Raw genomic sequence first — 123368 nt, 5'->3', positions numbered from 1 at the left:
CTTCCATTTGGGTGACCTACCCCTGCAGAGCCCCCAAGGCCTGTAGAGTCTTTGGTTTCGTTCTCAGCCTAGCTCAGGTTTCACAGGGCTCAGAACTGACTCCAAATTGAAATTGCATTTGGAACCCAGAACAGCTCAACAGTCTGATTATTCCATTAAAAAGGTTCAGCTCTCCCTTTCCTCTCCCATTCCCTGTCCTCCTACCCTGGTACCCGGTATTTCTGCCTTCCTGGAACCACCACTGAGCACGGTTGCTCAAGCCAGAGAGCTGGAAGTCAGCCTAGACTCTTCTGTACTCCCTGTACCCAGCCTACCTCTAAACAGTTTATTCACCTCACTGCAGGGCTCTTGCACAAAGTCCTGAAACAATCCTTCAATTCAAAAGTATCCACCTTTTTCTGTCAAAGGTCAGAGAGCAGACTTTTTTTAGAGACAAAATGAAGGATACACATCGGCGCTAGTGTATTACATTGTCTCTGTCGCTGCGGTTGAAGGCAGCCATAAATAAAACACTACAGCAGATAAGAATGGCTGTATACCAATAAATTTATTTGAATCTAACATAATTTTCATATGTCACAAAATACTATTATGATTTTTATCTTTTTTAGATTTATTTGTTTCATGTGTATGAATATTTGCCAGTGTTATAAGCCTCGGAGCTATCTCTCTAGCCCCAACCCTCATTTTTAGGCCTTTTAAAAGTCAGGGACGCCGGGCGGTGGTGGCGCACGCCTTTAATCCCAGCACTTGGGAGGCAGAGGCAGGCGGATCTCTGTGAGTTCGAGACCAGCCTGGTCTACAAGAGCTAGTTCCAGGACAGGCTCCAAAACCACAGAGAAACCCTGTCTCGAAAAACCAAAAAAAAAAAAAAAAAAAAAAAAAGTCAGGGACTGGGGCTGGAGAGATGGCTCAGAGGTTAAGAGCATTGCCTGCTCTTCCAAAGGTCCTGAGTTCAATTCCCAGCAACCACATGGTGGCTCACAACCATCTGTAATGCCCTCTTCCGGCCTTCAGGCATACACACAGACAGAAAATTGTATACATAATAAATAAATATTAAAAAAAAAAGTCAGGGACTAAGGAGATGGTTCAGTGGTTAAAAACATTTGTTGCTCTTGCAGAGGACCCAAGTTCAATTTCCAGCACCCACATGGTGGCTCACAACCATTCATAACAGCAGTTCCTGATCTCCACGGCACCAGGAATAAAAATGGTAGCACGCACATATGCAGACACGCAGGCAAAACTCGTCCAAATCAAATAAAAAATAAATACATATTTTTAAAAAATATCACACACACACACACACACAGAGTAATTTCTTAGGATAATCCCAGCATTCAAGAGGTAGAAGGAGGATCAGTAGTTTAAATCCTGAGCGATATAAGACCTTGTCTTGGGACGGGGGGGAGGGGGGGAAGCTAACCCAAAGCTAGGCACATGTGATCTCTAATTGGGAAGCTAAGGCAGGAGGATCTCAAGTTTGAGGCCATCTTGGGCTAAGAGTTCCAGGCTAACCCAGGATGCAAAATGAGACCTTTATCTCCAAAAGCCAAAGCACGCCTCTTAGACAAAGGCCTTCACATTCAGCCTCTTGGGTTGAGCCCTTCTACAGACTCTGCGATTCTCCTGGTCTTTGAGCAGGCTCTAGACTCACTCCTTCATGTCTTTCCTCTTTCCAGTTCCTCTACTTGGACTTTTATTCTGATTTGCTTCAAGATCACCTATGCTTCCTTCAGGATCCAGAAAGAAAAAGAGAAAAAACAGCACTTAACTCACACACTGGGGCTCAAGGCACCTCAGTAGGCATCAGCTTTCAGCCTGGAGGAGGGAGAGCTGATCAGAGAGGAACCAGAATGCAGGAGCACTGGAAGACACTGCGGAGATAGACGGCTGGGAGGAAGGACTTGGCAGAGAAGGAAGGTGATGTGTCGGGATAAGCAGGAAAACGGCAACTAAGGGACAATGAGAAGACTGGGGAGATGGTTCAGTGGGCAAAGTACTTGCTACACAACTGTAAGGATCACAGTTTTGGATTCCTAGCACCTATATAGAAGTCTGGCACACCCGTAATCCCAGTACTGGAGGGCAGAGATACTGGGGATGGGAGAACTCTCTAATCAGCCAGGCTAGCCAGAATGGCAAGATCTCGGTTCAGCAAGAGACGTTGTTGCAAAATAATAATAATAATAATAAGGCAGAAGTCCAGCATGATGGTGGTTGCCTTTAACCCCAGCACTCAGGCAGAGGCCGGCTGATCTGCATGAGTTGTAGGCCACCCTGATCTACAGTACAAGTTCCAGACCAGCCAGGGCTACACACTAAGACCCTGTCTCCAAAAGCTAAAATTAAGGTAGAGTGATAAAAGGAGATATTCCATGTCAACCTTTGGCTTCCATGTACACGTGCACATATGAATGTATACATATGGTGATGGTTTGAATAAGAATGCCCCCCATAGGCTGGAGAGATGGCTCAGTGGTTAAGAGCATTGCCTGCTCTTCCAAAGGTCCTGAGTTCAATTCCCAGCAACCACATGGTGGCCCACAACCATCTGTAATGAGGTATGGTGCCCTCTTCTGGCCTGCAGGCATACACACAAATAGAATACTGTATACATAATAAATAAATAAATATTAAAAAAATAATGCCCCCCATAGGCTCATATTTAAATGCTTGGTCCATATTTGGTAGAACTGTTTCAGAAGGATTAGGAGGTGTGGCCTTTTGAGAGGAGGTGTGTCATGGGGGGGCAGGCTTTGAAGTTTCAAAAGCCAATGCTATTCCCAGTTAGCGCTCTCTCTCCCTCTCTTTCTCACTCTCGCGCTCTCTCTCTCTCTCTCTCTCTCTCTCTCTCTCTCTCTCTCTCTCTCTCTCCCTAGTGCCTGTAAATTAGGAAGTAATTTCTCAGCTACTGCTCCACTGCCATGCCTGCCTGCCATGAGGATCATGGACTGTAACCCTCTGAAACCATAAGCCACAAGAAATATTTCTTCTTATCAGCTTTGGCCATGGTGTCTCTTCACAGAAATAGGAAAGTAACTAAGACATACACATGTGCACACACACATATAAATACATGTACACATGCACCCTCCTCCTCTTCCTCTCTGGTCCTCCCTGAAAATCTGTCCCCAAGTGGGTTTGTATGTGTGGGTCCTAGAGAGGATGGATCTTGTCTTTCTATAGCTCTCTCTACACTCACCTCACCTCTGGTGCCATTCCACCATGCCCACTGTAGACAGTCTCTGCCTTGAAGGAGCCTGGTTACCTGATGTCGTGGTTGTCATTAAAAAAAAACAATTTAAAAGAAGGAAGATAGTGGCTTCAGTCAATGGTCACTTGGCTGCACACTTCTGTGCCTCTAGTGAGGCAGACTATCTTGTCAGAGAGGGCATGATAGGCAAAGGTGCTCACTAAGAAAGGTCCACACAAGGGGCATCCTTCAAAGACAACACCCAATGAATACTTGCTCCAACCAGGCCCCACTTTCTGGCATCCTATTTTAAAGTTAGCATTCGCTTGATCCAGTTGCTTCTCATTGGAGTCCACTAAGGGGGGACCAGACTTCAATACAAAACAAGGAAGATGTTTCATATCTAGACAACAATATCCAAAGAGACATCTGCTAAGGTGATATGAATAGAGGTCCACCCTTGGACAAGATGCTTTCTTTTTTAAGATTTACTTAGTGTGTGTGTATGTGTCTTTGTCTGTGCCTGTGCCTGTGTGTGTGTGTGTGTGTGTGTGCATACACACAAAGAGGCCAGAATCGGATGTCAGATCCCCCAGAGCTGGAGTTCCAGGCATTTACAGAACACCTGGTTTATTGCCTGAGTGCTGTAATCTGAACTCTGATCCTCATAATTGCACAGCAAGTACTCATAACTACTGAACCATCTCTCCAGGCACAGAGTGGTGCTTTCTTGGAACCAGATTGGTCATGGCAGAACCAAGCCAGGAAGGTGGAACCTAACCAATGTCTCAACATTGACTCCTCTTATGAGATGGACGACCTTCTGTATGTTTCTGAGTTTTCACCTCCTTCCTGGGAAAGTACAGTTGTTATACCTGAAGAAATAATGACAGGGCCTCCACCCTTGAGAGGCTTGGTCTTAAGACAAACTTCCAAATGTGGATTGTAGCCCCATGTGCAAGTCATGATTAGCAATACCCTTTAAATGTTTTATTTGAATGGGTGTTTTGTCTGCATGTATGTACATGTGCCTGGTGTCCACAGAAGCCAGAAGAGAGCGCTGAATCCCCTGGAACTGATCTGCCCTTGAGACTCCAGAATAAATATCCTCTAACTAATGAGTAAGCAGGGCTCAAAGCTACTTCTTTTTTTTTTTTTTTTTTTTTTTTTTTTTTTTTGGGTTTTCGAGACAGGGTTTCTCTGTGACTTTGGAACCTGTCCTGGAACTAGTTTTTTGGTTTTTTTCGAGAACCCTGTCTGTGGTTTTGGAGCCTGTCCTGGAACTAGCTCTTGTAGACCAGGCTGGTCTCGAACTCACAGAGATCCGCCTGCCTCTGCCTCCCAAGTGCTGGAATTAAAGGCATGCGCCACCACCACCCGGCCTAGAATTTTCTCTAAACACAGCAGTTTAGGATACATTTGCACAGTGTGGCATACAGGAGTAAACAGTACTCTCTGAAGCTTTTGTCTGAGGGTTTTTGCTATGTTTATTTATCATGTGTGTGTGCACACCACGTGTACATGAGGGCCACGGAGCACATGTAGACATCAGAAGACAGTTTTGGGGAGTCAGTTCTCTCCTTCTAGAGATCAAACTCAAGTTACTGGGCTTGGTGGCAAGCACCTTTATCTTTACCTGCTGAACCTCGTTTTGAACTTACAAAGAGAAAAACACATGGGGTGGTGGTGGTGGTGCACGTCTTTAATCCCAGCACTTGGGAGACAGAGGCAGGAGGATCTCTGTGAGTTCGAGGCCAGCCTGATCCACAAAGTGAGTTCTAGAACAACCGGGGCTGTTACACAGAGAAACCCTGTCTTGAAAAACAAAGAAAAAATACACACACATCGGGCTGGAGAGATGGTTCAGTGGCTAAGAGCACTACCTCCTCTTCCAAAAGTCCTGAGTTCAATTCCCAGCAACCACATGGTGGCTCACAACCATCAGTAATGAGATCTGTTGCCCTCTTCTGGCCTGCAAGCATATATGCAGGCAGAACACTGTATAGATAGATAGATAGATAGATAGATAGATAGATAGATAGATAGATAGATAGATAGATAGATAGATAGATAGATAGATAGATAACACATATCTACCAGGCCATAATTTACACTGTTTTTAATGATGGATATGGTACAAGAAGTCTAAAAAGTCTTTTGATAGGGAATTATTGAAAAAACTATATGAGAAGCGGTTCATGGGTGACTTCTCTAGGTGCCACACACTGGGTGACTCAGAATAACAGGGCTGATATCCACAGCTCTGGAGGTCATAAGTCTAAAGCCAAGATGATAGCATGTTTGACACAGTCCTTTAAGATGGTCTCCACAGACAGCCATCTGAGAAGACTGACAGAGACTCTGAAGCTCCTGCAATCCAGGCTCTAGACAGGGTGGTCCAGGGGCAGAGTACCTAACCACTAGGACCACCAGTTTCCTCTTCTTGCTACCCAGTGCAGAAATGGGTAGCACCAGGCAAAATGCTGCATCACCGGGGCTGGAAAGATGGCTCGGTATTAAGAGCAGTGGGTGATCCTTTCCTAGGACCTGGGTTTCAGAGGACCAGAGGGCTTATTGGTCACCAAGCAAGCTAACCTTGGGTAGAAACTGTTTCTTTAGTCTGTTGTTGCTGTTCTAGCTAAGGTGAATAGAAATAGCCTCCCCAGAGAAAGTTACATAACACTGAATAACACTCTCAAGAGTCTAGGACTATCCCATCTCCAAACAAGCCCACAGCAAGAAGACAAACATCAGATTTTCAAACTCCTTGTTTGGTTAAGAAGTTTCCAGATGCCACGCATGCCTTTAATCCCAGAATTTGGGAGGCAAAGTCAGGTGGGTCTCTAAAGTGTGAGGCCAGCTACAGAGACATAGTGAGGCTCAGCTCAAAACACCAAAAAAGCCTGAGCGGTGGTGGCGCACGTCTTTAGTTCCAGCACTTGGGAGGTGGAAGCAGGCAAATCTCTGTCAGTTCGAGGCCAGTCTGGCCTACAGGACAGCCAGGACTGTTTCACAGCAAACCCTGTCTCAAAAAAAATCCAAAAAAAAAAAAAAAAAAAAAAAAAGAAGGAAAGGAAGGAAGGAAGGAAGGAAGGAAGGAAAGAAAGAAAGAAAGAAAGAAAGAAAGAAAGAAAGAAAGAAAGAAAGAAAGAAAGAAAGAAAGAAAGAAAAAAGGAGTAGGGAAGGGAGAACGGGAGGGAGGGAGAATCTCTTTCAGACCTTCAGTTGATTTTTACCTCATGCACTTGGGAAAGGAGGGATGTACAGATGTTCCCCCTCTGGCTTAACAAAGAAAATTCACAGGTATTTATACCTTCTAGAAAACAGAGATGAGAATTTAAATGGTATTGCCAAGGCAACGCATTATTAAATAAGACAGGCAATCAGAATCAGAAGCTTTTTAAGTTAAAGGTTACTTTCTTGGGACAAAGCACAGCTTTTTAAATCTGGCTGCCTGACAAGACTCCTGTTAGAAATAACATCCACAAGGATGCTGTATGATGCAGAAAAGGACCTGCTCTTATTTCTGCTACAGAACAAGGTAGCACGCCTTCTTGCTCAGGCTAACGTGTTTTGTTTGGTTCTATTTCAGTTTGGGTTTTGGTTTTCTGAGAGAGCATCTCACTGTGTAGTCCAGACTGGACTAGAACTTGTGGCAATCCCTCTCTCTCAGTCTCCCAAATACAAAGGTTACACAATGGAAGATTTTAGGTTTTTTTTTTTGGCGGGGGGGAACTATGAGATTTTATTGTTGGCTTAGAGTTTGTTGTTTTGGTTTTAATTTTGGTTTGTTACCAACAGTTAAAGGCAGAGCCGGATAAACAAAGGCAGGTGAGGGCTGAGGCACAGTTCAGAGGTACAACATTTGCCCAACACCAACTGGCCCTAGTGTTGATCCTCGGGGCTAGAAAGGAGGACAAGTGGAGGAAGAAGGGAGAGGAAAGATTCAAGGTCTGAAAGACTGATCTTGAAGGGAAAGGAGGGGACGGAGGGGAGAAAAGGGGAGAGGAGGGGAGGGGAGAGGAGGGGAGGGGAGCAAAGGAAGCCCAGCCCATATCCGATGCCAACAGAGGCAAGGTATTACATCTTCTGGAACTAGAGTCACAGATGGGTGTGAGCCACCATATAGGTGCTGAAAACCAAATCCAGGTCCCCTGTATTAGAATCTAGGCACACCTAGGCCCTGCCCTGTGGGAACCTGGCACAGTGTGTCACACCCTGCTCTTCTGAAGAGGCAAGCAGGTCTTTGCCTCTCTCTCTCTCTCTCTTCCCTCCCCTTTACCCTTCTCTCAATAAACTCCGCACTCAAGCTCTGTCTGCATAGCTCATTTGTCTCCTGCCTGTGGCCCTCACTGGTGTCATAATCATAACAGCCTGCAAGAGCCACGAGTGCTCTTACCTGCTGAATCATGTCTTTAGCCCCTACATAGATGGATTTTTTTGAGGGGGAGGGGACGCATCAAGATGACTTGTCAGGTCAAGGTACTTGCTGGCAAGTCTGATGACCTGAGTTGAATCCAATCCCCAGGACCCTCTGGTGGAAGGACAGAACCAACATCTGCCCTAAACCAACACACATTCTAAAAGAAAAAGAAAAAAATTCAAATCCAGCCTGGACTATATAGCAAATCTGAGGTCAGCCAGCCTGAGCCACGTGAGCCTTATCCTGAAAAAAACAAGGGAATGGAAAGATGGCTTGGCACTTAGGAGTATTTATTGTACAGCTGAGTTGGGTGGTGGCGGTGGTGGTGGCAGTGGCAGCGGTGCACACTTTTAACTCCAGTACTCAGGAGGCAGAGGCAGGTGGGTTTCGAGGACTGCCTGGCATATAGAGATAGTTCCAGGACAGCCAGGGCTATAGAGAGAAACCCTGTCTCGAACAACAAAAAAACAAATAAACAAAAAAGCATTTGCTGTTTCTTGCAGAGGACTAGGGTTGGATTTCCAGCACCCACATGGATGCTTAGGACTGAGTATAATACCAGTTCCAGGGAATCTGATGTAACTAGACTAACACCTTAGCACTCCTCATGGAGGTCCCAACAGGAACAAAGACTTAATCCATCAAAGACCTGGTCTATAGTTCCTAGATCCAGGAAAAGTCCCTAAATATACTTCTTCTTCCTTGTCAACAAGCCCCAGTAATCTTCCTCTCTGCTCTCTCCTTGAAGCTGGAGGCAGGTGTGTGGATGATACCTGTCTCGTTTCATGGCTGAGTCATCTCTCCAGCCCCTATTTTATTTTATTTCTTTTTAAAAAAAATAGAGAGCACTTAAAAAACAATAACCATCTTAGTCCTGAGACTCAGGACATACCAGGGCCATTCAAGCTGAGCACACTGTGAACTCCAGCACCACCCACACCCCACCCAGGGAGGCTATGCCTTTGTGCCCAGCTACAGGCACCTTGGCAGTACATCCCCTGTGGCAGCATCCCAGGCAGTTCCAGTCAAAAGACAATCAAACTTCCTGCTTCTTGGTGCTTGCTTCCTGCCCATTTCCCGACTCTGATCCTACTTTCTTCTGGCATTTCCTGATTGCCTTCCAATAAGTTCTTTTAGTTCTTAGGACAACCAGGTACTCCAACTAATACTATCTAGAAACATGTACATTGAGAAAACTCCACTTTTCCACTCTCCCCAGGAGGCTCCAGAGAAGATGACGCCCTGTGGACCATAGTAATACCCTTGCCACCAATCTGAAGGCCACCTGCTCTATCTGACACTGACCTGGCACCTTCTTGCCTCCCTATCGCCACATCTGGGGCTCAGTTTGCTTCTATTCTTCCTCTGTTAGGGTCCCTTCCACTGTCCATCCTATAGATACGGTCAACCCTTGGCTCCGACCTCTCCCTTCTTCCTTCACACTAGTGTCATACCCCCACTTCCGCCCCGAGTGTTTCTAGATCTTGCCCTGTGCTGAGTTGTACACTCTCCCCTGATGGAAACCTCCACCTGCAGGTCCTTCAGAACCTAAACCGAGAATGCCACCAAGGCACTGCTCACCTTCCTGCCTCTCATTGTCTTGTCTCCCCTAAGCTACTTGACGGCCCAACCTGCCCACCTCCCCTTACAGCCTGTTCACCCCAATTAGGCAATCATGAAAGTCTTAAGTTTTTTTCTATCCAAGGACTGAGGATGTAGCCCAGTGTTAGAGCATTTGCCTCCACAAGGTAATTTACTTTTAATCTTTGGCCAAGGAGATGAATCAGCAGGCAAAGGTGCTTGCTGTTAATCCTGATAACTTGAGTTCAATCCCTGAAACCCACATGGAAAGAGAACAGACTTCAAAGTCGTCCTCTGACATACATCTGTAGATCCACTCCCCCTGCCCCTGGAATGCTGGATTAAAGGCAGGAGATACCATATGCCTTTTTTCATTTTTGACACTTAAGAGTCTTACAGTACTTTGGTATTCCCAGGTGGCCTCCCAGACAATAAGAACCAGGCCAGGCCTTGCTTAGCTTTCAAGATGATTGCATGCGTCAGGGTCCAGAGCTTGCAAATTTCAGGGGACCGAGTTCCCACTTGTTTTCCCACAACCTGGAGGTCTGGAGGCAGAGTGTTGCCAGAGCCCTTCCAGACAGACTCAGTTTCTGAGGCTTCCCTGCATCATGGTAGCTGTAAGGAGCAAAACTAGGTCTCACTTTGTTTTGTTTAGTTTGTTATTTTTTTATGTGTATGACATTTTGGCTGTATGTGTCTATACACATGTATACCTGGTGCCCATGGAAGCCAGAAGAGTTACACATGCTGAGAGTCACACCTGGAGCCTCTATTATAGTAGCTAGCACTAAACTGATGAGCCATTCACCAACAACAAAGACGATAAACTTTTTTAAAAGATTTTATTTTTGTTATGTGTATGATTGCTTTATATACATGTATGTATTATACACTGCATGTGTACCTGGTGCCTGTAGAGGTCAGAAGAGAAGATTGGATCACCTGGATCTGGAACTATGGGTAAACCACCATTTGGATGCTAAAACCCAAGTCCTCTTCAAGAGCAGAAAAGTGCTCTTACTTGCTAAGTTATCTCTCCAGCCCATCAAGTACATACATTTAAAAAAAACTTTTTTTTAGCCAGGCAGTGTTGACAAATCCCTTTAATCCCAGCACTCAGGAGGCAGAGACAAGTGAATCTCTATGAGTTTGAGGCCAGCCTGGTCTACAGAGTAAGTTCCAGGACAGGCTCCAAAGCTACACAGAGAAACCCTGTCTCGGGGGGGGGGGGGGGGGAAGGGGGTTAAATAAGCAGAAAATCCACAGTAAACTGCCTGTCTTAGTTATGGTTTGTATTGCTGTGACCAAACACCATAACCAAAAGGCAATTTGGGGAGGGAAGGGTTTATTTGGCTTACACTTCCACATTGCTGTTCATCACTGAAGGAAGTCAGAACAGGAACTCAAGCAGGGAAGGAACCTGGAGGCAGGAGCTGATGCAGAGGCCATGGAGAAGTGCTACTTACCAGCTTGCTTTCCCTGCCTTGCTCAGCCTGGTTGCTTATAGAACCCAGGACCACCAGCCCAGGAATTGTCCCACCTACCATGGGTTGGCCCTCCCCCATTAATCACTAACTGAGAAAATGTCTAGATTTCACAGAAGCATTTCCTCAACTGAGGCTCCTTCTTCTCTGATGACTCTAGCTTGTGTCAAGTTGACACGCAAAATCAGCCAGTGCACTGCCATAGCACATACCATAATACTTCAAAAGAGAGCCCATGAGGGCTGGGCTCTGTGAGGTTCGGGCCAGCCAGGGCTACACAGTGAGACCTTATTGCAGAGTAAAAAAGGTAGTCAGCAGAGGGGAAAGAGAAATGGAATATCCTGAGGACCCTGTGAGAGAGGACAGAGGGAAGGGGTGGAGAGCCTCAGGGAGGAGTCCAGAATAGACAAAAGCCAGGGGAGAACCGGGGGCTGAGAGGAAAGTTGGTGTGTCTTAAGAGGAGTCGGTGTGTATTACTCTCTCAAAGGCCTCAGGCTCTGTCACTGAGTAAGAAGATGAAGAGGCAAGGGTGCTGGGTCTTAGTTATTTTAATTTCTTGGGTCTGTCCTCTACACCAGCGTACCCTCAGAGGCCCAGGCCACCCCAAGCCCCAGCCTGCTGTAAAGGATGCCTGCACAGTGTCCAATGTGTTCTTTTCCCCAAGGCTAGGAGAGTCAAACTACCTAGCGTGTCGTTCCTAAGGTTTCGAAGGCCAAAATTAACCCCAAGTCCTATGGGGTCCACCTAAGAGAGACCAACACTAAATCTGTGGACTGACCTGTAAAATAATGCAAGATGCAATCACTTGACGACCTCCTCCATCACATATCCTCGGTTACAGTCCCAAACCAGCCTCCCCAACCTCCCTGCTCCCCAGCTAATCACATAATAGCAAGTCCGTTAAAACCAGTCAAAAGGCCGGGCGGTGGTGGCGCACGCCTTTAATCCCAGCACTTGGGAGGCAGAGGCAGGTGGATCTCTGTGAGTTCGAGACCAGCCTGGTCTACAAGAGCTAGTTCCAGGACAGGCTCCAAAGCCACAGAGAAACCCTGTCTCGAAAAACCAAAAAAAAAAAACAAAAAAAAAAAAAAACCAGTCAAAAGTCACTCTGCTCCAGGCCCTCCAACTCCTACTCCACTCCCTCTGACCCTGTATACAGTTCAAAATGACACTTGCCCTCAAGTCTGACCTTTGTCCTCAGTTCTAGATAAGTAATTTCTAGGCTTCTGGAATGTCCTGTCTTGGGAGTTGTCTTTGGGGGATATTAGCCAGGCTGCCAAAGTTTAACATATGGGAAATGGATTCTAAAGTATATGTCCAGAACCTTGGGAGGGGCTGGAGACTAAAGGTTAGCTATTATGTAGTCTATCTGTGATTGCGCTCTAGGGAAACAGGAAACAGGCATGGTGATACATGTCTGTAATACCAGCACTCAGAAGGCCGAGGCAGAATTGCCATGGAGTTTGAAGACAGTCTGGACTACATTAATAGATACTGCCTCAAAAAAAAAAAAAAAAAAAAAAAAAAAAACAGAAACAAATCAAAATGAAGCCTGCCTGTAATTCTGTAGAGGCAGGAGGATCAGGAGTTCAAGGTCACTCTTAGCTCCCCTGAAACTCTAAGAAAGCCAAAACTCTCAAGTGAGTTTCCTGCTTCCTTGGTAGGATTTCCAGCAAGCAGGCATTGAGTCCTCAGGGCAGATATGGGAAACCAGGCTCCCCACACTCTACCCATGCACCTCTTCCTTTAGCTGGTTGTCTACCCTGTTGCTAATAAGTGCTGTGACTCACCCTAGCATAGAGCCCACCCGAGAGAGCTCATGGGACCACTGGCTTCCATCTGCTGCTGAAGAGCAGTCCCAAGGTCTGAGACCAGAGCCCCTGTGTGGTCTGCCAAACTTTGTACCCTCTGTGACTGCCTTATGAAGCCTTTGGTCATCTGCCCACCCCTTGCCGAATATCCTCCATTTCTTACTCCTTCACTCAAGTACCAATTGTTCCCATTCAGATATTCAGATACCTAAAAGCTTCCCCAGACCTGCTGGATATGTCTAACCTTTGATATTATAATGTAACAAGTGTAACCTACTATTTATGAGTTTGTATTGGGTCACACGCACACTTTGGTTGGCCGTGGGTTAGAAGTTTACCTCCTTGGTGGGATGGACTTCCTCCAAACTCAACCCCAAACCTCCTGCTCCCAAAAATACCTTTCCAGTTTCACTTTTCCTGCTTATTTATGTGTGTTTTGTCTGCACATATGTATATAAATCACATGCATGTCTGGTGCCTGCAAAACCAGAAATGGGTGTTGATCCCAGCTACCACATAGGTGCTGGGAACTGAACTTGGGTCCTCTGCAAAAGCAACTAGTGTTCTTAACCTCTGAGTCATCTCTCCAGCGCCATTTTTTTATCACTCATCACCTTATCAATCATATAAATGTTTATTCTTTACTTCTTCTCCATCTGCACACCAGAGACTACATACCCTAAAGAAGTGACGGTTTTGTCCTGTTGACTTCTTCTGGAGTGGGGTGTGCTGCTGGGAAACAGAGTCCAGTGCTCAATGGGTAAAAGTCTCACCGCTGAATAGAAAAGGTACCTCTGTATTCTGTTCTCTGCTAGAAGCCCCAGGCCCTGGCACTGTGCAGTCTTCAGATCATCCCACCCCCACTTAGTCCTTGAAGAGACAAACTGGCTAAATGTGAGAACTGAAAACCAAGGTTAGAGACCTGGTCTACAGAGCGAGTTCCAGGACAGCCAGGGTTACACAGAGAAACCTTGTTTCAAAACCAGCCCCCTCCAAAAAAATTCAAGAGATGGAGCAGCTGTATAGAACTGGCCGATGTAGTCTGAGGCTGCTCGTTCATTTCCCAGCCCCAGCCCCGAAATAAACACATAGAAACTATATTAATTGCAATATTGTTTGGTCAATAGCTTAAAGCCTATTTCTAGCTAGCTCTTACATCTTAAATTAACTCACTTCTATTAATCTGTATATCACCACATGGTTGTGGCCTACCAGCAAGGTTCTGTCCAGTGTCCAGTGTGGCTACATGGCTTCTCCCTAGCTCCACCTACTTTCTCCCAGCATTCAGTTTAATTTTCCCGCCTAGCTCTACTCTGTCCTGCTATAGGACCAAAGCAGCTTTATTCAATAAAAGCAACACATATACAGAAGGACTTCCCACACCAGGCCGAGACTATGGGGGGAGGGGAGGGAAGGGTAAGCCAAGAGAGAAGAGGGGAAAGTTCTGCTTTGATGAGGGATGAAGAGAAGACACAACCTCATTAGGCAGGGTGACTTTTATTTGAAGGCAAAAACACCCAGTGTAAGAATTCATATGGAATCTGCAAAAGTTAACAAAATAACAAGGAGAGAAAAACTTGAATTCAAAAGGCAAGGGAAGAGGGAGGAAGGTAGTAGGTCCTGGACAGGTTTGGTCAAGCAACATAGGGGAAATTCAAGAGCAAGCCCTCATGAGGATTCAGGCTCAGGTTTTCCAGATTCAGAGAGGTGCCCTCCTCTTGGCTTAGCCGGGTACTGTTGGTACTAACCAACAGGTTAGCACTGGCTGGCAGACTTATGCCACCAGGGAGGTTAGAGGCCCCTAGCCTGGCTGACAGGCTCACATCCTGAAAGTTGAGTACCACCAGGTAACGCTCATTCTGGTCCCAGTGGCGAATGTAGGAGAAGAGGCCAGATGAGGAGGCCAGTGCATGGAAGTCACCATGCAACAGAGAGCGTTCCTTACCCCGAAGGTGACTCAGCCGCTTGAACTGGGCCAGGATGGAGCCAGGGTCTTCATTCTGACCCTGAAAATGAAAGACACAGAAGGAATGAGTGAAGGGCTGGCTCTACTGGACATCTGTAAGCCACCTGCCCACCGTGAGGGTCACACCTAAACTGCTTACCTTCACTGTCATGTCGGGGCTTATGGGTCCTGATGTCTGTGGGAGGCTGGATTCATTCCACGGCATGACTGGGGCCTGTACAGGCTAATAAACAGAAAGTGTGGGTCTTTCAAAAGAGGTGGTTACACTCCCATTCCCTATTTTGCTTTATTTTTAATTTATTTTATGTGCATTGGTGTGAAGGTGTCAGATCCCCTGGAACTAGAGTTACAGACAGTTGTGAGCTGCCATGTGGGTGCCGGGAATTGAACCAGCTCTCCAGCCCCCCATCCCCTATTCTCATTTCACCATTTTGTATGTTTTTCTGCAGGCAGATGCCTTTGTGGCCGCACCCTATCATGGGACCCACACCTTGTAGCTCTCTGCTGTGCGGACTCTTGATAAACCGTGAGTTCCCAGAGGGCTCAGAGTCTATCAAATGGGTGCAGAGTACCACTGTCCAACAAAACATTGGCTGTCATTCTGAGCATATCACCAGACACCAGGCATTACCTTTAAAAATAGGTTCTTGGAGGGCTGGAGAGATGGCTCAGTGGTTAAGAGCATTACCTGCTCTTCCAAAGGTCCTGAGTTCAATTCCCAGCAACCACATGGTGGCTCACAACCATCTGTAAAGAGGTCTGGCGCCCTCTTCTGGCCTTCAGGCATACACACAGATAGAATATTGTATACTAAATAAATAAATATTTAAAAAAAAAAAAAAAAATAGGTTCTTGGAGTCTGGCGAAATGGCCCAGTAGGTAAAACCACTTGCCATGCAAACCTGAGTTTGATGCCCAGAACCTACTTAAAAGGCTAAAGGCAAGAACTTATTCCACCAAACTGTACTCTGACCTCTGCGCATATACCTACACCACACACACACAGGCATGCACAGATGTGTTTCCAGCTGAGTTCCATTCTAAGAGAATACACTACATAGCTCCTGAAGCCAGCTCAGTATATACAGTGAATATGACAACAGGAAAACCCTATTTAAAACATAAACACTTGCCACATTGCCCACGGGATGACAGACAAGGAATTTAACAAAGTTCCACCTCAGGGCAGTTGTCTTTCTGCTGTTATCCACAGATGGCAAGATGTGATACACAAACAAACACTATTTCCACACTGTGCTGGGCAGAAAACAAGTGGTACCTGTCCAGGAACGACAGCTGCCTTCAGGCCAATCTCATCCCCATAGCTGAAAACAGGGGTCCCTGGCAGAGTGAAGAGCAGCAGCTGGTAGAGTCGGAGGAGCTGAGCCGGTATGGAGGTTGTCAGGAGTCCTGCCTGAGACACCTGGAGGAAGACATGCCTGTGAGGACCCCACCCACCCCACAACCACCACCTTCCACCTACCCCACACCGAACAGCACTGTACTCACACTCCAGCCGCACCAGCGACTGCCAGTGGCATTCAAATACTGAGTGACTAGTGATTCTGTATGCTCCCCAGTAAAATTGGAACTTGACAGATACGAGCTAGTCAACAGTAGGTCGCTGGTGGATTCGAGTATGCTCAGGATTTGCTGGAGGTCAGAGGAGTCAGTCCCTGCAATCAGGAGCCTGCACAAACCAGGGCAGGAGAATCATTAGCAAATGGCCGAGATAAAGAATAAAAGTGAAGAAACTCCCCTCTAAGGGCTTAGCACTCCAAGGGGCTCTCACAGTGGGCTCAGGCAGGCAGAGGTGTCAGGTACCTACCTATCCTCACTGAAGCTCTTGGTAATATTTTGCCACTCTGCCAAGCGTGAGGATGCATCCTAGCATAAAAATAAAATAAAATAAAATAAACACACAGAATCAGAACAGGGAACATCTCCTAGCCCTGGCTGAGACCCACTCTTCTCACCAAGGCTTTGCTCTCAGCATGGAAAAGGCACTCACCGTCAGCTTTCTCACGTCCCGAACTTGGAACCCATAAACCCCATCCTGCAACCAAGAACTCAGAGCTTCCTACAGGGAACAAAAGAATAGAGGAAAGATTAATACACAAATAAGCTCTCGCCTACCTCAAATTTCCCTGAGATTTCTACAAAATAGGGGTTCACCCTCTCTCTCTTCAAATGTTAGCCCTTGGTATGCTCTTAGTATATAATAGCATTTTTCTATTCTCTATTCTTGCCTTTGGCAAAATATATAGCTTCACTTTTAACAGCTACGAAAAGACTCAAGAGAAAATAAGTATGCATAGCTCTGACACCTAACACTTGGTATGTAGAATGAAAATACCTTGGTATGTAGAATGAAGAAACAGGTCAGAGAAGCAAGAATATATAGCCAAGATCATAATCAGGAAACAGATTAAACTGGAAGCAGAGACAGGACCTAAAATGCCTAGGGCAAATGTACTTACTCCTTTCCAGTTTCCTGAGGCCTAGAGAGTGTGTGTTGCCCACAAGAGCTGGTGGGAGCAAGGCCAAGAATGAAAAGTTTGACATTCAAAACACAGCCTGAGGGCTGTTGAGACATCTGAAAAGAAGCCACTCTGCAGAACAGATCCAGGCCTGAAGATTTAAGCCCTGGTTTCAACTGGCACTGAGCACAAAACCACATCCCCATGCTCCCTTTCTTCCCTTCTCATCTGCTCTCCATCTTCACCCGAGGCTACCATCTGAAAACATTTTCTTTTTGGTTTAAGACCTGTCTCCAACTCACTACCTAGGCTGTCCTAACTTCTGACAGCTATTGACTACAGGCTTTCTCCAGTACTTTGAACTTCCTATGACCCCAGCACTAGGAAGACAAGAGGACTAGGAGTTCAAGGTCATCCTCAGCAACAGTGTTCTACAACACAAATCTCCCAACAACTGGAAAGAGCGAACTGGATGATTACAGGCGTCCCACGTACATGCTGGGAACCCAAAGTCCTCCCTCAGAATCACAGCTGACAGCCAAGTGTCACATCTCCCTCTACTTCTGTCACGTCCACCCCGGATGAGCCAGGGTCCTAGACCTAGGCACCAGAAGCTAGAGTGACATTAGAAGCTTCTCCCCAGCCTGGTGGCTGTGCAGTTTAAACCACTACCACAAGGAAAGGCAGGTTAGAAAAGACTCATTAAGACTTCAAATCTGGAACAAATCCGCAGACCAGCAACAACAGGGTTTTGTGGTGTTACAAAAGAACATTTTCAAAAGCTAGAAAATACTTGGGATGGGGGCTAGAGAGAGGGCTCAGTGGTTAAGAGTACTTGCTGCTCTTGTGGGGGACCCAAGGTCACTTCCTAGCACCCACATAGCAGCTCACAACTGCCTGTAACTTCAGCTGCAGGGGGATACACCACCCTCTTCTGGCTTCCTGGGCACATGCTGCACATACATACATACATGCAGACAAAACACTCATACACATGAAACACAAATCTTATTTAAAAACTCATAAGAGAGTTAAATTTTTTTTCTTAAATAATAAATACTTGGCATGGTCCCAGATACATAGTAAGACCCTAGTGCTTATAATTCCAGACTGGGCTCCATTCCAAACATATCAAACAAAAACTGGGAAAGCAGTCAGATCAGGATTCCCACAGAAAAAGAAAAGACTTCCTACGACAAAAAGAAAAGTCAAACTTCCAGACTAACATCTGAGAAATTCCCTTCCTGGCACAGCCTCGCTCCTAGAGTAAAGGAAACACACACATACACACACACACAAAGAGCAGTCAGAAAAGAAACAAGAAAAAAACACTGTGTACTGTGGACCTATCCTTCAGACTATGTATGGGAGGAAGTAGCCTTGCTTGTGAGAGCCACGCTAAGTGCACACAAGGCTTGCTGTGAATGAATCCACAGTCTGTCACCAACCACAAAACTCACCTTCACTTTGGCGGCTACAACGTCAGCCTGAGTAGGAAGGAACCATGAATTCTGGCCCTGGTAGTTGGGAGTCAGGTCTAAAATGATGTGAATGCCTAGAACAGCAACCAGTGGAGAGAAATTTTGAGGGGTAACAAGGGAAAACAAGAAACCTCACAGAAGGCTATTAAGTGCACCTATGTATGGTTTGTATCTTAGACTTCAATGAACCCCACCAAATCCCTCAACCAATTTTACTGTGGAGAAAATAAGTTTGAGCTACAGGAACTAGGTTCTTCTCACAAAATCTTTCAACATGTTTCCATAGTGAGGTTTTGGTTTCTTGTTTTTCTCTTGAGAAAGGGTTTTATGTCTACGGTATGACTGCTGGGATAAACCACCTGTATCTACTTCCCAAGTGTTGGGATTAGAGGTAGACACTTGTATATCTGTTTTCCATTGTTCTGAGGAATCAAACTCAGGGCTTTACGGATAGGATACTAGGCAAGCACTTTTACCAACTGAGCTACATTCTCAGCCCTCTATATTGAATTATAAAACAACAGTTAATCTCTTACTCACAAAGGACTCACTTTATAAATTTAAAAGTCATTGATTTTAGCCAGTCACGGCGGCACACTTAAACCTAGCACCGGGAAGCAGTGGCCTTCTGTCAGCTCTCATCCAGCCAGGTCAACTAACCAGAATTACATAGTGAGACCCTACCTCAAAACCAAAACAACTAGTAAATAAAAATCGTCCAGCCAAGAAGAGAACACATGAAACCATACTGTTCAGTGTGAATAGTAATATATCTCCCAAGAGCCTGCCCTAGAAAAACTCTGAACCAGTTAGGAGCAAACCAGACAAAGACTCTGTCCTGCTTCTCAGCCAGATGCCAAACCCTTTCTGGTTTCTTGGCAAGACCTACTCTTCTTCTTGGCAGATTGCAGAAGGTCTTTAAAATCTTCCTGGGAGCCTAAAGTGGGGTCAATTTGTTTCAAGTCAGTTTCATTGACTTCATCCTTCTGGTTCTTGTGAATTGGGCCCAGCACCACGCCCTTCACCTTCAGGGTGCTCAAGTACTCCAGATGGTTCTTCAGACCTGCGAGGAGGAGGAGGAGGAGGAGTTAAACAGTGAGGCATGAGAAGCCTCAGGCCTCCTCATTCTCTCCACCGCTTTCCCACTCCCTCAGAGGGGGCTGGATCACGAGACAAAGTAGCTGACGCAAGGAGCCTTGCACATTACTTCAGAAACTGGTTTGAACTGGCTCAGGCGCCTCGTGGTTCAGGGAGGAGAAAGTGGATGTGCTGAGTCAGTCCCCCTTAGGAAGAAATAGCAGTACCGGGTTGGGGGGGGGGTTGTTTTTTAGAAAGAAAGGAAGGAGTGATTGTCAGGGAGTGGTCCCAGAAAACGGAACAGTGGAGAACATCTGAGGTCGTCTAGAGAGGGTGAGGAGGAAGGAGGAGGGCAGTAGATGGCCCGGTTAAATGAGAGGCACAAGGGGAAATGAATGACGGTGTGCCCCCCACTCACCAGCTATGCCTCCAGCGTTTGGGCCTACGAAGGCCTTTAGGTCGCCGACACGATAGAGGGCGCCCTCGTGCCACCACCTCTGTACCGGCAGCTCCCGGCAGCGCGGCGCCCGAACGATGATGACCACGGCGCCCGCCAGCATGCCAAGCCAGCCGAGCCAGAAGAGCAGGAGCAGCACCCAGCGGGTGCGCACCCAGCCCGGGCTGCCGGCTACCTTCAGCAGCTCCTCCTTAGACAAGCCCGTGAACTTGGTCCCGGCCTCCGCCTCGTCTTCGGCCACCTTGATCTTCACCAGGCCATTCTTCTCCCCGGCCGCCGCCCCGGCCGCTGCATTCATAGGCTGCTTCTCCGGTTCTAGCTCGTTCAGCTCCACCTCCTTCATGTCCACTTCGGTGTCCTGGCTCATGGTGCCTGCAGAACCAGTGACACGACACGGCCTGTGGTCAGTAGGCGGCTCGAATCCTGCCTGGACCTCCGAGTACGGAGAGACGTCCCGTGGCTCAGCTTTCTTAACTGCTTCTGCCGGGAAGTGACTCGGGAGCTCCGCCCCGGCCCACCCCTTAAAGGGAAGCAGAGAAATAGTCTCCAGAAGCTACAAAGTGTGCAGCCTGCTACTTGAACCTCGATCCCTAATGCTTCTTCCAGTCAGAGTCTGGGAAGCTGAGGATGAGTCAGTCACTTTTAGGATAACAAACTCCAATTTGTCCTGACCAAGTTCCAAAGCCCCTCCTTCGACCTTCAGGCACCACTCCCTGAGAGGTCTCCATCCTCTCCTCTCACAGGATGGCACCAGCCTCCATCCACACCATCATCCCTTCGCCCCAGGCAGGGCTCAGGCTAACACCCGGTCTCCCCACCTTCACACAGACCCTAGCACGCAGAGGCAACTGCACCCCACTCCTGTTTTCTCCACACCAGGTCTTCTGAGACTCCGAATTTAGCTCAGGTCCTGGATTTCTCCTGGGGGCTTACTCCCAAGCAACTTTCAAAACCCAGAATTAAATTCCTCAGGCAGGAACTATTTACTGAGCACCCACCCCAATCCTTCTTCATTAATTGCATAGAATTACCTTTAATCCATTCTTCTCCCCATTTAAAATTAATCTGAGGAGAGAACTGCAGTTGAAGTGGACACTACCTTTCTTATCCTACCCTAGTTACCAGTGAGAGGATGTTGGCACTGGGAATCAGACATCCAGAAGAGACTAATGGGGCTGGAATAAGTATTCCAAAGGCATTCAGGCACTTTGAATGTACATGACGGTACCTTGCAGTACATCTCAAACCCTCCAGTGTGCCAGGCTTCCTACACCATTTTTGACTGTGCTAGGCCCTGGAGGCAGCTCACACTCTGAAAGCTTCCCAAATCCCATACCCCCACCACCACCCACCCACCCACTCCCACCCCACCCCCATCTCCCGCCAAGAGGTCCTTAGAAAGAGGAAAGGTAAATGGGGCAGGCGGGCTTCACAGCAGGGACAACTGGACATCCACACTAGGAGGTGCCAACACTCTCAGCAACTTCTTGTTCTTTACCACAGCCAGCTGAGTTATTTTCAGAGAGGAGCTGAAGAAAACAGGTCCTTTCTCCCTCTCCCACCTAGGCTGGCAGCCAAGATTGCTATATATTTGGAAGAAAGCAGACACCAAGATCTGAACAGTAGAGAGAAAGGGGTGTGAAAAGTCTCATTACCTGCCATTGCCCTTTCGAATTCCCCAAGATCCTCCCCAGCCTCACTAGAGAAAAGCCTACACACCAACTCCTAGGAAGAGGCAAAGTGGGTAGAGGTTAAGGTTCATGCTCACAGATGATAAGAGGTCTACCTTGCCCTGGGCATGCCAGATAAGAAGGGTTCAGGGCAGAGTTATACTCAGCACGGAAGCTCAAGATTTGCGGGCTGTACAAGCAGAAACACTCCTTGAGACGGTTCAATGTAATGCTCCTAGACACAGCGTCTCAGTCCAACCAGAGGGCTCACTGGGTCAAGCCAACACAATGCTCATTTGATAAAGGTGCTTGCCCACCAAGCCTGACAATCTGAGTTCAATCCACATGGTGAAAAGAGAACTGACTCCCAAAAGTTGTCCTCCAACCTCCACATGCTCACTGTCCCCCATGAAACAAATTTTTAATATAGTATCTCCTAGCCCCACAGCTCTAGGCAACAGAAATCAATTCCTAAGTGACTTAGAGAAGTGAACTCAACTCCTCAGTCTTTTAACCCAGCACACCTTTCCAATCACTACTGTCCAGTCACATCAGCCTTCCAGCACCTGCCAATCTCAGAACACGCGGCACCTCCAGTCTTAAGCCTCGTATATGCTGCTGCCCTGCTGTGAGAGAGAGCACACACCTGGGATTACTCCCCCATCTGTTGTTGATCACTGCTACAACGCAGGGCCCACAATTTCTTGTCTCTGCTTCCTTGTCTGAGTGTCTGCTCTTGAAGACAAGTGGTGAGAGAGCCTTGTGCTATTTGTCAGTTTGTCTTCTCAGATACCATACTCTAAGCCCTTCATACGTGTTTGGTAAATGAGTGGATGAACTGTAGGATTCAAACCCACTCGTCCCTTCCTAGAAGAAACTAAACAAAGTCAAACACTACTATATCAAGATGAAGTGGTTTGTGTAGAAAAACAAACCAAGTCTTATTACCATTCAAACTAAAACAAAATGGTGACAATGGAGGACAAGAAAAAAAGACTAGAGAGAAAAAGGTCAGAGGTACCAGGCATGGTGGCATATGCAGACAATCCAAGCATTTGGTAATTGGAGGTAGGAGGATTAAGAGTTCAAGGCCAGCCTCAGAAGCACAGTGAGGCAAGTCTGGGCTACAGGAGAGTCTGACAGAGAGGCGAGAAAGATGAAAAGGAAGGAGTTCCAGATTCCAGAGGTAAATGGAGAGTTTCATACCCTGCTAGTATGACTAAATAATTTAGAGTTGACTAAAATAAACTTAAAGGCTGGGAATGCAGTTCAGAGGAGGGTACTGGCTCACCATGTGCAGGTTCACGGTTCCATCTGCGGCACCACAGGCACTGAAGAATGAAGGGCTAGAGATGTAGCTCAGCTAGTAGAGTGCTTGCTTAACACTTGAAAAACCCTGGCTCTACCCTTACCACCACATAAGTCAGGCACAGAGGAGGCACAGCCCTTTTATAATCTTAGCACTCCAAGTGCTAAGGCAGGAAAAGTTCAAAGTAACCATCAACTACATAGCAAGTTTGAGGCCAGCCTGGGCTACATGAAACCCCAACTCAGAAACAAGCAACAACAAAGACAAAAACAAAGTATATACAATAGATATACTGGGGTAAGTAGATTATGGGAGGCCATAGTGAGAACTGAAGTCCAAGAGAAGGCCCAGAGGAGACACGCACCAAAGTCAGCAGGAATATACTGGTGAGAGGGGCGTCTGCATCACTCAGAAGCTAAGTGGCGGCGCCACCACTATCTAGAGCTGACAGTGAGGAAGGCAGAGACACAGCTGAGCTACTGACGATGCAAAGATGAGTAGGAATGAGCCACCACATCCATCACATGTAGCCACGGCACTAAGAAACACCGAGGCCGGGCGGTGGTGGCGCACGCCTTTAATCCCAGCACTTGGGAGGCAGAGGTAGGCGGATCTCTGTGAGTTCGAGACCAGCCTGGTCTACAAGAGCTAGTTCCAGGACAGGCTCCAAAAAACCACAGAGAAACCCTGTCTCGAAAAACCAAAAAAAAAAAAAAAAAAAAACTAAGAAACACCGAGGCACAGCACATACAGAAGATCCTATCATGAGCGGAATCCTGTCTGACCCTGTCAAGTCCTAATGTCTCTCTCACACACACAGCAAGCCTTTTTAAAAATTTTTTTATTTATTTATTATTTATACAGTGTTCTGTCTGCATGCCAGAAGAGGGAACCAGATCAAATTACAGATGGTTGTGAGCCACCATATGGTTGCTGGGAATTGAACTCAGGACCTCTGGAAGAGCAGCCAGTGCTCTTAACCTCTGAGCCATCTCTCCAGCCCCACCCAGCAAGTCTTTGATAGCATGAAATGGTTCTTCCAGTCTGAAGCAAAACCAGAAAATGGAAGTAATAAAAGCAGGTAACCTAGACCCTATCGGAACCACCATTATTTATGTGTCATATAAAAAGCATCTATGTAATAGAAGGTGTCTTGAATAGACTACATAAAGGAAGAAATGAAGAGAATTGTGGGTGCCAGTCATATTCTGAGACAGCCTTGAAAAACTAAGTAGAGGGAAGCTTGATGTAAGAAACACCTGTCATCCTAGCCCTTTGGAAGCCTGAGGCAGGAAGATCACAAGAGCCAAACCGACCTGGACTACAGAGAGAAACATGATCTCAAAAATAAAATAATCGTGGGAAATGGAGAGATGGTTAAGAGCACTGCTCTTCCAGAGGTCCTGAGTCCGACCACATGGTGGTTCACAAGCACCTGTAATGAGATCTGGTGCCCTCTTCTGGCCTGCAAGGACACACTGCTGGCAGAACACTGTATACATAATAAATAAATAAACCAAAAAAAAAAAAAAAAAAAAAAAAGCACTGACTGTTCTTCCATAAAACCAGAGTTCAATTCCCAGCACCCACAGGCAGCTAAGAACAATCTGTAATTTATCCACACTTCCCAGTGCATGCCTTCTGCCTGGCCACCTCATGTGCTTTGACCATCAGAACAATAAATGAAATGGAAGCAGAACATGAAAAAAAAGTCTAATTTCAGTTCCAGGGGTTCCTATGCCACTTCTGGCCTCCAAGGGCACTGTACACACATGGTGTACAGACATACATGCAGGCAAAAAACATGCATACACATAAGATAAATTTTTAAAATTAATTAATTTTCCTGTCTATTAATTAGACTGGAGTATAGTTCAGTAGTAGGAGCACTTGCCAAGCACACATAAGGCCTGTGTTCAATTCTCAGAACCACAGGAAACAAAATTAAATTAGGAGCTGGTAAGATAATCTTTTTTAATATTTATTTATTTATTCATTCATTCATTTATTTATTATGAATACAGTTAGCCAGAAGAGGGCACCAGACCTCATTACAGATGGTTGTGGGCCATCATGTGGTTGCTGGGAATTGAACTCAGGACCTTTGGAAGAGCAGGCAATGCTCTTAACCACTGAGCCATCTCTCCAGCTCTGGTAAGATAATCTTGCGTAGCCTCTGCTGTCAAGTATGACCTGAGTTTGAGCTGACTCATATGGTGGGAGGAAGAGAACTGACTCTCAAAAATGGTCTTCTGAACTCCACACTTGCTACATGGCTCACATGAATAAGTAAGTAAATACACAAAAAATGATTAAATAAATAAATACAGCCAGGAAATGGTGGCATGTGCCTTTAATATCAGCACTAGGGAAGTAGATGCAGGCAGATATCTGTGAGTTCGAGGTCAGCCTGGTCTACAAAGCAATTCCAGGACAACTTGGGCTATACAGAGAAACCCTGTCTCAAAAGACCAAAAATATAAAACAAAATAAGGTCTGGAGAGATTACTCGGAGGTTAAGAGCACTGGCTGCTCTTCCAGAGGTCCTGAGTTCAGTTCCCAGCAACCACATGGTGGCTCACAACCATCTGTAATGAGGTCTGGTGTCCTCTTCTGGCCTGCAGGCATACATGCAAGCAGAACACTATATACATAATAAATAAATCTTAAAAAAAAAAAAAAGCTAAAATGCATAATGTTAGGGGTCTAGCTCAGTGGTACAGTGTGTATTCAGCATGTTCAAGTTCCTGTGCTGGATTCCTAGAACAAACTAAGACTGATAGATGGACAGAGAACCTTTTCCCCCTGGGTCTCCCAGTACCAAGAGAAGCTCTAATCATATGCACATTTCCTTTCTTCACTACAGGGAGGCAGTGCCCCTTGCTACCAGGTGGGGGCAGGGTAGTTCTTTGACCAAACGTTCATCAGCACTCTAACAGCAAGCTCATTTGATTCATAACCAGTGATGGGGGATCAATTGAACTGGAAAAGGATCAGTTAAAAAAAAACACAGAGGGGGCTGGAGAGATGGCTCAGTGGTTAAGAGCATTGCCTGCTCTTCCAAAGGTCCTGAGTTCAATTCCCAGCAACCACATGGTGGCTTACAACCATCTGTAATGAGTTCTGGTGCCCTCTTCTGGCCTGCAGACATACACACAGACAGAATATTGTATCCATAATGAATAAATAAATAAATATTAAAAAAAAAAAAAAACACAGAGGGAAGCCGGGCGGTGGTGGCGCACGCCTTTAATCCCAGCACTCGGGAGGCAGAGACAGGCAGATCTCTGTGAGTTCGAGACCAGCCTGGTCTACAAGAGCTAGTTCCAGGACAGGCTCCAAAACCACAGAGAAACCCTGTCTCAAAAAAAAAAAAAAAACCACAGAGGGAGAGCCGGGCGGTGGTGGCGCACACCTTTAATCCCAGCACTTGGGAGGCAGAGGCAGGCGGATCTCTGTGAGTTCGAGACCAGCCTGGTCTACAAGAGCTAGTTCCAGGACAGGCTCCAAAACCACAGAGAAACCCTGTCTCGAAAAACCAAAAAAACTTGGGAAGGAAAAGCTGAAGAATTTTCTTAAAGTTCAAGGCCAGTTTGGTTTGCATAGTGAGTTCTAGGACATCCAGGGCTATGTAGAAACCCTGTCCCCCAAAAATGTATTTTTCAGTGTGTGTAGACATGTGTGTGCACATGAATATGGCACCTCAGAGACCAGTTGGATCCACTGGAGCTGGAATCATAGGTGGTTGTGAGTCACTTGACATGGGTGCTGGGACCAAACACAAGTACTTTAGACGAGTGAGTACGGGCTCTTAACCACTGAGCCATTTCTCCCCTCAGTGACTTGACTTTTTTTTGGGGGGGGGGGGTGTTTTTCAAGACAGGGTTTCAACTACGTAACCCAGGCTGGCCTGAAACTCATTATGTAGAACATGCTGGGCTCAAACGCTGCCTGTCCCTGCCTCCACAGTGCTGGGATTAAAGGCCAAAATGTCCAGCATTTTTTTTTTTTACTAAATTTTAAATTCATTTAATTTAGGTATAGGAGTGTCTCGCCTGCATGCAAGTATGAGTATCGCATGTGCGCCAGTGACCTTAGAGGTCAGAGATGGGTATTAGATCTCCTGAAACTCGATTGCCAATGACTGTGAGCTGGGAATTGTACCATCATCATCTACAAGAGCAACCAGTTCTGATTTTGGAATCAGGCTGTCTGGATTTATACCTTGGAACTAATATTGCTTATCTGGATAACATCCAGCAAACTAAATCTCTTTAGGCCTCAGGTTCCTCATCTATGACTTAACCTTAACACCTTCCAACTCGAATAGCAGGATTATTAAATGAGGTCATGCAGAAGAACAATTAGCAAAAGAGTAATAAGTGTCAGGCTCCAAAGCTACAGAGAAAACCTATCTCGAAAAAAAAAAAAAAAAAGAGTAATGATGTGATGCCAGTCTATAGCTAAATGTGACCCAGACAATTGGTAAATTTAAGAACCTCGCCCAGCCGGGCGATGGTGGCGCACGCCTTTAATCCCAGCACTCGGGAGGCAGAGGCAGGCGGATCTCTGTGAGTTCGAGACCAGCCTGGTCTACAGAGCTAGTTCCAGGACAGGCTCCAAAGCCACAGAGAAACCCTGTCTCGAAAAACCAAAAAAAAAAAAAAAAAAAAAAGAACCTCGCCCAGAGCTCTCATATCTAAGACCACTCATGTGTAAATGAAGTAATGATGTGATGCCAGTCTATAGCTAACTGTGACCTAGACAACTGGTAAATTTAAGAACCTCCCCCAGAGCTCTCATATCTAAGACCACTCTTGTGTAAATGAGGGTTGTCGATGTCCGATGTCTCTGCCTCTCGGTATTGTGGACAGACCATATAGGATACTTAAAACGGTAAGCCCATTTGGGTGGAGAGGTGTCACACATGCACATAGCTTCAGGTTTAATCTACAGCACTGTTAAGAACAAAAACATGCAACATGCTCCATAAACGACACCTAGTGTTGGGCCTACTTCAATTCGGGACAAGATAAATGTCTCCAGAATGACGCGGGGCATCGAGGACTGACTCCGTTTCCCTAAAGGGCTCCATGCAGGAGGTCTCCAACCGAGCTCAGCCAGGGGCCCAGTACCTGAGTCGCCCCCTGCGCTGACAACCTGGACATCAGGCCCCATCTGCGCGCCGGGCGGCTGGCGGGGAACCGCGCCGCCGCCGGTGGAGTGTTCTTTAGGTTCGGGATCCATAGAGATGGATCTACAGGCGGCTTTAGCGTGAGTGAGGGCAAGGAATCACGTAAAGAGATGGGGACCAGAGACCGTAACACAGTCAAACCGCAGCGGTCACGAAGCCAACCTCCAGCGATGACGTTTTATCTGCAGTGGGCTGGAACCACCTCGCCGCAGCGCCGAGGGCGTGACGCCGCACTCCCCTACAGCGCCTGCGCCAATTTCGCGCCACAAGTTCGAGGTGGAGCGCTCTCCACGCGCCTTTGGTGGACCTCTCTACCCACAATTCCCCTAGCTCGCAATTGCTTCCGTGGGCGCATGCGTCCCTGCTGGTCCCGCCTCCGAATCCCGTGGTCCTCTGCGAAATGATATTTAAGTGTCGTCCGTTGTCCTTCTCGGTCTCATTTTTCCCTGCGCGAGGTAAGTGCTGTTTTCTGTAGTGGGTTTTTTTTTTTTTTTTTCCTTTTTAAAACTAAACACACGCTGTATCCGCGGCTGGCTACGGTCTCGCAGAAATCTGCCTGCCTTTGTTTTGATTAAAGGCGTGAACCATCACGCTTGGCATTTCCTTAAGCAAGTATTTCTGACGGCTTTTGTTGCTTTAAGAGCCGGCGTGAACATAGCGCTTCCCAGACGTGATTTTGTATAACGTCGGTAACTGGAGCAGGGAGGTTAGTTACGTTTTGGGGTCTTCAGGACCTCGAAGCAGGAGGACTTTGTGAAGGACAAAATGGTGGCGGCGGTGCAGGGCCATCCCCGATGATGATTTCGTTTTCACAGACCTGTACTGATTTCTATGAGGATAAGTAATTCTGAGGAGGCTGGCCCAGTACCTAAAGTCTTTGGCCCCCACCCAGATTTCTCTTAAACGGAGGTGTAGAAATAACCAAATGCTAATTCGTTCCAGATTTGGGATGATTGTATACGGAAACATGGAAGTATGCGTCCTTTTTAAGAGTAAGTACTTAAAGACTTACCTCGTTTTTGGTGACTGTAGGTGGTAAATGTGTTACCGGGATGATATAAAAGCTGAACTCTCTCTTTCTGATGGTGCAGTGGAGAAAACTGAGAAATCTCTGAGTAGCACAAGTCTGCAGCAGATAGCTGGGTTTGGTTTAGAGGGAAGTCTGTTACTGAAGTGTTTTCGTTTCCATTTTCTCTTGCTCAGATATGGTTGATGAAAGCGGAGTTTACACTCTGGAACCAGGTTAGATTGACCTTACAACTAAGACGCTTTGCTGGCAGTTCAGGTGGGTGTTTATGGTTCATGCACGCGGAGAAGAGGGAGCACGTCTCGATGACCACTTAATGATGAGTGTAAATGACAAGCATATGCCTGAATTGTAGTGATGTCATCTCTCTGCTGAAAAGTGGGCTGAAAAGGATGGCGGGGGTACTGGGTGGCTATAAATAACGAAATTAAGTAATTTGGTTTTCCTCTGTACAGCATCCTGTAGCAATATTCTGAGGAATGCAGACGACCTCCCAGGATGAATACAGGTAATTGCCCAGATGAGGCTGCAACTCTCCCGTAGCTGGAGAGTCTACAATAATGGGAAAACTTCGAAGCAGCACACAGCCCTTTTAGCTGCTCATGTGTTCTGTTTTTTAAAGGACACCATCTTAATAAGCTCATTCATTAAAAGCCAAGTCACTGTCAGATGATTTGAATCAATGCACTGATGCTCTGTGAAGGTTGAATTAATAGCATGTTAGAGTTCTGATGGCAGTTGGTGGTGATGAAGGAGGCCTGGTCCATCCTGATGGCTGAAAATAACTGATTGTTACTCTTCCAGGTTATCCTGGTGGCTTGTCTAAAGGTGAGTTCATTTTCATATTGATGGAGCTGAACATGTTTAGACTGGGTCTGTCGCCCTCCTTTAGTCATAGTATCCTGGTGTTTCTCTGATAGTTCATTTTGGCTCCTTATTTCTCCTAGATACTTAAGTACAGATAATCAAAATCAAGCAGGACTGAATATTTTGCTAGTGTGGTAACTGACTGAATTGATTTCATAAGAGCCAAAAAACAATGAGCAAGATTTATATAGCGTGTTCCTGGCTGTCTGTTAGGAGTAGTAAGATAACTCGGTGTGGTACTTTGCACTGAGGATGCAAGAGGATCTCTTGAGTTCTGGGGCTAAACAGAAACCCTGTCTCGGGGGAAAAAAAGACTAAAGATGGGTATTAGCTTTCTGGAGTTTTAGCTAATTAACTTTCTTTATTTAGGAGAAGATAATTCCTGTATGCTACCAATCACCAGCATTCAGAGGTCAGCGATTTTTTTTTTATTTTGGATAGGGTTCATGTAGACAGTTTCTATGATGAGTCAACTAGCTCACTATGACTACCAATGAAAATGTATGAACACCTGAGAAACTGAGAAGTAGGGTGTGGGTATGGCTGTAAATCAAGCCTTTCATCCAACAGTTTGCTCTTTTTCACAGGTTCTGTTAGCAGTGGCATCCTTGCTGGTTCAGAAGTAAGTACAGTGTCTTCATACATGTGACATTGGGTTCCAAGTTCCTAAAGGCACTTTATGAGTTTCATATGATGACTTTCATGGAATCTCGTTCGGCTGATGGTTGCTGTTGAGACCTGGAAATCTGAATTTATCACAGAAAAATGGGTTACATCAAGACAATTTATTGCAGGTTTTAAACATTTGACTATCTTGTTTCAGATCTGGTGTCTGCCCTAGAGATGAGGAACCAACTTTGCCCGGTAAATGCTTTTGTAATGCTATTTGCTGTATAAATTGGGTGTCAGTATATAATACCTTGATCTAGTGAATTCCTGCTCACCAGTGATGAGTTGAATACCGCCCCAGTCTGATAACTGTGGAGAAAGGTATTTTCTGAGTTGTGAGAACACCTGGATCAATTGTGAGAACTATTATTGAGTTAGTGCATGAATTCTGTAAAATAAGCTTTCATTACAAGCAGTAAGAATAATGGCCCTATTCTCTGCTCTGTCTTGCAGAAAAGTTGAGCACATCTTCACTCTGCTGGAATGAGGTGAGAAAGCATGGGTGTGTAAGGTGCTGTGAACTAGTCTCCCCATGAAGAAACTTTCACATGTCTTACTTCCTGTCCTAGCGCCAGAGCCTGAAAAGGTGAACCCACTGGGGCTGGCTGGGGGAAAAGAGGAAGATTTGTTCCAGAAGGAACTGTCTGAGGGATTGAGTTTTTATAGAGAGGAAAGAATGGTCAGGTGATAAAGAGATAAAAAGTGGCTTGTCTTTTCCCAGGTCTGAAGAAAGGAGGAGCTTGTGAATGGTAAGTAGACAATTGGTATTGAGTATGGGCAGGTTGGAGTTTTGGTTAGGAAAGGGGTATCTGGAAGGCTGAGGATTGTCCATGTGGGTGCATTTGGCATGCTACATTAACTTAATTAAAACTTTTACAGGAATGCAGATCTCCAAGAACAAAGATCTCTATGTCCTCGATAATTTGGAGTTATGTGTAATTATTATCTTAATAAAATAGTTTCTTTGCCATTTGTTGTTTGGTTCATCTGTTTGGGTGGATTCTACGAATTGCGGTCCAAAGGCCTGCTAGCGTGTGCCTTTTTTGAAACTTCATACTTTTGACCTGTAAATTTCTTTATTGCATTGGCTGTCCTACAACCGGCCGGGGGGGGGGGTATGGGTAATAGAATGTACCACCACCTGACCTTCTGGTCAAAAAGTCTACCTGGGTCAGTAGACTTTAATCCCAGGCAAGGACAGGTCAGCCTAGTCTATAACAGCTAGTTCCAGGACAGGATCCAAAGCTATAGAGAAACCAAAAGAAAGATACAGTTGTGGGATATGGCTGTTACCATTTATATGAAGGTCTTTGGTATTTAACACAGGACTTTTGATGGCATGCTTGCCTAAAGTTATACGATGAAGCCCCATCTCCTAGCATTTATAGCCAAGAATGAAGTCACACATTGGGCGGTGGTGGCACTTGCCTTTAATCCCAGCACTCAGGAAGCAGAAACAGACCTGTGAGTTCAAAGGCCAGCCTGGTCTGCAAAGTGGGTTCACTAAAGCCTGGGCAGATCTTGGTGAGTTCGAGGCCAAACTGGTCTACAGAACGAGTTTCAGGACAGGCTCCAAAGCTACAGAGAAACCTTGAAATATTTCGTTTTCGTTTATGGTCAAGAATGAAGTCATGCGCCAGGTGCTATTCGCACGCCTTTAATCCTAGCACTTGGGAGGCAGAGGCAGGCGAATATCTGTGAATTTGAGACCAGCTTGGCCTACAGAGTGAGTTCTAGGACAGCCAGGGCTACACAGAGAAACCCTGTCTCGAAAAACAAAACAAAAGCAAAAAGGAAGAGACGGAGGGAGGGAGGGAGGAGGGAGGGAGGGAGGAAAGAAGAAAAGAATGAATCACTTCTGAAATTCTTTTAATAGTGTGGAACATAAGCCAACACAGGATAGTCAGAGAGACCTATGAGAGCAGGCTCCACCCACCCAGCATTGCAGTTCAGAAAGGATGCTTTTCACTGACAGTGCGAAATGATCCTTACTTTTCAGTTCTCCATAAACAAGATTATCCTGTTTGTAGTTTTCCGTTTGTTTGGTTTTTGTTTTTTCCGTGAAGCTAAAACAAGGTGGGGTTGGCAGAGTTTTGCGGTCCCTACTTTTCCTGCTTCCAGATTGGCGCTGTCCGAACTGAGCCTGTTCGAAATCAGTCTGTAATTCCCAGCTACTGTGAGGCTGACTCAAGACTATAAAATCAAGGCCCGCCTAGATTACAAAGTGGGTTCATGGCTTACCTGGGTTTAAAAAAAAAAAAAAGCGGACCTGAGCTATAATCCACAGAGGTTGGGTTAATGACACGAGCGGTCTCCGCACTTTGTTTCTTGCGGTTTTGTTTTTGTTCGTTTGTTTGAGACAAGGTCTCACTGTGTAGCCCTAGCTGGCCAGTAACCCACAGAGCTCTAAAGCCACAGAGAAACCCTGTCTCGAAAAGATATAAGGGTGGGGCATAGGAGCGGGGGGAGAGAAAGAGAGGAGGGGGAGGGGGGAAGGAGACTGGTTCCGTGTCGTCAAGATTTGAATCCGGCGCCCCCTGATGATGCAGGTGGTGGCGCGCCGGAAGTCGAGTCATCGGCTGCTCCGTGATGGCGGCCACCTCTGCGTCAGGAAACCATGTGTGGGTCGGCACCGAGACGGGGATACTGAAAGGTGAGTGTTTGTGTTGTTCGTCCGAAAGTGTAGAAGTCGCTTGTCACCCCAGCGTGACTGACGTCCTCGTCCCTCAGGGGTGAACCTTCAGCGGAAACATGCGTCAAACTTCACGCCGTCCGGACAGCCGAGGCGTGAGGAGGCGGTGAATGCTCTGTGCTGGGGCGCAGGTGGCGAGACCCAGGTGAGTGATCACTCGCCCGGCCTGAGCTAGGAGACGGGCCCGGCAGCCCTGCTCTTCTCCCATCCTTCCCTTCTCTGCTGGCAGATCTTGGTGGGCTGCGCGGACAGGACTGTAAAGCACTTTAACGCCGAGGAGGGTACATTCCAGAGGCAGAGACACTGCCCAGGCGGGGAGGGCACGTTCCGCGGTCTCGCCCAGGCCGATGGGTAAGGAGCATACCCTAGCTCAGGTCGCAGGAAGAGCACTGAGCCTCCCTTGGGTGAACTAAATGCTGAAGTTAAACCCTTAGATGATACAGCCTATGGGTGATTGCAAACCGTGTTCTTGCTTTCATTCATTCCTATAACATGCATTTATTGGAAAGCTACTGAATGCCAGATATTAGGGAAAAGTCCAAGGGTCCGGGTAAAATATGTGCTTTCATAAAGTTTGCATCCAACAGTTTTTGTCCTGGCCCCTGTATAATGTTCTGTGCAAGTATTCTCATGCTTTTGAGCATGCTTTTAAGTAGTGATTGACAAAAACCAACAAGATAATGAAACTTCCGAAGAGATGATTAGGAAGATTCCCGTAGGTTAGGTTAGTTATCTTTAGTTATCTAGGTGAAGCTTCTTTAGATCGGAGAGAAGGCTGCGTTAGTGATTCAATAGGTGAGCTCCAGAAAAAATATGCAGAGGATGGAATTTTGAACTAGGTCTTAACATACAAGAATAGTCTTGACAGCCGGGCGGTGGTGGCGCACGCCTTTAATCCCAGCATTTGGGAGGCAGAGGCAGGCGGATGTCTGTGAGTTCGAGACCAGCCTGGTCTACAAGAGCTAGTTCCAGGACAGGCTCCAAAACCACAGAGAAACCCTGTCTCGAAAAACCAAAAAAAAAAAAAAAAAAAAAGAATAGTCTTGACAGACAAGAGATAAGAACATTCTAAAAAGCAGACACTAACTGAGCAGAGACTAAGTGTTAAAAGACTAAAAGGCTTTATACATAGGAAAATAGCATTTGGAGGTTGAAGTCAAGCAAGCATTTTTTGTACATGTAGGTTTGGCTTTGGATTTGGTTGAGATTAAATGGAAAGGGCTTTTGTACTAAGTTGAGATTTTATTTCATAGGTAATGGAGAATATATTGGGTTTTGAACGGGAAGTGCCATGGACCGAGTTCTGAGCCTGTAGGAGTGAGGAGCATTAGCGATGTTGTTTGCCACAGCCCAGGCAAGCAGTATAGAGCTAAAATCTAGGTAGGCAGATGTGAGGAAGAGCATAGGTTCAGGCTGTCCAGAGCCTGGGAAAAGGTTTGGGCTTCTTCTTTTTTTTTTTTTTGTGTTTTGTTTTTTGTTTTTTCAAGACAGGGTTTCTCTGTGGCTTTGGAGCCTGTCCTGGAACTAGCTCTGTAAACCAGGCTGGCCTCGAACTCACAGAGATCCGCCTGCCTCTGCCTCCCGAGTGCTGGGATTAAAGGCGTGCGCCACCATCGCCCGGCTGGGCTTCTTGATTTATATGTTATTTTTGTTTGGTTTGTGTTTGTTTGACTTTGAGACAGGGTCTCATATAGCCAGGATGGCCTTCAATTCTATAAGTAGTTCAGGCTGACTTTGAATTCCTGATGCCTCCCCTCCCCCCCTTCCCATGCCCTTTACAGGTAGGTATGAACCACTAAACCTGGTTTACACTTTTTAAAATCCCAATGTTCCTTTCTCTGATTGTAGCACCCTCATCACGTGTGTGGATTCTGGGATTCTTAGAGTCTGGTGTGACGATGACAAGGAAGCATCACCTGACCCCGTAAGGCTCACCTGCCCTAGTGGTTTGAGAGAGTTGGAGCCAGGGTGTAGGGGTCTAATGGGGAATTTGGTGGGCAGAAGATTAAGGGCTAAGGACTCTGGGACTGACTTGCCTTTAATTCTTTCCAGCTCTTGGAACTGAAGGTGGGTCCTGGGGTGTGTAGGATGCGCCAAGACCCAGCACATACTCATGTGGTTGCCACATGTGGGAAAGAGAATGCTTTGAAAGTATGGGACCTACAGAGGTCTGAGCAGCCAGTGTTCCGAGCCAAGAATGTAAGTGATGAGGGATGGGGGATGCTTTGAAGTTGGAGGAAGTGGAGGCCATTGACTGTGATTGGGGCTTATGTGGGCTTTCGGGGGATGAAGGACTGAAGGAGCAGGTCAAGCTTCCGTATGTACCTTCACACCAGGTGCGGAATGATTGGCTGGATCTACGGGTTCCTATTTGGGACCAGGATATACAGTTCCTCCCTGGGTCACAGAAGCTTGTCACATGCACAGGGTACCACCAGGTGAGATTCTTTTGCTTATTCCTGGATTGAAACAACTTTCTAGAAAAAACTTTTCTCCTAGCAGAATAGGTTCCAAAGGTATCTCATTGTCTTCTTCTTTCCTGGGTTTTCAAAGGAGCTGATATTTCCTCAGCTGTTCAAGCCCATGGCTGAGCCAATGACGTTCCCTTTACTGCATTTGGATGGAATTTTTTTTTTTGTTGTTTTTTTGTTTTTCGAGACAGGGTTTCTCTGTGGCTTTGGAGCCTGTCCTGGAACTAGCTCTGTAGACCAGGCTGGTCTCGAACTCAGATCCGCCTGCCTCTGCCTCCCGAGTGCTGGGATTAAAGGCGTGCGCCACCATCGCCCGGCGGGATGGAATTTCTTGAACTATGACTTTCTATTTCTCCTACCTAGAAGGGAAAGCAAAGGGAGTATTTCTTTCACACTAGTTTCCATAGGGAACAGATATCCTGGGTAGATATCAGGTTGGCTGTCAAAGCAATTATATAGTCCTCCCCATCTACTACTAACCAGGCTCATGAGATCTGACAAGATTGAGCATATTCTGCTCATAGAATAACTTTGTAGTCCTCATGTGCTGTAAAATATTGTTTATGCTGTGGAACATTTGTATAATGGTGCAAACATGTATTGCATTTGTTTATGTTACATTTGTTTAACTCTGTGAAGCTGTGATCCTTTGCCTGTCTAAAGGACCTGATGGTCTAATAAAGAGCTGAATAGCCAATAGCAAGGCTGGAGAAAGGATAGGTGGGGCTGGAAGGCAGAGAGAATGAATAGAAAGAGAGACCTGGGAGAAAAAAGAGGAAGAAGGAGCAAGAACAAGGAGAGGAGGACTCTAGGGGCCAGTCACGTACCCAGCCACAGAGGAAGAGTGAAAGTAAAAGGTCTAAGCCCGGAGGCCAAAGGTAGAGAGGATAATTTAAGGAAAGCTGGATAGAAACAAGCTAGGTGAAAGTTAGGCATTCATAAGTAAGTAAAAGACTTCATGTATATGGTTTATTTGGGAGCTGGGTGGCGGGCCCACCCCCAAGATTACGTAAAGAGCCAAAGAATAAGCCGGGTGGTGGTGGCGCACACCTTTAATCCCAGCACTTGGGAGGTAGAGGCAGGCGGAGCTCTGTGAGTTCGAGACCAGCCTGGTCTACAGAGCTAGTTCTAGGACAGGCTCCAAAACCACAGAGAAACCCTGTCTCGAAAAACAAAACAAAAACAACAAAAAAAAAGAGCCAAAGAATAAAAGAAAAAGCAACAGCAATATTCATGTGTCTGATATACTTTGAGGACACCTTTCTGGTGTCAGCTCTTGGCTAGGGATCTTTTGTGACTTATTTCATTTGAAGTTCTGAGACTTGAGCAGGTTGGGTCACTATTTGCCATTTGTATAGTCCTTCACATTAAAGTCTAATTTAGATACTAGGCCTTTGTTCATAACATATGAAGAGCTCCCCACCCCTCCCTTAGTAAGGCTAAGCTTTCCTGCTTGAAATCCACCATCCTCTAGCTTTGGTTCAGCTTGCTTTTCTGTTTCTCTGCTACCATTAGATGCACATACGAGAGACAAAAATGTTTACATATTCTCAGACATAGACACCTGCCCTCAGCCTGTGCTCATGCTCCTAAGCAGTTCTTGCCCCAACATTCTGAGATGAGATGAGGGACATACCTCAAATGAGGAAGTTTCTCTGAGGGGCTTATAAATAGTAAGCAGTCTTGCCAGGCACTCCTTTAATCTGAGTACTCAGGAGGCAGATGCCGGTGGATCTCTGTGAGTTTGAGGCCAACCTGGTCTACAGAGCAAGTTTCAGGACAGCAAGAGCTACATAGAAAAACCCTGTCTTGAAAAAAAGAAAAATAGTAAACAGTCTTCAAAAGGTTGATGTTAGATATGAAGATAATGTGGGCCAGTATAGGTAAGGATACTCTTGTGATACCACAGTCTTCCTCTAGGTCCGTGTCTATGATCCAGTCTCTCCTCAGCGCAGGCCAGTCCTAGAGGCCACCTATGGAGAGTACCCCCTGACTGCCATGACCCTTACTCCTGAGGGCAAGTGAGTATTGAGGGGAGGAGAGTCTGGAATGACTCCAGAAGTTGTGCTGAACCCCTGTCTGGTCTCCTCCATAGTTCTGTCATCGTAGGGAACACTCACGGGCAGCTAGCAGAAATTGATTTTCGGCAAGGTGAGTAGACAGTGGGTTGCTTGAGATTGGGGGTGGGGGGCAAACAAGTAGTACAGGGTTGGGGCGGGTCACTGAGCCCTGACAGTGGCACATTCCTTCCCTGGATTCAAGTTCTGGTCTTACCAAAAACTGACTTTGGATTATTTGCTCCCTGTGTCTTTGTTTCCTTACCTGTAAAATTGGAATATCACTGGTAACTCCTGTTTCTAGGGTATTTTGAGGATTAAGTACTGAAACATAAGTAGTTTGAACAGTAGCTAATTAGATGTCCATCAGCTAGGCAATTAGCACTGATGCCTCCACCTTCTCCAGGGCGTCTACTAGGCTGTCTGAAGGGGTTGGCAGGCAGTGTCCGTGGGCTGCAGTGCCACCCTTCGAAGCCCCTATTAGCCTCTTGTGGCTTGGACAGAGTCTTGAGGATACACAGGATCCGAAATCCACGTGGGCTAGAGCATAAGGTGAGAGCCCAGCCCTCCGGCATTCACTTCCTCTGACATCTTTTTCTGGAGCCTCTCCTGCTCCCTGTGCCCCACGTTCAAGTTTCTGTCTCAGCTCATCTGGACTCAAGACCCCTTTTATTTTACAGGTTTATCTCAAGTCTCAACTGAACTGCCTCCTCCTGTCAGGCAGGGATAACTGGGAGGTGAGCAACTACTTAGGTGTAGGAATGTGGGAGCCAAAGGTATGATGGCAAGCGATTCTTGGTAGAGAGAATGGGAGGCAGTTTAAACATACACCACGGCTGTCTCTTTACTGTAACTTAATTTCCCTGAGGGATGTTCAAGCCTTTATAGGCTTATCGCCAAGGGTGAGGTCTCCAGAACACAATAGCTTTGGCTTCTAGATCAAAGTAGTGGTGTCCAGAGACATTATCTTTCTGCCAGTCTACTCCCTTGACACCTTGACACTGATTCTTTTTTTTTTTTTAAATATTTATTTATTTGCTATGTGTACAATATTCTGTCTGCGTTTATGTCTGCTGGCCAGAAGACCTCATTACAAATGGTTGTGAGCCATCATGTGGTTGTCGGGAATTGAACTCAGGATCTTTGGAAGAGCAGGCAATGCTCTTAACCACTGAGCCATCTCTCCAGCCCCCCCCCCCTTTTTATCTTTTTGTTTGTTTGTTTGTTTTTTGTTTTTCGAGACAGGGTTTCTCTGTGGTTTTGGAGCCTGTCCTAGAACTAGCTCTTGTAGACCAGGCTGGCCTCGAACTTACAGAGATCCGCCTGCCTCTGCCTCCCAAATGCTGGGATTAAAGGCGTGCGCCACCACCGCCTGGCTTGACACTAATTTTTGAGTTTCCTTCTCACTCATCAGGATGAGCCCCAAGAACCTCAAGAGCCCAACATGGTGCCCCCAGAAGACACAGAGACAGATGAACTTTGGGCATCTTTGGAGGCAGCTGCCAAGCGGAAGCTCCCCGATTTGGATCAGACACAAGAGACGTTCCAAACAAGAAGAAAGAAAAAGAAGCGGCCTGGATCCACCAGTCCTTGAAGGCCCTTGCTCATTTTGTTAATAAACAGTCCAACACACACAGATCCTGAACCTTTTGTGATGGGAGAAAGGAGAGGTGGCTTGTGCGTGGGAGGGGTTCCCTTACCTGGGCTGTGGGAGACATGACGTCACAAAAGCTAGGCCCAGAGTTAAGCAGGTTGGGGAGGGTGGCAGAGTCCTGCGCCTCTCGGGGCCATGGGCTGCTGTCAAGACAAGGACCGTCAGACATCTGATGACCAAGCAAGAGAGGACGGGAACGAGGAAGGCAGGGAAGGTAGGACCAGACTCACAAATGGGTCGTGGGAGGGGGAATGGGAGTGGGAAGTTACTAAGAAAGGGCTGCCCCAAGAGGTTGGATTTAGAGAGATCAGAACTGGGGTTGGAGAGATGGCTCAGCCGTTAAAGGCGAGGCTCACAATCAAAACTATAAGAGCAGAACTGAACAAAGTGGCTTTGTGGCCTTTGCAGGCACCAGAGGCGATTTGGACAACACAGGCCGCCGCAAACAAAGATCTAACGAAAGTCTTCTGATAACCGTGCTGTGGCGCAGGCTATCCATGTTCAGCCGTCGGGGGTCAAGCAAGAGGCCCTCAGAACAGACTCAAAAGCAGGAGAGTCAGATCCAGGAGCGCAAACGTGAGGGAAGCCACAAGGAACCAGAAAAGAGCTGACTCCAACCCTGTTCTCGTCCTCCCCAACATCCAGAGAATAAAACTAATATTGTGGATCTGCCGAAAGCACTTAAGCCTCAGCTTCCAGCTTTGTAGGTGCAGGGACCATGGGTTTTTTTTTTTTTTTTTTTTGGTTTTTTCGAGACAGGGTTTCTCTGTGGTTTTGGAGCCTGTCCTGGAACTAGCTCTTGTAGACCAGGCTGGTCTCGAAATCACAGAGATCCGCCTGCCTCTGCCTCCCAAGTGCTGGGATTAAAGGCCTGTGCCACCACCACCCGGCAACCATGGGTTCCTTAAGGCGCCTCTGGCCCAGCCCCTTGGGATCTGTTTCAGCCCCTCAGGGGCGGTGCCGCCGCGGGAACCTAGCCAATGGTAAAGCAGCTGAGCTCGCAGGGGCAGGGGTGTGTTCTTCCTGTCTCCGGGCTTAGAAAATAGGCGTGGCGCGGTAGCACGTCACGGGGGTGGGGCTAGGCGTGGGTGACGTGGCGGCTCCTGCTCTTGGGTCCGATTTCGGCGGCTTACAAGTCCGGCGAGGAGGCGGCGACGGCCTGGGGAGAGTGGCAGTGACGGCGGCGGTAGGCAGCAGAGGAGGTAGGGCTTCGCTCGAATGTGGGTCCAGTCTTTGTCGGTCGTCTCAGCTCAGGGGCAGCGGCTTGACGGTGAGGGGGGGGGGGGCAAAGAAGGGAGCCATGGGCAAGTCCTGCTGGCGGCTCCGCGAAAGCGCATACCTCGCTGTCCAATCAGGAAAGGCCTTGTTGGGAAAGACGTCGGCCCTGTCCAATCGGTGGCTGCAGTCTTCCAACAGGCGGAACTTTGATGGAGGTGGGACTTCCTGTTTTAAATAAACACTTAAGAGGTTCCCCCCCCCCTCCGCCCACCCTAGTGTGTCCACCTCTGGAGATCGGTTGCCGGTTTACCGTGAGGGGGTGAAGGAAAACACGTAAACCAGAGGGCACAATTAGGATCTGGGCCAACTGCAAAGGTCTGGCTCGAGGCTCAGGGCCGCAGGACCAGGCTCTGGCTGTTTTCTCGACTTTAGGGCCACCGGCCGGTGCTTTGGCCGTCAGAGCCAAGTTGGAAGGAGAATCTGAGGAGCTCGCCTTGGGCCTGTAGGAAGCTGACCCTTCTCGCCGTGGCCGGGCTGCAGGATCTACGGGTGGCCTTGGGCTCGAAAGTCTGTCAAATACGGGCAAGGGCCTGAGGATTTGCTAGTTGAGGGAAGAGTTTGGGGAAAGAGGCTGTCTGGAGAATGACGTTCTCCTCTCCACAACAGTCCGAGGTTATGCGACTCAATGATCCCGCGGAAACGCTACGGATCTAAGAACACGGATCAGGGTGTCTACCTGGGTCTCTCAAAGACACAGGTTCTGTCCCCTGCAACTGCTATCAGTAGCAGCAGCGACATCGCTCCTTTGTCCACCCCGGTGGCCCTGGTCCCTTCCCCTCCCGACACCATGTCCTGCCGGGATCGGACCCAGGAATTCCTGTCCGCCTGTAAGTCGCTGCAGAGCCGTCAGGTAAGGACCCGGAGTGGAAAGACAGGTGTGAGCCCAACTAATGCTTACGTCTTATCTGCTAGTTATCTAAATTTACTTCCCAGATCTTAGATTATCGAATGTTACCAGTAAGGGTGGAAGAATTGTCTTCAGTAGAGATTAAGAATAGTTTAAGTAACTTGTTCTGAATACCACAAACGACGAGTCAAGATTTAAACCTGCATCTGCTTCTATGTTATGTTGTTCCACAGCACAGCGAAACTGTTTATTTAAATCTTCTTGCTCGTATTTGAATTTTTCTACTACATAGCCCTGTTCTTCTGTAGCTAGCAACAGTTCATTAATTTTAAACTCTAAGCCTTCTCATTCATGGAAAAACTTTTTTTCTTAGCTATAACCCCCTGATAAATTTATAGATTGTCTGATGCCAACAGCACTAGAATGTTTAGTGGGATTGTGAGGGAGCGGTGAATCGTGAAGGGAACTAAAGCAGTCACTTTTTGACATTACCTTTCAGAATGGAATCCAAACAAATAAACCAGCTCTCCGTGCTGCCAGACAACGCAGTGAATTTACCCTTATGGCCAAGTGAGTTAAGAGAGGCTTTGTCGTGGGGTGATATAAAGGCTGAGAAGTCAATTTGCCTGTGTTGATTTGGCTGACTGGGGTTGGTTGTGTTGGGGCTTATGGAAATAGTCTGCCTCCTGCCCTTTACCACGGCCTTTTCCCTGATGATCCTTTACAGGCGCATTGGGAAAGATCTCAGCAATACATTTGCCAAGCTGGAGAAGCTAACAATCTGTGAGTGTTTGGTAGATCTTTCCTAGGTGGGAGCGGGACAGTGAGACGGTACTAGGAAGTGAGGCTCATGGAGCTTTTGTTTTTCTATGGTGCTGGAGATTTTAAACCAGGCCTTTGTGCCTTAAAGCAAGGCCTTTACCAGTGAACTGTATTCCTAGCCCTCTGAGCCTTGTTATTACCCTTACCTGTTGTAACACCTTGTCTGTCTCTGCAGTGGCAAAGCGCAAGTCCCTCTTTGATGATAAAGCAGTAGAAATTGAGGAGCTAACATACATCATCAAACAGGTGAGCTGCTAGCCGTCAGGAGAGCCCAGCATTCTAATTAGATTACTTCCATCATTTTCCATCGCCATGAATCCCTAGGGTAAGTACCTAGACCTGTGTCCACACACCCTGCTCCTCCATTGAGTCAGTAGACACTTAGGAACATCTAGCATTTATAAAGCACTGTTCTAGAACAGATGGGAAGCAAGATGATTTTCTTCAAAGGCTCACTGTTCTTAAGAGTTACCCAGCATAAGGGCCTGGACTTAAAATGGGTAGGTGATAGTACAGAAAAGATTCTACAAAAAGATGGATGAACCAGGATGCTGAGAAAGATTGACAGAGGATATGAAATGTGAGCTGGGTTCAGAGCTAGGTGGAGGTAGTAGAAGGACCTAACAAATAGTCTGAGGGGTCTATATGTAGAGGTGTTGATTAGAAAAAGGAGAGGTCAGCACGTACCTTTAATCGCAACACTCAGGAGGCAGAGGCAGGGGATCTCTGAGTTCGAGGCCAGCCTGATCTATATGGTGAGCTACAGGACTAGGACAGCCAGAGTTATACAGAAAGACCTTGTCTCCAAAAAAAAAAAAAAAAAAAGAGGAAGAAGAAGCAAGTCCATTGTCTATAATTTCCTTATGTTTATTTGTCTTCGTTTCCTCCATCCTTTCGACTTTTCCAATAGAAGAAAAAGAGTGGGAGGGGAGACAAAAGGTTTTTCAGATACCCCAGGAACAGGTTCTTTGTTTTCAAGACTGCCAGGCATGTGTTCTTGTTTGTTTGTTTGTTTGTTTGTTTGTTTGTTTGAAGACAGGATTTCTCTATATATCCCTGGCTGTCCTGGAACTTGCTCTTCAGACTAGGTTAGCCTCGAACTTAGAGATCCACCTGTCTTTGCCTCTTGAGTGCTGCAATTTAAGGCATATACCATGCCTGGCTACTACATCCAGTGTTTGTGATTCTCCTGCCTCAGCCTCCCAAGCACAGGGATTTTACTATGTATCACCATGCCTGTCCAGTATTTTCCTTTCTGATTGTTCACAGGTATATTACAAGTGCTTATATAATAGTATCGGGCCTGACTGTTAGTTGCCTAAATGAGTGACCAGCAAGAAGTTGGTTGTTTGACTGAGTGGCTAGTTGTAAGAGTGTTATGGACCTTGATAACCAAGTGTAGAATCATGTGTTGGGGCAACATGTAGACTCTGATCTGAAACATGGATGGGGTGGGGTAGAGGCTAAGAAGGTAGTTGGTGTGACTATATAGTACAAATATGGTGGCAGAGGTCAGAGAGCAAATGCATTTAAGAGGTGCTATGCTGGTGAAAGAGTCTTGGGTTGCTATTGGGGTTATTAACCACTTAAGAACTATCTCACTGGTTTCTGAAAAATCTGAAGTTGCTTTGTCACCCACTTAGGTTGTGACCATATTTGAGCTCCTAAATTCTGAGTTGCCACTGTCTTATCAGTAAGTTAGAGATAATAAGAGTACCCGCCCCAAACATGGGCAGTGGTGGCACATGCCTTTAATCCCAGCACTTGGGAGGCAGAGGCAAGCGTGGTCTGCAGAGTGAGTTCCAGGACAGGCTCCAAAAGCTACAAAGAAATCCTGTCTTGAAAAACCAAAAAAGAAAGAAAAAAAGTAATATCTGCCCCACAGATTTTATGAGGATCATTTGTTTGCTTGTTTCTTTTTTGGGGGGGAGAGGTTCAAGACAGGATTTCTCTGTGTAGCCCTGACTGTTCTGGAATTCGATCTGTAGTACAGGCTGGCCTCAAATTCAGATATCTGTCTGCTTTGTAGACCAGGTTGACCTTACTTAAACGCAGAGATCATCTGCCTCTGCCTCCCAATTGCTGGAATTAAAGGTGTACACCCCACCGACTGCCCATTTGTTTGCTTTTGTCAATTGCTGACACTGGATTTTCAAAGCTGAGAATATTTCAGGTTGGTTGACTGAAGAAGTAGTATTTGAGCTGTGTCTGAATAGTGAGGAAAAGGAGCTCATCTGATGATCTGGTGAGAATGTATTCCAGAAAGTGGGAATGCAGTGCAGAAAATGGGCATAGCAGAAGGAAAGGTCTCAAGTGTGGGTTGCATACCACAGGGGCAGAGTACAGTTAGAGAAGTAGACAGTGGCCAGACAGAGGGCCTGCGTAAAACAACTTAAACATGAAGGTTGTATTCTAAAGTTGAGTGATGAGTTCTTGGGAGATTTTCAAGCAGAGGGATGACAATACCCTGGATTTTCTTTTTTGTGTTCTGTTTTGTTTTTTCTTTTATTTATTTATTTATTTATTTATTTATTTATTTATTTATTTATTTATTTATTTTGATTTTCGAGACAGGGTTTCTCTGTGGTTTTGGAGCCTGTCCTGGAACTAGCTCTTGTAGACCAGGCTGGTCTCGAACTCACAGAGATCCGCCTGCCTCTGCCTCCCGAGTGCTGGGATTAAAGGCGTGCGCCACCACCGCCCGGCCTTCTTTATTTATTTTTAAGTATTTATTTGGATTTGGTTTTGAAGATCATACTAGCCACATTTAGGCAGTAGATTATAGGAAGGCAGACAAAAAAGAAGACAGTCATTAAAAAGGGTCTTGGAGGTTTTTTGAGTAGAGAAGATGGTTAGAGTATATGAGGTAGAAAAGAAGATAATGTAGATAGGTATAGAATATATACTGGAAAGCAAAGTTTAAATTGGAATCATTTGGGTTCATTGTGAGCAAATGATGGTTCCATGTGGATTTGAAGAAAAAGGGACTAGAGGTGTTATTTGGTTTTGTTTGCTTATTGATTGATTGATTGATTGATTGATTGATTGATTGATTGAGGCAGGGTCTCATTGTGTAGACCAGACTGGCTTTGAACTCATAGAACTGTTTCTGCCTCCCAAGTGTTGTAATTGAAGGCATGTACCTCTAGCCTGCTTAAAAACATTTTTTAAAATGTTTATAAGTGTTTTGTGTACATGTATCTGTTTGTACCATGTGTGTGCTTGATGCCTGTGGAGGCCAGAAGAGGACATTGGATATCTTAGAACTGCAGTTACACATGCTTTTGAGCTAACATATGGGTGTTAGAAGTTGAGCCTGTCCTCTGTAAGAGTAACAAGTGCTCTTAACCACCGAGCCAACTCTAGAGCCCATTGATAGTTTAAGATAGAGTCTCATTCTGTAACTTAGGCTGACCTTAAATTCATTGCAATCCACCTACCTCTGGTGGGATTTTAAGTAAAAACACAATGACCAGCTGAGCATCTGATGAATGGTGGTGCCATTTACTAAAATGGAAAAAGACAGGGAGGGGATGTGACTTTGAGGGGATTGATTACAGTGTTTCTCTGTAGCTTTGGAGCCTGTCCTGGAACTAGCTATTGTAGACCAAGCTGGCTTTGAACTCACAGAGATCCGCCTGCCTCTGCCTCCCGAGTGCTGGGATTAATGGCGTGCGCCACCACCGCCCGGCAGTAGAAAAGTTTTCTATGCTGATTTAAGAGAGAACGTTGTAAGATGCTTAAACAGTAAATAAATAGAAAGCAGTTAATGGGCTTTTTGTTGTTGCTTTTTAATTTTTTTGTTTGGGTGCAGGGAAGAAATCCAGGGCCTGTGTTTGCTGCCCTACACCCCCCCTCCCCAGGCCTCTCGTTATATTTGACACAGTACTGAGTACACAATAAGCACTTAGTAGATTATGGTTCTGGTCAGGTGATCTCATTTGTCGAGTGTATTTTAGCTTATAGTTTTTGATAGATTGTAGGTAGATTAAGGAAATCTGGGTGATCAGAAGCTTTCAGTTTGAGTTTCTGCATGGGAAATAGTACTTCACCTAAGCTAGAACCCAAAGGAAGGAGCTGTTATGGCAAACAAACAAAAAGTGCATTTGAGCCGGGCGGTGGTGGCGCACGCCTTTAATCCCAGCACTTGGGAGGCAGAGGCAGGCGGATCTCTGTGAGTTCGAGACCAGCCTGGTCTACAAGAGCTAGTTCCAGGACAAGCACCAAAACCACAGAGAAACCCTGTCTCGAAAAACCAAAAAAAAAAAAAAGTGCATTTGAAGCCGGGTGGTGGTAGCACACGCCTTTAATCCTAGCACTCGGGAGGCAGAGGCCAGCGGATCTCTGTGAATTCGAGGTCAGCCTGGTCTACAAGAGCTAGTTCCAGGACAGGAACCAAAAGAGCTACAGAGAAACCCTGTCTCGAAAATCCAAAAAAAAAAAAAGTGTATTTGGTCAGAAACTCTAGAAAGGTAGACCTGTTATTAGTGAATGTGAGTCCAGGGGTATAGAGAGGTGTGTGGTTGGGCCTACTTAGAAAGCCTCTAGAAATGCTTGAATTTTGTCTTCAATGTATTTCTCATACTCACTTTAAAAATTCTAAAATTATATTTGTGGTTTTGGGGGGTGGTATCTGAGTGTCATGGGCTGCATGTAGAGTTGGTTATCTCTTTCCCTTGTATGAGTCCCTGGGGTTGACTTCAGGTTGCCAAGCATGGCAACAAGCTCTTTTGTCTATTGAGCCATCTTGCTGACTCTCATACTCTATTCCTGATGCCTGGGTAATAGTGTGTTGGGACAGGTTTTCTCTGCTGTCACCGTGGAGAATGGAATGTGGGGGACACATTGGCAGTGATATGAATTCACTGTATGTGATTTTGAATAAATCACAGCAAGTCTTTTGCAGTATTAGAAATTCTGTGTAAAATTTTGCTTCTTTGATACTTCTAAGAAAATAGGGTGATTCTTGCTTTTTCTTGGGTTTTATTCAAGTACTCTGTCAGCATGCTATAGGTACAAGATTTTGGCCTTTGTAAGGGTTCTATGCCCTCACAAGGTAAAGTGTAGCAGAAAGGTGGAGGGCAGATAAATCATTCACTTACAAATGGTGAGACCATCAACTTCCTTTTTCTGCAAGGAATGAACAGTCTTTGAACAGTCCCAGTGCCACCTTCTGATCTGACTAGACACTTGACTAGTAGGTTTTATCTTGTCCTCTCTGCCAGGGGTAACACAGATGGGGTCAATGACTGGAGACTTCTTGCTTAATACTCTTCTCTGGTCTCTTACCAGGATATCAATAGCCTCAACAAACAAATTGCTCAACTTCAAGATTTTGTGAGGGCTAAGGGTAGCCAGAGTGGCCGGCATCTGCAGACGCATTCCAACACCATTGTAGTTTCATTGCAGGTGAGACCCTGGGGATGGAAGAAGTGAGGAAGGGGATAACAGAAAATACCTTCTTTGAATGACCCAATTCTTGCTTTTTATAGTCAAAACTGGCTTCCATGTCCAATGACTTCAAATCAGTTTTAGAAGTGAGGACTGAGGTAAGTGGGATCTATATAGGTGGGAGGAATCTGTGGTATGGACCCAAGAGGAAAAGGGGAAGGGACAAGTTATCCAGAGTCATGGGGTCAACATACCCACTTTCCAGAGAGACTCAGGACCTTTGCATTTCCCCCCAATATCAGAACCTGAAACAACAGAGGAATCGTCGGGAACAGTTCTCCCGGGCACCAGTGTCGGCCCTGCCTCTTGCCCCCAACCACCTTGGTAAGTCAGAAGCAATATGGGAGCCTATTAGCTAAGTTCTGGCTGTGGTAGCATCCCTATTGCTAGTATAACAGGCATATGCCACTATTCCCAGCTTGAATTGCTTTTTTTGTTGTTTTTTTGTTTTGTTTTGTTTTGTAAGATTCATTTATTATGCATACAGTGTTCTGCCTGCATATATGCCTACAGGCCAGAAGAGGGACCCAGGTCTATTACAGATGGCTGTGAGTCACCATGTGGTTGCTGGGAATTAAACTTAGGACCTCTAAAAGAACAGCCAGGGCTCTTAACTGCTGAGCCGTTTCTCCAGCCCCTTGTGAATTGCTTTTTGTTGTTGTTGTGAGGTAGAGTCTCTCTATATATAGTCTTGGCTGTCCTGGAACTTGCTATGTAGATCAGACTCAAACTCAGATCCTTTTGCCTTAGCCTCAGGAGGGCAGAGGTTAAAGTCATGTGTTACCATGACAGGCCCTGAACCTGCTTTTAATCATTAAAATGTGTCATGTCCTGTTTCTTCTCCAGGGGGTGGTCCCATAGTTTTGGGAGCAGAGTCCCAAGCCTCCAGGGACGTGGCCATTGACATGTTGGACTCTAGAACAAGCCAGCAACTTCAACTCATTGACGAGCAGGTACCCAGGCTCTGAAATGTAGAGGATCAGCTCCTCTGTTGTCTTATGTTCTCCTGGAGTGTTTGGAATGTGATATAGTGAAAAGGTCTTAAAAACTAAGGCCCTAGTTCATGGTGCTTTCTTCTGAAGGATTCCTACATCCAGAGTCGGGCAGACACCATGCAGAACATTGAGTCTACAATCGTTGAGCTGGGTTCCATTTTTCAGCAGTTGGCACACATGGTTAAAGAACAGGAGGAAACTATTCAGAGGTGAGCCACTCTCACTCCATACAGTGGAACTTTCTCTTCTCCAGGGATTAGCATCTTGAAGTTCCCAGGTACAGCTTGGGGGTCTTTGGAAGAGTGAGTGAATCCTTAACCCCCATGAGTCCTATTCACCAGCTTCTAATCACTTAATAAGAGGGCCTGATGTGGTGATGCACACCTTTAATCCCAGCATCCTGGAAACAGAAGCAGGCGGATCCCTATGAGTTTGAGACCGGCCTGGTTTACATAGTGAATTCCAAGACAGTTTGGGAAGGCTACATAAAGAGAGGCCCTTTTTTAATTTTGTCTTTTATTTTCTGAGACAGAGTTTCTCTGTGTAGCTTTAAAGCCAATCTTGGAAACGCCTGTAGACCAGGCTGGCCTTGAACTCACAGAGATCAACCTGCCTCTGCCTCCTGAGTGCTGGTGCTGGGATTGAAGGCACACACCACCACTGCCCAACTTTTTTCTTTTTGAAGACAGAGTTTCTTTGTGTAACAACCCTAGCTGTCCTGGAACTCACTTTGTAGACCAGGCTGGCCTTCAACTCACAGAGATCTATCTGCCTACCTCTGTTTCCCAAGAGATGGAATCAAAGGCATGAGCCACCATCACCCAGCAAGAGACCCTTTTTAAAAAAGAAAAAAATTACTGAGGGCCTGGAAGTACAGTCTGGTTGTAAAGTGTTTGCCTACCATACATGAAGGCTTAAGAATCTTTAGAATCATAGACAAAAGGAAAGAAAGCAACTGGTGAAACCAACTAGCTGGCCCAACGGGTATAGGAACTTTCTACATAAGCTTAGTGACATCAGTTTGATCACTGCAGTCAAGTAAAGGAGAAACAAGAGACCAGCACCACAGAGTTGTCTGCTGCTGTATCTGTGCCCGCCCATAGTAATAAAAATGTAAAAAAAAAAAAAAAAAAAAAAAAAAAAAAAAGCTAAGAAGGGAGCACAGTATGCAGCCTTTATTCTTGAGTAGTGTTTGAGCTCAGGAGTGCAAGGCCAGCTCTACAAGTGTAATCAAGCTCTATTTCAAAAATTAAAAGAGATGGCTCAGCAGTTAAGAACACTTGTTCCTTCTCCAGAGGATCTGGGTTCAATTCCTAGTACCCACATGGTGTTGCACAACCATATTTAACTCTAGTTCAAGGGGATCCAGTGCCCTCCCCTGGCCTCCACAGGCATCAGGCATACAAGTGATATACAAGCATGGAAAGCACACATTAAACAAGTTAATAAGTGAATAAGTCTAATTTTAGAAAAACTTAATAATTATATGAGAACGGGTATTGTAGCGCACGCCTTTAATCCCAGTACTCCAGAAGGAGAGGCAGGCAGATCTCTTGAGTTTTGTCGTCGTTCTGGTTTGGTGTTTTTAGATTTATTTTTTTATTTTATGTATATGAGTGTTTTACTTGCATTTGTATATGTGCCATGTGTGTGCCTGGTTCTCACAGAGGTCAGAAGAAGCCATCAGAATCCTGGAAACTGGAGTTAGAAATGATTGTGAAACACCATTGGGTACTGGTAATTGAACCTAGGTCCTCTGCAAAAGTAGCAAGTACTCTTAATTGGTTTGTTTTTTTTTTTTTTTTTTTTTTTTTTGGTTTTTTGAGACAGGGTTTCTCTGTGGCTTTGGAGCCTGTCCTGGAACTAGCTCTTGTAGACCAGGCTGGTCTCGAACTCACAGAGATTCACCTGCCTCTGCCTCCCAAGTGCTGGGATTAAAGGCGTGTGCCACCACCGCCCGGCAAGTGCTCTTAATTGTTAAGCTATTTCTCCAATTCTTAGATATTTGCATTTGAGGCTGGCCTGGTTTACATAGCACGTTCCAGGCCAGTCAGATCTAATGGTGAAATCTTGTCTCAAAAAAACAAACAAACAAAAAACATGTTTTCAATATTATCTTCAGCCGGGCGGTGGTGGCGCACGCCTTTAATCCCAGCACTTGGGAGGCAGAGGCAGGCGGATCTCTGTGATTTCGAGACCAGCCTGGTCTACAGAGCTAGTTCCAGAACAGGCTCCAAAGCCACAGAGAAACCCTGTCTCGAAAAACCAAAAAAAAAAAAATATATATATTATCTTCATTCTGTTGTTAAGCCAAAAAATTTTAAATTTCAAATAGTGAATTTTTATGTCTGTTTGTTTAAGACAGGCTCTCATATCTTATCTCATGCTAGCTTTAAATTCACTATATAATACTTCCTATGTAACTGAGACTGGCCTTGACTCCATCTCTTCAATGTTAGGATAATAGACAAGTGCCACCCTCCTGACTAATTTCATGAAACTCCAGCATGGGCAAGGTGGAGATCTGAGACAGATGGAAGGGGCTCGCTGGTTAGTCAGCCTAGCTAAAGCAGCAGGGTTCAGGTTCTTCTCAGGAAAATTAGAGCCTGATAGAACAGAATACCTGAATGTTCTGGCATCTGGGTGCACGCACATGCACACATCCATACACATACATGTACACAACAAATCTGAGGCTGAAGAGATTACTCAGTGCTTTAAGAGCACTCACTGTCCTTCCAGAGAACCCAAGTTCAGTTGTAGCCTTCATATCAAGTGACTTACAACCACCTATAACTCTAGCTGTAGGTGATCTAATACCTCCACAGACAAATACGTATAATTAAGAATAAAACGTTAGAGAGAGACACCATGGATCCGCAGGAGACAGACGCTGGGAATTTTACCCAGTAAGTCACTGCCACGTGGCAATACACAGATTAATAGAAATGGGTTAAATTAAGATGTAAGAATTAGCCAATAAGAAACTAGAGCTAATGGGCTAAGCAGTGTTTTAATTATACAATTTCTGTGTGATTATTTCAGGGCTGAGTGGCCAGGACAAATAAGCAAGCGGCCCTCCTTGCAACAATTGGTACTCCAACATGGTCATCTGTATTGATGTAAAAACTGAGAAAGTTTGAAAAGGAATTCTAGACACAAAAATACAGAGTTTAAGCCACAGCTCCTTTAAGAGAGGTTTTCCTGACTCAGCCATGGCAAAAGAAAAAAAGCCGCACAGTTTTTAAATGCCCGCTTTCTGGGTTGTGTTGCCAGCATGACCTCTGGCTCTTTGAGACTGGAGGTCCAGCCACAGAGCATTTGAGTGGGGTCTGTGAGCAGGCTGCTGCAGCTTACTTAATGGCGGCTTGGACTGGCTGTGTGCTTAGAAGTGGGGCAGTGTGCACGGCTCAGAGGCACAAGCAGCTCTACCATGTTGGACTGGGCAGCCAAGCAGACACTAACATGTTACATTGATTAATGACGCAGCTTAAGTTTTTAAGAAGCACTTAGCATTTTAAGAAGTGCTCCTGGACAGTAAAAAATTACAGATACACAGTAGGACAGATTCAGACATAAAAGACCTCTAAATGGGTCAGTGTTGGATAAATGTACATAGGCTTGGGAGAGTTGTTTAAAGGTCATCAGCTCCATAGGAAGTTCAAGGCCATGGTCTGGGCTATATTTTAAGACCCACTTCCAAAGAACGAACTAAGGATGTCCACAATAATAGAGTGCTCACTTGCCTGTGGTTTACTAGGCTTGTGGATTCAGTTCTTGGTACCACAGAAGAAAAGGGGTAAGCAAAAAGAATAGACAACTTTTTTTAGGAGTTTTGTTTCAGAATGCAGCAAGAAAGTCATGTTTCATTGCTTGTACTTATAATTCTGGTACTCAGGAGGGCTGATGTTGGAAAGATTGTGAGTTTGAGGCCAGTCAGCTTGGACAACTTCATAAAACTCAGTCTCAAAAAGAATTAAAAGCTGGTGACTGGAGAGATGACTCAGTGGTAAAGAGCACTGACTGTTCCTCCAGAGGATCTGGGTTTGAGTCTAAATACCCACATGGTATCTTACAACCACTTGTGATACCAGTTCCAGGGGACCTAGCACACCCATGCACATGTCAGAGACAGAGCTGACAAACGGATGAATGATAAAGCACTACATCCAGCCCTCGTGCTGCAAGGGAAGGGAAGGGAGGGGGGAGTGGAGGAAAGAAGCCAAAATCAAACATGTTCTTCTCATCCACATACCTCTTTGAAAAAGTAGTGTCCCACGTCTTTAGTCCCAGCACTCAGGAGGCTGGGGCAGGCAGATCTCTGTGAGTTCAAGGCCAGCCTGGTCTACAGAACAAGTTCCAGGACAGGCTCCAAAGCTACACAAAGAAACCCTGTCTTGAAAACAAAACAACACAAAAAGAGAGGGGGGAGAGAGAGAGAGAGAGAGAGAGAGAGAGAGAGAGAGAGAGAGAGAGAGAGAGAGAGAGAGAGAGAGAATGAAAGCAAATGTTTAAGAAATATAAGTATCAGAGGCAGGCGGATCTCTGTGAGTTCGAGGCCAGCCTGGTCTACAAGAGCTAGTTCCAGGACAGAAACCAAAAAGCTACGGAGAAATCCTGTCTCGAAAATCCAAAAAAAAAGAAGAAAAAAGAAAAAGAAATATAAGTATCAAGGTCATTGTAGAAATTAAAAACAACAATAAAGAGAACCTGTATGGATTGTAATCCTAGGAGACAAAGGCACAACCATCAGCTAGCCTCAGCTGTGTTCTTCTGGACCAGCCGCCTTTGCAAAAAACAACCCATCAGTAATAAGGATAGTGAACTTAAAAGAATCTGGTGTGGGGACTGGAGATGACTCAGAGGTTAAGAGCGCTGGCTGTTCTTCCAGAGGTCCTGAGTTCAATTCCCAGCAACTATATGGTCACTCATAGCCACCATAATGAGATCTGGTGCCCTCTTCAAGTATGCAGACAGAACACTGTATACATAGTAAGTAAATCTTAGAAAAAGATTTAAAAAAATTTAAAAAATTTAAAAAAAGAATCTGGTTTGTTAAGTTTCTCAGGAAGGGGAAATTACAGTTACAAAGTTGGTTTGGTCTCAAGGTGGCATCCATCTCTTCTCACTCAGCAGAGATGGACATTAGAACAGGGTGCAAGAGGGTTTCCTGTCTGCTGCTCCTTTTTTGTTTTGTTTTTGTTTTTTTGAGACAGGGTTTCTCAGTAGCTATGGATTCAGTCCTGGAGCTCACTCTGTAGACCAGGCTGACCTCAAACTCACAGAGCCTCTGCTTTCCGAATGCTGGTATTAAAGGCATGTGCCACCACCACCTGGCTCTTTTACATTTATTTTGTGTGTGTGTGTGTGTGTGTGTGTGTGTGTATGTGTGTGTATGTTGGTGTGCATGTGTCATGGCCCTCATGTGGAGGTCTAAGACCAACATGATGTGGGAACCAGTTCTCTACTTTTACGGTGTGGATTTCAGGCATCAAACTTAGGCCATCAGGCTTTACGGCAAGCATCCTTACCTGCTGAGCCATCTCATAGGCTCTTGCCTGGAATTTTTAATTCAAGAGGAAAAAAAGCTACGAACAGTGACTGCGTATGTAATTCAGTGGTAGAGCACTGACTAGCATGTACATGTCCTGGGTTTGATCTTATAACACAAAGGAGGTAGCCAGTGAAACCCAGCTTTTTCCTATTTTCTCCACCTACCCACTGTATTGTGGGTATAGACAAGGTAAAACCATGGCCAGCTTGTTATGTGGGTACTGGGATCCAAATTCAGGTCCTCTTGGTTGCCAAGCAAGCACTTTTCCTACTGAGCTATCTGCCCAGCCACAATATTTGGGTTTTAGGATTCTGTACATAGATTGTCCGGGGAAGGTTTTATATTCTTCAGTAAGTTTTCAAAATCATCTTTCCCCTGAGGACTTGTTCCCTAGAGACACTGCTCTCTGGATGAAAGGTTTGTATTATTCTTTGAGTTCCTGTCTATATTAAGTTGTCCCCATCCCCCAGCCAGAATTTTCTTACTGTAGTGGTCTGAACTTTACCCCCATTATAACAATGTTCACCAGTGTGGTGGCACATATTTAATCCCAGCACTTGGAACACAGAGGCAGGTCTGGTCTACATGATGAGTTCCAGGACAGCCAGGGCTACACAGAGAAACCCTGACTTGAAAATGCTAAAAAACAAAACAAAACCAAAAATAAAAGTAATAAATGTTCATTACCTGGAAAAAAAAAATCAACAAATGCTAGATTAAAAATTACGTATTTTATGTCAGGTGGTGATGGCACATGCCTTTAATCCCAGCACTCAGGAGGCAGAGGCAGGTGGATCTTTGAGTTCGAGGCCGGCCTGGTCTACAGAGCAAGTTCCAGGACAGGCTCAAAGCTACACAGAGAAACCCTGTCTTGAAAAACCACACACACACAAAAAGGTATTTTAGGTGCTCATATGGATTGGGGTACATCTCATATTTAACTCACTGAAAATTGAAACCTCATGAAAGGAGGTAGGGTTGTTTATGGCAGTCTCATTTTTCAGATGTGGAAAATAAGACTTTGGTTAAATAACTCAATCTTAAGATAATAACTGACAGAAAGGTTTCAGACTAGAGCCAAACATGGTCTACTACCCTAAATACTTGCATATACTCTTCTATATACTCATACATATACACAAAAGAGATCACATGACATGAAACACTTTTTATTTCTGTGCATTGTGATCACCTTTCCATAGCAGTAAATAGATGACCTCAGCTTTCGTTTTAATACAATGTCCTGTTTTCTCTCCTGGCTGTTTCCAGGATCGATGAGAACGTGCTTGGAGCCCAGCTGGATGTTGAGGCCGCCCATTCAGAGATCCTCAAGTACTTCCAGTCAGTTACCTCCAATCGGTGGCTCATGGTCAAAATCTTCCTCATCCTCATTGTCTTCTTCATCATCTTTGTGGTCTTCCTTGCCTGAACCCTCACTCACTATGAGGCACTCCATGGAGGGTTTGGGACCCTCCTGGGAGGGCAAGTGGCCACTGTTGCCATTGAGCCTGTGTAGGGTGGTTGGGAGAAAGGCCATTTCCTTGGAACTGCTAAGAATGGCCAGTGTCCCTGTTTCCCGCCCTTGTCTCTGGCCACTCTGTCCTACCCCTCAGGCCCTTGAAACACACTGGTTCTGGATTTGGACTCTGCTGTGAAGTGGCTGGGAGCAGAAGCCAGCAAGGGCCAGTGGAGGAGGTTGTCTCCACAAGGTGATTTTTATAAAACCTTACCAGCCTCCCCCAAAGGTAACTTTGGCAGCAAGGGGAGATAATGCCCTCCTTGTCTCCTTGAGAATGAGGCAAAGAGGAAAAACTATCCCAGGGACCAACTTTACCATCATGTTAGAACTTGACTGCCTCCCTCTATTCACCATGTGAAGTGAGGGGGCTCTGAGCCCTTCAGTTGCCTGCACAAACCTGACTTTGGCTACTGGTGACTCTCAATCTGCCAAATGTGCTGCAGCCTGTTTCCCCCCAATTACAGCAAGACTGTCAGCCTCACTAGTGACGTCGTCATTTCTGGGTGGGGTCGTGCCCGATACCGGAACCAGTAGGGTAGAGTTGGTGGCTCTGAAGGGCCCCACGGAATAAGCAGGGTACTTTTGGGGCTCTTTACTCACAACTCCTTCCTAGAAAGGAAGCAAATACAACAGAACTTCATTAGAAGAATTTTCCTTTGAACTGGAGCCAAATGGCCTCATCATTGGGGTGGCAACTTCCAGGACCATCGCAAGCAGTGCTGGGGCTGTTTTCATGTGTTCTCAGATCACTTAGCTTGATTCTTGGACTAAGTGAAGCAGGACCTCTGTTGCTGGGAGCAGAAGAGAACTTGTTCCCAGTTTTTGGCACCTTCTAAGACCCTCAGCAAATCCAAACCAGCCACTGGAAAATGGAGGCTACCCACCTAACACAGACCCTTTGTCCGAACTGATTAGTATTGAAGTCATTGTTCCATGCCTACTGCTGTCCCATCTGCTTACCTCGTCCCCTCCCCAGCATCTGGATCCCAGGAACCTCAGGCCAACATAGAGTGTGTCCTAGCCACAATGAAGACCTTGAACTCATAGAGGTCCACCTGCCTCTGCCTCTCTCAGTGTTGGGATTAAAGGCATAAGCCACCACCTCCCAGCCTGAAGGTTATTTCCTATAAGAGCTTTTAGGTTTGCCATTTAAAAATTGTAATCACACCGGGCAGTGGTGGCACACTTTTAATCCTAGTGCTCTGGAGACAGAGGCAGGTGGATGTCCTGAATTTCCAGAGAAACCCTGTCTCAAGGCAGGGGGTAGGGGGATATCACTGTAGCACTGTTAAGAGACTTTCCCTGCCTACCTAGCTGAGGGGTCTACCCAGTAGGGATGATGACAGGTCCTCGAGTGTAGACCAAAGCTCACTATATCCTGTTTTGAGACAGGATCTTGCTATGTAGCTCTGGCTGTTCCTATATTCGCTATGTGAATAATGTTGGCCTTGAGCTCCCAAGTACTGAAGACCTACACCACCATACCCAGTTGTTTTTTTTTTTTTTTTTTTTTTTTTTTTTTTTTTTTTAAGCAGGATCTTTACATAGCTCTGGCTGTTCTCGAAAGTTCTATGTAGACCAGGCTGGCCTCAACTCTGCGACCCAAATATTAGGATAAAGTTGTGCACCCATCATTCGCGGCCTGATTCTGTCTTTTTTGATCGGGCAATTTGTGAAGGACCTACAAGGAACTAGATTTTAGTTCACACGGGTTTTTATGCTTGGCAAGATACTGAGCTAGGAGTGCTGCAGGAAGAAAAGCTGTGCATTACTTAAGGTTCCTGTTTCGGTGGAGCTTACATTCCATTTTCTATTTCGTCATAATCCATCGTAAGAGTCGAGGAAAGCTGAGAGGGCTTAGGCCTGCGGCTGACAAGGAGTTCAGCTGCGACTTACAAGCTGCCGGGATCTCACCGGCAGGGACTGTGAGCCGTTATTCCCACTGAGGCCAGGTCTCCATTCTTCTGTGTGGCCCTCGTCCCTGCTCTGAGTTCAGGGCTATAGCCACCAGCCCGGCTCTAGGGAGACCCGCAGATCATCGGGCACGGTGGAGAAGCAGGAAGGCGGGGCCGGCCAGCAAGCCAACGAACCCGGAGCTCCGGCTGTGGGCGGGCCTCGAAAGGCCTGGCCCCACCCCCGCGAGGCCGTCCTGCTTCTGCGCAGGCGCGCAGAGCGCGTTCCCGCCCCGCGGCACCGCCCACATCCTGGGGACGTCGGCGGCGCGCGACGTGCTTCGCCGGATAAATGCGGTGGCGCCGGTCGTAGGAGAGCGTCTGTCTTGAGCGCCAGGGCGTCCGGGCGTTTGGTGGCGTCAGGTACTGAGCCTGAGTCCGCCTCTGTACCTGCCTGTGCCATGGCGGACGAAGGGAAGCCATACAACGGTTAGTGTGGGGCCTCGGGCCGGGAGGCGGCGCGGTGGGCCGGAGTGGGCGGCCCCGGCCTAGGCCGCAAGCCCGGGGGCGGGAGGCCGCGAGGAGCTCTGCGTTCATGGGCATTGGTGGCCGCGCGGGCAGGGGGCACGGGGCACCGCGGGACCCGGGGGCTCCAGACTCGCCCAGATTCTGGCGTTGGAGGACCTGTGGCTCAGGGGTAGGGTGACAAGATTCCTTTGAACTTCGAGGGTGGTTGATGCCTGTCAATTCAGTTTGGCGGCCCGACTCTTCTTTTAAATGTGAGTCAGTAGTGCCTTGTTCGTGGGCTGGCTCCTCTGGTGCTCCGGTCAGGCGGTTTTGCAGCTTGCTCCTTAGTGTTTACCAGTTTTCTAGCCCTAACAACTACCCTGACTTGTTAATTCATCGTGGTGGTGAGGACAGTATGACAGCTGAGGTTTGACTCTCGAGTTGGCTGTGCTAACCCCAGCGAGTTAAGCGCTGAGGTCTTGTTTTCTACCTCTTTTATGTTGTGTACCTGTCTTCCCAAGTGTGTGGTGTGTGTCAATGAGATCTTTTCTGTCTCAAGGACCAGGAACACAGTGACTCGAAGTGGAGATTATTCAATGAACCTTAGTTGCACTGTTTCTTTATCTTACTCCTTTTCGCTAGGATCACTTGGTTGAGGGTCTTTGTTTACAGGACGCTAGATATTAGGTAGATTTCTCTGGAAGTTATGAACCTTTTTGTGTTTGTGTGGTGCTGATTTATCCAGGGCCTGAAAAATCCTCAGCCCAGTGAACCTTTATTTTAATTAAAATCTAATTATATGCTGGATAGTGGTGGCCCACGCCTTTGATTCCATCACTTGGGAGGCAGAGGCAGGCAGATCTCTAAGGGTTTTTTGTTTTGTTTTGTTTTCCCCGAGACAGTGTTTCAGTGTAGCTTTGGATCCTGTCCTGGAACTGCCTCTTGTAGACCAGGCTGACCTCGAACTCAGAGAGATCCTCCTGCCTTTGCCTCCCAAGTGCTGGGATTAAAGGTGAGTGCCACCACCAACTGTCCAAATCTCTGTAAGTTCGAGGCCAGCCTGGTCTACAAACTGAATTCCAGGACAGCTACACAGAGAAACCCTGTCTCAAAAAACGTGTGTGTGTGTGTGTGTATTTTAACATGATCTCCTCCCTCCAATCACTTCCATGTCTTGCCCCTCCCCCAAATTCATACAACCTGCTGAGTCCGTTTGCGTTACTTGCATGTACTTGTTTTTAAGGCTAACCATTTGGGATTGAATAACCATTTAGGGAGTCATTACTGGGAAAGGCTAATTTTCCCTAATAGGGTCAGCCTTAGTACCCCAGGCTGGCCTCATAGTCTTTCTGTGCCTACTTCCCAAGTTTGGTATTGCAACCATGTCCCACCATGCCTGCCTCACACACTTACTTATTTTGTGCTAGGAGTTGAACACAAGGCCTTGCGTTGTGCCTGGCAATCCCCTTCCACACCTGGCAATCCCCTTCCACACCTGGCAATCCCCTTCCACAGAGCTATAGTCCCATCCCATCCTTTTTTGATGTTATCTTTTTTAAGCTGCCCAGACTGACTTGAAGTTTCAAATTCTCCTGCCTCAGTCTCAGTCTGGTGATCTTTTTGTGTGTGTGAAGGATAGGTAAAGCACTTTATGTACTGAGCTGTACCCTTAGCCCTCCTTTTGTGTATGTGTCTAAATATATATACACATAAATACATATATGTAGACAGAGAGACAGACAGACAGGGTCTCAGTCCCAGTCTGGCCTTGAACTCTACATATGAGAGAATGAACTTGAGCCTCTCTGATCATCTTGCATTAAAAACAGTGTACTACTACACTTGGTTTTATTTACTTACCTTCCCCGGCCCCTTTCTTTCTTTTTTTAAATTTTGAGACAAAGTTTCAGTGTGTAGCTCTGACTGTTGTTCTGGAACTCATGTGTAGACCAGGCTGGCCTTGAAAACTCAAGAGATCTGCCTGCCTCTGTAACTTGGGAATTAAAGTTGTATGTTCCTATGTTCAGCTTATTTTCCTTCTTAAAGCAGGAGCTTAACTGATATGGAACTTGAAATCCTCCTGCTTCAAACACGGTTTGTATTAGAGAACATTCCAGGACCCTGATATGGAAATATCACCAGACCCCAAAACTATAAGTCCCTTGAGGTGCAGGGCATTTCTGCTCAAAGAAACTAGCATTTTCCAAATTTAGAGTAACAGTTTAAGAGCAAGGAGGTAGTGATTATTATTAGGGGGTTTTAAATAGGTCATATTTGTACATTTTTTTGTTGTTGTTTTTTGCATTTGTATGTATGGCAAAAGATCAAAAATTTCAAAAGGTTTCCATGTATTGATATTTTATTTGACTTTTATTTTAATAAATAAAGCTTGCCTGAAGTTCAGAGAATAAAGCAGCCACACTGGTCAACCTTACAGACCAGGCAGTGGTGACACACACCTTTAATCTCAGTAGTCACACTAGTTTGCCATAGAAACCAGTTGGTAGTGGTGCTCACCTTTAATCCCAGCACCAGAGTGGAATATAAGACAAAAGGAGACAGCTCTCAGACACAGTCTCATTTTGAGATTTCTGGAGGCAAGATCACAATTTCAGACTGAGGTAAAGGTAAAAGCCACTGGCTGGGTATTTTGCTTTTCTGACCTTCAGGTTGAACCCCAATTTTTTTCTCTGATTTTTATTAATCATGCTACATTTCCAGGTGTCAGGTTACATTTCCATGTTTTTTGTTTTTGTTTGCATAAAGGAACTTGTTTCTGCTTAACTTTTTTCTTTTTTTTTTTTTGACAATTTTATACATATACATAATTGTGATATATTCACCTTTTGTTATTATTTTAAGGATTTTTTTATTTTATTTTTCTGTATCTGGATATTTTGCTTGCATGTGTGTGTCTAGTGCGTGCAGAGCCCAGAAAAGGGTACTGGATTTCCTGGAACTAATTACAAAGGCTACCTCCATACAGACACCTGTGCCCTGGCCAGAGGAAAGAACGTTTTATAGGACATCAACATCAGGACCAAGTTATTGAAAAACTGTAGGGATACTGAATATTGAATGTCAATAATAAGAGTCAAGAATGTACCTTGGGCTGGAGAGATGACTTTAGAGCTACTCTTCCAGAGGACCAGCTTTGATACCCAGTATCCACGTTGCAGAGCACAGTTGTGAGAAGCTATGTGGGTACTAGGAACCAATTTTGGTTCCTCTAAAAGAACAGCAGGTACTCTAATTATTGAGCCATCTCTTCAGCCTCTTAACCCACTGATTTCGAAGGTTGTTCATATGAACTTTTAGAGAGAATTCCCACACCCACCATGCCTTTTTAAACTTTGTTTTAAGACAGGATCTCATGTAGCCTAGGTTGGGCTTAAATTTGGTATGTAGGGGCAAATGATCTTGAATTCCTGATTTCCTGCCTCTACCTCCCAACTGTTGGTATAATAAACATGGTCTACCATACCCAAATGGAAAATTCTCCTTTTGTTGTTGTTGTTTGTCTGTTTTGAAGTGATGCTAGGGATTAAACCCAGGTCCTTGAGTGTGCTAGACAAGCACTCTACTACTGAGCTACATTTTTTTTCCTTTTTGACTTTTTTTTAAATCCATATGAGTGTTTTGCCTGCTTGTATATCTGTATACCACGTGAGGGCCTGGCGTGGGGTGCCCATGGCAGCCTCTGGAATGACATTATGGACAGTTGAGCATGGCAGTGTAGGTGCTGGGAATCAAAGCTGGTCCTCTAGAAGAGTGGCCAGTGCTCTTAAATGTGGTGCCTAGCCCAGTAGTCATCGGAGACTACTCCTCCAGCAGCTAGTGGGAGCAGGTGTAGGACCCACACCCAAACATTAGGCAGAGCTCAAGGAACCCCATAGACAAGGGGAGGAAGGATTGTAGGAGGCAGAGGAGTTGAGGATACCACCAGAACATGGCCCATAGAATCAACTAAGCAGGGCTTACAGGGACTCATGGAGACTGAAGCAGTGATCATGAAGCCTGCATGGGTCTGCGCTAGGTCCTCTACGTGCATGTTGTGGTTGTTTAGGTTGGAGTATTTGTGAGACCCCTAACAGTGGGAGATGGGTATCTCTGACTCTCTCGTCTGCTCTTAGGACCCTTTTCCTCCTCCTGGGTTGCCTTGTCAAGTCTTTGTGTTTGTTTGTTTGTTTGTTTTGTTTTGCTTTTCAAGACAGGGTTTCTCTGTAGCTTTGGAGCCTGTCCTGGAACTACCTCTTGTAGACCAGGTTGGCCTTGAACTCCCAGAGATCCACCTGCCTCTTGTCTCCCAAGTGCTGGGATTTAAAGGAGTGCGCTACCACTGCCCGGTACTTGTCAAGTCTTAATATGAGGGTTTTATCTTGTCTTACTGTATCTTGTTATGCTGTTTGTTTAACATCACTGGAAGACCTGCTCATTTCTGATATAGATATAGGAACTGGGGAGAAGGAAACTGGGAAGAGTGGAGGGAGGGAAAGCTATGGTTGGTATGTACTGTATGAGAAAAGAATAATTTTTTTTAAAAAAGTCATCTTTCCAGGTGGTGGGGGTGCACTCAGGGAAGCAGAGGGAGGTTGATCTCTGAGTTCAAGGAAAGCCAGGGCTACGTAGAGAAGCCCTGTATCAAGAAACTAAACCAGGGGCTGGAGAGCTGGCTCAGAGGTTAAGAGTACTGACTGCTCTTCCAGAGGTCCTGTGTTCAATTCCCAGCAACCACATGGTGGCTCACAACCATCCGTAATGAGATCTGGTGCCCTCTTCTGTCCTGCAGGCATACATGCAGGCAGAACACTGTATACATAATAAATCTTAAAAAGGGGGGTGGGCAAAACAAAGGATGAGTCATCTTTCCAGCCCCTTGAGGCACATTCCTGACCCTTTTATTTTTCTTTTTTTTTTTTTAAATATTTATTTATTTATTATGTATACAATATTCTGTCTGTGTGTATGCCTGAAGGCCAGAAGAGGGCGCCGGACCTCTTTACAGATGGTTGTGAGCCACCATGTGGTTGCTGGGAATTGAACTCAGGACCTTCGGAAGAGCAGGCAATGCTCTTAACCTCTGAGCCATCTCTCCAGCCCCCCTTTTATTTTTCAATAACCCTGCAGTTTTCCAATAACTTGTTCTTGATGTTGACGTCCTACAGAAAGCTTTTTACTCTGTCTAGGGCATAGGTATGGAGGTAGTCTTTGTAGTCAGTATGTCTTTCTCAGGAGTACAGACAGTGGCTGCAGACCACTGATGTATTACCAATTTCTGTATCTGTTTCCGATTCCAGAGCATGATGACCGTGTTAGTTTCCCTCAAAGAAGAAAGAAAGGCCGGGGCCCTTTCCGATGGAAGTGTGAGGGGAATCGTCGGTCTGGAAGAGGTGGTTCTGGTATACGATCCTCCCGGTTTGAGGAAGATGATGGAGATGTGGCAATGAATGATCCCCAAGATGGCCCCCGCGTAAGATAGTAAGAGACTAATTGTTCTGCTTTAAATAGTGGCCCACCGAAACATAGTCCTATTCTTTCTTGTCTCACTTTGTAAAGTGATACTTGACCAAACCAATTTAGTAGCTGTAGTCTTTCGTTAGTAGGTCAAGTTCATCTTTCCTAGTGTTTATGGAAATTTAATTCTGCTTCCCAACAGCAACCCCTATCCCAATCGGCCTAACCGTCAGGGGGATACTTGGCATGAGCGAGATCGAATTCATGTTACTGTAAGGAGAGACAAAGCTCATCCAGAGAGAGGAGGGGCTGGGACCAGCCAAGATGGGACCACCAAGAACTGGTTCAAGATTACTGTGAGTACTTTGGGAGAGTAGATGATTTGAGGAATGGGACTGGACTCTGTAAAGGTGTTTGACACGCACCCCCAGCTCCTCAAATCCATGTAGTCCAGTGTTTACTCAACAGTCAAGTATCACATTTATCCACCATTTCCTCTTGGAATGAGTTTCTTAAGAACATTTAAGAACAGGGACGGGCGGTGGTGGCGAACGCCTTTAATCCCAGCACTTGGGAGGCAGAGGCAGGAGGATCTCTGTGAGTTCGAGGCCAGCCTGGTCTACAAAGGGAGCTCCAGGACAGGCTCCAAAGCTACAGAGAAACCCTGTCTCGAAAAACCAAAAACCAAAAACAAAAAAAAAAAAAAAAGGAACAGGGATGGGGGGGCTGGAGAGATGGCTCAGAGGATAAGAGCACTGACTACTCTTCCAGAGGTCCTGAGTTCAATTCCCAGCAACCACATGGTGGCTCACAACCATCTGTATGTAATTAGATCTGTCACCCTCTTCTGGTGTCAGGCATACATGAAGTCAGAATGTTGTATACATAATAAATAAATAAATCTTTAACAAAAAAAAGAACAGGGACAGGGCTGGAGAGATGGCTCAGAGGTTAAGAGCACTGGCTGCTCTTCTTAGAGGACCTGAGTTCAATTCCCAGCAACCACATTGTGGCTCACAACCATCTGTAATGAGATCCGATGTCCTCTTCTGGAATGCAGGCAGAACATTGCTCACATAATGAATGAATGAATGAATGAATGAATGAATGAATGAATGAATGAATCTTTAAAAAAAACTTGCCTGCATACTTTGTCTTTTAAAAAAAGAACATGGCTAAAAGGGAGTTGAGGATAGGCACAATGACAAGTGGAAGGGGACTCTGCTGAGTGTTCTCAGGAGGGTCAGGAGGTAGAGAAACACTTAAGCTAAGAGTGGCTTATGTGGCTGTGGAGTTTCTGTGGGGCAGTTAAGGCACAAAACTTAGGATTTAGAATTAATACATTTGATGTGTGGCCATGTGGTCTGAGGCGTCTTGCCAAAAATAATAAGTATATGGAAAAGATTTTATTTATTTATTTATTTATTTATTTATTTATTTATTTATTTATTATGTATACAATATTCTGTCTGTGTATATACCTGCAGGCCAGAAGAGGGCACCAGACCCCATTACAGATGGTTGTGAGCCACCATGTGGTTGCTGGGAATTGAACTCAGGACCTTTGGAAGAGCAGGCAATGCTCTTAACCTCTGAGCCATCTCACCAGCCCCCGGAAAAGATTTTTTTTAAAGTTTTTTTTTTTATTATGTATATAATATTCTGTCTGCATGTATGCCTAGAGGCCAGAAGAGGGCACCAGACCTCATTACAGATGGTTGTGAGCCACCATGTGGTTGCTGGGAATTGAACTCAGGACCTTTGGAAGAGCAGGCAATACTCTTAACCACTGAGCCATCTCTCCAGCCCTATGGAAAAGATTTTTAAGGAACTTTTTTTTGTTGTTTTGTTTTGTTTTGTTTTTTGAGACAGGGTTTCTCTGTGGTTTTGGAGCCTGTCCTGGAACTAGCTCTTGTAGACCAGGCTGGTCTCGAACTCACAGAGATCCGCCTCCCGAGTGCTGGGATTAAAGGCGTGCGCCACCACTGCCCGGCTTTAAGGAACTTTTTGTATCTCAAATGGAAACCTATATCTGGTTCTTTCTTTTTTACTTTTTTTTTTTCCCCAGAATTTTCAAGACAGGGTTTCTCTGTAACAGTCCTGGCTGTCCTGGAAGTCACTTTGTAGACCAGACTGGCCTGGAACACACAGATCCACCTGCCTCTGCCTTTTTAGTGCTGGGATTGAAGGCGTATGATAACACGCCTAGTACATCTGATCCTTTCTTTAGGAGCAGGAGGCTGGCTCTATCAGCCTCCTGCATATAAGCATGTGTCATGCCTTCTATCACTGAGCCTCATGCATGCCATGTTAAGTATGTCTTCTATCTTTAAGCTCCACTCTAGAGCTCTAGAAATCTTTTCAGTCTTGGCAGAAAATACAGAAGGAGAACTGAAATGTACTGTCCTTCTCTCTCACTTCCAGATTCCTTATGGTAAAAATCTTTTCAGTCTTGGCAGAAAATACAGAAGGAGAACTGAAATGTACTGTCCTTCTCTCTCACTTCCAGATTCCTTATGGCAAAAAGTATGACAAAGCATGGCTCCTAAGCATGATTCAGAGCAAGTGCAGTGTCCCTTTCAACCCTGTTGAGGTAAGATGAGGTCAGGCTTGGGAGGCTGGCCAAAAGCCTGTGGACTCCAAATCTAATGTTCTTGTTTTTCCTTCTTCTAGTTTCACTATGAACACACACGGGCCCAGTTTTTTGTGGAAGATGCCAGTACTGCTTCTGCATTAAAGGCTGTCAACTGTAAGATTCACGATCGAGAAAACAGAAAGGTATGTTAGATAAAGGGCCAAGGGTGTGGGATAGGTTGATGCTGATGTACTGAGTTAAAAAGGACTAAGTATTAATTCTGGGGATAGACTTATTTCACGTATATTCTTGCCTGTCTGTGTTCTCTTCAGATATCCATCATCATCAACGCCTCTGCTCCACCCCGCACTGTACAGCTTGAACTGAAGCCTGAACAAATAGAGCAGCTCAAAGTGAGTCCAGCGTAAGTGGTACAGCAGTCCTTAAATCTCCCTCGGTGAGCACTAAACCCTTTCTCTATTTTCTTTCCCCTAGCTGGTCATGAGCAAACGATATGATGGCTCCCAGCAAGCACTTGACCTCAAGGGCCTCCGCTTAGACCCAGGTATGGCTGACAGTAGTGGTCCTGACTAGATGGAGAGGGGGAGCAATCGGTCTTTATAACACTGAGGTTGGCAAGCCCTCTCAGACTTTTCTTTGTGTTTACTGAAGATTTGGTTGCCAACAATGTTGATGCTGTCCTAAACCGCAGAAACTGTATGATGGTCACCCTGCGGATCATTGAAGAGAACATTCCTGAGGTAAAGCAAAGTGGGATAAATAGGGTAGGGTGAGGGACCAGAGTTGCCCTTGCTCTGTGTGTGGTAATACTTGTAAACTTTGTTCTGTTCACAGCTATTGTCTTTGAACTTGAGCAACAACAAACTATACAAGCTGGATGATATGTCCAGTATTGTACAGAAAGCGCCAAATCTAAAGACCTTAAATCTCTCTGGAAACCAAGTGAGGATCAAAAACATCGTGTTGCTTTTATTTTTAATATTTAGTTATTATAAGTGAGTGGAAGTCGGAGAACAGCTTTTGGGAGTTGGTTCTCTTCTTCCACTGTGGGTTCTTGGGTTGGAACTTGGGTTGTGAGGCTTGTGCAGCAAGAACTTGTGCCCACTGAGCCATCACACTGACTCTGGCTTCATTGCTACAATGGTGGAGGGTGAGAAGAGTTTGGCTGACCATGGTGGGAGGCAAGAAAGACAACTTAGGTAGGATGGGAGTGTGGAGATCCAACTGCTATCCTTACTAGGGTCTCTTTTTTCCCTTTTGCCTCCTCTTATCCTTCATAGTTGAAGTCTGAGCGGGAATTAGACAAAATAAAAGGGCTGAAGTTGGAAGAGCTGTGGCTTGACAGAAACCCCATGTGTGATAACTTCCGAGACCAGTCTACCTATATCAGGTCAGTTGTAGCCTCTGTCTCCCCTCCTGGGGACCTTCACCCCCTTGGAGGCTGAGCTAATGCACCCTGACCAGTGCCCGTCTACAGGAGAACATGCAGCCCTGAGCTGGAACCACCTGTCCTTTGGGAGGAGGATCACGTACTCCTTTCTGCCTCTCTGTGTCTCTCACCTTTGTCCCAGATCTCCTTTCTTTCCTTCTTGCCTACCTACTGTTCTCTGACCTTTTTTCTTCCTTCTTGAACACAGCCTTCTCTAGATTCTCCCTATCTGTTGTTCCAGGAAGGACACCTCCTTTTCTGTTCTGATGTGGAGGTGTCATATATATGTCCCACCCATATGATTGTCTTCACCCAAAAGCCTAGTATACTCAGGGTGAGAAAGTCCTCACTAACTGGGACTACCTACTGAGGTAGACCTTTCCTTGTTTGTCCTTTGATGTTCCCTCTTGCCATTATGCCAAGAGGGACTCTTTCCATGATTGACTTATTCAAGGCTGTGGCCTGGTCTTTCCTGTTCATGCTGAGGTTGATGCCTCTTGGAGGCTGCTACCATGCTATTGGTGTCTCTTGCCCAGTGCTGTGAGCTGGGCCCTTCTGGAGAAGAAACCTGGGCTCCCTAAGATGTGACCTAAGCCGGGGCCCCACCAGGAGGCGTGGGGATCCCAAGGCAGGTGCTGGGCGTGGAGGCCACAGGGGCATCTGCTACCAAGGAGACAAAGAAATGACCCTGTCAGGGGCATTGCCCCTCCCTCACTTGCATACCTCACATCAGCCTGTTTGGCCCCGGAGGAGGGCTGGTTAGCCAGAGACGGGTAAGATTCCTCAGGGAAGGAACAACCTAAGACAGGCACAGTCGCAGAGGGGCCATCAGGAGAGAACTTGGGGGCCAACTGAGGTGGGGCATAGACCCTCACCCCCCCAACTCGGCAGGAGCCTAAACCCTCATGTCTTCTGAGGGAGGTCTTCTGGCCCCATGGCTGCTTTACTTCCCACGCCTAGCTCAGACCTGGACCCAGGGAGCAGACAGAGACCTGGCCAACAGCAAGCGAGTACAAGCCACTATAGTAGGGTTTGTTCTTCATTTCTACCTTGGAACCACGGGAAAGGGGCAGCTGAAGGAGAGGGCTGTATCAGAAGGTCTTTCTTTCTCCCTTTCCCTTTCTTTTCTAAGTGCCTTTGCCTTCAGTTCTGTCTCTGCTTTGCTTCCTCTCCTTATCTCCCCATATCTTCCTGCCCTTGCCCTGCCCTGCCTACTTTTTCTTTTTCTCTTTTCCTTTCCTTTGTTCTCTTCTCTTGCCTTCTTTTCTCTTGAGCCCTGTCTTGCTCATCTCCCTGCCCCAACATCCTGTGCCATACTTGTGGTGTGTTCTGGTCTTGGCCAAGGCCAGACCTGGCAGAACTGGTGGATACCTGTTGAGGCAGCGGAGCCCCTGGGCTCCCACCCTATTCCCTCCTCCCGGGGCTGCACAGGTGAGTAGGTGGAAGGTAAGGGGGGCAAGGTGGGGAAGGAGCCCTAGGCTTAAAGCTTGGGCTGAGTGTTCTTCCTGTGGCACTCGGGATCAGGTATTGACAAGAGACAGCCAGCCTTCAAGGCAATCCAGAGGGATACCCCTTGTGAGGAAGGGAATTGGGGTTCTTATCTCCAAGTGCATATTGGGAAGGAGTGGGCGATGAGGATGGGATGGGCTGTTCCTCGGGTTTTTGGTGTATTTGCTCCTAGAGCAGCCCAGGAGGCATGATGGCTCTGAAGCGTCACTTACTTCTGTCCCGTTCTTGACAGCGCCATTCGCGAACGATTTCCCAAGTTATTACGCCTGGTAAGTTTAACAGTTCATTCTCAGGCCTGATGGTGATGGTGCATGCCTTTAATCCCAATACCTGGGAGTCAGAGGTAGGCAGATCTCTGTGAATTCAAGGCTAGCCTGATCTACAAGTGCTAGTTCCAGGAGAGGCTCCGAAGTTACAGAAAAAACAATTTGTTCTCTTCTAACAAGCACAACTGAGATCTTACCTCTGTTTTGTGTCTCCCAGTGTGAATGAGTAGATCCCTTTTGAGAATATGCTAACAGTGGTAGCCATCATCCTAGAAAAGTTCACACCAGATTCCTGCACACTCTTTATGCCGGTTTATCATTGACTTCTGACTCTGCTCTTAGCTCTTTTGTGTGCTAACAAATTAAGTCTTCTGCTTCACATGTTACATTCACTGTTTCCACAGGATGGCCACGAGTTACCCCCTCCAATTGCCTTTGATGTTGAAGCCCCCACAATGCTACCACCCTGCAAGGTCAGAGTTGGGGATAGAATTATAAACTCGTAGCCGGGCGGTGTTGGCGCACGCCTTTAATCCCAGCACTTGGGAGGCAGAGGCAGGCGGATCTCTGTGAGTTCGAGACCAGCCTGGTCTACAGAGCTAGTTCCAGGACAGGCTCCAAAACCACAGAGAAACCCTGTCTCGAAAAACCCAAAAAAAAAAAAAAAGAATTATAAACTCGTGAGTGGGAAGCATACTGGTCCTGTCATCCTAATGTCTTGTTTGATTTCAGGGAAGCTATTTTGGAACAGAAAACTTAAAGAGTTTGGTCCTGCACTTCTTGCAGCAGTGAGTATCCCAGGGGCCCTTAGGGCTGGGGATAGTGACTGGCCTGTGTATAGCTCACTACTGTGTTGCTTTGGTTTTAGGCACAACTCAAGACTCTTCCTTTCATTTTCCTTACAGGTACTATGCAATTTATGACTCAGGAGACCGCCAGGGTCTCCTAGATGCCTACCATGATGGGGCCTGTTGCTCACTAAGCATTCCACCGAACTCTGTACGGTGAGTGTCACATGTCAAAACCTAGAACCACAGGGTCTTTTGGTAGGTAGGCTACTCTTCTGACCACCACCATATTCCCCCCCTATTTTCCAGAAGCAACTTATCTGAATACTTCAAAGACAGCAGAAATGTGAAGAAGCTTAAAGATCCCAGTAAGTATATCGTGTGAGCAGTCAAAATGAGAAACAGTCAAGAGAGCTGGCCAGGGCAGGTGTGCCCTAACTTTGGTTTCTCTTCCTTCTACTTGCAGCCCTGCGGTTCCGGCTGTTAAAGCATACACGTCTCAACGTTGTTGCCTTCCTCAATGAGTTACCCAAAACTCAACATGACATCAATTCCTTTGTGGTAGACATAAGTGCCCAAACAGTAAGCACATACTCTCCTGACAGAAGCCCAGAACTGGGGTGGGGAATGGGTTCAGCACTTCTTGGGTGAGGAGGCCCAAGCTCTGGTTGGGAACCTTCCTTGCTTCAGGTGCTTTTTTCTCTTTCAGAGCACATTGCTGTGTTTCTCTGTCAATGGAGTCTTCAAGGAAGGTAAAAATCTTGAGTCCTGAACCTGTCTCTGATCCTTAGTTTCCCAGCTACCTTCTTATCCCTTTTCTTCTCTGACTTTCCTATTTTACCCAGAGCATCTTGGTTTGATCTTATCTCCTACCTGTCTTAGATGCAGTGTGACAAAAACCTAGGGACCAGAACAATTAGATGGAAGAGTCAGACAGGTCTCCATTTCCATTCCTGTGTTTATTCTGTGGGTCTAGCAAAGTTACAGTACCTCAGAACCATTCTTTTCTTCTGTTTTGTCAAACGAGGTTCATAATACTCTTGCGCAGTGGTGCTTTAGGAACTGAAATGATTTCAGATACCTTTGCCAAGCCACAGGGTAAAGACTTTCGAAGTTGTTTCACTTACTTCCTGTTCCTGTCCCTTCATTCCACCTCTGTTCTTCTGTGTCCTAATAACCATTCTTACCTGACCATGATGTGAGAACCTTTTGTACACATCAAGCTTGAGCGACTCTAAGGAGCCATTGCTGCTGTTCTCGTTGCAGTGGATGGGAAGTCTCGAGACTCTCTACGTGCTTTCACGAGAACATTCATTGCTGTTCCTGCCAGCAATTCAGGGTAAGTGCTCAGCTTATCACATTGGGCATCAGTCTCAGACCAGCAGTGTGATAAGTGGGAAGAATTATTCCTCAGGGAGTTAGCAGAATTGTAGAAAGCAATAAATATGAAGTTCATGAAGCTTGAGTAACAACTATAATAATTCTAACGTGTTTGGGAGATAATCCTCCTAAATACCTAGTCTGTAGTCAAATGACGAAAGGTAACATTAGATGGGCACCACGTGGATTAGCCAGATCTGAGAACAGAGACAATGTAGAAGGGAGAGGTTATTTGTCTTATTTATTTAAGATGTTCTTTGTCCCCAAGGTTATGTATTATAAATGATGAATTATTTGTGCGGAATGCCAGCCCTGAAGAAATCCAAAGAGCCTTCGCCATGCCTGCACCTGCACCCACACCTTCGTCCAGTCCAGTACCCACGCTGTCCCCAGAACAACAGGAAATGTTGCAAGCATTCTCTACCCAGTCTGGCATGAACCTCGAGTGGTCCCAGAAGTGAGTTCCGAGCATGGATAGGACCAAGAGGAAACAGCCAAAAAAGATTTCCACCAAGACTTCTGCATAAATTATTTATAAAATTCCAAAGCAGTCGGGCAGTGGTGGCGCACACCTTTAACCCCAGCACTTTTGGGAGCCAGAGGCAGGCGGATCTCTGTGAGTTTGAGGCTATCCTGGTCTACAAGAGCTAGTTCCAGGACAGGCTCCAAAGCCACAGAGAAACCCTGTCTGGGGGGAAAAAAACAATTCCCAAGCACAAATTAAGAATGAATTGTTGCCTTTTCGCTTACATGTTACTCCCTTCTCCCCACAGTACAATTAGAGATTAAACCTAGACTTCAGACTTCATATATGCTAGGCACTCTACCACCAAGCTACCACCCTGGCCACCTTTTTTGTTGAGACAGGGTTACACTATGTACTTGTCTGGCCTTGAACTCATAGATACCTGCCTGCGTCTTCCTCCAGAATGGTGTGGCTAAAAGCATGAGCTATTGCTACCCAGTCCTCTTTTTTTTACTTGTCATTCAGTTTGAGACAAGGTCTCATTAAGTTACCAGAGCTGTTCTTGTACTCTTACCAAGCCCTGGACTGCAGTAAGCCTCATCATTTCAAGGGAGCTGGGACTATAGGTGCATACCTGGAGCAAGAGTCCTCTTATATATGGTTCTGCAACAGTTTTGTTTTGAGACAGGGTCTTGCTATGTGCTTTGGCTGCCTGAGAGTCATTGTGTAGCTCAGGATTGCCTCCAACTCAGTGATTCCCACCTACTCCTGCCTCCTGAATGGTGGGATTAAAGGCCTGCACCATCTTGCCATCCTGTAATTTAGTTTTTAAATTATGTAAATCCTTCCATTCCAGTGTAAAATTTTGGTCATTTTTGTTAGACATTTTAATGTTTCATTTGTATAAGTGGTGCAACAATGTATAAACTTAGTGAAAAACTTGGGTGAAGTTCTTCATGGCATGGATTATAGAGTGACTTTTTTCCCCTTTAGTAGTCAGATTCTCACGTGGCTTCCTATTCTAATCTCACTTCAGGTGCCTTCAAGACAATAACTGGGACTACACCAGATCTGCTCAGGCCTTCACTCATCTCAAGGTAGGGTATGGGAATTTTGTGGCTAGAACCAGGGATCTCTGAGCTTTCCAAAAGGGTCAAATGAAGGCTGGGTGTGGTGGGCTTGTCATTAGTCCCAGCACTTGTGAGGTAGAGGTAGCCAGATTGAAACTGAGGCCAGCCTGGTCTATATAGAGTTCCAGGACAGCAGGGTGTGGGGTGGGGAGTGTCAAATGAGCTGGTGAGAAAGGAATCATCTGGCTCTACTTACCTGTTCTCTTTCTGCAGGCCAAGGGAGAGATTCCAGAAGTAGCGTTTATGAAATGATCACAGGAAAAGCCCCCTTGTAAATAGCCCTTGGATAATATTGTCTGGCTGTCATCTGCCGTCTCCTGTGCAGCACCGAGGCCAGCCTGTAACTGTGACTGAGGAGGGAGGGCTGCCTTATCCTCCTCACCTACCTTCTGGAAGACTTACAGAAGACTTCCGGAAGATTGAGCCTCATGGTGCCAGGAAGCCAAAGCTTACTTTGTAGAGCTGACACTAAACTACCCGAAGGACTTAGGTGCTCTGTGTACTTAACCCCAGATTCCCTTTACTTTTTAAGATAAAGAGTGATATTGTAGTTTGTGTCCTATTACTGGCTTGTTTTCCCTCGCTGCAGGAAGGGGTGGGAGAATGTGTCGTAACAGGAAGTCCCGCCCCGGGGACGGAAGTGCCGCGCTATGGCGGCACCTTGGTGGCGGGGTGTCCGCCGTCTGTTTTCCTTGCTGCGGTCCCAGCCTGTGTACCGGCCTTTGCAAAATGAGGTCCCACGAGATGTGCTGCTCTTCCAAAATGAACGGGGTCGCTTCTTTGCCACCCTTGGACTATTCTGCGCCGGCCAGGGCATCTTCTGGACCTCTCTGGCTGTTGCAGCCTTGTCCCGACCTCTTATCCGAGGTCCTGCGGAGGCCCCCAACCAGGGCAACGCCGACCTGCGCTCCGCACTCTGGCGCTACGGGCTAGCTGTTGGTTGCGGCACGATGGGTAAGGGCATGGGCTTCAGGTTGCCGTGGGGCTGTGAGCACAAAACTCAGTGAAGGGTTCCCAATCCTGGATGAGCGGAAATGTGAGCGGGATATCCAGTATAGTTGCGATGAAAGTCCGTGAATGCTTTGCTCTCCAACTCCCCACCTCCGCCCCACACACCATAAGCCAAGGTCTGTCCTTCCCTCCGGCCGTGAGCAGGCAACTGAAGCCACTGGCTCACTTTCTCCCTTTAACGACAGAGCTGGCCATCTATAAGAACGTCAGTATGGCTCAATTTGTAGAGTGCTCGCCTAAGGCCTTGGATTCAATCCCCAGCACAGCGTAAACTGTACATGGTGGCACCCAGGTGTAATATTAGCATTTTGACAGTGGAGGCAGGAAGTTTTCCTGTATAACTCTGGGTGTCCTGGAACTCATGCTGTAGAACAGGCTGGCCTCGAACTCATATCCTCCTGCCTCTGCCTTCTGAGTGCTCAGATTAAAGTTGTGCACTACTACTGCTTAGGTTTGTGATGGGTTTAGAGTTAGAAACACAAAATTCTGTTAGAGCCATTACAGCAATGTGTTGCTCTAACAGGGGTCTGTATAATCCTTTACCCCACTTTGCTTCCCCTGCAGGAACCTTGGTCCTGGGTGCTGGTCTTCTCTACTCTCTCCGATCTGTGCGTTCAGTCATGCTCCTTGCAGGAGGGCAGCAGGTGACACTCACCACTTATGCCCCCTTTGGCTTGGGGACCCGTTTCACAGTTCCCTTGAACCAGGTTTCCTGCATGGCCCATAGAGGTGAAGTTCCTGCCATGCTGCCTCTGAAAATTAAAGGCCGACGCTTCTACTTCCTTTTAGACAAAACTGGACACTTTCCCAACACTCAACTCTTTGACAACACTGTGGGTGCCTACCGGAGCCTGTGAAAAGTGGCTTACCCTTCTCAGATGAGGGTGCAAACCCTCGAGATGAGACAACCAACCCACGGCAATGAAAAGGCACCCAGGATTCACTACCAACCAATAAATCTGCCTTCTAAAGGGCCCGATAAGCCATCATTCTGTCTTCTCTCCCATCTATTTTCTTTCACATCAAGAACTCTATACCATGATGAAGAAAAGTAATATATATTATTTTGGTACAAAAAAAAATGTTAAGGTGAAAAGGTATGGGGGGGGTCTATTCTAATGTTTCCCTCCTGGAGGGAAAACTGAGGCTCTCAGTATAAACAGGGCTGTATTTGAGACAAGATTAAAAGCTCTTGGGCATGGAGCTTCTGGCTGCAGAGAGCATGCTGAACATTCTTCAGGAGTGAGATGGGCGGTGCCCAACAAGAGCAGCGGTCTCAGAGCTCCACTCTGGGTCACACCTCTCTGGAGCCTGGGTGGCTTCAGACTTGCACTGCACGACCTGGAGCATCCAAACCAGACACCACAGTACCAGATTCACCCAAGAAGAGGTCTGTGAGAGAAAACAGGAATATGAGGAAGGAAGCCATCTCCAGTACTCAATATCCTCTATTGAGAATCAGGTGACACGCCCACGGATACTTGGAGCTTTTGACTGAATTACAGCCAAGCACATATTACATGGAGAACACTCCATACTTGAGCTACAGGTATTTAATCTTAGTATATCCCTTTGTCTCACTTCAGCATTTCGTAGGTTGGAGTAAAACTGCACAGCAGTTCCAGGGGGTGTCCATGAGATTTTCTGGGCGTCAGAGCAGCTGTGAGGATAGAGAGAGGGAAAACGCTCTAAACACATTTGTGTTCTTAAAGGACCAAAGGATGGGGATAAAATGGGAACGTAAATGACTTGTCCCCTACAGAGAAGATAGTCCCTGCCAGGTTTCCCTCCCTCTCCCATTACCTAATTGTATGGTTCAAGGAGATGATGGAATTGCAGAGAGAACGGGTACCAAATCGAAGTATACAGGCAGACACTAAGATGAGGAAGATGGCTATAGCTGAGATGGCTAAAGCAATTCGGAGCCCTATAGAACCTCTGAGGGAGAGAAAACAAGCTGTGAGGCTTAGCTGGAACACATCTCACCTCAGCCCCTTGTCCTCAGTAGGGCAATCACCTGTGGGAATCCTCGATGCAGCTGCTGTACACCCAGAAGAGGAGAAGCAGAAGGCAGTAGAGGGCCAAAAGGCCTGAAGCCACAGCTACAAAGGAGCAGAGGGAAGGGGCTGAGGGACTTGACAAGGCCAGAGAGGAGCCATTGAGGGCAGCCACACCATACAGGGGACAGCTACCACCGAAGGAGCCCTGTGGAGAGAAAACTGTTTAGTCCTTCGTTCCAGTTTAGTGTCCCGAGATGCAGGTTACTGCCAGATGTCAGGGCTAGTTCACAAATTAGGAGAAACGGGGAGACTGATGTAGATCTGCTGGTAACCAAGTCTGCAGGGCCCCGAAGGGATCAGAAAATTCAGTGGGTTCTAATAAACCCAAGAGAAGCCGGACAGTGGTGGCACACTTTAATCCCAGCACCAGGGAGGCAGAGGCAGGTAGATATTTCAGTTCGAGGCCAGCCTGGTCTAGAGGGAGTGCCAGGATGGCCAGGGCTAGCTACGTAGAGAAACCCTGTCTCAAAAAACAAAAACCCAAGAGAAATCACAAGTTGCAGCCTTCTTTGTGAGCAGAAATTCTGGAGTAAACCCTCACCTTGTGTGCCCTTAAACAAGCAGCTCTCCTAGCCTGTAGTGTCCTAGACTCCTATAGAGACTCAAAGTACTCTATTACCAAGACTGCCCAGCAGTAATAAATCTTAAATGTACGTAGGCATTTACGTTTCCTCATTTCACACACCGCGTTAGAATCATGTGGTACCTCGATCACCTCCTCTACACTGTTTTTTTTTGGGGGGGTTTAGGGGTGGCAAAACGTTTCTATTGGATAAACGCGAAGACGGCCTGTATGTCTCAGTACCCAAGCAAGCTTATACAGCAGTTTAACAACCGGCTCATCTTGAGCGGGAAGGCGCTCTCCAAGTCCAGCTCCTTTGGCAAGGAAACAACTTTGGGACTTCTCAGCCCCTAAGACCGGTGGAGCTACCGCGGCCAGTCCCGGACGTCGGCCTGCTCCAACCCAAGGCTAGCCCGCCCCGCAGCCGCACCTGGGTCCTGGTCAGTGCCGCAGCCGCCACAGCCCCGGACAAGAAGGCGGCAGCGAATAGCGCGAGCTCAACGCGCTGCAACCAGCGCAGCGCCATGGCTCCTGGGCCACCAGGAAGCCAACCGCCCAAGCCCCGCCCACGAGCCCGGACACGTCACTTCCTGGGGAGGATTTATTCTTGAAGGAGCAGCAGCCTTACAGGGGCAGGTACAGCGAATAGTCCGAGAGCGCCCAGCGGCGGGCCGGGCGGCCGGTGCGGCCGATCATGGGCAACTTCTGCACGTAGCGGGACGCCGGGCTGGGCCCGTAGGGCGCGGGGAAAGCAGTCTGAAAGAGACGCCCGCGGCAGCGCCGCCCGGCCTGACGCCCAGCGATGATAAAACGGAAGTGGGGGGCACCGCGGGGCGCAAAGCGGCTCTTCTGGAAGACGTCGCGCGTCCCGGTGCCAGGACCCTGCTGACGAGGAGCGCCCCGCGCCCGGTGCACGCGCGGCAGCGGCCTGCTCTCCGAGGCGCCGGAGGCGGTCGCGGGGCCCCCGCCGAGCGGGCTCTCGTCTCCCTGCGGGCTGACCACGGCGCTAGCGGTCAGCTGCGGCATTTTCCGCACCGAGTCTGGGGCGGCCACTGGCTCCTTCTTGTCTCCGGGTGGGCGCGGGACCGTGGGCGCGGGCTGGCCAGTGCCGAAGCGTGTGGCCAAGCTGTCACCAAAGAAAGCGTACAACTCTCGGTAGATTTCTGCCAGGGTCAAGGAAGAAGGGTCCTCTAGCCGGGCGCCTCCTGGCGGCAGGGGAAGACCAGACCCAAAGCCTGGTTCGGCACCGCCTCCCGGGGAAGACTCTAGGAGAAGGCTGTCCCAAGGCAAGTCCTCGGCACGGGCACGAAGGCACCCTCTCCCGCCAAGGCCACCGCGACTGGGCTCTGCTGCCTGGGCTTTCATCTTCAGTAGTCGCTCTACGGCCACCTGTCAAAAAAAAGAAAAGCTAGAAGGTACCTGGGCCAGCAGGCATCTCAGTAAACCTGCTGAGCTGTAGTAAGGGGCGGTCCACTCACCAGAATAGCTCCATAGACTTTGTGCCCATCTGCTTTGACCTGGGCATTAGATACCGAATAGTCATCCAGCACGGCCTGCAAGTTTGTCCAGTAAGTGGGTAGATGTGGGTAGAGGACTCGTTCTACAGCCTAGAAGTGAAAAAGGAACGCAGTAAACAACCTTGTACCATATGCCCTCTTGAGTGTCCTTCCCCACAAAAGATCCTCTCAGATTGTTATCTCAGTCCTCAATTTCCTCATTGGGATATCCAATGTTTCTCTGGGATATGTAAAAGCTTTTGGTAGGCATGAGGATAAAGACATAAAAACACAGGCAATGTAAAAAAAACTCATTACTGGCATTTACAGTGGGATAGTAAGACATAATTAAATCATTACAACATAGAAATTGTGATTCTTAGTGAATACAATCAGCAGGAAAGTGGAGTTCACAGAAATAGGAGTGGAGTTCAGACCACACACAAGAATAATCAAGAGACCTTGTTGAAATGACCTTGCTGGGAGCCCAGATTGGGCCTTGAATTCCTGAGAATTCCCTTTAGTTTTCCAAACTCCGGGATTAATACACAGTGTACTACCACACATGGCTTTGATTATAGACTTTTGAATACAATAGTTATCTGGGGAAAAGCAACTAAGACTAAACAAAATGTATTGATATTTGAGATGGGCTTTGACATGTAAGGTAGACTTGGATCACTCATGCACAGAGCATGAACATTTGAAAATCCCATCACCTACCTGTCAAATTCATAAGAAAAATGTTACTGACACAAATAGCGAGAATTTTTTTTTTTTCCGAGACAGGGTTTCTGTAGCTTTGGAACCTGTCCTGGAACTCACTCTGTAGACCAGGCTGGCCTTGAACTCACAGAGATCCACCGGCCTCTGCCTCCCAAATGCTGGGACTAAAGGTAGGTGTCAACACCACCCAGCTGGAATTACATTTTAAATAACTATGAAAGAGACTGAAATATCTTGCTAAAATTTACGGACATAAATATACACTCAGAAAAGTGATCTCAATCATATATATTTTTTTTTGTTTTTGTTTTTTTTTTGTTTTTCGAGACAGGGTTTCTCTGTGGTTTTGGAGCCTGTCCTGGAACTAGCTCTTGTAGACCAGGCTGGTCTGGAACTCACAGAGATCCGCCTGCCTCTGCCTCCCGAGTGCTGGGATTAAAGGCGTGCGCCACCACCGCCCGGCCATATTTTTTTTAAAAGCAAGATTTTGAGATGCAAGTATGTAACCCTATCATTCACAAGTCTGATTCCAAATTTAAGGTCAGCCTGGGCTTCACTTTAAACCCGTTTGTATAAAAACAGGCAGGCATAGTGGCTCACACCTTAAATTGCAAGGGGGTGGGCTGGGAGGAGCAAAAGAAGCAATTAGATCTTTGAGTTCATGAGGCTAGGAAATCCTGTTTAGAAAAACCAATAATAAGGGACTGGACAGATGACTCAGCAATTAAGAGTACTGGCTGCTCTTTCAGAGGACCAGGGTTCAATTCCCAGCACCCACATAGCAGCTCACAACTGCAATTCCAGTTCCAAGGGACAATGCCTTAACACAGACATGCAGGCAAAACACCAATGCACATAAATATTTTTTAAAAGATAATTTTGTATAAAGGCCAATAATAATAGTAAAAAAAAGCATCAAGGGCCCACCAGGATGTTTCATCGCATCGAGGTATTTGCTGTACAAACCTGGTAACCTGAGTTCAATGCTCTGAAACCAGGTAAAGTTGAAAGAGGGACCTGACTCTACAGAGTTATGGTCTCCTCTGACCTCCACACATGGCAAACATCATATGCTTATGCAATCATAATAATAAAGAGTTTTTTCAAAAGGAACTAAAATGGCCGGGTGGTGGTGGCACATACCTTTAGTCCCAGCACTTGGGAGGCAGAGGCAGGCGGATCTCTGTGAGTTTGAAGCCAGCCTGGTCTACAGAGCTAGTTCTAGGACAGCTACAGCTGTTATACAGAGAAACCCTGCCTTGAAAAACAAAAAACAAACAAAAAAAAAAACAAAAAGGAGCTAAAATGTAGCTCAGTTAGTTGAGTGCTTGACTAACATGTTCTAAGCCCTAATCTTGCCCAGCACTGCATAAACCAGGTGTGATGTACATGCCTATAATCCTGAAACAGCAGCATTCAGAAGGCTCAGATTATCTTCAGCTACAAAACAAATTGAAGGCCAACCTGGGATAAATCAGCAAATAAAAATTCAGTTTAAGCCGGGCAGTGGTGGGCACGCTTTTAATCCCAGCACTCAGGAGGCAGAGGCAGGGTGGATCTCTGGGAGTTTGAGGCCAGCCTGGTCTACAAGAGCTAGTTCCAGGACAGGCACCAAAGCTACAGAGAAACCCTGTCTCGAAAAACAAAAAACAAAAAATTTCAGTTTAAACCAATAGAAACTTTTGTTTCTTTCTCTTTTATTTCTTTGGTTTTTTCAAGACAGGGCTTCTCTGTGTAGCCCTGGCTGTCCTGCAACTCATTTTGTAGACCAGGCTGGCCTTGAACTCAGAGGCCTCTGCCTTCCTAGTGTTAGGATTAAAGGAGTGCACCACCACTGCCTGGCAAAACTTCTGCTTCTTAAATTACAACTAAACTGAGTTTATCCTATGAATGTAAAGATATCTTACTAATAAAAATCTAGGTTGGGCATGTTGGTTCACACTTGTTAATGTCAGCACTGGGGAGTTTGGAGTGGGAGGAATGAAGTTCCTGGCTATGGATCTGGGGAGATAGCTCAGTTGGTAAAAAGTTTACCATAGCGGTATGAGGATCTGAGTTCAGATTCACAGCATCCATGTAAAAAGAAACTAGGCCCAGCGATGCACATTTATAATTCCAGCACTGTGGCTTGCTGGCATCTTGTCTAATAAGCTGGTGAGCTCCAGCTTCAATAACAGAAACCGTCCCCCATCTCATTAAAAAAGTTAAAGTGGACAACAATTTGTAAAAGATATCTGATATAAACCTCTAGCCTCTCTCTATATATAAACATGCATATACCAAAGATCAAAGTCAGCTTGAGACCCTTGTTTCAAGAAAACCAAACAAGATGTGGCACATGACTTTAAGCCAACACTTGAGAGGCAAAAGCAGATGGACTGCTCTCAGATTCAGAACAGCCTGGTCTACATAGAGAGTCCCAGGCCAATGAGGGCTAGAGTGAAACCCTGCCTTAAAAAAAAAAAGCTGGGCCAGGCGATGGTGGCGCACGCCTTTAATCCCAGCACTCGGGAGGCAGAGGCAGGCGGATCTCTGTAAATTCGAGACCAGCCTGATCTACAGAGCTAGTTCCAGGACAGGCTCCAAAGCCACAGAGAAACCCTGTCTCGAAAAACCAAAAAAAAAAAAAAAAAAAAAAAAAAGCTGGGCATTGGTGGCACCTTTAATCCCAGCACTTGGGAGGCAGGGACAGGCGGGTTTCTGTGAGTTCAAGGCCAGCCTGATCTACAGAGAGAGAGTTCAAAGCTACAGAGAAATCCTTGTCTTGAAAAACAAAACCAAAATTTCAAATATAAATAAATAAATAAGGGCCAAAGATACGATTCAGAGTAGAAGCCCTCAACTTCAAAATTCATGCAAAAAAGAAAAGAAAGAAAAAAAAAAAGAGTAGAAGTCCTTGCTGTGTAATCCTGGAAACCCAAGTCTGATCCCCAGAGACCATGAAAGGCGAAGGAAAGAATCAACTGCACAAAGCCACCTACCATTTCCACACACAGCCCCTCCACCATAACAATAAAAGGACGAAAGGAGAGAATGGCACATAAATGTGACCCAGGACTAGAGGAGAAAGGAGAGAATGGCACATAAATGTGACCCCAGGACTAGAGGAGAAGCAGGATCAGCAGTTTCAAGTCATCCTCTCATCACGTATGAAGTTCAGCCTGGGTTAAATGAGAGGCTGTCTCAAAACAAAACAAAACCCAAAAAGAATCAGCAGTGATAGTTTAAGGAAGTAGGTAGATCAAACACAAAAAGTGGCCGTCTTGAGCTGCCTCACCATGAGGTTTGTTGGGTTTGCCCACTTTTCTAGGGACCAAGGTGCAATTTTCCCTCTTTCTTTTTTTAAATTTTTTCCCCCCAAGAAAGGGTTTCTCAGGCTGGAGAGATGGCTCAGTGGTTAAGAGCATTGCCTGCTCTTCCAAAGGTCCTGAGTTCAATTCCCAGCAACCACATGGTGGCTCACAACCATCTGTAAAGGGGTCTGGTGCCCTCTTCTGGCCTGCAGGCATACACACAAACAGAATATTGTATACATCATAAATAAATAAATATTTATAAAAAAAAAAAGGGGGGGTTTCTCTATGTAGCCCTGGCTGTCCTGGAATTGCTTCTGTAAACCAAGCAGTCCTTGAGATCTGCCTGCCTCTGCTAGGATTAAAGGTGGTGCCAAAATGCCTTTTTTGTTTGTTTGTTTGTTTTGTGTCTAGCACTATTATTTTGAAATGCTGGCTAGAACTTATTACGCTTTTTCTGATCATTTGGACTTCCTTATTCTCTAAAACCCCTCCCTTACCTGTGACTACCTACCACTCTGCCAGTTTAGCTCAAATGACATTTTTTTTTCCTTTGGGAGGGGCTTTTCAAGAGGGGGTTTCTCTATATTAATAGCCGGGGCTATTCTGGAACTTGCTCCTTTAGACCAGGCTGGCCTTGAACTCACAGAGAGTGGTGGGTATAAGGGCATGAACCAGGCATGTTTTTTCTTCTTTCCTTCATCTTCCACATCTGGGAAGTGTCTGAGATTTACAACTGGCCTACCCTAGGATATTTTCCTCTTAAATGCTAATAAAACTGTCCTTGATCTTAAAGCACACGCGTACCAACTATTTCTATATACCAACAAGGGACAGCCCCCTTGAAGCAGCACCACAGCAAGAAACTGGGAAGAAACATAACAAAAGAGTGGAGGGGAGGGAGATGGGGGGAGCACCTGCAAAGTGTGAACAAGTCCCAGAATCTGACGGCCAACACTACAAAAATAAAGCGTGTTGGTTCTCCTTAGGGCAACCCTGAGAGCACCCTAAAAGACTGAGGACATTAAAAAAAAAAGGAAATATGAAAATATGACATGGTCAAGAAGTATGGTGCTGTAAGCCGGGCGGTGGTGGCGCACACCTTTAATCCCAGAACTCAGGAGGCAGAGGCAGGCAGATCTCTGTGAGTTCGAGGCCAGCCTGGTCTACAAGAGCTAGTTCCAGGACAGGCTCCAAAGCTACAGAGAAACCTTGTCTCAAGGAGAAAAAAAAAAGCATGGTGCTTGAGGCAGGAGCATCACAAACTGAAGGCCAATATGGGCAACAAACAAGCACTATCTCCAACAACAACCAGAGAGCATGAGGGTATTTACCAACATGGTGTTAGGGAATGGGCAGGGATTCATTAAAAAAAAAAAAACAGGAGCATAATATAGAGACCACCAAGCAGGAGTTCTGAAAGGATGACACATTTACACAGTCAAGGTATACGATAAACCTGGCCCAAGGCAAGGTCTCAAAACACAGCTGCATCAAGCACACCACTTTTACAATAAAAATATACATGAATGCTATTTCTTTAACATACATGGCAACTGTCAAAGATGTATGAGAAAAGCCAGGTCCTCACCTTCCAGCCCAGAGCATGCAGCCCTACCACAGCCCCATAGTGAGAACAGAGAGGCCGAACAGGGTCTGTCAGGACCTTCTGCAGGGATAGCAGAATCTGCTGATAGAGGCCACTTACAAGGTCCCCATGAGTCCTGTGGGAGCAACAGTCAGGAAAGGCAATGAGGTACCGCACACAAAGACTTGAGCATTTGCAGGGCACTCTGGGACAGGCTGCCAGGTTTGACTGACTCAGTATCCAAGGGACAAAAGATGGATATCTTAGTATATTTGTACTGGACCATGACATGTCGGCTAGGGCTCTAAGGGAAGGGTCTACACTCAACATTTGATCTCAAAGCCAGAGGCTTCATAGTTTCCTACCACAGCCCAATTGATTCTGTAAGCCATCCCATCCTCTATTCACTTCAAGCCCAGTGGCTACCAGAAGATGTGGCTGAGTAGAAGCGCAGCCCCATCCCGAAGAGTCCAGTGGTCATTCAAAGGGTTGATGGAGGCGGCCAGGGGCTCCAAGACGCAATAGAGCACACTCCCCACCAGGGATCGGACATAGGGCCCCAAGCAGAGGTGTGGGTTCCGTATCAAGCTCCGTGCCACCTGCAGTAGTCGGTGTAGCTGCTCCAGGTCATGGCTTACAGATTTGACCTGTTGGTAAAAGCGGGTGGCTTAGAAAGACATGGAGAGACAGGAGCCTGCCATTCTGACAGCATCTGCTATGAACCCTAAGAACTGCAGGGCCATCTTCATTAGAACACTGGTCACTTACCCCACTGACCACATAAACAAAGTAAGGCAGGAGTGCAGCAATCTTGGAGTTTGTCTGCAAGTCCTGGAGGGCGACCTGAAAGGAACCATCCCAATAAAAGAGAGCCACCATTCTGGTGGGTTAGCACTGCACCACGTGTTATCATGTTAAATGTGCATGCCCTGATGCAGAGATTCCATCAGCTTTAACCTCTGGAAACCTACTGACACAGACAACAATACTATCTGTTAATAGAAAAAGTGAACGCATGCCATCCATGAGTGACCAAGAGCTAAGTTTTTATTTCCCTTTGTTCTCTACTGAGACAGGGTCTTATAAAGTACCCATCCAATCCAGGCCTTTGCACACGCTAATCAATGCAGCTAATCAATGTATGGCTAGCCCAGGAGCCAAGTTCTGAGGACAGAAATGGATGGTGACAATGTTCCTAGTTTTTTTTTTTTTTTTTTTTGGTTTTTCGAGACAGGGTTTCTCTGTGGCTTTGGAGCCTGTCCTGGAACTAGCTCTGTAGACCAGGCTGGTCTCGAATTTACAGAGATCCGCCTGCCTCTGCCTCCCGAGTGCTGGGATTAAAGGCATGCGCCACCATCGCCCGGCATGTTCCTAGTTTTTTAAGTGAAATAGCAGCAGCCAGATGTAAAGGTGAGGATCTGTCACACAGAAAAGTCACATGACTGTGGACCAGAGGGGAAAGCCTCCAGTGATGTCCAGAGGCTAAAGAAGTAGCTCAGGGAGCAGTCCAGGAATTACGCTTGAGAGCAGGCCTGGATGGGCACCTGGAGGCACCTGACCTGGACCTATACTTCTCCTTTCCTTACCAAGAACTAGCTAGTTCCAGGACAGTTACGACTGTTAGAGAAACCCTGCTTCAAAAAAAAAACAAAAATAAATTAATAAAATGCCTCATTTGGCTCCAGATCAATAGACACCTCAAAAAATGAGAATCAGGAATGAAGGTGTGGGAATACAATCATTAGAAGCACCTGCTCTGTTGCCCACTGCCCAGGAACACTGGTTTCTACTAGAGCATAAAGGAGTTAGGACTGGCATAGCGGGGGATCACACAGAGGACACATGCCACTAGAGAATGGATTCCACCACAGTAAACAGTTCATCTACAGAGGACAGGAACTAGACAACTGAAATATTCATGGGGATCTCAAACTCTGACTTTATGCCTAGTCACTGTTTCACCTTCATCAGCTGTGGATCGTCCCCCAGTACAGCCCGCGTGACTTGTTGGTAGTACTTGAGAAGGTCATCTGTCAGTGAAGACACTGCGCTGGGCACTGTGATGAGGTAAGAAGGAAGTGGTCACAGATGAAGGGACAGCCTTCTCAAGACTTCCTCAGCTGCCACCCTACAGCTACCACACCCACCCACAGGGAACCCAATCAAGCAGAAGGCGCAGGCGCAGCCGCAGGCTCCAGCTGCTCCCAGTGCACTCTGATCAGGCAGGTTCCACTTGTCTCGGCTCTATCTACTCCCACCCACCCTCTGCCATACAGATTCCTGCTCAGTTCTAAAGCTCTGATTGTGACTGCGTATGACTCAGGCTCTCTGAAGCTCCGCTCAGCGTAGCCTGGAAGTGAAGCACTTCTTGGGGATCTCAGAATACAGCACAGACTTCTGTCTTGGCCTCTAACATACATTATGGCTGCTAATAGGTCTGGGTCATGCCTTTAGAACATGGCAGGCATCTGGAAATGCTTGGCAGATGCAGACCAAAAGGCACAGATGCCCCTCACTCGCACAGAGTTCAGGACAGCTCATTCTCCACACTGCCGTTTACCTGACCCCTGAGCTGCCAGGTTTCCTTTGCCATCCAGATAGGAGACATGGACTAAAATTAAGGGAAAGAGATGGATGTCAGTTGGGATTTTGCCCCTCCAAATTCCACCCTTCCTAAAAGTTGGCCCATCAGCACCACTCAGGCCATCCAGTTCCTGTCCCAAGCCCAAGAAGGACCCTAGCAGCCACCTCTGACTGCTGTCTCTGCACAGCCCTTGGGGATGTTGGTGGCCAATGCCAGCTCCACGAGGTTCACTTCTCGGTCCTCTGGAAAGTAGAGCTCACCCTCTCTTGCAGGGCGCAAGGGCAGTGCCTCCTGGGACCCATAGCCACACACAGCCTGAGGAGAAAGAAGATTAGCAAACAGAGTCAATCCAGTGAAGGAACAAGAGCCGGGATGGAGCGCTCCTGATCGGGGCAGGAAGCCTATGCTGGAGGACAGTCCCTAGGTCCCGGGACGTAGAGAAGCCTGGGGTTCAGAGCTGCCTATGGCTCACCAGGTCATGGGCTGGATGTTACCTTCCTCTTATAACTGTAAGGGTTCTATGCCCCACTAAGGTGCCAGTCCCTCTCACTCACAGCCAAACAACTCTAAAAACATTACCTTTCTCTCTCAATTCCCTGACCCAGAACTACACCAACACAGGTTAATACCCCATGTTTCTTTGGGCTGTTTCCTTACCCAGCATGCCTTTTTATTTCTGGAGTACTTCAAGCTCAATTTCCTCAGCACTCTTTTAAGGCCTGGCTCAAGCTCTATCTCTTTTACGAATCATTCCCCACTGTCTAGGATCCCAGGGGCCTTTCCATTCTTTCAGAACTCATATTGCTTTGGTCTGGGTTCAGCACCTGACCTATTTGTCTCCATGTCTCACAACATTGCCAGCCCTGATCTGAACAGGGGTGAGGTAGCCGCAGGCCACCTGAGCCCTCTGTGGCCGTACTCCACTCACCTCCACGTTGCTCCACCTGAGAGCCCTGTTGAAATCCTCTACTGTTAGCTTCCTTCGTTTGGTGTGCTTCATGAACTGAGAGCTATTCTGGGAGGGGATGAACAGAAGCCAGAGTCAGGAAGCAGGGAGCAGGTGTAGGAACCCCCAAAGGAAATGGGTTAGATTGAAGAGACAAAGAGGACCCCACACCAGCAATCAGAAAGCCTGGTTTCTCCAGCTCAGCCTTTGCAAAACTTTCTCACATCACGACCCAGCTGTGTGCCTTAGTGCCTCCTGTGCAGAGTGTCACTATCTATCCACTCTGCCTAGGTGGCAGGACATTGTAAGAAGTGCCATAAGACGCCGGGCGGTGGTGGCACACGCCTTTAATCCCAGCACTTGGGAGGCAGAGGCAGGCGGATCTCTGTGAGTTCGAGACCAGCCTGGTCTACAAGAGCTAGTTCCAGGACAGGCTCCAAAACCACAGAGAAACCCTGTCTCGAGAAACCAAAAAAAAAAAAAAGAAGAAGTACCATAAGAAAATGCTCAGCTAGTGTTTTCAAATGGTTTTGTTCATTTGTCTTTTGTTTTTGTTTTTCAAGACAGGGTTTCTCTGTGTAGCCCTGGTTGTCCTGGAACTCACTCTGTAGACCAAGGTGACCTCCAACTCAGAAATCCACCTACTTTTGCCTCCTGAAACATGATTCTAATTAGTCTAACATACACCATCACTGCCTGGCTTAGATAAGGACTCTTTAAAAGATCTAGACTGTCTCCTAACCTCAAAACACAAGGTCCCTAACATATGTTCGTTGAACCAGCCAGTGTGGGAGGGGGTAACAGGGAAAAACAAAGGGAGAAGGGTGAAGCAGAGCTGAGAGCGGTGCACCTGTGTGGCCTCTCTGAGACGGTAGCACACATCTTCAGCCAGCAGCGCTGCCACCTCGTCACTCAGCTCCAGCCCTGTGCTCTCTGCCATGAGTCGAACTGACTCCCGAGGGATCTCCACAAACCTCCGCTCTTCTCTCTCCGACATGGTCCCAGTGGAGCTAGGAGTGGAAACAAAAGGGTTAAAAATTGTTCAATATCTCTAAGAGTCCCCCAAACACGGGTCAAGCAAGACCCTCTCCTCTTGCTCTACAGTCCACAAACGGAGTTTAGAGGCTCAACAAGGCCAGGTCCAAGATGGTCCACCCAGACAGGCTCCCAGGACTCCAGCAAAGATCCATCATTCTTCATCTCTAAAACCAACGGGCAATGCGTGCGCCCCCATCGCTCTCCTCCCAGTGTCCCCACTGCCTCTGGGAAACAGAACAAAACTGGCCCAAGCTGGGAAGGCTGTGCACAGGCTGTCCGCAAAACTCCTGCTGCCTTCCATGTGCTTATTTCAGGACCTCAGGCCATTCTGTTTCTTGTTTGCGTCGCTCCCTAAATCTCTTTAACTGAGTGATCCAGCACCTATTCCTTTTGCATCACTGTTCAAATATCACTTGCTCAGGTTGTGTAAATATCCCTGTCATTTGTCCTAAAAGCAGTTCTGAGGCAGGAGCATGGATAGTTCCAAGTCCACCTTGACTATGAAATGAGTTCAAGGTTACCCAAACAACTCAGACTATCTCAAAATAAAAAGAAGGCTGGAGTTGAAGTGATGGTGCACACCTTTAATCCCAGCATTCAGGAGGCAGAGGCAGGAAGATCTCTGTGTTTGAGGCCAGCCTGGTCCACAGCCAGAACAAATTCTAGGGAGAGTCAGGGTTACAGAGAAACCCTGTCTCAAGAAAAATATAAAAAATTTTAAAAGAAGGTTGAAGATATAGCTCAGTGGCAGAGCCTTAGGGTCAAAAAGTCTGTTAACTACACAGTTGCACAACTTTGTGGGTAGTGTTTGCAGAGTTCACACCAGAAGACAACCTTGGTTATCACTCCTCCTGAGGGGCTGCCCACTTTGTTTTTTGAGACAGGGTTTCTCCCTGGAACCTGAGGCCCACAGATTAGTAGGCTGGCTGGTCAGCGAGCCCCAGAGAGCTGCCCACCTTGGCGTGCGCAGGACTAAGTTACAAGCTCACTACACTCAGCTTTTTACCATCATTCCCACTCTTTTTAAGGGGGTGCTGCGGGTCAGCATGTGGTCCCCAGCAGACTGAGCTTCACATCAGCAAAGACCATGGTCTGTATGCTCACCTTTGCAGCCCAAGCATTCAGCAGCAATGTCAGCACATACTATGCCCTCATTAACACTTGCTGAAAAAAGAAAGAACAGTTATTCTTCATTGCTTTTTCTGTTTGCTTAGCTCTTTGAGCCAGGGTTTCCTCTGTAGCTTTGGAGCCTGTCTTGGAAGTAGCTCTTGAACTCATAGAGGCCTGCCTGCCTGCCTCTGCCTCCAGCCTCCTGAGTGCTGGGATTAAAGGCGTGCGCCACCACTCCTGGCTTTTAAAGATTTATTTTTATGTACATTGGTGTTTTGCCTGCATGTATGTCTATGTGAGGATACCAGATCCCCTTGAACTGCAGTTATAGACAGTTGTGAGCTGCCATGCGAGTGATAGGAATTGAAGCCACGTCCTCTGGAAGAGCAGCCAGTGTTCTTAATCAATCACCGAGCCATCTCTCCAGAACAGCTTTTTTCTAAGCACATAAATGTGGCTTCCAGCTAGCAACACTCTATGACCTCATTCTAACCTATCTATCTAATATCTAACAATGAGATATATACAGTATACATTTTGTTCATTTCACAAAGTCACAAAAGCCATAGCTCAGAGAGATTACCTGGATTGTCCAAGGCCAACCAGTAGGCATTGAGTAATTGGCAGGGGCTCGAACCTTTGTAGTAAATTAACTCAGAATACTACATTTACAAGCAGCAGGCTTGTGTTTGAACTAGGCCTGGCTTAGTAGCTCAAGGATTTGGAGTCCCACAATTAGATGCACCACTGGATGAGTATGCTTCGGTTTTTCCATCTCTAAAATGGGAGCACTCAGTATTGGGTGTGTGGAAAGCCAGGAGGGAGTTACTCTATCATGTCCCCCTATTGAGACCTCACAAAATCCAGTCTGTGACCAGGGTCTCCCACTCCTCAGTCTCCTGTCCTGCACATCCTCAGTTCCAAGCTCCTCTGCCCAGAAAGCGTGGGAGCCGACCTCCTAGGACCTCAGTGTTGCGCATCCTCCAATCCACCTTACTTCATCCCAGATCCGGAGGGCGTGGGGTGGAGTGGGAAGGTCAAGGGTTACGGAACTTGTGTCACGTGCTCGATGAAGAGGGCGGGCCCCCGCCGGCTCCCAGGCTGGTGAGCTGCCCACCGCGGGACGCGAAGCCCTGGACCCCAGCAGGGCCTGCTCACCTGCAGACTCCGGCGCTGCGAGGGCGCCTGCCGAAGAGGCGGCAGCAGCTTCTACTCACCGGCTCTGGCTAATTCCCTCTCTCGGAGCCTAGACTCCGCCCTCAAAACGCGGAGCCAATCGGTGGCTGTCTCCTGAGTTTCCCGCCCACCAATGGGCGTCCCGCCTCAAGATTGGTCAGTGTGAATGAGCGCTGAAGGCACCAAGCCGTCGTTGGTCACGTGGGTGGCGCTTCTTAAAGCGACAGCTCTTGGTTGGCTAGCAGGTGGTGTGCCTTAGTTTACATAGTCCACAGATAGTCCTCGTCCCGGACTTTGCGCCTGCTATTGCAGAGTTTTTTCGCTTCAGAGTAAACCTTTAGGCTTTTGGTGCCTGACTTAGCTTTCCTCTCTCTATTATCACTCCAATAATACCTCCAACAGCAACTGCTACAGGAACAGATGGGATTCACAGGAGCTGTTCCCTGTGGACAGCAGAGACTTCTGGCCCGGTATGATGGTGCATTGCACATCTTCAATCGCAGCGCTGAGGAGGCAGAAGCAAGAGCATTTTTATGAGTTTGGTTTACACAGTCTGGTTTACACAGTGAGTCTGAAGCCAGCCCAGAGGAACATCGTGAGAAACAAAAATCCAAAGAGGGTACAGCCTTGGTAGCGCACGCCTTTAATCCAAGCACTTGGGAGGCAGCCTTAGGCAGATCTCTGTGAGTTCAAGGCCAGTCAGAAAAGTAAATGGATGAATAAAAATAAAGATGGTACTTTGGCTGGGCCAGACACTTCCAGTAATCCCTGGATTCTGCTCATTGCGCTCATGTCCCCATTCACCTGACTCGTGCCTTATCGTTCATATTATAGGCTACAACTCATACACTGCGCTAACAGCTCTTTCCTAAACTTCTGTTGAGACAGTTACTGTGTGCTCTCTCTTCGGTGCCCCACCCTTCACCCCCTTCCCTTTGGGAAAAGATCTTCTGCCTGGCCAGGAACTCATGTAGACCATGCTGTCCCCCAGCAATCCTCCTCACAAGTCCCCCCAAAGGCAAGACGTATAGGTTTGTTTCCGCATATCTGGTTCTCGGCAAGTCTCAGCTGATAAACAGTGAATTTCACCCAGCAAACCACCTCACTCCAAGTAAAAGAGGAAGTGGTGATGAGGCAGGAGAATTACTAATTTCAAACCTGTAAAGGAGGAATTGGAGGTTAACCTGATCCATTCTCAAAACAGAGACAGTTGCTTACCGGTCTTCACTGCTAAACCTGCCCACAGTAATCGTAATTTCTCCCACACCCAATCTCTCTGTCTCTCTCTCTGTCTGTCTCTGTGTGTCTGTCTGTCTCTCTCTCTGTCATTGTCCTGGAATTAGGTCTATCTACCAAACTCTGGCCAAACTCTTTTAAATACCAGTCAAAATCCTAAACATGCTTGCCCTGGCACTCTTTCTCTGAAGACCATTCCCACCCCTGAATCCACAGCAGTTTGCAAACCTCTATTGCTAAACCAGCCAGGTTTTTTTGTTTTTGTTTTTGTTTTCGGTTTTTTTCTAGACAAGGTTTCTCTGTAGCTTTGGAGCCTGTCCTGGAACTAGCTCTAGTAGACCAGGTTGGTCTCGAACTCACAGAGATCCGCCTGCCTCTGCCTCCGGAGTGCTGGGATTAAAGCCATGTGCCACCATCACCGGGCCCAGGTTTTTGGTTTTTTGGTTTTTTTTGTTTAATTTTGAGTGTGTGTGTGGGGGGGTTGGTTTTTTAAGACAGGGATTCTTTGTGTTGTAGCTCTAGCTGTCCTGGACCTCCCTCCATAGACAGGCTGGCCCTGAACTCACAGAGTTCTGCCTGCCTCTACCCCGCCAAGGGTGGGGGTCAAAGGCATGCCACCACACCCAGCCAGCCAGCTTTTTTTTTTTTTTTTTTGGGTTTTTCGAGACAGGGTTTCTCTGTGGTTTTGGAGCCTGTCCTAAAACACTAGCTCTTGTAGACCAGGCTGGTCTCGAACTCACAGAGATCCGCCTGCCTCTGCCTCCCAAGTGCTGGGATTAAAGGCATGCGCCACCACCGCCCGGCTTGGAACTAGCTCTTGTAGACCAGGCTGGTCTCGAACTCACAGAGATCCACCTGCCTCTGCCTCCCGAATGCTGGGATTAAAGGCGTGCGCCACCACCGCCCGGCCAGCCAGCCAGCTTTTTTCTAAAAAGGGTATAGCCCCCTTTCTTCTTCTTCTTCTTTTTTTTTTGTTGTTTTTTTGTGTTTTTTTTTAAAGTTTATTTATTTATTATGTATACAATAGTCTGATGTATGCCTGCAGGCCAGTAGAGGGCACCAGACCCCATTACAGATGGTTGTGAGCCGCCATGTGGTGCTGGGAATTGAACTCAGGACCTTTGGAAGAGCAGGCAATGCTTTCTACCTCTGAGCCGTCTCTCCAGCCCCTTCTCTGTGGTTTTGGAGCCTGTCCTGGAACTAGCTCTTGTAGACCAGGCTGGTCTCGAACCCACAAAGATCCGCCTGCCTCAGCCTCCAGAGTGCTGGGATTAAAGGCGTGCGCCACCACCGCCCAGCTTGCCCCCTTTCTTCTTCCTGAACATCATCTCCCAGCAGCGCAGAGATTTAGTTTGCCTGCCCTGCTGTTTTTCTCCCAAACTTTAATAAAAGAAAGCATCCAGGGCTGGAGAGATGGCTCAGTGGTTAAGAGCATTGCCTGCTCTTCCAAAGGTCCTGAGTTCAATTCCCGGCAACCACATGGTGGCTCACAACCATCTGTAATGAGGTCTGGTGCCCTCTTCTGGCCTGCAGACATACATGGAGACAGATTATTGTATACATAATAAATAAATAAATATTTAAAAAAAAAAAAGAAAGCATCCAGCAAAGTTAGAGGTTAAATTTAATTTCATCCCAAAACAGTAGAAATGTTAAAAACTTGTGTATGTGAGTGGAAGGCAGAGTGCATGCACATGGAGGTCAGTTTACTTTCCAGAGCTGGTTCTCTTCCACCTTGCTTTTGAGGCGGGGTCTTGTTTCTAGGCGATGGTGTCCAAGCTAACTGGTCCCAAGCTTCTGGGTGGCCAGTCTCACCTCTCTTCTCACTGTAAGTGACTAGGATTTCAGCTACTGGCCCTTACACCCAACTTTATTATTGTTTTTTTATTGGGGGGGGAGGTTTGGTTTTTTTTAAAACAAGGTGTTACTGTGTACATGTCTGTCCTAGAATTCACTGTGTAAACCAGGCTGGCCTTAAAGTCATAGGCTTGTTTCCACCTCTAGAGTGCCCCATTCCAGTTTCTGACCTTTTAAAAAAAATTGCCAGGTGGTGGTGAAACACACCTTTAATCCCTGCCCTCTGGAGGCAGAGGTAGGCGGATCTCTGTGAGTTCCAGGCCAACCAGGTCTACAAAGAAAGTCTAGGACAGTCAAGGCTACACAGAGAAGCCTTATTTCAAAAAACAAACAAACAAACGAAAAGTTGTTTTTTGTTGTTGTTGTTTTTTTTTTTTAAATCTGTATGTGTGCACACACTTGCCAGTCAGAGGACAACTGGCAGGAGTTGGGTTCTCATCACAGCAAGGAGGGACCAAAAATTGAACTCAGGCCGCCAGGCAACAAATTCTTTTACTTGTTTCACCATCGTCCCAGGCCCCTTGGTAAAGGACTTGTCTACTACTTGCAGGACGTAAAATGGGTGACATGATACATGCCTGCAAAGCTGGCTCTTGGGAGGCGAGAGCAAGAGAAGCACAAGTTCAGTAGTGTTATCCTCAGCTACATATCAAGTTTAAGGCTAACCTGAGATATTGGAGCCCCAAGAAAGTAAAATAATCCCAGCACTCAGGAAACAGAGCCAGGCGGATCTTGAGTTCAAGGCCAGCCTGGTCTACAAGAGCTAGTTCCAGGACGGGCTCCGAAGCTACAGAGAAACCTTGTCTCGAAAAAAAATTAAAATAAGGAAAATAGCCGGGCGGTGGTGGCGCACGCCTTTAATCCCAGCACTTGGGAGGCAGAGGCAGGCGGATCTCTGTGAGTTCGAGACCAGCCTGGTCTACAGAGCTAGTTCCAGGACAGGCTCCAAAGCCACAGAGAAACCCTGTCTCAAAAAAACAAAAAAACAAAAAAACAAAAAAAAAAATGTTCTACCACTAAGCTACATCCTCTGCACTTTATTAAAGAATTTTTTTTTTTTTTTTTTTTTTTTTTTTTTTGGTTTTTCGAGACAGGGTTTCTCTGTGGCTTTGGAGCCTGTCCTGGAACTAGCTCTTGTAGACCAGGCTGGTCTCGAACTCCCAGAGATCAGAGATCCGCCTGCCTCTGCCTCCCGAGTGCTGGGATTAAAGGCGTGCGCCACCACCGCCCGGCTTAAAGAATTTTTTTAAAATTTAAGATTTATTTTTTTTTATGAGTGTTTTGCTTGCATGTATATCTGTGCACCATGTGTGTACCTGGTGCCTGAGGAAGTCAGAAGAGGGCATCAGATCCCTGGGACTGGAGCTATGTGTCAACATGTGGGTGCTGAGAACGGACACAGCTGGAAGAGCAAGTACTCTCAACTGATGAGCCGTCTCTCCAGCCCCAAGATTTACTTCCAGCTATTTTTATTTGTGTATGTATGTATGCACATGAGTGCAGACTGTGCTTCAGAAGCCAGAGGAGTCAGATCCCCAGGAGATGGTAACAGGTGTCGTGAGCAGGCAACATGGTGCTGGTGATTGAACTCAGGTCCTGTGCAGGAGCAGCAAGAGCTCTTAAGCATGGAGCCATCTCTCCATCCCTTATTTTTTAATTCCAAAAGAAATTCCTGCATGAGAACCTGGACAGACACACTCACCCCTCTTCCTTTCAGGGCTCAATACTGCTGCTTGGGAAAGAAAATCCTCTGGAACTAAGCTGTGAAAGCCAGATGGATGGAACTGGGGTTGCCATGGCAACTCCACCTTAGGCTACTGACCCTGCTGATCTCTCCCAGTTACATTGACTTGCAGTGTGGTTTCCAGGCTTGAACACCGAAATGTCTGTCCATCTATGAAGGCCTTAGTTTATCAGTTCATTAGCATTGGTCTGGGCTGCTGGCTGGTGCTGCTCACATTTGTGAGTCTAAACCACTATTGACAGGCAGGAGAGGGCAGAGGAAGGCCCAGGCCGCAGGGAACATCATATCTAGTGAAGCTGTATATAATCTGCCTAGAGTTTATTTGCTCCCAACTGGAGTAGAAGCAAGAGCTCAGGAAGGCAGCAATGCGATCCACATTACCAGAGGAAAAGAGGAGGCTACTGTGGATGTCATCTGGGATGGATCACTACTGAGCCATCCCGTCCTCAGAACAAAGCTACTTTGGCACTAACGTGGGTCTGAGCTCATGGTAATGGTAGCCCCGGCTACACTTTATCTTAAGGCATCCTGATATCATAGAGAATTCCACCCTTTAATGAACAGATGTACACTTTCACAAGTCTGACCCCTAGTAGCACATTCCTCCCGTTGAGACAGATGGCCAGTCCCAACAGCAGGCATCCCACACTGTAAGTTAGTCCTCGGGACTGTCACCTAACCAAGTAAGAGCCCCCACAGGTAGGTGTCCCAGCTGATCAGACCTAAGAAATTTCCATTGAACCCTGTTGTGAGGAGCCACCCCTGCATACTCCATTACAAGATGGCGCCTGCATTCGGCAGCACCAACTGAAATTTCCATCCCTTGTTCTCTGCCTCTCCCGTGGCGTCATATGGGCTGACGAGCTGCAACCAGTCAGAGCGTGACACGTCGGAGGCGAGGACTATTAACCTATAAAAGGATTGGGCTTTGGTCCTCTGGGGTCTCCGCTCTGTAAGCTTATGCTCTCCCTCTCAAGACGCATTAAAGCTTTCTGCAGAAGGATCCTGTGTGTGCCGCGTCGTTCTTGCTGGCGAGACGGTTGCGCGGGACAACTGGTGCCGAAATCCCGGGAACCTCAACATCGTCAGCACCATCGGAGATCCCTTGGATTCAAGGAGGATTCAGAACTGCAGGTGGATACGCTCAGAGAGGTATGTCCTTTCTGGATTTTGGCTTGGACCTCTCGCTGCCTTAGGAAGATAGTGTTGAAGCCATAGTGATTGTCCTGGGAGTGCTACTATGCTCTGCTTTCACCGTTATGATTGTTAGGTGCGTTAAGTCCGACGTAGATAAGCGGCAGCACTCTGTTGCGTGCCTCAGTCTCTTGTAGATAAAAGAGCCGTACGCGGAGTTTACTTTCATTTTCTTCACACTTGTAAGACGGACGTAGATAAGCCGCGGGTGTCTGCTTGTTATCATGGGCTCCTCTCAGTCTATCGTTACAGCGCTAGAAACGGTGTTAAAGCAACGAGACATAAAAGTTGCCAATCGGACACTTAAAAATTTTGTCAAAGAAATTGATCGGGTGGCTCCCTGGTATGTTTGCTCCGGGTCCTTGACTCTTGCCTCATGGAATAAATTAGGTAAAGATCTTGATAAAAAACTGGCAGAAGGGGAATTGAGACAGGGGACAAGGGCCATTTGGAAACTTATTAAGAACTGTTTAGAGGATGAAGCCTGTCGGGCTGTTGTAGCGGAGGGACGAAATGTCCTTGAAGAAGTCCAGGATAGCATGTCAGAAACTGAGCGTAGTGAGAGGTTGGGCGCGCGCAAGAAAAAACCAGTCCCAATTAAGGAAAATGGCCCCCCCGGTGCGTCTAATGACAAGGGGGTGTATGCATCGGACCCTAGAGGTCCCTTGCCTGTTGTAAGAAAGAAAGGAAGTACTAGTCTATACCCTTTACAAGAGCTTGAAGCTTTAATTGCCGATAGCTCCGATGATTCTAAAAGTTCAGAAGAAGAAGACTTAGACCCTGAGGAAGAAGCTGAACTAGAGGAGGAAGAAGCCAGATATGAGGAGGAGAGGTATCATCCTGATGATCACTTGCGGAGTAAGAGAGAGCCCCGAAAGCGGCAGCCTTATGCAGCCTCCCCGCAGGTAGTCCCTTCAGCGCCCCCTCCTTATGAAATGCGCCGGAAGTCCTTCTCCTTCCTCCCGGAGAAAGTAAAAAGAAAACTACACCTTGCTTATCCTGTTTTTGAAGGCGCAGAGGGAGGACGGGTGCATGCACCCATAGAGTATAATCAACTTAAAGAATTGGCAGAGTCGGTCAGAAAATATGGAGTAACAGCCAACTTTACTCTAGCACAATTGGACAGGCTGGCCATGGCTGCCATGACCCCAGCTGACTGGCAGACGGTGGCGAAAGCATCGCTTGTCAGCATGGGCCAATATTTGGAATGGAAAGCTCTCTGGCATGAAGCTGCACAGGAGCAAGCCAGGGCCAATGCTATGGCTCTGACTCCGGAACAGCAACAATGGACGTTTGACCTCCTGACAGGTCAAGGGCGTTTTGCAGCTAATCAAACAGATTATCACTGGGGTGCATATCGGCAAATCGCTGATATGGCCATTAGGGCCTGGAAGGCACTCTCCAAAAAGGGGGAAGTGAATAATCAGCTCACTAAGATTATTCAAGGGACCCAGGAGCCTTTTTCAGATTTTGTGGCGCGAATGACAGAGGCAGCAGGGCGCATCTTTGGTGATCCTGAAATAGCCGCGCCTCTTACTGAACAGCTTATCTTTGAGAACGCCACTCAGGAATGTCGCGCGGCCATAGCCCCAAGAAAGAATAAAGGATTACAAGATTGGCTCAGGATTTGTAGAGAACTTGGTGGTCCCCTTACTAATGTAGGATTGGCTGCTGCCATTTTACAGTCTCAAAAGCGCCCCCTTAAAGGGCCTGACAAAAGAGTTTGCTTTAAATGTGGAAAGCCAGGGCATTTAAAAAAGGATTGTAGAGCATCAGAAAGAGAAAGGGCTCCACCTACCCTCTGTACCCGCTGTGGTAAGGGCTACCACAAAGCTGAGCTATGTCGCTCAGTAAGGGATATAAAGGGCAGAGTTCTCCCTCCTATGGAGACATTTGTGAATAAGAATCCAAAAAACGGGGCAGTGGGCCCTCGATCCCAGGGCCCACAAAAATATGGGAACAGGTTTATCAAGGCAACAGACGAGGCTCCCCCGGAAACGGAACAAGAGTGGACTTGTGCGCCTCCTCCGACTTCTTACTAATGCCCCAGATGGGGGTGCAGCCTGTCCCTGTTCAGATGCCTACACCATTGCCACAAGGGAGCGTAGGTCTCCTTTTAGGCCGAGGATCGCTCACCCTGCAGGGACTAATTGTCCATCCTGGTATAATTGATAATCAACATGTCCCTGAGATTCAAGTATTATGTTCCAGTCCTAATGGGGTTTTTTCTATTAGTAAAGGAGATAGAATAGCTCAGCTGCTGCTCCTCCCAGGTGATGCTCATCAGAAAACAGAAGACAGACAGATGGGATCCTCAGGCCAGGATTCAGCTTACTTAGTTGTTAGCCTCCAGGATAGGCCAAAGTTGTCCCTCTGGGTTAATGGTAAGCGTTTTGAAGGCATTTTGGACACCGGAGCGGACAAAAGCATAATTTCCTCCCATTGGTGGCCCAAATCTTGGCCAACTACTGAAGCGTCACATTCTTTACAAGGACTGGGATATAATGCTCACCCAACTATCAGCTCCTCGGTCCTTATTTGGAGGACCATGGAAGGACAGGAGGGACGGTTCACCCCGTATGTACTAGCCTTGCCTGTTAACTTATGGGGACGGGATGTTATGCAAGCCATGGGACTTACTTTATCTAATGAATATTCACCACAAGCAATCAATATTATGAGAAAGATAGGGTACGAGGTGGGAAAAGGACTAGGGCGCCTAGGACAAGGGCGGACAGAACCTGTGGCGCCTGACCCCAACCAAGGAAGACAGGGCCTGGGTTTTTCCTAGGCGCCACTGGGGCAGCACGACCCATACCATGGAAAACAGAGACCCCGGTGTGGGTTCCCCAGTGGCCACTGACCTCTGAAAAATTGAAGGCGGTAACCAGCCTTATTTCTGAACAGCTAGCCTTGGGACACATTGAACCATCAACCTCCCCTTGGAATACCCCGATTTTTGTCATCAAAAAGAAGTCAGGAAAATGGCGCTTGCTACATGATCTAAGAGCCATTAATGAACAAATGCACCCCCTAGGGGCTGTGCAGCGGGGGCTCCCGGTGCTTTCCACCTTGCCCAAAGATTGGAACTTAATTATATTAGACATCAAAGATTGTTTTTTCTCCATCCCTTTGTATCCTCCTGATAGACCACGTTTTGCATTTACTGTCCCCTCCATTAATCATATGGAACCTGATAAGAGATTCCAATGGAAGGTATTGCCCCAGGGCATGGCAAATAGTCCGACTATGTGTCAATTGTATGTACAAGAGGCCCTAAGGCCAATAAGAGAACAATTTCCAATGCTAATAGTTATTCACTATATGGATGATGTGCTTATATGTCATAAAGATCAAAAACTTCTTCAAGAAGCCTATCCTTTATTACTTAAGACCTTACAGTTTTGGGGCCTCCAAATTGCTACCGAAAAGGTCCAAGTTGCTAATTCTGGGCATTTTTTAGGTTCCTTAATTTTTCCAGATAAGATTCTTCCACAAAAACTTAAAATTTACAGAAATGATTTATGTACTTTAAATGATTTTCAAAGGCTGTTAGGAGATATTAATTGGCTTCGCCCATTTTTAAAGATTCCCTCTGCTGACCTAAAGCCCTTATTTGATATTTTAGAGGGAGATGCCCACATTACCTCCCCCAGATCTTTAACCCCTGCAGCCGAAGCTGCCCTCCTTTTAGTGGAAAGGGCCATTGAAGGGGCACAATTATGCCGTATAGATTCATCCCAACCCTTTTCCCTATGCGTGTTCAAAACAAGGAAGTTGCCCACTGCAGTGCTTTGGCAAAATGGGCCGCTTTTATGGGTCCATCCACATGCTTCCCCTCATAAAATAATTGATTGGTACCCTGCAGCCATAGCTCAAATTGCCCTTAAAGGCTTGAAGGCAGCTGTTGGCCATTTTGGCAAGCACCCCATTTCCATTATAGTTCCTTATAACTCCCACCAAGTACAAACATTGGCTGCCACTTCTGATGATTGGGCCATTTTGGTCACCACCTTTTTAGGAAAGATTGATAATCATTATCCTAAACATCCTTTGATACGATTTGCTGCGGAACACCCTATAGTTTTTCCCCGAGTGACTTCACCCACCCCATTGAAGGATGGGCTGGTGGTGTATACAGATGGTTCAAAGGGCGGTCTTGGAGCCTACGTTGTAGGCTCCAGGGTGTTTTCACGATCCTATACAGAGACCTCCCCTCAAATAGTGGAGTGCCTGGTGGTGTTGGAAGTTTTTCAAAAATTTTTGGGCCCTCTCAATATTGTTTCTGATTCCTTTTATGTAGTCAATGCTGTTAACTTGCTTGAAACTGCCGGGATTATAAAATCCACAAGCAAAGTGGCACTTCTTTTTCAAAAATTACAGGATTGTCTACTGCATAGGAAAGCTCCTTTTTTTATCACTCACATTAGGGCCCATTCGGGCCTCCCTGGACCAATGAGCCTTGGCAATGATTTGGCAGACAAAGCCACGCGACTGGCTGCAGCCGCATTTGCTTCACCCTTACAAGCTGCCAAGGCTTTTCATAATAACTTCCACGTCACCTCTGAGACTTTACGCAGGCGCTTCTCTTTAACCAGAAAAGAAGCCCGTGATATTGTTACCCAATGTCACAATTGCTGTCAGTTTCTTCCTATTCGTCATACAGGTATCAACCCCAGAGGAATTTTACCGCTACAGGTGTGGCAAATGGATGTTACTCATGTCCCCTCATTTGGAAAGTTACAATACGTTCATGTGTCAATAGACACCTGTTCTGGTGTTCTCCATGCAACGCCACTTACAGGGGAAAAAACTTGCCATGTTATTCAACATTGCCTCGAGGCATGGAGTGCCTGGGGAAAGCCCAGATGCCTCAAGACTGATAATGGACCTGCTTATACTTCTCAAAAATTTAAACAATTTTGTGCACAGATGCAAGTCACACATGTTACAGGCTTGCCTTACAACCCTCAGGGACAAGGTATTATTGAGCGCGCACATCGTACGCTTAAATCTTATCTCATAAAACAAAAAGGGGGAATTGTACAGGACTTACCCCCAGTACCGAGGGTTGCTATTGCTGTAGCACTTTTTACTGTGAATTTTTTAAATTCGGATGAAAATGATCAAACCGCAGCACAGAGACATTGCTCGGACCCACAGCGGCCTAAGGAATTAGTAAAATGGAAAGATGTGCTGACTAATGAATGGAAAGGCCCGGATCCTATTTTAATAAGATCCAGGGGAGCTGTTTGTGTTTTTCCACAGGATGAAGAAAATCCCTTTTGGGTCCCTGAGAGACTCACCAGAACTGTCTTGGAGCAGGAAAATGAAACCGACCAGCAACATAAAGAAAAAGAACAGGGCGCTTCTTGTGATGCTGTTGATGATTAAGATTCTGGTAATTCAAGGAGAGCCACGTTGGGGAATAATGTCGACATTCCCATTGCCAATGCCGGTAATGTATAATGCACAAGTTTTCCCCCGATTTTTTGACACTAATAAAGAACTGGGACTTGCCTTTCTGCCCAAAGATGAACAAATTCAAGAACTTAAAGAAAACAGGACTATCTCCCTTAAAGGGAGCCTTTGCTTCCTGGTGAAAGAACAAAATAATAGTGATTCCTGTAACCAATCCTCAGCCTGGCTAAAAGAGGCTAGATGGGAATCTAACAGTAATATTGTAATCAATGCTACAGTCATCTATGGCAGATGGCACAATTGGGCTACGAACAAAAGCTCCCTGGCCTATGTGTTACTTCCATTCAGTATGAAAATTTTACCAGAGCAGCTAATTTGTCTATAAGTCTTTTGCAGTTCATTTTGCAGAACTGGACCGTTGAATTTGAACAGACGCTTCGCGAGTTGAGAGCCGCCATTGTCTAGATCAACTCTACCCGCCTTGATCTGTCCTTCATGGAGGGGCTGTCTTCCTAGATTTCCTCGACTGTTTCTTATTTCAAAGGATGGGTGGGGGTGGGGTTGTTTGGTGTGATTGTTTGCTGCAGAATGGTGTTTCTCCTCTGGCTGGTTTGCAGGCTCAGAACCCAAAACAAAAGAGACAAGGTGGTGATTGCACAGGCTCTTGTCGCCCTAGAACAGGGGGCCCCCCCTGACATCTGGCTAACTATGCTCAAGCAATAGGCTATTCGCTGGACAGCTCTTGCACACCCGGAACTTAGGTTCATTGCACAGGGTAGAGTGTCTGGCCTTTCATCCCAAGAGGGGTGTTGAGCGAAGCGCATCGCACAGAGAGTTGCTGCTATAACACCCTCTCTGAGAGACATGTTGTACTGCATAAGGGTTGCCTGCCTTAATCTCCCTTTCCCAGAAAAACGGCAGAGGACAGGTCGAGAGCATCTCGGGTCTCGATAAACCTAGGGATGACTTTCGTACAAGTCCTGTATGTTTGCTTGTGGGAAGTATGACCACTGTCTCTACCCTCAATAATCTGGGAAGCCTATTTGCCTTAATATATTAGAAAGGGGGAGATGTGAGGAGCCACCCCTGCATACTCCATTACAAGATGGCGCCTGCATTCGGCAGCACCAACTGAAATTTCCATCCCTTGTTCTCTGCCTCTCCCGTGGCGTCATATGGGCTGACGAGCTGCAACCAGTCAGAGCGTGACACGTCGGAGGCGAGGACTATTAACCTATAAAAGGATTGGGCTTTGGTCCTCTGGGGTCTCCGCTCTGTAAGCTTATGCTCTCCCTCTCAAGACGCATTAAAGCTTTCTGCAGAAGGATCCTGTGTGTGCCGCGTCGTTCTTGCTGGCGAGACGGTTGCGCGGGACACCCTGTAAAGAGCTTTTCATACCTCCCTCCCCAGTTAACATTAGGGACACATTGTGTCAAATGCAATCCTTGATTTCCCCCACCCCAGCTTTGGTGGTATCTCTCATTAAATCCTCCATTTCTATTAGTCTGGTCTTTTTTTGTTGTTGTTGTTGTTTTGGTTTTTTTTTTTTGTTTTGTTTTTGATTTTTTTTTTTTAAGATTTATTTATTATATATACAACATTCCTTCCATGTATGCTCGCATGCCAGAAGAGGGCACCAGATCTCACTATAGATGGCTGTGAGCCACCATGTGGTTGCTGGGAATTGAACTAGGGACCTTTGGAAGAGCAGGCAGTGCTCTTAACCTCTGAGCCATCTCTCCAGCCCCCTTGTTTTTGATTTTTGAGACAGGGTTTCTCCGTAGCTTTTGGTTCCTGTTCTGGAACTAGCTCTTGTAGACCAGGCTGGCCTCAAACTCAGAGATCCACCTGCCTCTGCCTCCCGAGTGCTGGAATTAAAGGCATGCGCCACCACCACCTGGTTTAATAATTTTTTAAAAATATTTTTTATGCCGGGCGGTGGTGGCGCACGCCTTTAATCCCAGCACTCGGGAGGCAGAGGCAGGCGGATCTCTGTGAGTTCGAGACCAGCCTGGTCTACAAGAGTTAGTTCCAGGACAGGCTCCAAAACCACAGAGAAACCCTGTCTCGAAAAAAACCAAAAAAAAAAAATATATATATATATTTTTTATGGGGGGCTGGGGAGATGGCTCAGTGGATAAGAGCACTGCCTACTCTTCCAAAGGTCCTGAGTTCAGTTCCCAGCAACCACATGGTGGCTCACAACCATCTGTAATGAGATCTGGCACCCTCTTCTGGCCTGCAGGCAGACACAATACTGTATACATAATAAATTAAAAAAAATATTTTTTATGGTCTATTTAACTTTATTTTATATGCATTGGTATAAAGGTGTCAGAACCCCTACATCTGGATCTTCAGACAGTTGTGAGCTGCCATGTGAGTGCTGGAAATTGAACCCAGGTTCTCTGGAAGAGCAGTCAATGCTCTTAACCACTGAGCCATCTCTCCAGCCCCTAATAATTTTTTTTTACTCTAATTTTATGTACATTGGTGTTTTGCCTGCATGTACGTCTAAGGGTGTTAGATCCCCTGGAACAGGAGGTATAAACACATTCTGCCATGTGGGTGCGGGGAATTGAACCCAGGTTCTCTGGAAGAGCAGCCAGTGCTCTTAATCCCTGAGCCTTCTCTCCAGCCCTTGTTTTGTTTTCTTTTGAGGCAGAATCTCACTATATAAAGTGGACTGATGGCCAGTTCCAATTAAAAACATTTTAGGTATAAAACAGAACATGAAGGGAGATAAGAAACTACAGAACCTTGGTCCAGGAGTTGTGATAGACAAGGGAAAGGGAAAAGGGAACCATATTGTGGTGCCTTTCTCTTGCCATGTTCTGACATCATTCTGGATGCTTCAGCTCTCTATTTATTAATTTGCTTACTTTTTATTGTTATTGTTGTTATTATTGAGACAAGATCTCACTGTGTAGCCCTAGCCAGCCTGGAACTCTTGTAGACCTGATTGTCTCTGCCTCCCTAGAGCTGATAGTGAAGAAATGAGTCACCACACCAAGCAGCATCGGCTCTTTAATTTCTGAACCTCAACACAATTAACACTGGGACCATATTATGTAAGATGCAGTTTTTGAGCAGCTGGGCTCATAGCCCTAAAAATAAACAGGAATGATCTTGTATACCTGTAGTCCTTACACTTGGAATTCAAAGACGGCCTAGGATACACAGTGGTTCCGGGTTAGTACAGGTTTGAGAACCCATCTCAAAAGCAAATAAATAACAATACTAAAGTTCTTATTCCGACCAAGAGAAGACAACATTTCCATGAGAACCAAAGACCTTTTATGGTTAGAACATAGAGTAAAAAGTCTTGAAAACACAGCTCAGCTGGAGGAAGTACCCACAGCCTTCTGTGGGCAAGAGATCTTCCTTGCCTCCGTAACAGTGGACAGACTGAACCTCTAGACAATGTCTCAAGCAGGAAAGTCACGTTCTCTAAATCAGGACCAAACAAGGCTGGAGGCTCCCTTACTCAGCTCACGAGTCCTATGATAAATCAGGAAAAACATGTAAGTTAGACACCAAGCTCTCTGGCAGCCAAAACCACAGACTCCCCACCCCAAGGACATATGTCTTGGACTTCCAAAAAAATAGGATGAGAGCCAGGCGATGGTGGCGCACGCCTTTAATCCCAGCACTTGGGAGGCAGAGGCAGGCGGATCTCTGTGAGTTCGAGACCAGCCTGATCTACAGAGCTAGTTCCAGGACAGGCTCCAAAAAAGCTACAGAGAAACCCTGTCTCGAAAAACCAAAAAAAAAAAAAAAAAAAAAAAAAAGGCAAAAGAAAAAAAAATAGGATGAGAACTTACATGTCTCTGAGACATTAAATCCTACAGTAGTTGCCCCTCTCCTGTACACCCTCCTTCAGAGAATAGAACCAGAACCCATGTTAGACACTTACCCAGGTAATCATCCATCAGAGAGCCAATAGCAAACTGTAGGAAGAATGGTAAAAAGGGAGGTGAGGCCGGGCACAAGGACATCCTCTACCCACCAGCCAACTCCAGGCTTCTACCATCAATCCTCTTTTAAGAGAAAAATAGCACAGAAATAGTAATTTAAAAAAAAGAAAGAAGCCGGGCGATGGTGGCGCACACCTTTAATCCCAGCACTTGGGAGGCAGAGGCAGGTGGATCTCTATGAGTTCGAGACCAGCCTGGTCTACAAGAGCTAGTTCCAGGACAGGCTCCAAAGCCACAGAGAAACCCTGTCTCGAAAAACCAAAAAAAAAGAAAACAAGAAACCAACAGCTCTCAGCTGGGAATGACAGTACTGACTTATTTACAATCCAACCACTTGAAAAGCTGAGGCAGGAGGATTATGAGTTCCAGGCCAGTTTGGGCTATATCATTAAGACACTGCCTCAAAAATAAAATTAACCAAATAGCTCCAGGCCTGCCTCGTAAAGGCAAGAAGTCAGGCAAGAGACTCACAATGTCATTCTTGTCCACACGTGTACCCACAATCTTCAGGCGGATCTCATCATCCTGCTGAATCACAATGTCCTGTGGAAGGAGAGAACCATGGACTCAAACGTACTCCGCCCACAGTCAGTCCGTTTACTCCCTTCCCTTGCTCACCTCATCCATTGTCTTGTAACAAGGTGGGTTGGAGTTCGGGTCGAACTCCATCTCCGATGGGATGGACTAGAAGAAAATTGACATGAAGATTAGCCCTTCAGATGGCTTTGTCAAGAGATGACAGTCAGGACTTTGACTCCTCCTTGGACCCCACCCAGTATACCGACTTACATGTCTAGAGATGAAGCAAGACATAGGCCCAATTTCTGTGAAAAGTCCAACCTAGGAGGAAAATGAATGATCACACTTCAAAGGCTGTCAGGAACTAATTTTCCCACCTTTAGCTAATGTCTAATCATATTATTCATGTTTCCTAAGAGTCTGAATTGTAGCATTTGTTTTCATTTCTCTTTCACACAATCTTTCTTTTTTTCTTTTCTTTTCTTTTTTTTTTTTGGTTTTTCGAGACAGGGTTTCTCTGTGGTTTTGGAGCCTGTCCTGGAACTAGCTCTTGTAGACCAGGCTGGTCTCGAACTCACAGAGATCCGCCTGCCTCTGCCTCCCGAGTGCGGGGATTAAAGGCGTGCGCCACCACCGCCCGGCCACAATCTTTAATTTCTTTGTGTAACAAGTCTATTTCTGTCCTGCCAGCCAGCTCCCAAATAATGACACACTTATTTTGTTTTTGGTTTTTCAAGACAGGGTTTCTCTGTGGTTTTGGAGCCTGTCCTTGTAGACCAGGCTGGTCTCGAACTCACAGAGATCCGCCTGCCTCTGCCTCCCAAGTGCTGGGATTAAAGGCGTGCGTCACCACCGCCCGGCTAATGACACACTTATTATTAATTATGAAGGCTTAGCTTAAGCTTGTTTTGTTTTGCTTTTCGAGACAGAGTTTCTCTGTGTAACAGTCCTGGTTGGGCTGGAATGAACTTTTAGCCTAGGCTGGCCTTGAACTCACAGAGATCTGCAAGCCTCTGCCCGATTCTGCCTCCTGAGTGCTAAGTTTTAAGGTGAGCACAGAAAGAAAGAGAGAGATAGGGAAGGAGGGAAGGAGGGAGGAAGAAAGATGTGCACCACCACGACCCTGATGCTTAGGCTTGTTTTTTTTTTTTTTTAAAATATTTATTTATTTTGTATGCAGTTAGCCAGAAGAGGGCACCAGACATCAATACAGATGGTTGTGAGCCACCATGTGGTTGCTGGGAATTGAACTCAGGACCTTTGGAAGAGCAGGAAATGCTCTTAACCACTGAGCCATCTCTCCAGCCCCCTTAGGCTTGTTTTTAACTAGCTCTTATAACTTAAATTAACCCATTTCTATTAATCTACATTTTACTACATAACTCTTTACCTTTCTTTCGTTCTATATGTCCAACTCCCTCCATGTCTCCTTAGTGTCTTGCTGGCATATTTTGTTTGCCTACATCCTCCTCCTCTCCCCAGAAATCCCACCTATCCCCCCTGCCTAGCTTTTGGTCATTCAGCTTTTAATTACACCAATCACAGCAATGCATCTTCACAGAATACAAATACCCCACAACATCTTTACATTTTTATTTTATTTTATTTTTTATTACTTTTTTTTTTTTTTTTTTTGGTTTTTTCGAGACAGGGTTTCTCTGTAGCATTCATTGGTGCCTGTCCCGGAACTAGCTCTTGTAGACCAGACTGGCCTCGAACTCCCAGAGATCCGCCTGCCTCTGCCTCCCGAGTGCTGGGATTAAAGGCGTGTGCCACCACTGCCAGGCTTTTTTCATTACTTTTATGTGTGTGAATATTCTGCCTGCTTGCAGTGCCCATGAAGGGGAGAAAAGGTTGTTGGATCCTGTGGAATTGGAGTTACAGAAGATTGTGAGCCATAATGTGGGTGGTGGAAATCAAACTCAGGTCTTCTAGAAGAGCAACCAGTGCTCTAAATCACTAAGCTATAATCCTTAGCTTTCAAAAACTTTTATGTTTAAGACATAAACATTAAGGGTATCACTAATTTGCACTAGCTAACCTTGCATTTACTATATAGCCCAGGCAGGCCTTGAATCCCTGTCTCAGCCTCCCAAATAGGGAGGATTACAGGCTTATGCTACTAAGACTGAATTTTACAAGGGTACCAGGGATCAGAACTCAAGTCTTCATGCTTGCACAGGAAGCACTTTACCCACTGAACAATATCCCAGATTCCCACTTTGTCTGAGACAGAGTCCCAACTCTATAGCCCACGTCGGGTGGATTAAAACCTGCGGGTGGATTAAAACCTGCAGAGGCAGACAGATTGCTGAGTTCAAGGCCAGCCTGGTCTACAAAGCGAGATGCAGGACAGCCAAGGCTATAGAGAAGCCCTGCCTCAATAAACAAATAAATCTTTTTTTGTTTTGTTTTGTTTTGTTTTTCGAGACAGGGTTTCTCTGTGGTTTTGGAGCCTGTCCTGGAACTAGCTCTTGTAGACCAGGCTGGTCTCGAACTCATAGAGATGCACCTGCCTCTGCCTCCCGAGTGCCGGGATTAAAGCTGTGCGCCACCACCACCCGGCAAAAACAAATAAATCTTAATAACAATGCCAGCCAGTGGCCGGGCGGTGGTGGCGCATGCCTTTAATCCCAGCACTTGGGAGGCAGAGGTAGGCGGATCTCTGTGAGCTCGAGACCAGCCTGGTCTACAAGAGCTAGTTCCAGGACAGGCTCCAAAACCACAGAGAAACCCTGTCTCGAAATACCAAAAAAAAAAAAAAAAAAAAAAAAAAACAATGCCAGCCAGTGGTAGCACACACCTTTAATCCCAGCACTCTGTGAGTTCAAGGCCAGCCTGCGCTGGAAGAGCTAGTTCCAGGACAGAAACTAAAGCTACAAAGAAACTCTATCTCAAAAAAAAAAAAAAAATCTTAATAACAACAACAAAAAATGTAAGACAATCAGTAAGTGACTAACCCATAACCTATCTATGAATGCTCTTACCTTGTTGACTTGAGTGACCACAGCGTCCACCACCTCACCTTTAAAGGGCCGGAAAACAATAGCCTTGTACTTAACTGGATAAAGAACAAAACCTCGTCCTGGCTGGATCACACCAGCACCAATATTGTCGATGGTGGTGACAGCAATGACAAAACCATACCTGCAAGAAGGATGAAACAACACGGCTACTGTATGTGAAGATCCTCTAACAATCCATCAGTAACACGAGTCTGTGTGTGTCTGTGTGATGGAACTTCTGGTCTGGGAGCTCAATGACCGAGAAAATGCCAGGCCCACCGATCAGTATCTGTAAGAGCAAATGATGCTCTCATATTTGTACAATAAATGTTCAAGAAGGCTGACATATCCCTATTATCTCAGCACTGAGGTCAGGGTCGGAGGCCAGGCTGAGACAACATGGTGAGACTGAGACAGATGTTTCAAAAAACTACAAACAGCGATGGACTGGAGAGATGGCTCAGCAGTTAAAAGCTCTGCTCTTCAGAGTTCAATTCCCAGCAACCATGTGGTGGTTCACAGCCATCTACAATGAGATCTGGTACCCTTTTCTGGCACACAGGCAAAACACTACATAATAAATAAATACAAATGAGCTGTGGCGATGACACAAGCCTCTAATTCCAGCACTGAGAGGCAGGCAGATCTCTGAGCCGGAGGCCAGCCTGGTCTACACAGCGAGGCTACCTCAATAACCAAAAACATTTGCATAACTGAGCTCACATAAGGGCTGGAAATTTGGTTACCCAACTCTGCAGAGGGCCCAAAGCAGTCAACAACTGGCTGTCACAGGTGCCTGGATGGGTGAAAGGGCTCCTCAGAATGAGTGACAAGCCCGTTGAGAAGAAGTTGAGTAGGGGTTCCAGGCTAGGGTCACTGTGCGTGCATCCAGCAGACCACAGGTGAGAGCGAAACTTACTTCCCAGTGCAGGTCCCCTCCACCTCGGTGAAGAGCTTCTGCTTCACCGTGTTCAGTAAGTTGGGACCGAAGTAGCGTGGGTGCAGCAGAATCTCGTGCTCTAGGGAAATCTGCAGACAAAGTGGGATGGAGACTCAGTCAGCCGCATTGAAAATATGGGGAGACTAGTCAGCCCTTCCCGGTCTCCCGGCTCCTCCTGCCCGGGCCCTCGCCGCCACCCCGCATCCAACTCACGTGATAAAACATTTTCTGCAGAAGTTTGGAGCTCAGAGCTCCGAACTCGGCAGGCAGCAGCCTCACCGGAAACACTTGCAGATGTCCCGCCTATGTGTCCTAGCCACTTCCGCGGTGCTGATGGAGCCTAACGTCAGGGGAGGATCCACGAAGTCCCGCCCCTCAAGCCTGCTCATTTGACGCTCAGACTTCCCACTTACATAAAGCAACTTCCAGGATAGCTATAACTACACAGAGAAACTCTACCGAAGAATCAAACCAAACCAAACAAACAAACAAAAACATAGTTTACTATAGGCCTGGCTTGATGCCGCACCCCCTTAAACCCAGCAGTGGCAGACATATCTCTGTGAGTTCGAGGCTACCCTAGTGTTACATAGTGAGTTCTAGGAAAACCAGGGCTGTGTGTCTAAACCCTGTCTCATAAAACAAAAACTAAAAAAGAGTTAATTGTTAAAGAAAGCTGAAACAAACTGCATAGAAAAGCAAAAGGTCCAGGACAGCCAGAGCTACACAGAAAAACCTTGCCAAAAAAAAAAAAAAAAGGCAAAATGCATTCGGTGCATTCGTTGAGCAAATATTTGAAGACTGCTTTATTTCCTTGTTTGTTTTGAGATAGGAGTTTTTCTGTGTAACAACTCTGATTGTCCTGGAACCTGCTTTGTACACCGGATTGAGTGTTCAGGTTGTGAACAACTGACCTGTGTTCTTGACTAATATATTCTACATCAGATTTAATCTGACCAAAAAAATCCAGAACATTGGCAGACCATCATGTCTCCTTTGAAAAGCGTAGATGGAACCTCAGAGCTTAGAACAGCTCTCCAAGTGTGGTGTGGAGGAAGAAACATTCATGATCTTGGGGACTCCTCTTCCAGCTGCCTATCTGTGAGATCGGGTTTTCTTTACATGCTCCAATTCAAACAATAACCCATAATAGCACAGAAACAGATGTAAGAATCGGAGCTATCTTTTTGTTGTTGTTTGTTTGCTTGAGACAGGGTCTCTATCGTAGCCCTGACTGGTCTGGACCTTGCTTTCTAGACCATGCTGGGCTTGAACTCGGCAATCTGCCTACCTCTGCTTCCTGAGTACTGAGATTAAAAGCACATGCCATGACGCCTAGCTTTTAAGACAGATATTAAGAAAATTTGCAAAAATGCAATGTCAATGTCATTTATTTGCACTACACTTTTCTTGGTGTGGACAAATATATTTACTTTCTATAAAAAAATAAAATAAAAGCTGTTGCCGGGCGGTGGTGGCGCACGCCTTTAATCCCAGCACTCGGGAGGCAGAGGCAGGCGGATCTCTGTGAGTTTGAGACCAGCCTGGTCTACAAGAGCTAGTTCCAGGACAGGCTCCAAAAACCACAGAGAAACCCTGTCTCGAAAAAACCAAATAAATAAATAAATAAAAATAAAATAAAAGCTGTTAGCAGGTATAGTGGTGCATGGTTTTAATCCCAGCACTCAGGAGGCAGAAACAGGCAAATCTCTCTTTTTTTTTTTTTTTTTTTTTTTTGGTTTTTCGAGACAGGGTTTCTCTGTGGTTTTGGAGCCTGTCCTGGAACTAGCTCTTGTAGATCAGGCTGGTCTCGAACTCCAGGCAAATCTCTTGTGTTGAGGTCAGCCTGGCCTACATATTAAATTCGAAGACAGCCGGGGCTACACAGAGAAACCCTGTCTCGAAAAACCAAAACAAACAAATAAACAAAAGGTATAGTGGCTTTGCAACTGTAGCTCGGTGACTGCTGTAAGACATTATTTCAGGGGAGTCCTGAACAAACATCTACTTCTGCCCAGGTAAGGAACCAAGTACAAATCAAATAAGGCTACAGCAGGTGGATCTAAGTGAGTTCAAGGCCAGCCTGGTCTATAAAGTGAGTTCCAGGATAGCCAGAACTGCAACACAGAGAAATCCTGTCTTGAAAAACCAAAAATAAAAAATAAAGTCACCTGTGAAAAACTCAGCATTGCACACACAAGCAGGAACCCAACTTTAAAGAAAAAGATATCTGTCATGTAACTTCTATGAAAGAGTCATTTGTCCCCACAGGGCTCTCAATCCACAGGTTGAGAAGTTCTGTGGGGTTTTTTTTTTTGTTGTTGTTGTTTTTTTTTTTTTTTTTAGTTTTTCGAGACAGGGTTTCTCTGTGGCTTTGGAGCTTGTCCTGGAACTAGCTCTGTAGACCAGGCTGGTCTCGAACTCCCAGAGATCTGCCTGCCTCTGCCTCCCGAGTGCTGGGATTAAAGGCATACGCCACCATCGCCCGGCGAGAAGTTCTGATTTTGCCAGCCTAAGCCTCAATGAACCTCTCTCCAAGGCAGAATGTTTCCTAAGAGGAAACTGCTACACACAAGTGGTAGAGGGCACGTTTTGTATGAGCAAGGGAGGGAGACCCTGTGTTCAATTCCCAGGAAGAGAAAAAGCAAAAGTGAGAGATTAAGATTACTTTCAGGGTGTTGGTAGTCCACACCTTTAATCCCAGCATTCAAGAAGCAGAATAAGATGGATCTCTGAGTTCTGGGACAATAGGCATGCCTTGGAGTTACTGTCTTTCTTTTTGAGGGAGAGGGTATTATTATGTAGCCATGGGTGGCCTGAGATTTGCTTTCTTTGTTTGTTGCTGGTTTTTTGAGACAGGATTTCTCAGTATAGCCTTGGATGTCCTGGAACTTGCTCTGTAGACCAGACTGGTCTTGAACTCACAGGGATCCTTCTGCCTCTGCCTCCTGAGTGCTGGGATTAAAGGCCACCTCCGCCCAGCTGGTTTGCTTTATTTTATTATTTATTTATTTATTTGTGGTTTTTTTTTTTTTTGAGACAGGGTTTCTCTGTAGCTACGGAGCCTGTCCTGGAACTAGCTCTGTAGACCAGGCTGGTCTCGAACTCCCAGAGATCCGCCTGCCTCTGCCTCCCGAGTGCTGGGATTAAAGGCGTGCGCCACCACTGCCCGGCCCTGGTTTGCTTTATAAACTAGGCTTGCCCTCAGCTTTTGACCATTCTCCTGTCTTTGCTTCTGAAGGCCTGGGACTACATGTCACTAAGAGATGCTCGGTGTGGAGTGACAGGATACTGACACACTCCTGAAAACCTTGTGCAATAGGGACAGGAATCATTCTACTCTACAGTCCTTCCCTCTGCAAATCTTGGGACTCTCAAAAATTTATTCAAGTTCTTTGTGGTGGTGAACACCTGTAATCCCAGATTTGGAAAGTAGAAAGATTAGGAGTGCAGATCTTGGCTACAATATCACGTATGAGGACAGTCAGTGCTAAGTGAGGCCCTGTCTTAAAAAAAAAAAAAGGAAAAAAGTTGTGTGTGTGTGTGGGGGAGAGTTCTTCAGTAGTAGCCATCGTTGACAGCTGTGATAGTACCTGCCACAGTTCCATCAGGTGAGGTAGGGGCACACCAAGTCCCAAGTCAACTTGGGCTACACGAGGACATCCTTTTCAAGCATAAAAGTAACTACTACACTGAAAAAGAAAAAAAAGAGAGAGGGAAGAAAAAAAAGGAAGGAAGAAAGAAAACCACGAAAGAGAGAGAGAGACAGAGAGAGAGAGAGAAAGAGATTGAGAGAGAGAGAGAGAGAGAGAGAAAGAGAGAGAGAGAGAGAGAAAGAGATTGAGAGAGAGAGAGAGAGAGAGAGAGAGAAAGAGAGAGAGAGAGAGAGAGAAAAGGCAGGCAGAAAGGAAGGGAGGAAGAAAACCCTCCAGTCCTAGGACTTTTTTTTTTCTTTTTTTTTTTTTTTTTTGAGGGCCTCACTGTGCAGCTCAGGCCTGCCTGGAAGTCACTATATTGACCAGGTTGGCTTTTAACTCACAGCCTCTGCTTCCCAAGTACTGGGATTAAAAATACATACCAGCCTGACGGTGGTAGCGCACGCCTTTAATCCCAGCACTCGGGAGGCAGAGGCAGGCAGATCTCTGTGAGTTCGAGACCAGCCTGGTCTACAGAGCTAGTTCCAGGACAGGCTCCAAAGCCACAGAGAAACCCAGTCTCAAAAAAACCAAAAAATAAATAAATAAATAAAAAATAAAAGTGCATACCATCGCCGGGCGGTGGTGGCGCACGCCTTTAATCCCAGAACTCGGGAGGCAGAGGCAGGCGGATCTCTGTGAGTTCGAGACCAGCCTGGTCTACAAGAGCTAGTTCCAGGACAGGCTCCAAAACCACAGAGAAAACCCTGTCTCGAAAAATTAAAAAAAAAAAAAAAAAAAAAAAAAAAAAAAAAAAAAACAACACAGAGAAACCCTGTCTCGAAAAACCAAAAAAAAAAAAAAAAAAAAAAGTGCATACCATCTACACCTGGATTTTATGTCGTCCAGGCTGTCCTGGAACTATGTAGTTCAGGCTGCCTTGAAGTTCTGATGCTGTCTTCTGTCTCCTGAATGTTGGTATTTGCAGATATTCAACATAACATGTGGATTATCTGCCCATACAGGACTATCCTCAGCCAAACTGCCATCCTCTTCAGGACTCTGGCTAGGTCTGCAGGCAGATCATCTCAGTTGGGCTTGCTGAATATTGACTTTCCCTTATAGTAGGAGGAGTTGTGGACAGTCATGGGACCTCACCTGAATATCCAGCTACTCCCCTCAACCAGTTGTATACAATTCTTCCCTAATTGCACAGGGCCCGGAATCTCCAGGAGGCGCTAAAATATATAGGTGTAGGATGACTGGGGAGGGGACTCTGTCTATGAGGCTGTAAGGAAAGTTATCATTTATGCTAGGTAAACACTTTCCAGCGGGGCCTTCTAGGGTGACTCACTCATTCTCTTGTAACCCCTTACCTATGCTCTGTAAATCCAATAAATTCACTGGAGCCCAAAAGTGAGCTTTGGTGGTCTAGTACCTTGGTTTATCATTGGAACTGTTGAGAAGAGATTTCTAACAACCAAGACATTTTTAAACTCTGTCCCAGTCCTGTCCACTGGCGCTTGGGAAGTGGTAATTCTCTGACATCACCGCTGAGCCTGGAACTAAGTGGGGCATGCCGGAATTTTTGAGGAAGTTCACAAGAGTGAACTGCACTTTTGAGAAGTGTGGCTTACTGCGCACTGTTTTCGGCAGAGCCTACACATTACACACTGTATCTCCTAAGAACTCTGCCGCAGGAACGCGCTATTTACTCCGGGACACACTGTGCAGATGCTAACTTCATTCCTCATCAAGGCGCGTAATCTCCCTACGGAAAACAGGTAAGTGAAGAAATTCAGCCAATCCTGAAGGGTCTGGGGCAAAGAAGGCGGGATGAGGAAGAAAAAGTTTAGGACGGGAGCAACAACCAATCGGGAGCCTTAACGCCTGAACGATGGCAGATACTACCCATTTGGAGAAGCCGGTTACCGAGGGGCGGGGTAGTGGATGGTGAGCCAATCCACGATGGGAGAGGGCAAGCTGAAGCCAATTAGGACAGCGAAGGTGGGAAGGGGCGGAGCTTTCCTAGTGGCTGCTAGGTTGTGGGTGAGGGCTCATCTTTCTCTGCTAGTTCCTACGCTCGGAGTCCTTATCCTTGGAATGTGAGAGGAAGAAGCACAGGAAGTTCCGGAACCGGGGCGTGAAGGCATCGCCCTGGAAAGCTTGCGCGCGGAAGACAGTCCTAGTTGAAGGAGTCACTGGAAGGCACCGTCTGGGACCGAGGAAGCAGAGGCTAGTTAGGGGCGGGACTTCCGGGGGCAGGGCTTTTTTTTTCGAATAGGGGCGGGGACGATTCTTAAGGTTGCGTCTAGGGGGCGGAGTCAACAGGTCTTTGGGTGTGACCTGGGAGAAAGATAGGCAGTTAACTGAAACATGGTTGGGGGTGTGGGATGTGTTGCCAGAGGCCTTGGGTGGTAAGCCCTAGTTAAGGGCTGAAGTGGAGGTTGCTGTGGAAATTACCTGACCTAACTCAGACTTATCTTTGCAGGGAACTACTGTTGGGGAACTTTCTTGGGCACCCTTCCCCTTCTTGGGGTGCTATGGAGTTCCCAGAACACAGTCAGCAGCTGCTTCAGAGCCTGCGGGAGCAACGGTCCCAGGGTTTCCTTTGTGACTGTACTGTGATGGTTGGTAGCACCCAGTTCCTGGCCCATCGGGCTGTGCTGGCTTCCTGCAGCCCATTCTTTCAGCTTTTCTACAAGGAGCGAGAATTGGACAAGAGGGATCTGGTGTGTATTCACAATGAAATTGTCACGGCCCCAGCCTTTGGGCTTCTTCTGGACTTCATGTATGCTGGTCAGTTGGCCCTTAGGGGAGATACCCCTCTAGAAGATGTGCTGGCCGCAGCCAGCTACTTGCACATGAATGACATCGTTAAGGTGTGTAAACAGCGGTTGCAAGCCCGGGCTCTGGCGGAGGCAGACAGTACCAAGAAGGAAGAGGAAAGCAATCCTGCTAGTATGGAGTTTTTGTCAGGCAGTTCTCGTGGCCCCCAGCCTTTACTGGCATCTGTTGAGCCGTCAGCCCGCTGGAGCAAAGAGGAATGGAAGGGTTCAGCCACTCCCTTACCTATTGCTCATTCTGCAGATGAGCCACCAGTGTCCGGTGGTGCTGACACTACACAACCAAGCATGGAAGTCGACCCACCACATCTGCGGGCACCTCCCCCACAAGTGGCTGATGTCTCTGTCTCTCTTGCCAGCCCCAGTAGCTCTACAGAGACCATTCCTGTAAACTACTTCTCTTCTGGCCTTCCAGCAGTTTCCGTGGAGCCCTTGACTCCTCTAGATGTGGTTCCTGAGAGTCTGAGGGTGGTGGAACCAAGGGATACTGGAGGACCATTGCAAGGCTTCTATACTCCAGCTCCAGCCCCACCCCCAGCTCCAGCCCCAGTTCTGTCCCAGGCTCCAGCCCCAGTTGAAGCTGAACTGGTGCAGGTGAAAGTAGAAGCTATTGTGATCTCTGATGAGGAGACTGACTTGTCAGAGGAACAGCCTCAGGGACCTGAAGGGCTGTTCACATCCGGAGGTGCAATGTATGGGGGACAGTCTTCGCAGCCAGACACTTTTGAGGAGCCAGGGGCAACAGGACTAGAGGAGGTGGGGCCAGGTGACCACTTCCTGCCTCCAGAATCTCATCTTCCATACCATCTGCTGCCTGGTCCTGGGCAGTATCATCGGGGACTGGTGACCTCACCCCTGCCTGCACCACCAGCCCTACATGAGCCACTCTACCCTCCTTCTGAGTATGAAGTAGCTCCAGGGAGCTTTGGGGGTTTTACAGAGGATGTTCCCACCTGTAAGACATGTGGAAAGACCTTCTCATGTTCTTATACATTGCGGAGACATGCCACAGTGCATACACGAGAGCGACCCTATGAATGCCGCTATTGCCTGCGCAGCTACACACAGTCAGGGGATCTCTACCGCCACATCCGCAAGGCTCATAATGAGGACCTGGCCAAACGCAGCAAACCAGACCCAGAGGCCAGCTCCAATCTTGGGGCACATCCCCTCTCTGGCTCCCAGACAACAGAGAGACAGAGCAGTGGTGGTGGAGTACCACCCAAAGATTTTGTACTTGGTCCCAAAAATTAACATCTGGGGAGCATGAACTGATGCCAGGCCTGCGCTTACTACTGTTAGATGGCTACAGGGGAAGTTGGAGGCATCCCATCATTACTACAGGGTGGCAGAATGAAGGTTCTTCCCAAGCTGAAGGTGTCTACCCATCTCTTTGTCAAGCCAGATAAGTAGGACATGGAGCAAAGCAGGTCAGCCACAACACTCCAAGGCACTGGGGATTTTCCTGAGGTGTAACTGCTTCTCATCCCACATTCTGGAACATAAAACTAGCCGTGAAATTATCCCTTTGAACTGGTGTTGGCTGGTTCCTTCCACAGGTCCGATGGGTTCATGTCTGCCCTCTAGTTCTTTTATGTGACAACTGCATTGGGTAAGCATGTGACTGCTTACGAGGCAAAAAGTGAAATGCAGAGGGCAGCATAGACTTAGCAGGAAAAGAGTACAAATAGGGAATCTTACACATGGTTTACTAAACTTCTGTTCTGGGCTGTATTGGGTATTTCATACACTCATTTTTAATTCCTGACAACTCTTTAGGCTCTTCCGCTTCAGATACAAAGAAACTTGAGACTCAGGACTCATTCATTTGTTCAGGGTCATTGAGCTGGTTAAGGAGAAAGCTAGGATTTGAACTTGGCTTGTGACTCCAGATAAAATTCATGATAAAACCATACATTTTCAAAATAATGTTCAAGGCAAATAGCCAACAACTAGAAGGTTTTTTCTTTCTTTTTTATTTTTATTTTTACTTAAAAATTTCCACCTCCTCCCCTCCCCCTATTTTGCTCCCCCTCCCTCCGTCCCCCTCCCCCCGGTTTTTTCTTTCTTTATTTGAAGATTTATTTATTTGCCATGAGGTGGTAGCTTATGCCTTTAATCCCAGGACTGGGAAGCAGAGGCAGTTCTCTTAGTTCCAGGACAGCCAGGGCTGCACAGAGAAATCCTGTTTCAAAACACAAAACAAAATTTATTTTATGTGTACGGGCTTTTGGCTACATGTATGTCTTTGTACCACACATGCATGGCTGTTATCTGCTGAGGCTACAAGAGGGCATCAGATCCTCTGGAACTAGCGTTATGGACGGTTGTGAACCACATGTGGGTGCTGGGGATTGAACCTGGGTCCTCTTGAAGAAGAGCAGGTGATCCATCCTCCAGCTCCAGAAGTTGTTTTCTTATTCTTTTGAGTGTGTGGCTTTGTTCCCTTACCTGTGTCCTCTGCATTGGACCTAGAAAGATCTTTGGTTGTGTGTTTTGACAATAGACGTTGTATTGATAAACTTGAAATTTTTTGCCTTTTTGTGAATTTGAATTGAGGTCTCTGAAGATGAGAAACTGGTGAGAGAAAACTGTGTGCCCATGGAGAGGGCTGTTTACGGGGGGCTGAGAACCTGAGGAAATATTGAAATGACAGCTGCTTGGGAAAGCTAAGGCAGGAAACCCCATGAGAATTTTATAGTCCTCTAAGCTTGGACCCTTACTTCCAAATGTGGGACTGGGGACTGATGGTTTACCTAGCCTGAGACCCTTGGGATCTGATCCCTAACACTCCGAAAAGAAGTAAAATTGGAATAACAGCAGTCTAAAAAGCTTAAAGCACTCACTAAAGTTATATAGGGAGTTACTGGCACTAGAGGTAGTAAAAAATGAGAGTTTAAAGTGTTGAGATGGGATGTGGGGGAAGCTCACAATGTAAACGAAGTAACTTTCCAGGCTGTGGAGAGTGGAGCTGTAGAGTGAACTAGCCAGGTGCCCTCCAAACACCCTCTCGTGGCACACAAGGACCTAAGCGCAAATCAAACAGGAAGCAAAACTGAAAAAAGGCCAAAATAAAAGCAGGCTTTCTTGACTTCTTTAGCCTCCTCTGGGGTCACACGCTGGGCTGTAAGTTGTCCAACTAAGCTACTGCTGGTTTTGAGATAGGAGACTGAGCTAACAGTGAAGATTTGGCCAAAGGAAGCTCCCTTGGTGAGGCATCATGGGAAGCAAGAGTTGATTTTTTTTTTGTTTTGTTGCTGAGAAAATTCTAAAGCTGAGTACAACTACAATGGCAGCTCCCTATAGTCCTAGCTACTCAGCAGTTGGAGGAAGCTAATCTGAGAGAAAAAGGAAGACCCCATCTTCCTCATAATGAAGAACTTGTATACATGTCACACTCCTTTTCCTCCCTCTTTGGATCCTTCCTCCATTCCTTTCTTCCTGCCTTCCATTTTTGGAGACAGGGTCTCTTATAGCCCTGTCTGGCCCTGAGCTTGCTAAGTAGCTGAGGATGGCCTTGCCCTCCTTCCAGGTATACGTGCCTCTAACCCAAAGGTCTGATGTTTTAGGCATATACCACTATGCCTACCTCTTTGGTCTTTTGAGACGGGGTCTTGCTATGTACAACAGGCTAGCCTGAAATTCTAGATCTTCCGCCTTAGCCTTATCAGTACTAGATGTACAACCAGGTCCTGTAGCAGGACTAATAAAAACCCAGAGACAGAAATTGGGGTTCAACCTGAAGGTCAGAAAAGCAAAACAGCCAGCCACTGACTCTTAGCTCTACCTCAGTCTGAAATGGCGATCCTGCCTCTAGGAATCTCAGAATGGGACTGTGTCTGAGAGCTCTCTCCTCCCACCTTATTCCTCTCTAGGGCTGGGATTAAAGGCGTGCACTATTACCACAGGTTTGGCAAACTAGTGTGGCTACTGGGATTAAAGGTGTGTATCACCACTTCCTCATCTGTAAGGCTGACCAGTGGGGCTGTTTTACTCTCTGATCTTCAGGCAAGCTTTATTTATTAAAATACAAATGAAATATCACTACAAGGTTCAGCTCACATTCCTTATATTAGAATAACTGTCTATGTTCCAATTTTATTTATGCTAATGTGTTATTGTCTTAATTTCTCCAAGAAAGGGCAAAATATGAATAAAAATAGTAAAAGCCATTCTAGATGAGTGTAGCACCTTTTCCAGTCTTTCCTACTGTAAACATCAAAGCCTGTGAGAATCTTCAAAAGGGTGGATTTTATAGCTTTTGATTTCTCATTTAAAGAAGTAGGGGGAGCTGAAAAAATAAGTTGCCTTAGAATATCAGTTCCTCAAAGTAAGGAATAAAGCCCGTATGGAACTGACACAGATTCTCTAAACTGTGTGAGTAACAGTCACTCCTGGGCTAATCAAGTCAGCCTTGCTCCAGCCAGTACTTAACTGACAAGTCAGTGGGCCGGGGTGTGATTCAGTGGGAGAGTATGTGCCCAGCAGGCGCAAGGCCCTGAGTTTCCACGCCTAGCCCACACAGAGAAGGAAAAAGAACTCATGAGTAAGTAAATTCACCTCCATTTTTACAGACTAGTGTGGCACTAGTAGTTCTAGCTCAGGCAGAAGGCTCACGGGCTCAGCAGACGAGGCTAGCCTGGGCAACTTAAGAATAACCAGTGTGTACAGAACATAGCTGGTGTGCTGGCTCATGCCTGTAATCTTAGCCCCTGGGGGGCTGACCACAGGAGGACTGCCATGATGTCAAGGGCAGCAAAGGCTACAGAGACATTAAAATCATTTTTGGACAGTGTTAGCCAAGAGCTCTCCCACAAAACTACACCCTTAACCCTCACATATTGACTAAACACTAATACAGGTAATGTGTAAATAGAACTTGCAAATCTACGGAGCTGGTAGGTCTCAATGTGGGAAATACTTGTCAAACTGCCTTCTGTGATCTTCAAATACATCACAAAGCTTCTCTCTCCAGACCTTGTTGGAAATGCTTACAGCCTCCTCCTCTCACAGATTTCTGAACAGATATTTAGGGATCCACTGTGGCTGACCAAGATACAGGCTTGTCAGGCCTGTGTCAGGCTGCCTTCCTCTGTCTGTTGCTCTGTTTCCTAAAGTCGCTGTTAACTGCCATATACGTCTGGCTACCATGTTAGTATCACCTCTTAAAAGGCTAAGAAAATGATCAGCAAAATAAATTTCTAAGATGTATTTGTGAATATCAGTTTTATTTTTCCTCAAAATGTAGTAGACAGCTTCCTTGAATATCTAATTTTTGCAGAACAACCAAGAAGTAAAACCAGCTCCAAAGGAGTGAAACATGTGCCAGGATTAAAGCACTTGGGGACAGAGGCGGGTGGATCTCTGTGAGTTCAAGGGCAGCCTGGTCTACAGAGTGAGTTCCAGGACAGCCAGCACTATGTAGAGAAACCCTGTCTTGAAAAACGAAACAAAAAGTGAAACATGCAAGATGATAAAGATTTTAAAATTAACTTTTAGACACAGATTGGACCTAACTGACTCCAAAAAGACAAGTGGATATTTATAATTGAGGGGTAGTGTTAAGATTTTTACATCGAAATTTACTCAGAGAAAACTTCAAAGATAAGGCCCTCTGTCTAACCAAACGTGACAGGATTTGCCATGACAAAATTTTGCCAACCCAATATAGAAATTTTTTCCGTCTATTTTGAGTTTTTTTTTAATTATTTATTTATTATGTATACAATATTATGTCGGTGTGTATGTCTGCAGGCCAGAAGAGGGCACCAGACCTCATTACAGATGGTTGTGAGCCACAGGAATTGAACTCAGGACCTTTGGAAGAGCATGCAATGCTCTTAACCACTGAGACATCTCTCCAGCCCCCTATTTTGAGTTTTTTTTTTTTTTTTTTTTGTTTTTGTTTTTGTTTTTTTTTTGTTTTGTTTTTTTGAGACAGGGTTTCTCTGT

At 46.5% G+C, this 123368-nt stretch overlaps 10 protein-coding genes, 1 long non-coding RNA gene and 7 other non-coding genes across 28 annotated transcripts; 14 read left to right on the top strand and 4 right to left on the bottom strand.

Annotated features, from left to right (window-relative positions):
- Positions 1-13870: 13870 nt before the first annotated feature.
- On the bottom strand, positions 13871-28312 carry Slc3a2 (solute carrier family 3 member 2). 2 transcript variants are annotated; one of them, XM_057779493.1, is made up of 10 exons: positions 28074-28312; positions 19921-20331; positions 19315-19488; positions 18405-18499; positions 16476-16544; positions 16293-16351; positions 15974-16154; positions 15744-15887; positions 14604-14687; positions 13871-14504 (listed from the first exon to the last, which is right to left on the bottom strand). In XM_057779493.1, the coding sequence occupies exons 1-10, from the start codon at positions 28183-28185 to the stop codon at positions 14133-14135; spliced, it is 1701 nt and encodes a 566-aa protein (XP_057635476.1). In that variant the 5' UTR covers positions 28186-28312; the 3' UTR covers positions 13871-14132. The 2 variants fall into 2 exon arrangements, with proteins under 2 accessions (XP_057635476.1, XP_057635477.1); XM_057779494.1 differs by lacking the exon at positions 28074-28312 and adding an exon at positions 21615-21635 and having other exon boundaries at positions 13872-14504.
- A 308-nt stretch (positions 28313-28620) lies between these two features.
- LOC130880782 (uncharacterized) lies at positions 28621-31658 on the top strand. Of its 4 annotated transcripts, none has more exons than XR_009057628.1 (8): positions 28621-29124; positions 29336-29417; positions 29615-29667; positions 29964-29987; positions 30396-30438; positions 30614-30648; positions 30850-31183; positions 31417-31658. It is a non-coding gene; the product is annotated as an uncharacterized LOC130880782 (long non-coding RNA). The 4 variants fall into 4 exon arrangements; XR_009057627.1 differs by having other exon boundaries at positions 30850-31444; positions 31575-31658; XR_009057626.1 differs by having other exon boundaries at positions 28624-29124; positions 30850-30890; positions 31149-31658.
- Positions 29177-29252, top strand: LOC130880897 (small nucleolar RNA SNORD26). Its single transcript, XR_009057687.1, has one exon. It is a non-coding gene; the product is annotated as a small nucleolar RNA SNORD26 (small nucleolar RNA).
- On the top strand, positions 29471-29539 carry LOC130880896 (small nucleolar RNA SNORD27). Its single transcript, XR_009057686.1, has one exon. It is a non-coding gene; the product is annotated as a small nucleolar RNA SNORD27 (small nucleolar RNA).
- Positions 29824-29896, top strand: LOC130880895 (small nucleolar RNA SNORD28). The gene has a single exon (XR_009057685.1). It is a non-coding gene; the product is annotated as a small nucleolar RNA SNORD28 (small nucleolar RNA).
- On the top strand, positions 30483-30546 carry LOC130880894 (small nucleolar RNA SNORD29). Its single transcript, XR_009057684.1, has one exon. It is a non-coding gene; the product is annotated as a small nucleolar RNA SNORD29 (small nucleolar RNA).
- LOC130880898 (small nucleolar RNA SNORD30) lies at positions 30713-30781 on the top strand. Its single transcript, XR_009057688.1, has one exon. It is a non-coding gene; the product is annotated as a small nucleolar RNA SNORD30 (small nucleolar RNA).
- Positions 30966-31033, top strand: LOC130880826 (small nucleolar RNA SNORD31). Its single transcript, XR_009057631.1, has one exon. It is a non-coding gene; the product is annotated as a small nucleolar RNA SNORD31 (small nucleolar RNA).
- LOC130880827 (small nucleolar RNA SNORD22) lies at positions 31223-31348 on the top strand. Its single transcript, XR_009057632.1, has one exon. It is a non-coding gene; the product is annotated as a small nucleolar RNA SNORD22 (small nucleolar RNA).
- A 1617-nt stretch (positions 31659-33275) lies between the features above and the next one.
- Wdr74 (WD repeat domain 74) lies at positions 33276-39611 on the top strand. The gene is made up of 11 exons (XM_057778210.1): positions 33276-33348; positions 33426-33532; positions 33617-33738; positions 35236-35311; positions 35440-35586; positions 35724-35825; positions 37779-37879; positions 37954-38009; positions 38322-38467; positions 38596-38652; positions 39330-39611. Exons 1-11 carry the CDS (start codon positions 33285-33287, stop codon positions 39507-39509), a joined length of 1158 nt encoding a protein of 385 aa, XP_057634193.1. The 5' UTR covers positions 33276-33284; the 3' UTR covers positions 39510-39611.
- A 36-nt stretch (positions 39612-39647) lies between these two features.
- Positions 39648-40237, top strand: Tex54 (testis expressed 54). The gene is made up of 2 exons (XM_057778211.1): positions 39648-39783; positions 39987-40237. The coding sequence occupies exons 1-2, from the start codon at positions 39705-39707 to the stop codon at positions 40178-40180; spliced, it is 273 nt and encodes a 90-aa protein (XP_057634194.1). The 5' UTR covers positions 39648-39704; the 3' UTR covers positions 40181-40237.
- Positions 40238-40642: 405 nt separating this feature from the next.
- Stx5 (syntaxin 5) lies at positions 40643-56516 on the top strand. Of its 2 annotated transcripts, none has more exons than XM_057777809.1 (11): positions 40643-40771; positions 41454-41697; positions 42194-42264; positions 42422-42477; positions 42692-42762; positions 47809-47925; positions 48009-48065; positions 48210-48291; positions 48814-48920; positions 49050-49171; positions 55786-56516. In XM_057777809.1, the coding sequence occupies exons 2-11, from the start codon at positions 41473-41475 to the stop codon at positions 55943-55945; spliced, it is 1068 nt and encodes a 355-aa protein (XP_057633792.1). In that variant the 5' UTR covers positions 40643-40771; positions 41454-41472; the 3' UTR covers positions 55946-56516. The 2 variants fall into 2 exon arrangements, with proteins under 2 accessions (XP_057633792.1, XP_057633793.1); XM_057777810.1 differs by having other exon boundaries at positions 41220-41697.
- Positions 56517-58226: 1710 nt separating this feature from the next.
- On the top strand, positions 58227-73987 carry Nxf1 (nuclear RNA export factor 1). Its single transcript, XM_057777807.1, has 21 exons — positions 58227-58416; positions 63732-63912; positions 64091-64244; positions 66398-66481; positions 66562-66666; positions 66796-66876; positions 66959-67028; positions 67136-67224; positions 67319-67426; positions 67765-67874; positions 69655-69691; positions 70093-70161; positions 70421-70476; positions 70594-70692; positions 70786-70844; positions 70943-71058; positions 71186-71228; positions 71743-71815; positions 72125-72313; positions 73359-73419; positions 73666-73987. The coding sequence occupies exons 1-21, from the start codon at positions 58389-58391 to the stop codon at positions 73702-73704; spliced, it is 1851 nt and encodes a 616-aa protein (XP_057633790.1). The 5' UTR covers positions 58227-58388; the 3' UTR covers positions 73705-73987.
- Position 73988: 1 nt separating this feature from the next.
- On the top strand, positions 73989-75528 carry Tmem223 (transmembrane protein 223). Its single transcript, XM_057777812.1, has 2 exons — positions 73989-74406; positions 75028-75528. The coding sequence occupies exons 1-2, from the start codon at positions 74103-74105 to the stop codon at positions 75318-75320; spliced, it is 597 nt and encodes a 198-aa protein (XP_057633795.1). The 5' UTR covers positions 73989-74102; the 3' UTR covers positions 75321-75528.
- Positions 75529-75537: 9 nt separating this feature from the next.
- Positions 75538-77667, bottom strand: Tmem179b (transmembrane protein 179B). The gene is made up of 5 exons (XM_057777811.1): positions 77516-77667; positions 76481-76668; positions 76267-76401; positions 76045-76123; positions 75538-75855 (listed from the first exon to the last, which is right to left on the bottom strand). The coding sequence occupies exons 1-5, from the start codon at positions 77609-77611 to the stop codon at positions 75700-75702; spliced, it is 654 nt and encodes a 217-aa protein (XP_057633794.1). The 5' UTR covers positions 77612-77667; the 3' UTR covers positions 75538-75699.
- Taf6l (TATA-box binding protein associated factor 6 like) lies at positions 77658-91152 on the bottom strand. Of its 6 annotated transcripts, none has more exons than XM_057777801.1 (12): positions 91025-91152; positions 89861-89920; positions 88569-88728; positions 87701-87787; positions 86937-87087; positions 86749-86799; positions 86151-86245; positions 84957-85031; positions 84615-84835; positions 84192-84324; positions 78564-78692; positions 77658-78474 (listed from the first exon to the last, which is right to left on the bottom strand). In XM_057777801.1, the coding sequence occupies exons 2-12, from the start codon at positions 89875-89877 to the stop codon at positions 77710-77712; spliced, it is 1884 nt and encodes a 627-aa protein (XP_057633784.1). In that variant the 5' UTR covers positions 89878-89920; positions 91025-91152; the 3' UTR covers positions 77658-77709. The 6 variants fall into 6 exon arrangements, with proteins under 6 accessions (XP_057633784.1, XP_057633789.1, XP_057633787.1 ...); XM_057777806.1 differs by having other exon boundaries at positions 87033-87087; XM_057777804.1 differs by having other exon boundaries at positions 91084-91118.
- A 14351-nt stretch (positions 91153-105503) lies between these two features.
- On the bottom strand, positions 105504-111237 carry Polr2g (RNA polymerase II subunit G). The gene is made up of 8 exons (XM_057778661.1): positions 111149-111237; positions 110915-111024; positions 109978-110137; positions 107261-107311; positions 107090-107155; positions 106943-107014; positions 106411-106444; positions 105504-105995 (listed from the first exon to the last, which is right to left on the bottom strand). The coding sequence occupies exons 1-8, from the start codon at positions 111158-111160 to the stop codon at positions 105982-105984; spliced, it is 519 nt and encodes a 172-aa protein (XP_057634644.1). The 5' UTR covers positions 111161-111237; the 3' UTR covers positions 105504-105981.
- A 5833-nt stretch (positions 111238-117070) lies between these two features.
- On the top strand, positions 117071-122676 carry Zbtb3 (zinc finger and BTB domain containing 3). Its single transcript, XM_057779761.1, has one exon. It carries the CDS (start codon positions 117114-117116, stop codon positions 118668-118670), a length of 1557 nt encoding a protein of 518 aa, XP_057635744.1. The 5' UTR covers positions 117071-117113; the 3' UTR covers positions 118671-122676.
- The last annotated feature ends 692 nt before the right edge of the window (positions 122677-123368 follow it).

Source organism: Chionomys nivalis, chromosome 8 (assembly GCF_950005125.1).
Source record: "Chionomys nivalis chromosome 8, mChiNiv1.1, whole genome shotgun sequence".
Taxonomy (NCBI): domain Eukaryota; kingdom Metazoa; phylum Chordata; class Mammalia; order Rodentia; family Cricetidae; genus Chionomys; species Chionomys nivalis.
Note: the sequence above shows the minus strand (reverse complement) of the source record. Positions and strands in the feature narration are given on the sequence as shown.

Excerpts from the sequence above, each read along its gene's own strand:
- Slc3a2 (XM_057779493.1), bottom strand. The coding sequence starts at position 28,185 with ATGGATCCCGAACCTAAAGAACACTCCACCGGCGGCGGCGCGGTTCCC. Across the intron at positions 18,500-19,314 it reads GCAATCTGCCAAGAAGAAGA|GCATTCACATCATTTTAGAC; the intron begins GTAGGTCTTGCC and ends TTGCTGTTCTAG. Across the intron at positions 16,352-16,475 it reads GGGACGTGAGAAAGCTGACG|GATGCATCCTCACGCTTGGC; the intron begins GTGAGTGCCTTT and ends TTTTTATGCTAG.
- Wdr74 (XM_057778210.1), top strand. The coding sequence starts at position 33,285 with ATGGCGGCCACCTCTGCGTCAGGAAACCATGTGTGGGTCGGCACCGAG. Across the intron at positions 37,880-37,953 it reads ACCCTTACTCCTGAGGGCAA|TTCTGTCATCGTAGGGAACA; the intron begins GTGAGTATTGAG and ends TCTCCTCCATAG. Across the intron at positions 38,468-38,595 it reads CACGTGGGCTAGAGCATAAG|GTTTATCTCAAGTCTCAACT; the intron begins GTGAGAGCCCAG and ends TTTATTTTACAG.
- Tex54 (XM_057778211.1), top strand. The coding sequence starts at position 39,705 with ATGGGCTGCTGTCAAGACAAGGACCGTCAGACATCTGATGACCAAGCA. Across the intron at positions 39,784-39,986 it reads GAACGAGGAAGGCAGGGAAG|GCGATTTGGACAACACAGGC; the intron begins GTAGGACCAGAC and ends CAGGCACCAGAG.
- Stx5 (XM_057777809.1), top strand. The coding sequence starts at position 41,473 with ATGATCCCGCGGAAACGCTACGGATCTAAGAACACGGATCAGGGTGTC. Across the intron at positions 42,265-42,421 it reads GAATTTACCCTTATGGCCAA|GCGCATTGGGAAAGATCTCA; the intron begins GTGAGTTAAGAG and ends GATCCTTTACAG. Across the intron at positions 49,172-55,785 it reads CAGGAGGAAACTATTCAGAG|GATCGATGAGAACGTGCTTG; the intron begins GTGAGCCACTCT and ends GGCTGTTTCCAG.
- Nxf1 (XM_057777807.1), top strand. The coding sequence starts at position 58,389 with ATGGCGGACGAAGGGAAGCCATACAACG. Across the intron at positions 58,417-63,731 it reads CGAAGGGAAGCCATACAACG|AGCATGATGACCGTGTTAGT; the intron begins GTTAGTGTGGGG and ends TTCCGATTCCAG. Across the intron at positions 70,477-70,593 it reads GTCCTGCACTTCTTGCAGCA|GTACTATGCAATTTATGACT; the intron begins GTGAGTATCCCA and ends TTTTCCTTACAG.
- Tmem223 (XM_057777812.1), top strand. The coding sequence starts at position 74,103 with ATGGCGGCACCTTGGTGGCGGGGTGTCCGCCGTCTGTTTTCCTTGCTG. Across the intron at positions 74,407-75,027 it reads TGTTGGTTGCGGCACGATGG|GAACCTTGGTCCTGGGTGCT; the intron begins GTAAGGGCATGG and ends CTTCCCCTGCAG.
- Tmem179b (XM_057777811.1), bottom strand. The coding sequence starts at position 77,611 with ATGGCGCTGCGCTGGTTGCAGCGCGTTGAGCTCGCGCTATTCGCTGCC. Across the intron at positions 76,669-77,515 it reads CGGCACTGACCAGGACCCAG|GGCTCCTTCGGTGGTAGCTG; the intron begins GTGCGGCTGCGG and ends TTCTCTCCACAG. Across the intron at positions 75,856-76,044 it reads CCAACCTACGAAATGCTGAA|ACCTCTTCTTGGGTGAATCT; the intron begins GTGAGACAAAGG and ends TTTCTCTCACAG.
- Taf6l (XM_057777801.1), bottom strand. Across the intron at positions 84,836-84,956 it reads TTGTTTATGTGGTCAGTGGG|GTCAAATCTGTAAGCCATGA; the intron begins GTAAGTGACCAG and ends TTTTACCAACAG. Across the intron at positions 84,325-84,614 it reads CTACTCAGCCACATCTTCTG|GACTCATGGGGACCTTGTAA; the intron begins GTAGCCACTGGG and ends TTGCTCCCACAG.
- Polr2g (XM_057778661.1), bottom strand. Across the intron at positions 110,138-110,914 it reads GAGGGGACCTGCACTGGGAA|GTATGGTTTTGTCATTGCTG; the intron begins GTAAGTTTCGCT and ends TCCTTCTTGCAG. Across the intron at positions 107,015-107,089 it reads GTTACAAGACAATGGATGAG|GACATTGTGATTCAGCAGGA; the intron begins GTGAGCAAGGGA and ends CTCCTTCCACAG.
- Zbtb3 (XM_057779761.1), top strand. The coding sequence starts at position 117,114 with ATGGAGTTCCCAGAACACAGTCAGCAGCTGCTTCAGAGCCTGCGGGAG.